At 32.0% G+C, this 144,179-nt stretch overlaps 8 protein-coding genes across 8 annotated transcripts; 4 read left to right on the top strand and 4 right to left on the bottom strand.

The window, feature by feature from the left end:
• Positions 1 to 2,157: 2,157 nt before the first annotated feature.
• On the bottom strand, positions 2,158 to 6,762 carry LOC118049381 (phenolic glucoside malonyltransferase 1). Its single transcript, XM_035059375.1, has 2 exons — positions 6,668 to 6,762; positions 2,158 to 3,505 (listed from the first exon to the last, which is right to left on the bottom strand). Exons 1-2 carry the CDS (start codon positions 6,760 to 6,762, stop codon positions 2,158 to 2,160), a joined length of 1,443 nt encoding a protein of 480 aa, XP_034915266.1.
• Positions 6,763 to 13,632: 6,870 nt separating this feature from the next.
• Positions 13,633 to 15,064, top strand: LOC118048955 (putative transcription factor bHLH086). The gene is made up of 5 exons (XM_035058808.1): positions 13,633 to 14,265; positions 14,378 to 14,485; positions 14,579 to 14,644; positions 14,761 to 14,826; positions 14,933 to 15,064. The coding sequence occupies exons 1-5, from the start codon at positions 13,633 to 13,635 to the stop codon at positions 15,062 to 15,064; spliced, it is 1,005 nt and encodes a 334-aa protein (XP_034914699.1).
• Positions 15,065 to 34,930: 19,866 nt separating this feature from the next.
• Positions 34,931 to 38,892, top strand: LOC118048963 (U-box domain-containing protein 9). Its single transcript, XM_035058819.2, has 2 exons — positions 34,931 to 35,520; positions 37,768 to 38,892. The coding sequence occupies exons 1-2, from the start codon at positions 35,210 to 35,212 to the stop codon at positions 38,624 to 38,626; spliced, it is 1,170 nt and encodes a 389-aa protein (XP_034914710.1). The 5' UTR covers positions 34,931 to 35,209; the 3' UTR covers positions 38,627 to 38,892.
• Positions 38,893 to 64,278: 25,386 nt separating this feature from the next.
• LOC118048983 (protease Do-like 7) lies at positions 64,279 to 76,609 on the top strand. Its single transcript, XM_035058836.2, has 24 exons — positions 64,279 to 64,581; positions 65,231 to 65,301; positions 66,104 to 66,238; positions 66,459 to 66,517; positions 67,083 to 67,119; positions 67,629 to 67,754; positions 68,148 to 68,237; positions 68,675 to 68,740; positions 68,809 to 68,865; positions 68,967 to 69,032; positions 69,625 to 69,732; positions 70,262 to 70,342; positions 70,488 to 70,537; positions 70,964 to 71,129; positions 71,515 to 72,021; positions 72,786 to 72,968; positions 73,042 to 73,147; positions 73,840 to 74,010; positions 74,087 to 74,166; positions 74,269 to 74,469; positions 74,823 to 75,038; positions 75,179 to 75,336; positions 75,901 to 76,012; positions 76,244 to 76,609. The coding sequence occupies exons 1-24, from the start codon at positions 64,362 to 64,364 to the stop codon at positions 76,418 to 76,420; spliced, it is 3,243 nt and encodes a 1,080-aa protein (XP_034914727.1). The 5' UTR covers positions 64,279 to 64,361; the 3' UTR covers positions 76,421 to 76,609.
• A 5,697-nt stretch (positions 76,610 to 82,306) lies between these two features.
• LOC118048972 (protease Do-like 7) lies at positions 82,307 to 99,179 on the top strand. The gene is made up of 24 exons (XM_035058826.2): positions 82,307 to 82,699; positions 83,180 to 83,250; positions 83,371 to 83,505; positions 83,668 to 83,726; positions 84,233 to 84,269; positions 84,900 to 85,025; positions 85,250 to 85,339; positions 85,764 to 85,829; positions 85,896 to 85,952; positions 86,033 to 86,098; positions 86,753 to 86,860; positions 87,660 to 87,740; positions 87,903 to 87,952; positions 88,213 to 88,378; positions 93,720 to 94,235; positions 94,659 to 94,841; positions 94,919 to 95,024; positions 95,670 to 95,840; positions 95,917 to 95,996; positions 96,073 to 96,300; positions 96,701 to 96,916; positions 97,103 to 97,260; positions 97,709 to 97,820; positions 98,678 to 99,179. The coding sequence occupies exons 1-24, from the start codon at positions 82,405 to 82,407 to the stop codon at positions 98,852 to 98,854; spliced, it is 3,354 nt and encodes a 1,117-aa protein (XP_034914717.1). The 5' UTR covers positions 82,307 to 82,404; the 3' UTR covers positions 98,855 to 99,179.
• Positions 99,180 to 110,478: 11,299 nt separating this feature from the next.
• Positions 110,479 to 112,379, bottom strand: LOC118048998 (uncharacterized protein At1g66480). The gene is made up of 2 exons (XM_035058854.1): positions 111,678 to 112,379; positions 110,479 to 110,838 (listed from the first exon to the last, which is right to left on the bottom strand). Exons 1-2 carry the CDS (start codon positions 112,266 to 112,268, stop codon positions 110,767 to 110,769), a joined length of 663 nt encoding a protein of 220 aa, XP_034914745.1. The 5' UTR covers positions 112,269 to 112,379; the 3' UTR covers positions 110,479 to 110,766.
• A 12,883-nt stretch (positions 112,380 to 125,262) lies between these two features.
• Positions 125,263 to 126,447, bottom strand: LOC118049004 (small ribosomal subunit protein uS14z/uS14y/uS14x-like). The gene has a single exon (XM_035058862.2). The coding sequence runs from the start codon at positions 126,040 to 126,042 to the stop codon at positions 125,872 to 125,874; it is 171 nt and encodes a 56-aa protein (XP_034914753.1). The 5' UTR covers positions 126,043 to 126,447; the 3' UTR covers positions 125,263 to 125,871.
• A 10,194-nt stretch (positions 126,448 to 136,641) lies between these two features.
• Positions 136,642 to 138,237, bottom strand: LOC118049014 (transcription factor MYB8). The gene is made up of 3 exons (XM_035058875.2): positions 137,741 to 138,237; positions 137,519 to 137,648; positions 136,642 to 137,282 (listed from the first exon to the last, which is right to left on the bottom strand). Exons 1-3 carry the CDS (start codon positions 137,868 to 137,870, stop codon positions 136,805 to 136,807), a joined length of 738 nt encoding a protein of 245 aa, XP_034914766.1. The 5' UTR covers positions 137,871 to 138,237; the 3' UTR covers positions 136,642 to 136,804.
• Between the last annotated feature and the right edge of the window lie 5,942 nt (positions 138,238 to 144,179).

Genomic DNA, 144,179 nt, shown 5'->3' with positions numbered 1-144,179 from the left:
AAGCCTAAATTTTTTTTCTTGGTTGCAATAACACATAAACCTTTAGATTTCAAAAACTATGAGATTTATTTTACCTTTTCTTTTCAGTTTATATGAAGAATGAATATGTTTGTTCTCCTATGCTTATTTTCTATGATTGATTATTTTAATTTCTAGAGCGGACTTTAAATTATTATTGTAAACAATCTATTGCTAAGTTTGCTATCAAAACCAGAGTTGTGGTATATAAACTTGTGAAGCAACCGAGATTAATAATTATGGTGAATCCAGATTAGTAATCTCAGGAAGAACATTCAAACAAATTAAACATGAACTGCGGACAGTTATATTGTCTAGATTAATCAATTTATCTAGTTCTTAAGGCTGCCATTGAATTAAATTACTAATGCGGACACCATAATTGTTTGATAATTAGGGTTAGTTATACGACGACTCTATTAACTAACCAATGTTAAGAAAAGATAAAGATTTAGAATATAAATTGATGTTTCATTTCAATAATCGATTTTCATTTTCATAAGTGGATGTTTACTTGAAATCAAGGTTTGTTCTCTTGATAATTTTTTGATTTATTTAATTTAACATAATTGTTTTATTCTGCTATAGCCTAAATAATCTTAATTCCCCTCCAATTGCATATCGTATAGCATAAAAATCTGAACTAAACCCTTCTCGTGGGATCGACGTACGCCTTGCTTGCTCTATACTATCTTGCTATTTAAGCTAGGGTAATTAATTTATGTGACTACAATATTGCAACATATATCGGTGGATTGCTTCCTTTTATTAACAACAAAGCACTTGGTAAGAGCTTTTTTTATTTTCTAAGTATTTTTCTTAAAATGTTAGTGATTATTTGTGACAATGTTTAAGTAATAATTTATTTTGCAGGCTACAAAACTTGTGTATGAGCAAAATCTAATAGAGTTATAAACATGTTGAAACACATATACGGAATAGGGATAGAAAGAAATGGGTGCAGTAGTTTATGGACAACCAAGTCAAGACATTTGTTATAAGTAAATTTTGAAACCTTTTAAATATTTTTTTGACTAATGTTTTTTTTTTTTTTTTTTTATGGAATGGAGATAAAAAGAAAGGAGTGCAGTAGTTTATGAACAACCAAGCCAAGACATTTGTTGTAAGTAAATTTTGAAACATTTTAAATATTTTTTTGACTAATGTTTTTTTATCGACAACATTGACTTCTTCTTTTTTGTAAGAATAATATAATGTCATCATATGTGCCGAACATAGAAAGGTCTCTTCAACTCATCCAGAATATAATCTAGAGTTATGGTTGAAAGATTGAACAATTGGTAGAGCAATAAGATATAGGATTATGGTATCACTATGACTATGTATGATTCGGGATATGAGGTTAGGATGTAGGGTCTCGACAACAAGCACCCTATAATTCAGCTCAAGATAGCAATCACAAGCCATTCAAGAGTTGGTGCAAAAATAAGTTATTGGGGTGATGGTCGATCTAAAGGCCGAACTAGAGGTGCAATATGAATAACGAAGTAGGTAGCAATTGTAAGAGTTGATGACATATATGTTTATTCTCCCCTTTATAGACCTCTAATAGCTCCAATTTCTTTTTAATGTATAAAGATTTTTGTAATTGATCTTTTATAGTTAAATTTATAATATAAAATATGTTCTTCGATTTAATTTTGTTGTTTAATATCCAATTATTTGATCCAAATAATCATGTATTTAAAAACATTACTAAAATACTAGTAGAATCACTGATAAATATAAAAATCATATCGGTGAATCCATAGCAATATATACATTGTTTATGTATAATGGTAGAATTTATGGAAAAATTAAATCTACTTGAGAGAATTTATAAAAAGTTATTATAAACGTAGCTTTAGCAAAAGATAATCAAAATATCACAAGCACAAGCAAATAGCATTACATAAATAACTCCAAAACTCCAAGAAATTAAAGCACAACATACATAAAAAAACAAAAAAAAAAAACAGGTAGAGGCGTGTCTTAGAGAGGCACAAGATTACAGTTTCCATTCGAAGGCCACTGGCAAATAGAGAACCGAATAGTTTCATCTCATGCTCCTTCAAGACTAAACCAACTTCAACTCCACCGCTTACGTCTTTGCTCTCCATAATAGAAAAGGCATCCACTCTATCTATGGTCGTAACCTCCACATTGCTTGGCTTCCCCATACATCCCAAATCGGTTTGTCCCAGAAGCTCGAACCTGTCGAATATCTGGTTCCCAGTCATTGTATGGTAACCTCTCCTTTGCTCCCTCAAAAACTGATCTATTCTCTAATCCTTTTATCATCTCAGCAAGCCTCTTCGCAACATACGCAACCCCATTCTCTTTCATTAGATCTTCTCCTTCCACAACCACATCAAAGGAGCTAACACAATTACCAATATAATTCTTAGGTAATGGAGGGTTTAAACGGGGTCTACAGTCTACCGTAATCAACATTTTAATCTTATCATTGCTATTTAAGCCTTTTGCTTGAAGCATGCAAACCAACGTATATGCATATACAAGCACATAAGTCGACAAAAATATTGGCTTTGTTTGATTTGTTTCCTCTTTGGATCCAAAATTATCCAGTTGAGACTTTACCATTTCCCTAAGCTGCTGTATATCTTCACGAGAAAGTTCGAACGTTGTTCTTACCAGGTTTGGTGGAGTTTCTGGAAATGGAAAAGGCTTCAAACTTCGAGTATTGTCATCGGAACCTGGAAGTTTTACTCCCAGCCAGAAATTCAAGTACCACATGTCTAGCCCTTCAGGATCCTGAACAACTGTTCGATTGAAAAACGGGGTTAGTTCTTCCGGTAACAAGCTAGGGGTTTCCATTTTTTCATCGACTAACTGTCTGCAAATGCGAGCCCATGCATTCATGAAAAATGATAAGCTCAAGCCATCAAGAACAGCATGGTTAATGGTGTGGCCGATGCAAAAACCTTTATTTGGAAATAAAGTGATCTGAATAGCAAGTGTAGATGCTATAGTATCAGATATTGATACATTTGACACATAAGGATGTGACTCAATAGCATCATGTACTTCACTACAGAGATGGTCAAAGTCTGCACTGGACTCGGCAACTGTAAGTTTAATACCATCATCTGGAGTATTGAACGTAATGATGGGTTTGATGGAATTTGGAGGCCATGTGAGGTTACCGGCAAGAGGACGGAAGTGGGAAAGAGTTAAAGAGAGTGAGTGCTTGACCTTGGGAAGAATTACCAGGTTAAAGAAAGTAGGGGTTAACTCGGTGAGTTTATAGAAAAAGATGCCTTGAACTGGAGGGAATTTGAGGTCGAAGATATCAGAGAAGATGAGAGGCAGAGATAGTTCGGTGCTTGACTCGGGTGAGGTAGAGGACGGACTGGCATGGCAGATCTCGAGTACATTTACTGGCTTGGTTGATGCCACGACACTTAACAAAGGAGAGATGGACGTAGAGAGAGAACAGAACAAGTTTGGAAATCGAATATCTTCTCTGAAGAGAATGGTTAATTTATAACATAAAGAAATCCTTATGAAATAAAGTACCTTTCATTTTTTAAAGAGGAAAATCAATAGATAAAGTTGAAGTTATGTATTTATGATTTTGTAAAGCATTTTATCCACAGGAATTGCATAATAAATAAATAAATAAAAACAAAAAGGTTGCTACATAAATAAGAAAATTAGTTCTGGAGGCGCCAGAAGATATCATTAGTGAATTTAGTTGGGTTTTTTTTTTTCTTTTTGGAAAGTTAACTATCATTCAGATATGGACAATTCATAATTGCTTGAATTAAGAAGAAGAAGAAGATATAACCCTAAAAGGTTGGCATGATGGTGAAGGTTGCCTTCTTTTCTTGATATTATGGTAAAGAATATTTTTTTTTTAAATGTTTTTTTTAAATATATTAAAATTAAGATTTTTATTTTAAAATTTTTTTTCTTAAAAATATTTTAATCTCTTTGAATATTTATATGCAATTTTTTTTGAACAATTATGTATATTGGTTTCATATAAATAAAAATTTATAAAAAATACCATAAAAGCTCCAATTTTATTTTTTAAAAATGCAATCAGATGATTTTTTTTTAATATCGTTATAATTATTTATTTAAATAGGATTCCACTGGTATTTGAAACTTGAAAGAAGTTTTCTAGTGTCAGAAATGACTGTAAATTTCTAGCTTATTTACCTTACTAAGAAAGCGTGATTAGTGATAAATTTGTTTCTTTACATAACAACCAAATAAGCTACCGCTAGGCTATGTTTGCTCGTAAAGGAGTCAACTTTAATATAAAATATAAGTACTCAAAATTAGAAAAGCCAGCATCATTAATTATAAAGATGTATTTTTCCTGTATTTGTGTGATTTTTGCTGTTATAATTTCACAAAATAAATTTTAAAAAATTAGTTTTAGCTTTGAATAATTGGATTAAAATATATATTCAGATAAAACTATGATTAAGATTGTTGTTAAATAAAAAATTGTTCCAACATGCTTCATTAATTTTTTTTTCAAAAGTAATGTTGCTAGTAAAATATCTAAAAATATATATATTAATTTATTATTTTTTACTTATATTACTGTGCATTACATTGTTAATACAATAATAAATACAACAATGCGAGATTAAAAAATTAGTTTTAATGTTACGTCAAACTGTCAACTCTTTATTTCACCTAATATATGTTTGTCTTCAATGAACACAAGTTCATAATAAACATTAGATTATTAATACAATAATAAATACAACAATGCATGCGAAATTAAAAAATTAGTTTTACTGTTACGTCAAACTGTCAACTCTTCACCTAATATATTTTTGACTTCAGAGAACACAAGTTCATAATAAACATTAGATTATTAATACAATAATAAATACAACAATGCGAGATTAAAAAATTAGTTTTACTGTTACGTCAAACTGTCAACTCTTTACTTCACCTAATGTATGTTTGTTTTTAGAGAACACAGAAATTATGGTTTGTTTTGCTTGACATGGAGTTACTGTTAACGTCTTCGACAAATTCTCTACACAAGCTTTATGGCCTGACTACCATTTGGGATCTGTGGGGAAGAAGAAAAGAAATGAGAGAAAGTTGAAGAGATTTGTTTTAATTTTATTATAGTAATTTGTTTTAAATCTGAGAGAAGGAAGGAAAGATAGAAAGTCCAGGAGAATTATTATTTTTTAGGTTGACGATGATGTTTAAACTAGTTTTTATATATCTTTTGATTAATTTAATAAATTTTAAAATTAATAATAATATAAATTTTTAATAATTCTAAAATTTATAATAAATTTTAAATAGCGCACTCCAGAGCTGTAACCTTTAGGATTAGAATTATTTTAATTTGATAGAGTTGCTAACGAAGATTAAATTCATGACACAACATAATTAATTTACAGGCGAGCCTATAATTTATAGGATACTACAACGATATAAAGTTTCTCCACTTTTAATTTGTACTTAGAGTCATAGTTCTGAAATTTGATTTGGTTTAATGGGTCGATTTAAGATTTAATTGATTCAAGATTGAAATTAGATTGAATTAAAAAAATAAGAAAAAAAAATCAATGATTCGATTGACCTGGTAAAACCCGATTGCAATCTATTAATTTTTATGGTTTTTTTTTATTAAAATAATATTATTTTAAATTTTTTTAAAAAAATTAACTCACAACCTGAAATTCAGGTTTTAAATCGGCCTGCTATTAAACCGGATCTAAAAAAATATATGTATTACCGGTCATTAATTATTTTGTGAGCAAGACAATCTTTTTCGCGAAAGTTGATCAATCCATGCTTTTTTAAACCAATCCGTCGCAATCATTATTAATGTTACTTTTGACTTTGCAGCCCCTCAAATCCACGGACTTTAAATGTGGCTGGCGTTAAGTTTAGGCGTTTCGGATCCGGTAAAATATGAGAATCAAAAAGTCTTGGGACTGACATTTTGAGTCTGTTACCGTGCAAATAACACATAAAGTTTATTAAATAATAATTATATCTAAAAACACAACGTATGGTTGCACATAAAATATAAAATTTATTGAATAATAATTAAAAAATAATAATACAAGGCTCTACTTATTAAAATTTCCATAAAAAAAAAAATTAATTTATATAAATTTTTTTAAAAAAAAAACATAGATTAATCATACCTACCTCTCTAAGAATTAAATACACTCAAAATCTCTTTTAAAAATAATCATAATTTAATTAAAATATAAACCAAAAATTTATTTTAAAAAATATAAACAAATAATAAATTATTTTAAAAAAACTTAAAAAATTAATACACACGCGCGCGCGCACACACACACACACACATATATATATATATATATATATATATAATAACTAGGTCAAGCGCTTGTTGACCTAGTAAGCCAGACACTTTGATCTAACAAACATGTTAGACCCACATTACTTCGGATTTGACAGGCTGTCAAGTCCAATCACTTTGGATGTGTTTGGTGCCAAGTCAAATCATCGTGGGTATGGTAAAATATTAGACCTATGTTATTTGGGTTTGGCAATTATGTCATACCCAAACGACTTGGGTCTAGCAACTATACTAGGTCTTCTTGTTTTTTTACAGTGTGCATCATACTTTTTATGATGAGAGAGGGAGAGAGGGAAAAACCCTGGTATGAGCTCCTCCGTAGGTTGCCTTAGCACACGCGCATTGCCACTATGTTTGGGGTGGCGAGGCGCATCGAACGTTGTCTCGTAAGGCATCGCTCATTTTGTTTTGGAGCAACACGCGCCACTCGAATGGTGCGGTCGGCGCCCACCCGCTGGCGCATACTCAGCACACGTTAGTCGTTTATGAATATAAATAATAATTTATATACACATAAATACGTAATTACCCTTGACCTCACATGATATTTACAATAAAATATACGAAAACAATGAAAACACCCCTACATGCAACCTTGTTTTTGTTGAAATCCAAGGGTAATTTCATATTTTACTTGTTTCAGTTAAAGGAAAAGATGAAGAAGCCCCTCAACAGATGCATATCCCCCCCCCCTCAAGGACATGGTTGTATCTTAACTATTTATTTTTTGAAAAAAAAGAGAAAAGAAGCCCTCAACCCAAAGGTTAAAAATTTATACCGTGAAAGACAAATCAGTATCTATACTTTTTTCCTCAATCATTCTTTTAATGTCAAATATATCTCGTGAAAAAGATATCATACCCCCAACTGCATGCTTAAAAGGTTTCTCTAGTAATGATAATTTTGTCATTACACTACTCCAATACACAATAATCTGTGTCTAGGCAAATAGTGAAATGAACACTTAGCTCTTTTAGTTTTTGTTATAATTAGTTATTTTTCCAGTGACTTCAGATACACATTTTGTTCTAGACAGAACTCATTTTAAAAATGATTTTTGTGGTAAACACAATTCTGAGAAGTGATATTGGTTTTTTAAACACTTTCTTCAACAAAGACATTCAGCTCGTTTTGTGTGTTTTCAGTTACTGTGAGAAAGTTGAAGATGTAGGAGGAGATTGTTGATCGATGTCAATGTATAAGGGTTTTGGTATAGTTTTAGTATAATCTGCATTTTGGAGACTAGTAGAGGGGATATTAGATATAGATTTTCTTGGAGGATTTGTATGATAAGGGATGTTAATGACAGAAAGGGTTTTGGAAATTCTTTCTAGATCTATGATGTGTGAATATGGAGCTTATAGAATGTCGATAGAAAGACAATTTCACTTTGCCATCTGTATATTGAGTGATGTGTTTGATTTGGACATTGGGTTGTGGTGGTTTAGGTAATTCCGATTGGGTTGCTCCTTTAAGGATTCAATGTTCTAGAAGAGTTATATCTTTCCATTGGATTGCTTTTAGGACAATAGTGTTTGAGAAGGATAAATCTGTTTGTAGAATGAGTGTTTCTCTTTTTTAGGATTGAAATTTGTGTTTATTGGCAAAGATTGAGAACATGGCTTTGTAATAGATTTTGAATATGAGAGCAACAAGGTTTGATCCTTTAAGCATATTGTAATTATGGGTCTTTATTTGTATTAGCATACTTTGTAAGATATTTTTGTCTTTAAGGGATATGGTTAAGTTTGAATAACAATCAAATGAAACTGACCACTGTTGAGGCTAGATTCAATAAAACTTAGGAGTGAGTCTTGAAAATTTTGAAATCTAGCATCTCAAAGGATAGCTAGAATGGAGGTGTTTAAACCTTTTTTTGTAAGGGGTTTTATCCCAACTTGAACAAGGCCAATGTGGATGTATTTGTAGTTTATGGCTATATGTTTTTATAGGGATTTTTAGGAGAGAAGCTGAATGTTTTCAAAAGGTTTTGTAAGCTAAATATCTCTTTCTTCAATTTTGATAATGAAATCTGTTTTGAAAATATCATATTTGGACTTTTGATAAATGTGTGTCTGAGAAAATTTTGGAACTTTCCAATCATGAATATTTTTTGTAAAATCCTCAATTGTTATTTATTCACTTTGTACAATCCTTCGTCTTTTAGAAGTCTCACAGGTAGAAGAACCAGAAATAGAATTAGTTCTATAAAAAATAGAATCCATAGGTTTAAAAGATAAACTAGAAAACAATATGCAAGTTATATGGATTTACTGTCCTAACCACTCAATGGGACTTACACCATTCAGTAGCATTCACCTATTTATTAATGGTCTCTATTCTCACTTAGGTTTCTGTTACCAATGTCACTTTTCCTGCCCAGATCCCAGTATATATTGTATAACATTTTATAATAAAGTAACGTAAAATAGTGTTGTATAGACTAAGGCGATCATTTTTCAATTTGGTCATTGAAGTTTTGATATTTTTGCAATAAAGCTCCTAATCTTTTAAATTTCAAACTTTAACCCTTTTAAAATTAAATTAAAAGCAAATTGATCAAAAATTAGGTAATGACATCCAGTAAATCATGATTTCTTTTTCTGCACTTACTGTTGTGTTCTTTTGTTTACTTTTGCTTGTGGTGGATTATAGTGATGTTGAATACTTCTTCTAAACCAATTCGTTTATATGCGCATGTGTTTTCTTGATGCTGTATGGATTTGACAATGTGGTGAATACTTCCATGATTCATAATACCTAAACATTATTAGGTATATGCTACAACTCATCTTTGTTGTAAAATGGGATGAGGCATGAGACACTGATGGTAGGAACTCTGCTTTTGTTAATGATGATTGGTCTTAATGTTTCTTTTATTACTGATATGATAGGTAACAACAATTCATGAGTACGTACCCTAACCATTTGCAATAACTTGGTTACAACCGGTTTGCCTTGAAACTATTTCCATGAACTTCATTTTGTTCCCAATATTTCATGACATTTATGGGGCAAGAGAGTTCATGCTTGTGCCAAAAGCCCCAAAGTGTGTAGGTCCATTTGGATGGTTTCGGCTAGTTGGGATTGGTTTGAGCTTCAATCCAGAGTAGATCCGTAGTTAGTGATATTAAGGACCCTCCAATTGGGGCAACATTCACTTATGTTTTTGTTGGTTTGACACCTCGAGCTAGACCTTGATGTGTTTCAAGTTCCCAAATGCACAGTGTGCTCTATACTGTCATATGGCTGCCCAAACATAGGCGCAATATGACAAACGGGCGATGGAGGCCCTTTTTTCTTTTCTTTTCATTCCCTTTTTCAATGGTTTTTGAATAACATGTGAAGGTATTTCATTGATAAATGATAATATAGGGCAAGTAAGCCGGGCAGTCAGTTTTCAGAATTGCTCACTCTGTAATACCTAAACTCCATGGGTAACTAGACGGATATCTTTATATAAATGATGGTACATAAAATTTAAGTAATGTGATGATTTAAAAAAAAATCAATATGAATGCTATCACTAATTTTCAATTTATATTTCTTTTTATTTTTTTCAGAATCGAAGAATTAATGGAGAGTTAGAAAAAAGAGACCGGCCATCAAGAACAAATGCATGAATGAAAAGACCAACACACACAAATCAGAGTTATGGCTTATCAAAGGTCGAGCCCATCCACTTAGCTGCAATGAAAGAGTTTGTTGCTATGATCGAATGAACATGTTGCGCGCAAAGGAGGAGATTTTCAAGGCTTGCTCCATAGGTAACTAGACGGATATCTTTATATAAATGATGGTACACAAAATTTAAGTAATGTGATGATTTTATATAAATGATGGTACATAAAATTTAAGTAATGTGATGATTTTTTTTAAAAAAAAAAAATCAATATGAATGCTATCACTAATTTTCATTTTTTATTTTTTTTATTTTTTTCAGAATCGAAGAATTAATGGAGAGTTAGAAAGAAAGAGACCGGCCATCAAGAACAAATGCATGAATGAAAAAACCAAAACACACAAATCAGAGTTATGGCTTATCAAAGGTCGAGCCCATCCACTTAGCTGCAATGAAAGAGTTTGTTGTTATGATCGAATGAACATGTTGCGCGCAAAGGAAGAGATTTTCAAGGCTTGCTCCATAGCCAGCACCTCAATTTCATTGGACTCCATATCTTTCACAAGGCCTGAGAAAAAAGAAAATTTCGAATCTTATCTTTTAAAACAAGTATAGATATTGATGCTTATTTTTTCCCTTTCATATTGGGGAAAATTATTCTTAGTTTTTAATACCTGTTATTATCTCTTTGTAAATAGATAGAATCAGGGACCCTTTTGCAAAGGTTGAAAAAAAATATTAAGTGAATATATATAGTTTAGTGATTAGGATGGTGTGCTCTATCCGAATTTCAGATGTGAGCTTTTTCTTGAGCTTTCAGTCTTGATATAGATGCATGCGGTTTAAGCTCATTTCTAGTAAGCAAAAAATAAAAAAATTCAACTTGAGAGCACGATGAAAGCTCCCTCCTTGTTATAAAAATAAGTTCACCCCATCTCCCATCTCCTCAAACTATGGATTAATGAAACGCCATACAGCCCAAGAGATTAATGAAAGGGCATGCAAGCATCTCGACCACTTTGATTTCTTTACTAAAAGAGTAAGAATGATGATAAAATTTATGCTATATATCATTTGGTTAGATATTATATCAAAAAATTAGTATATTTAAATAACTTTTGATTATTAAATAAAAAAATAAATAAAAACTATTTGGTTGAAAAGATAGAGAAAAAATAAAATAAATCTGTTTTTAAAATAGTTTTGAAGTAAATTTCTATATTTTAAAAACACGAGGTCCATGAGACATATGTCTTTTATATTCTTTTTATCATGGTCTCTTTTATTTCACCATCATCAGTTTTTTTATTCCAAGATAGTAATTACACTACTTTAAAAAATTAATTTCATATAATTTTATAATGCTAACTAAATACTAACTTCTTGTCATGATAAAGTAACGGTAACTTATATGCCTTTCGACGCTGGCAAAGAAAAAAAAGAGAGAAAATAAAGTTAATGTAATAGAGGGAGATCGATCTTGGAATCTTTGGAGGAACAAATTAATTACAATAATCAATGTTAAACATCAATTAAAAATCAATTAGGACTAAGAACATGACAGATGGATTGAGTAAGTAGCCTAATTAAGGCGCAGTTAGCAAGGATACATCCCAAGTTAATTATCAATGATTGATTTAATTAAAGAGATAGGATGAATCGACATTAAAGAAACACAAGTGTGTTTATGATGTGTGTTGATCTGTACATAGTGATGAGGTTTACTAAATTCAATACAAAGAAACAACACATCTCCTTGAAACAAGAAATTGCTTTTATTTCAATGCCAGCTCTAATATTTCTGTGATTTTATCCATTACAGTTTTCTTACCAGACAAAGAAAACATGGATCATCATGATCTTCATCGGGTTCGCAAAAGATATTGCTAAAATATCTTTGATGAGGAGCCAAGAGTTTTAATTAACATCAATGTTAAATTAACTTGTCTAGTTATAATATAGGTGTAGTGATTTCTGGTTTGTACGGATGATTATATTTTTTTTTTACCCTAAACTATATATTATATACTCCTCGAGGTCTTGCTTACTTTTCATTGATGATGAGCTTATTATATGCTTAATGATGCCCAGTTAAATAGTTGAAGTTGTTGTGGTCCTTTGCGTTGTTATAGATCTAGCTAGGCATGTATAATCAAAGAAACATGTCCTCAAAATTGTATAATTAATTAATGTATATAGTAAATCTTCTGATGATTGCTGTAAAAAGTGTATACTAATGTGTGATTGACTTGATTTACCAGAATTAAGTTCATGATTCCTCAATAAGGATGTATATTGTGTTTAGATGTGACAATGCTACATAATGTTGTGCCAATCGAACATGTGAGGCATTATACTCTCTTTTCTTCTTCTTCTTCTTCTTCTTCTTCCTAATCTGTAAGGGATTTCTCTTTAATCCATCTGCCATTGCATACAGAAAAAACTTCTAATTAAGCAAGCATACATTCAGGTTCTTGCTAAAGAGATTTACTAGCGCAAACTATTGGCTAATCCTGTATGAAACTATTTGCATCGGCTTGTACTCAATTGTTTCTACCATAATTATAAGAATAGAACCTGGCTTGGTTTACGATTCGGGTTCTAGGATTAATTTATACTAATTTATTATTTAATTTAAAATAATATCATTTTAATATATTCAAATCATGCATTTTTTACTTACCCAACCTAGATTAAATCATGGTTAACCTTACCAATAACTAGGGTTTCTACAAGAACCCAGGATGAGTGTTAACTAAATACCAAGCCAACTAGGGTGTGCTAGTATTACAAGAAAAAAAATTAAAATTCATGCATTTCAAGATGCACGGTCCTAACTCCGATAAGTCTTGAAATTCTTTTGTCTGTCGGGTCTCTATCTTGATCCTTCACAATTAATAACCTTACCACAAAAAAACATGGTGGGGTTCAAAATTAGAAACACACACACACAATCATGCTAACATGCGAGAAATTTTGGAAACAAAATTAGTGAAGTGTTGGAAATGGATTTTCAATGTCGTGGTGGTTGATGACTCATAACTATTATCTTGCCAATATATCAAGTGTTGATTGCAACAATTTTATAACCATAAAAGCTTCCTTGGCGAGTTTACACAGTAGCATATGGAATGTAAGAAATTATAAATTAGGGCATGAATCCACGTGCCAAAGCAACAAGGAAAGATTGAAGGAAGCTGCACCCTATCTAAATTAATCTAAGTTCTTGAAACTGACAATAACTAATGGGGAAACTGAAAGACGTGGGATTGCCGATACATCCGCCGAAGCTTTTGCTGCTTTGCCCTAGTTACCGTCTCCTTCCTTCTTGCTTTTCTTCACCTTCTTCCAATTTTATTCACCAATCTGCCAGCTAACAATCCCAATAAAAAGATAAAATAAATTATTTTTCTACTTCATTGTTGAAATAAAGTAATTGTACTTGGACTTTTTTACCACCAATTGTCACACTTGGCAATGAGAAAAAACTACATGCAAATTATATTGTTGTGGATATAATTATATATTATTTTTGAGACCCTACAAGTAGGGGGCTAGAGGTTGTTGTTTTTCTTCATATGCTTGCCTTTGCTTGAGCTACACCAAAGTAACTTCAAACCCCGCTTCATTTTTCCTCTCATCAATGGCACTTGCCAGGGACCGTGTGGGATCGGTTCAAACTTACCCCTATAATGGAAATGTGATGGGGGATTTTTCCTCCATGGGGTCTTACGGATTTGATGAATATCAGAAGGTAGCATTTCATGAAGAGGGAGATGGCACCTTTGAGAAAACCAGTGGGCTTATGATCAAGAATTTAGCTATGACGTCCTCTTCTCCTTCTTCTCTTGGCAGTCCGAGCAGTGCGATTTCTGGTGAATTAGTGTTTCAGGCTACTGACCATCAAGCTGAGGAAGCTCATTCTTTGATCAGCTTCAAAGGTATCGGATTCGATAATATCATGCATAATAATGGATCTTTGCTTAGCTTTGAGCAAAGTAATAGGGTTTCTCAAACCAGTAGCCAGAAAGATTACTCAGCATGGGAGGGTGATTTGAGTTACAATTACCAGTGGAACCAAATGAGTCCAAAATGTAACACAAGTCCTCGGTTGATGGAGGATTTTAATTGCTTTCAAAGAGCTGGCAACTTCAACTCCATGGCTGAAAAGGAAAATCATGGTGATTGGTTATACGCTGAATCCACAATTGTTGCTGATAGCATTCAGGATTCTGCAACACCAGATGCCAGCAGCTTCCATAAGCGTCCTAATATGGTATTGTAAACATCCTCATGTTGCTCTTCATAATTTGTGCTAACCCTTTTCTTGAATTATAAACCAGGGACAGAATTCATGGTCTTAACATTTGAAGTGATTTTGTTTGCAGGGAGAGAGCATGCAGGCTCTAAAGAAGCAATGCAACAATGCAACAAAAAAGCCAAAACCGAAGTCCGCAGCAGGTCCGGCTAAGGATCTACAGAGTATTGCTGCCAAGGTTTGCTTCAACATCTCAAGGCTAACCTGTTTTCGATATTAAAAATATTATTTTTTCTTTCAAAATTAAGAAAAATGATTTTTTTCTTCTCAGAATCGACGAGAGAGGATTAGCGAGAGGCTTAAGATATTGCAGGATTTAGTCCCTAATGGCTCAAAGGTAGACTTCACTGCTAGAGACATTTTCCCCCGGCTTTTATAGAGATCATGACCTTAATTTCCTCTAAAACTAAATCCAAGTTATTAATTCTCTATTCTTAATGATGTCTCACACAGGTTGATTTGGTTACCATGCTAGAGAAAGCCTTTAGTTATGTTAAGTTTCTTCAATTGCAAGTAAAGGTAATTACTTGGATAAATTTTATCTGCTTAACTTTTCCTATTATATGGAATTGAACCATGCATATATGTTGATCCATGGCATTTCTTCTTCTTTTTGCTCCTACAGGTGTTAGCCACTGATGAATTTTGGCCAGTTCAAGGTGGTAAAGCTCCTGATATTTCTCAAGTAAAGGAAGCCATCGATGCCCTACTCTCATCTCAGACTAAAGACCGAAACTCAGGCTCAAGCCCACAATAAGGTGTCCATGAAAATTCAAGAAGAAGAAAGAAAATCACAAGTACTTATTTCCATGTTGAAGACAACTTTTCAGAAGCAAAGGAAAATCTTTGTTTTGGAAGTTTGTGATGTTGGATTTTGTAGCAAATACATAATAATATTTAGCTTTATTTTCATCTGGAGATCTTGTAGACTTGTAATGAAATCTATTTTCATCATGTAATGAAAGCTGTGACTGCAACCTTTGTCCTAGTTTCTTTCAACAACAAAAAAATCTATCCATTTTGTTTTTATCATTATGTTAATTAATTAGTTGAATACTCCTACAATTAGATCTATGATACTTTACAATTAGAGGCATCTGTCATACTATTACTATTCTTCAAAATACATGTAATGGTGATAAGATATTATTAATATTGAGAGAAATTTACAAAGTTTGACATCAACAACTAATAATAAAATTTGAGTTGTTAAAATTCGAAAATTGTCCATGATTGCTACTAATTGGTTCCAAAAATAGATGTTGACGATTTTATTTTATTTTGCGCTCCATCGAACCCCACAAGCTTTTATATATATATATATATATATATATATATATATATATATGTTAGTAATGGATTATTTATTGGCCTATTTAGACCTTCACAATTAATCCTTTATGACTTGAAATTTAATAATCCATTATTTTTTTCCTGAAAATCTAGCATGGAGAGTCATTTTTTTATCTATTTTGCTTGCAAGTATTTTTCGGGCTCTCTATCTCTAAATTCTTTAAATTGTTCAATTCATTTTTTTTTCTGATTTCCAATCCCCCCCCCCCCCAAATGGTAAAATAAAGAATTCTGCTTAACAAACAATTAATTAACCTAAAGACATTTATTCTTCCTTGGGATTTACTCAAAGAAATAACAAAATAAGAATACTAACTATCCCTAGAGCTTTAGAATTCTAACCATAATTCTTAAAATTATTTGAAGGGATTGAGATTATATATATAATACTATGCTTATATACTCATTTCATTATTCGTTACAATAGGAAAATGGCATATTTGTCTAGTCTAAAAAACTCCAATTATCTTTGATGCAAGGTTATTTTAGTTTTTTTTGTTTTAATAGACACATTAGTCAAAAAAGATTTGTGTAGTGGTATAATTGTCATTTTGAATTTTTTTTTTAGTATAGTAGAATAACCTAATTATTCTCTAGCTTAGAAACTTTAAAACTAGTTAAAAGAGGTTTCTGGTCTTTTTTTTTAATACAGTAAAATGATAAATTTGCCTTTCAAATAAAAAAAAATATTAAGACATTCATAGAGGGGTGTTTCGATATTTTTCATATAAATTTTTTTTTCTGTGAATTCAATTATCATCAACGGCACTTTCATCTTTTAAGTTTATTGAATGAAGTTTTTAATCTAAAATGTTTTTGATGTGTGTGGTACATGAGCCAATGAGTGAGAGATGTTATTGCACTATAAACAATATGGAAGGCATCTCCTAGTGATCAAAATTGCTCTTTTATAGTGTCGTTGGATGCATTTCTAAATTCTTTTTCTAGTGATGCAGCATGTGTTAATGGAGGTAAGGTGTTTATAGTGCAATAAATTTTTTCTCTCTCTCTCTCTCCTCTCTTAAAAACTATAAATTTGTCCCTTTTTGTTCTATTATTTTAACTTTAATCTTTATTCTTTTCATTTTTGATTTTTTTTTAATAAAAAATTTATTTATTTTTAATTTCATTATTCAATCCTAATTTATCATATATTATTTTTTTTTTAATTTTATCCATGTTATTTTGATTTCTGATTTTTTTTCCTTAGCCCTTTTATAGAAGTTTTATTGGTTTCATCATTCAATCTAAATTTATGGTATATTTATTTTTTAAAATCTTATCTAATTCTTTTGATTTTGTTTTTATCCTTTTGTGAATGTTGTTATTCTTTTTAATTTAACCCTTAAATTAAAAATTTATTGTTGCTCTCTAACTTAATTTTTATTTTGATTTTAACCCTCATTCTTTTAATTGCTATGCTTATTTTGATTTTTTTTTTTTTTTTTGTGCAATGTTTTTTCTAATTTCTTCCCTTAACGTTTCATTTCTTGGGGATTAGGCTTTATGATTTTTTTTCATGGATGATGCTTCCGGTATGATAATCCAGGTCATGAATTTTAAAAGTTAACAGTGATTGGCATCCTTTTTGTTTAGTTATTTTGTTTTTCTGATATTGTCACTCGACATTTAAAAAACAAATGACTTTATGGTTTTCTTCAATTTCTTTTTCTATCGGGTTATTCTGACTTCATGACCTAGGATGTAGGTTTGGTAGGTTTATAATTTGGAATAGCTTGCCCCTTGATGTTCAAATTATATGTCTACATGCTATCTTGGATTGACTCACGCCGGTTTTTTTATCTATCTTTTACTATATTTTATCATTCTATATTTAATTTGCTAAAAAATAAACAATATTGATTTTTTGTTCATAATCGGTAAACATAAACTAATAATTGAAAGTACGTGTATATTGTACGTGTGTGTGTACACACACGTACAATATGAAAGGGAATTTAGAAGACAAATATGAAATGGGGTATGATATAATAAAAAATCAGAGTAGGAGCTGTCGAGCATGTAATTGCACATGACGATGCATAGTTGACATGCACATGTATAATAAATTCCAGATTTTCCTACTTGCATTGATGATATATCTATGTACATGTAGTTGGGCCAGCAACACATAAGGTTGTCTTCGTAATGAGCTCGTACACGTGCAAAAGATCTCCACACGACAAAATTTGGAATCTATTGACTCTCCAATGTTGCTGATGAGCTTAGAGATATTCTTTTCGTATAGCCATATGACCTAATACTCTTGTTAAATTCTGTGCTTGCTTAGCTTTGGAATGTGGGAGACAAAATGGCATGGGAAACTATGAAGTACTATTCGCAGCATATACCTTTCAATGATATTATATGAAATACACATCAAACCTATAGTATTTTATAAAGAGGGTGTATACATACGTACGTAAAATTATACATGAACACCTTACAAACTTGATGTGGATGTGATGTGTTCTATTATCTCATATGAATGATCTACAGAAATAACTGCATCGAGTATACTTGTGAGTTTTAAGAGGGGGGGCAATGCCTTCACTCTCGACGAGTTAATTACTTGGTGCGCGGTTTACCTGTTGGGAAGTAAGAGATTTATTTACAGTGAATACATTTTACTTTGAGCTCGTATTTGAGTTTTAAACGAGGGATCACATGGCTAATCACATGCATGAATCCCACATAAACCGGTATTCAAAGAATAAACTCCAAGTGAAATGAACCAACAGAGTGACAGCAACCAGATTTTACTGAATCGCTGGTGTTTGTCCGGTTGAGTTGGCCACTACTATCACCGTCCGTACGTCGGACATTGCTATGAACCACCAAATCGCTGTCTATACGGAGTTTAAATACATCTAGCTAGTGAGCAGAGAGAGAAGATAATCTTGGAGTTGAAAGTGAAAGTTTCCGGTGGCCGCCTGGATATGCAAAATAATAAATGATGTGGTTGCGCTATTAAGTCTCAATTAAATAGAAACTTAGATAAAGGGTGATTTCGAAAACTTGAAAGTTTCAAGAAATCAGCAGACATATAATTTTCAGTTCTCATGTTTTTATTAACAATTGATGCTTAATCGAGCGAGAATATTATTAAGATTTAGTTAATAATATTAAAAAAAATAGCTAAATAACTAAAAAAAACTATTTTATTATGTTTTTAATGATATTTTGATGTTTCGGTAAAGAAACAGATGAGCTCTCACATTATCATTTAAAGGTTTCAATAAATCAGAGTAAGAAGAATATTGGCGTAAAAACCTAAAAAGAAATTAGGTTTAGGGTGCAATTAAAAGCATTTATTGCCGTGGAGATTTGTGTATGAATTAATAATATTGCTGCTATTGTGTTTTTTTTTTTTTTTTTGGGGGGGGGGCGGATGTGGCTGTCTCTTCCGCAACCAAAAAGTTCCAAATGTAAATTCTATTGCTTCCTCAAATGGGGTAAGCATCATTTGTTTATTAATCAATGATTGCATGCTTGTCCTTTGACTCTTAGCTAGATAAGAGCCAATACTATATTGCCAGCCATGTATTAATTAATTTCGATGATCAAAACCCCTCACAATTATCAATATCTTTTTAATTCTATATTTATAATCATTATGTCTTGTTCATCAGTCAATTATAGCCTGAATATATTCCAGTATTGCACAATTACCAAAGTTTTCTTTTTATTGTAAATTAAGAAATATATAGGCTCATATCTCAACTAATATTTGTGTCTGATTCTCTCTTTTTTGTTAATGTATCGAGCTATAATATTAGATTGATATTAGAGTTATAAGACTCCTTTCCTCTTCGATAAAATAAAGGAAAAGGATAAAGAAACATCTAGTTCAGCGGTTTGTCTGCTTTTGATTCAAAATGAGATTTAATTCAATGTTAATTCACACTTGTAATTAATTAAAATATGTGACTTTTAATTATTTTTTTCTCTTTTTCTGTTTTTTTAGGCAAAACATCTCGCACGGTTTATCTGCTTTTGATTCAAGAAGAAACGGTGATGTATTTGATAGTTCTACCAAATTAATATATATGATGTAAATGCAGGAGTGTGCTCATGAAAAAAGAAAGAAAAAGGATGATAGCACGAAATGCAAATCTGTGACGACAGATCAAGCAACCATATCTTTTTTTATTAAAAATCATCTGAGGCTGCAACTGTTTTGGAATCTTACGTATGAATGCTTTGTGCTGCTTCTCATTAATTGTTTTGAATTGTTGTGATTAATGAAGATTGTGTCTATACATATAAAGATCAAGCACATAAATCAAGCACCAAAAGGAGTTTCAGGAATCAAGGAATCAATATAGAAGAAGATCAGTCTTAATGATAATGTTTCATTTTTTATATGATTTGATTTTATTACAAATCCATCTTGCATTAATGGATTATGTTTGTAATTATTTGTATTGTCTTCTTCTTTATTAATGTTTTGCGTTGCTTAATTAAGGATATGTTTAGGATTGTGATTAAAATTATTTTTTAAAATATTTTAACTTGAAAATACATAAAAATAGTTTTTTTTTTATTTTTTTTTATAAAATTTATTTTGATATTAACGTACCAAAACAATTTAAAAATATTTTAAAATTAATTTAAAATCAAAATTTAAGAAAATAAAAATCAGTTCATATACAGGGCCTAACTTGGAGACATGGGGACCAGACGTATTATTGCAAAATTTATATTAATCATGATTAATATATATATATATATATATATATATATATATATATATATGCTTTGTAAATCATGATAAAAAATAAAAATAAAAAAAAGGTCTTCCTTTGAATTATTTCTGGGAAAACACAATATGGTCACGAAGGATCACGTTTAACCATGCAAATCAAATCAAATATTCAAGTAAGAAGATCCATATATATATATATATATATATGTTCGATAGTGATTCCAAATTAATACTGTATATAATTTCAATACGATCATTGAAGGCAGCAATTACTGCTTTGGAATCTTGTATATTATTATTAATGCGACTGAGTTGTTCTGAATTCCTGTACCTAATGAATATTGTAATAATCCACACACACACACACACACACACACATTACAAGAATCAATCTGTCTGCTCTGAGTGGAGGAAGCAAGATTTAAATGATTGTATAGTTTAGTTCTGTAATCCTTATTTAAAACTCTAATCACATACTCCTTAGTGTTTTGGGCTTGGGTTTTTGAATAAATTGATTTGCATCTTTCTCGAAAATACATAATATAATATAATTATAAGATGGCGTTAACTTATTTAATTTTAAAAATATAGAAATTTATTTCAAAAATGCTTCATAAATATATTTATTTTATGTTATTGTTACTGTTTTTCTCTTTAACTAAATATTTTTTTATTTTTTTATTTTTATTTCAAGATGCTAATTAAACACACCATAGGATATTTTTGTTTAATATAAGATGTGTGGTTTTACAACTACAAACTTTAAGATCCTAAATTCAACGCTTTCCAAATATGGTTGGGATGTGAATTAGTTTGTTTTTTTTAATGCATGGTTGAATGTTTTATAAATGGTTTTGTCATCTGTCACAATTCGTACAAACTTTTAGCAAAATCAATTTGTTTATTAAATTATTTTTCTGTTAACTAATATTGTATTATTTTTCTATAAAGTCATAAGTTTTAATTTATTTTTTGCGGTTTGTTGTTCGTATATTATCATGAATTACCATTGGTCAAACTGAGGGAAGGAGAGGATAACCACTAACTTACAAGCCCTTTACGTGTGTAGTCAAAGAAATGGTGCTACAATAGACCGCCGACAATAAGAATTTGGCACTGATTTTTTTATTTTTTATTTTTTGTACAAAAGACACATATATGCCAATCATCCAAAGCATTTTTTATTTTTTTTTTGGAATTACATTTCATGTATAAATAATTAAGCTACTTATTTTTAATTATTCTCCATTTTCTATGTGAATTTTTTTTTAATTGATGGGTAATATTCTTGAATGAGTTTGTGGTGAATACTAAGAATCCCTTTGTTAGTGTAGGGCACCACACTTGCAACTTCAAAAAAATTAGTTAAGTTTGAGAAACAAGAGCTAGATGAGTATTTTGAGAAAGTTAAGTTAAATATTAAATTTTTCCTCTTTGAAATTGTAAATAGAAGAGTTGATCTTTGATTTACTTTTGTAATATTTTTAAAAATTAAAATTTCTTTTAAAGTTCAATTATTAACACTAATTAACACTACAAGATTTAACAATTTTACCGACGGAATTTTTCCGTCGGCGTAAAACACATTTTCCATCGGTAATTAATTTACCGACTAAATCACCGACGGAGAATTTTCGTCGGTGAATCTCTCGTCGGTAATTTTTTGTCCGTCGGTAATAATATTACCGACGGATTTACTGGCGGAACAGACACGTCGGTAAATTTTTCGGTAATTATTTAAAAACATTTAAAAAAAAATTATTTTATAAAATTATAAAATAATTAAATCAACATTGTATAATATATACTCAAAATGCTTGGAAAAAAGAATAAGAAAATCAACTCAAACAAATTTGTAACAAATAAATAAAACAAAAAAAAATTAATTCAACTAAAAAATTCATATGAAAAAAATGAAGTTGCAATTGCTAAAAATTTAAAAAATCCTATAAATAAATCAACTAAAAATTGATCTCATATGAAAAAAAAAATCACAACAACATTTATACAATTATTAAGAACAAAATCAATTAAAATTAAATAAAAAACAAATATAGTGAAAAATCATGAAAAAATAAGAAAAAAGAAAGATCTTACCTTAATATACTTGCAAGTGAAGCTAAGGAAAAAAAAATTCATGAAGCATATTAATTAAAGAAAACTAAGAGGATAAAAGAAGAAAGAAGAAGAAGGAAGAAGAAGACATACCCGAGCATGGAGGAAAAGAGAAGGAGATGAGGAGAGAAAAGAAGAGAAAGAAATAGATATTGATGTTTTTACATATAGTGAAGAAGAAGAAGAAGAAGAAGAAGAAGTAGAAGTAGTAGAAGAAGAAGAAGAAGAAGACATAGAAGTAGTAGTAGTAGTAGTAGAAGAAGAAGAAGAAGAAGTAGAAGTAGTAGAAGAAGAAGAAGAAGAAGACATAGAAGTAGTAGTAGTAGTAGTAGTAGAAGAAGAAGAAGAAGAAGAAGACGAAGAAGAAGAAATGAGTCTATCTCTTGTGAAATAAGCGGATTCAGGTTTTTTATTGGGACGCGTTACCAACGGATTTACCGACGAATAATTGAATATTAATATTTTTTAATTATTCCGTCGGTAATTCCGTCGGTAATATTTAATTTAAATTTTCAATTTCGTAAAAAGTTTTCAGAAACCGCCAAAAATTACCGATGATTTTTCAATCCGTCGGTGATTCCATCTGTAATATTTAAATGAAAATTTTAAATCAATTGAATTTTTTCAGAAAACCGCCAAAACACGTCGATGAATTTTCAATCCGTCGGTGATTTTGTCCGTAAAGTAAAACAATTAACAGTGCAATTCAAAGATAAACAATTCTAGAGCTCTCTGTAAAATACCGACGGAAAAATTCCGTCGGTCATTCCCTTTGTAATTGACATGATGAACAGTGTTCACAGTTTACCAACGGATTTCCCGACGGACTTATCGACGGAATTTTGCCGTCGATAATTTCGTTGGTAAAAAATGACACGTCATCTTTTTTTTTTTTGCTTTGCTTTATTTTTTTTTCCCACGGTAATTCCCTCGGTATATACCGAAGGAATCTGTCCGTCGGTAAAATCCCTCGGAAATATTTTCGTCGGTAAAATCCCTCGGAAATTTACCGACAGAAATATTCCCTCGGTATTTCCGTTTATATTTATTAATTTTCTGGTAGTGTAAATTCAATTTAAAAAGTTCCAAACATGCTGTTAAGGAATTCTTGGAGCAGCACATTCTTGCAAATTAAGATTTTAATCTATGATTCAATTTTGCCTAACACGATTGCAAACAATTTAGCATGTTTAAATGCCATTGTAGCCTAACACCTAACTTTGGTGTTCGTCTTCTTCACAATACTAAATTATTATTATTATTATTATGCAAGAAATGATGTCTAGATGCTGAAATGAGATAAAACAAATGACATAAAAAAAAACTATTTTTAACAAATATGTAACCATAATAATTATGATCGAGTATACTATCCCACCAAAATGGTGTCCCACATTAGATTGAAAAAAAAAGCTATGACCTGGGTTATTAAATTTGAAGCATCTAATCTGAAAAAACTATTAAGTTCAATTCTTAATTAATCAAATATTAAAGAAAAAATTTAAAAATATAATTTTAATTATACAAAAAGATTTAAAAAAAAAACAATTAAAAGAAACAAGATCAAAATTAAAATACAAATAAATCTTATTTTTAATTGAAGGGTGAAGTTGAAAAAAAAATCAATTTAGTAAAAGAAAAAAATAAAAAGAATGATGATCAAAATTAACAAAAAAATAAAAACAATATGTTGTAATTAAAGGGTGGAATTGAAAATAATAATATTTTTTTTCAAAAGGACAAAAAAAATCAAAAATTAAAACAATGAGAACCAAACTAAAACATAATATCATCAATTTGAACTAGGAGATAAAATTAAAAACCACTAAAACTTTTACAAAAGAAACAAGAATAAAAATTAAAAATCCAAAGAATGAGGACCACATTGAAGAATATAATATTTAATAAATTAAGATTGAATGATGAAATTAAAAATAAATAAGACTTTTACAAAAGATACAAGATCAAAAATGAAAAAAAAAATAAGATTTGAAATTGCAATGCCAACAACCAAAAGAGCTAAACTATAATTTTTAAGGGAGGAGATAAAGAAGAAGATGACAAAAAAAAAAAACCCCACCAATACTAAATTTGGACTACTAATGAAGACACTCATCACACTAACAGGAAAAAACCATTGCGATGCTTCTAATGACAAGGTGAAATGATATTTTTAAACATTAGGTGGCACTGCATACCTTATTCGAAGGGCATGGACGCCCCTCGTAAGCCCCTAAATATCACATACAAGTGCTTATTGCTTTTTAGTCAAATATAAAATTGTTTTTGAGTTGACTTTGTATTTTTTATATTTATGAAAATATCAAAATGTCTTTTATGTTTAAATTTTTTTTTTCTCCAAAGATATTTGGATTGTTTTACTATGTAATTCTGATGGGTAAATACTTATTTATTCCTACTTTATTTAGTAATAAAAAATGAATAATGTAAAAATACCTCAATACCTTGAAAATTTGTTTTAAATCTTTTAAGTGGAGATGAAAAATATTATTATATTGTTTCAGTAAACAGTAATAATAGATCTGTAACAACAGAACTCTTACAAGGGTTTCAGTTCTTTTTAATTGTGTGCATCCAAAGTTTTCTTGAAAAAAGTTCGAATTAAAATAATTATAGTTTAATGTTAGAGGGTTAGCCCTTATTTTAGGCCTGCTGGAGATCTGGTCAAGAATCTTACAGAGTGTAAGGCCCATTTTACATCCACTCCATGCTGGTAGATTTGATATTTTAGAGTAGCAATATGGGCCAAACGGGGCCTAAGATATTTTGGGTCTAGAATCTTAAAACTTCTGGTCCACTCATCTCAAATAATTTGCACCCATCCAATAATTACACATTAAATTTTTGAAAATTTTAATATTTTTAAAGATATTTACTATAAGAAATGATTTTGAAGATAATTTATAATCTACGAAAAAATTAAGAGCCACACAGCTTATTTATCCCTTAATGTATCAAGACAATCTTATTAGTAATTTAAATAAGTGATTCAGTTATAGAGACAACAATTGATCCCTGGACCAATTGATTCGGAATAGATATAAATTATGAATAAGATAGAAATCCACTTTCATTAATACTCTACTGTTCTGCCGTGTATTAGATTTTTTTTTATGTATAAAAAAATTATATATAATGACTTTTTTTCAAAGTGTTTTTATATATAAAAATTATGCAACTCGAAACGGTTCATGTAATTAAATAAATCAAGAACTACGTATATTAATAAATAAATAAATAAAATATTAACAATGATAAAAATATAAGTATAAATCAAAATATTTAATCTCATAAGATAAAATATTTATCATATTGTAGTTGGTGAATTTATTTATTAAAATTAATTTATTATTCAATCAATCGACAATAAAAAATAGACTCATATATTAAATTGATTGAATAAAAAAAAATATTGTATAAGGTTTTACATATTAAAAATATTATTTGAAAATAAATATTTTTTATTTTTAAAAATAAAATTCATCTATATAAATGATATAGATCAATTAAAATTAATCTTTTCAAAAACCACACACACACACACACACACACACATATATATATATATATATATATATATATATATATATATATATATATATATATTGAAACCCGACCAAGAAAGGACTTTAATTAAAGCTAGAAATTTGACAATGAAATATGAATTTCCATAAAAATAAAAATAAAACAACATACATACATACATTGTAGCTTGGATCATCATTAGAGATGATAATAGTTTGCGTTGGAGTTGAGAAATATCTAAATTCATTACTCGTTTCCGATTTTAATCTAATAAAATTATGTGGAGGTGAAGTATTTGCTTCGCCCAACGAGTATCCCCTAGATAGTCGATCTAATCTAGATTTTTATTATTTTAATCAATTTTAGAAAAACAAAACATGAATTTCAAAAAAAAATATATCCCTATCTATGAATTAAAAAAATTATAAAATAGAATCTAAAATTTAAATCTACATATAAAATAATAAAATAATTTGTGAATCAAGAAGTAAAAATCTGCATTATATTAAAAAATAAAATTACAATTCAATAAAATAAAATTAAAAAATTATACCAAGGATGGGTCAAACAATGATACGAGTGGACCCTTCGTCCACTTTAACTGATTCTACTCGAGTCAGATTAGATTTATCCTTCTTGGTACTGAAATCATAAAATGTTGTGAATTTTAACGGTAACATTTTCTTACATTTTGATGAGCAATGAATTGCATGAAGTTGATTCTTTCTCAAACGTCAATTGCATGAGATCATTACAAATCCCCTATTACAAGAGATTTGTATGCATAATTAAGTAGTGTATCTCATCATTTTGAAAACCATAGGGTATATTGTAGCGTGTGCCGGTGCCCCCCACTACTCGAGTGAAGACAAAAACATAGAATGAGTTTGCTCATATTTTAATAGAAATGCTAGAAATTTTGAGATATTTATGTGTTTATTTGGCAAGGAATCCTCACTTTCTCATGTTTAATGTTCTTACAGGAAACCGGTCAGTAACTTACTTCCGGTCAGAAAAACAAAATGGTGTTAGAACCGGGGGATTGCCTTCCCATTTAGAGGAGGAGAAAACACCTCACTATAAATAGTATTTATTTAAATGGGAATTGCTTTTCTAATGTTTGTCATTTGCTTCAACTATATTTAAAAAAAAAAATTAATTTTTAGTTTTAAATTATTTTTTTATATGTGTTTTTTGTATTGTTTTGACTTGTTAATATTAAAAAAATATTTTGATATATTTCTAAATAAAAATAATTTTTACCATATTCTCATACATATAATAATAAATGTGTTTTTTTGTGTAATAATTTTCTTTTCAAATTGTTTTTCGCTTGATAAATATCAAATTAATGTTTTTTAAGTGTTTTTGAATGGTTTTGATTTGCTAATGTCAAAAAAATAAAAAAAATAAAAGTTATTTTAATATATTTTTAATTTAAAATCACTTTTAAAAATTACTCTTAATCATACTATCAAACACACCTTAAAGTAAAAAAAAACATCAATATAATAATAATATAATTAATGCAGCACACCCACAATATCCATAATTATAAAGCCATTAAAATTATAGTCTTATAAAAAACAATATAAATCCAAAAATAAAATATTTTCCTATGTATAAAATACTAAAAAATGTTATTTTTCATATATAATAAAAATCAATTCATTTTTCAATAAATAAGAAAGGCCCAGATACATAGAAAACGTAGATGGAACGTTATCAGGGAAAGCAATTCTCCTAGCAGTACTGTCAGCAAGAATGGACATGAAATTTGATAGTAACATGAGAAACATGGTGACTCTGAGGAGTTGATTTGAGGGATTTTGACATGAAAAAAATTAAAAAAAAAATGCTTGTGTGGTAGTATAAAATCCACGTGGCAAAGAAAAGAGAATATTCTCCACCCAAAGTCATGTCTCTAGAAAACGAACCAAACTATTTTTGAAAGACATGTGCCTCTGGGCGGCTAACAGTAGAGATAAGACAAAGTAGATTTACAAGTTCTTCTTTTAAGCAAATATTGATGTGAAGTTTTTTTTTTTTTTTTTTAGCAGTATTCTACGGGAAAACCTTTCCTTATTTTCTTACCAAAAAAAAACCTTTCCTTATTTTTGTATTTATTATGTCTTCTCTAGATGTGATTCTTAATTTATGTGATGTTAATTTCCTTCTTTGATTTCTTGGGAAAACGATTATACTTGGTAATTGAACAATTTTTATTTTTTAATTCTAGTATTCTTTTTTTTTTTTTCAAAGGATAAGACTAGCCTTGTTCGGAGCTCGTGACTACCCCCTTCAATTAATAAATTTTTTTAAAAATTAAATTTGTATTTTTATTCTTATAAAAATATAATAGTATCTTAACCGCTAAACTAACATTTTAGTGATAAAAAACCTTCCTTTTAACAAGATTTTTGCTCAATCTGAGACGCGAGAGTTAGTCCTGATACAATAAGAGACTCAAGAATGGCTAACCAGGAGTAACAGGAATCGAACCATGGCCCTAGCCATCGACATGCTCCCCTTTGCTGCCAAGCAAATTATTAATTAAGTGGTATGAATGATTTCCATCTCATTAATTAATTATATTAATGGTGGCTTTGGCTTGGGTGAATGCTTACATTATTATGCAGATTGTGCATAACGACTTTTGGGGCTAGCTAGACAAGGATGGGCACAGCCGTGCCTTGAGAATTCCCTCCATCGAACGTAATAGTTTGCCCTCTTGAAAAGCAAGGCCATGGCGTTGGCAGGAGAAGAATCGTCGGCAAGAATTCTTGAACCGACACGATGAATTAATTCAAGATTTAACTAGTTTTAACTTTTACAGTTAGCTGTGTATCTGGCCTTTCCCTTCTTCGGTCTTTTTCCCGTCATTAATTATCCAAAATCAAGTATTCTTAGATATTTATAGATAAGAAACTAACATGATTCTATCGGACAATTAATCTTTCGTTGTTTGGAATCGATTCATTACTGTAATTGAATTTAACTATAGTATTTGATTTGAATTTAATAAATAAATTAAATTAAAGTCAAGTGTTTGAAAAAAATTCAATTCAATTCATTTTATTTTTTATATTACTCTCATTACCTTTATTTTATTTTCTCAAATGTTTTTTTTTTAAGATGGCTAGATTGATATTTTGGAAAAGTTAGTTTTAATATTAATTTTTTAAAAAATTGTAAATTAGAGGGGTTGACTCTAATTTACTTTTGTAGCATTTATAGAGATTAAATTCTATCTAGAATTCAATTATTAACACTTAAGAGGATCCAAAAGATGAGATTTGAATTGAATTCAATTTAAAATGTTCCAAACATACTGATAGTGGGTTGCTTCATGGACATAAAAGTCACAACATATAATATGTTATATTAGGTTAGAGAAATAAATCAAATATATTATTATATAATCAATTAATCAGTTCTTTGAATTAATGTTCCAAAACATATGCTGATTTATTTTCTAAATTGATCTTATAATTTTGAAAAATTAATATACTTCTTAGCAAATATCATTTAACAAAAAAAGACAAAATTCTCAATCACAAATAAAAATATTTATACACATATCTAATCAATTAAATTGATATTTGATCAAGAAATAACTAATATTATGATATTTGATCTCGTAAAACGAATCATGTACTTTGTTGTGTTTAATAACTATGTTTCTTAGAATATTATCTTCATCTAGTGAAACAACCATTTGCACCAATATAAGGTAAAAAAAACTCATAATTCAATATTGAACGATGAAACTAAAAAGAAAAGGTATATTAAAAAAAAGCTACTTGAAAAAAAAAAAAGCATGGTTCAACCTATATAGATGCAATAACCTGCGACAATGGGCATGTAATTCAGATAACCTCATAATGAGGAAAGTGAAAAAATATACAAAGACAAATTTCATAATAAAAATTAAATATTTAAAGATGAAATTGAAAAAACATTGGAATATTTAATCTCACAACATGAGCTATGTACTAAGTTGTATTTAATAACTATGTTTCTAAAAATCTATTTTTTATATAATCAAATGATTATATGTGCAAATTATAGGTAAAAAGAAATCACAAATGAAAGCGAACTGATATAAATTATGAAACTCAACTATAAAACAACTCAATGTTTAATGATGAGATTAAAATTTTTTTTGCTCAACCCACGTTACTCATTAACTTCATGACCATGAGCGCATGATTGAGAAAACCCTATAGAAAAAAAAATAAAAAAGAAAGCACGAAGACCAATTCCAAACAAATTAAATGTTTAAGTATAAAATTGAAAAATAAATAAATAAAAAGGGACCTAAAAGAATACCAAAGTTAACCCATGTTAACATTTGAAACTCATGATTGTGATTATGAGACTAGGACTTAACGCATAGAAGGTAACCCCAAAAAAATAACAAAGAAAAAATCTCAATAAAAATAATATCGAGGTATGAAACTTCTAAAAAAACCAAGGGAAAAAATATCTGAGTCAACCATGATTAACTTACTAACCCCTTGATCTTGGAAACAAGATTGGGATAATCCCATAAAAAAAAGTAAAAAAAAAAAAAAAGAGCACAAAGACAAACTCCTCAAAAAATTAAATGTTGGATGATAAAATTAAAAAAAAACTTTCCAAAAAATAACTTAAAAGAGATCAAAGTTAACTAGTGTTAATCTCTAAAACTCATGATCATAGTCATGAGACCGCATAAGGCAAACCCATAAAAACATTGAAGAGGAATTTTCAATAAAATAATGTTGATGCATGAAATCGAGAAAAAAATAATTAAAAAATAAAAAAAAATTTGAGTCAACCAATGTTAACCCTATAAAAAGAAAAGAAAAGAAAATAAAAAAAAGACCATTTATATAAAAATCAAATATTAAAAGGTGAAATTGAAAAGAAAATATTTTTATAAAAAATTATATAAAAAATGACTTAAATCAACTTGTGTTAACCTTCAAAACTTGTGGCTTAATAAAAAAAAATACCAAGGGATGAAATCTAAAAAAAAAAAAATACAATAAAAAATAATCCAAAATAAAATAAATATCAATATAAAAATGGAGGTTAAATTCAACATGAAAAAACTTAAAATAAAATAATAAGAGATGAAATTGATAAAAACTTTAATTGTTGAAATGATTTAAAAATATCAAAAGAATAAAGATGAAATTTAATGTAAAAATTAATTAAAACCTAATGATTATATATGAAATTAAAAATAATAATTATAAAAAGATAAAAAATAAAAAATAATAAATTACTATCAAAATAAAAAATACGTCCCGTTTAGAAATAAAGTTGCGGTACAACATTGGTTGCAGTGTTTTAGTACAATAACAGCAAAACATTCTTCTTGGGACCTGTCTCCCAGCACGTGGATTCTTGGAAGCTAATTTTAAAAGAACAATTCCTTATTAGAAGTATGAAATTTTATTAAATAATAATAATAGTTGTTTTTAAATTATTTTTTATTTAAAAATTTATTAAATAATATTTTTTATTTTTAATATCAATCCATCAAATTCACCTTAAAAACAATACCAAACGTTATTATAAAACTCGCTTGAAGTTCAAGAAAAGAACGTATTCTTTTTCTATATATTTTTTTTATTTTACGTGAAAGGTACACTCAAGAACTCAGAGGAGGGCAAAAGTGCAGTGAGAAGGACCTCGAACAGCTCATGACTTTCACCAATCAGGTGGCTTTCATGTTCAGAGCACAGAACGTTTGTCTGATTTGAGGCAATTATGGCCACTCCCCTATAGATGCATGCACGCCGTTGTGCAAGTATGATGATGAACACAATTATTCAAGCAAAAACTAAGTACTATTGTAGCTAGAAATTAACCTCCACTCAGAAGAAGAGGCGTTGTAGCTATTCAATGTTTTGTCTTAGTTGCCAATTATGATTCACGCGAAGAAACTATGGGACTCGTTGGATCATGCATGGTTCCCTTCAAATGAGAGAATTTAAGGACAGCATCGCCGTGGAGACTTTCTAGCTGCATTGATGGAGCTCCATGATTACATCTCATGGCTGATTTGGCACGTAGTCTTTGCCCTATTTGTTTTTTTAGTTTCAAAATATCTATGAAAAAAATAATTTTTTAATTCTTTTTGCTTTAAAGTTATATTTTTTTGAATTTTCAAATTATTTTAATGCATTGATACTAAAAATATTTTTGTAAAAAATAAAAAAATATTATTTAATATATTTCTAAATAAAAAACACTTTAAAAAAATAATTATAATCACATTTTTAAATATTTTTGTAGATTCGATAACTCAAGGACAATAAACGATTTTTCTCCCTTGAAGTGTAATATATAACTCTATATCCTGTTAATTTTACACTTAACTATGGAATTTAATGTCAATATTGATAGAATGAGAAATATAGAAGGTAAAAGGATATCAAGGAAGTGAAAGTGAGAAAATTAACCGAAAATAGTTGAAAAAACCGATAGAAATTAGTCGAATGAACTATTTTTCATTCGTTTTTGACAGTTTTAGTTATTTGAATATTAAAAAAAAAGTTTTAGTTTTAGATTTTAAAAATAAAAAACCTAAACAAATTGAAACAACTCGATATAAACTAAAGGTTGTATAAATTAAAGTAGAAAAAAATAAATAAAATAAAAACTTATTCATTTAAATTAAATTTATTTAATTTTAATAAATGTATAACCAAACAGATCAATTTGATTCTTTCATCTATTCTGATCAAATTTTTATAATTTATTTTTTGCTAAAACCACACTATTTAAATCAATGTTTTTTAGAAGGTAAATTAACATATCATAAAACCCATTTTCATATTGGAATTGTCCCCCTACATATCTAACAGCTTAATGCCCCCTATTTTCTTGCACTTAAGCAAGGGGTTCTTGAAAATTCAATGAATGTAGGCAGCTTTGTTATTCAAAGGAGAAGGAAATTTCAATTTGACCAAATATGCAACCTGCCAAATTTTTTGTTTTGAGCGGGGAAAAAAAAATATTTTACCGAATATAAACATGTTTAATATGATTCAATTTTTTTATTCTGATTGAGTGTTTAGAAATATGATTATAATTGTGTTTTTTTTTAAAATATTTTATTATTTGTTTTGTTAAAAATTAATTTTTTTATGTTTTGAATCGTTTTAATGTGTTGATTTTAAAAATAATTTTTTTAAAATAAAAAATATATTATTTTAATATATTTTAATATAAAAAATACTTTAAAAAACAACTACAATCTTATTCTCAAATAAACCATAATAAATATTGAAATTCATCCCGATTGAATAATACAATGATTTGATGAAGTTTTTATTTATTTATTTTTAATTATGGAGGAGAGAAGTGATTATACGTATAATTCTACTCAGCCATTTAGAATTAAGATAATCAACGTATCAATTAACAAAATCTAAGAATAGATCATCAATTCCTTATTATCATTTCTATAGTTTTTTAAATAATAATTAAACAAAATCTATGGTGTGGAACTTGATTGGAATCTTGTCACGCAGGGTCCTAGTAAATTAATACTACCATCTTCATTATTGCTTTGAAGACCCTACTTGACACGTACACAGGAAACTGAGGAAAGGGACTTTAAGGAAATTTCATGAACTGTCGACCTCTAATAAAATATAAGTTATTGATCTGACATCCACTGGACCTTGAAATATTTACATGCCAGAGATTGTTTTTAAAATTATTTTTATTTAACAATATATTAAAATAATATATATTTTTTATTTTTTAAAATATACTTTTAACATTAACATATTAAAATAATTTTAAAATAAAAAAATTTAATAATTTAGGCTAGTATTTTGGGAAGCGAGGATAATAGTATGATAAAATCATCTCCTTCTCTCCTAATTTTTTTTTTTAAATATGAAATAATTTTGATAATTACTTTTTATAATATTATAAATCTTGCTTGAGAATGAAAGAAATATCAATAATCTAAAAATAATCTCAATAATATTTATCATTTTATCATTCAGTATTTTATTCACTTAGGAAATGAATAAAATAATAAAATAATAATCTAAATTCTGTAACAAACCAAATTATTTGACTAATTATCCATCATATAATAATTTATTTTCCTAATCACTCCTTTCATTTATTAATAAGCCTAAACAATTCCAAAGCAACCCGTGGCAGCGCTACATTTGCTATCACATCTTTTTCGTAACCCCCACACGTGTTCATCATTTACTCGCTAAAGTTCACCAAGTCAGGTTTCCTCACCTGCCTTGAACCCTAGTCGCCACCCACCACCCGCCACCTACTGCTAATCCTCTGATAAATTTCACAACAATAAGATAAAGCCACGTGATAGTCGCGGCTTCATTACTGAACGTGAAATACAATTGCAAAACGTGAAGCAAGAATGTTTTAGATCAGGTATCCATGGTATAAATAAAATAAATAACAATACAATTATAGAAAAATACGACGACTTTTAACTCTCCCTTCTTTTCTCTATCTTTTTAACAAACTATAATTAGAAATATTGATGTCACAAATAGCGATTTATTTTTTATTTTAAACTTATCTTATTATAATAAAATTCCGGTTTCTTCTTAAAAAAAATATGAAAAACTTTATATTTTGTATCGTAATTTGTGGAATCAAAAGATGGTTAACTTGTATGTCATCTAATTAATTATTTTTATCAAAACAACAATTTTTTAACAAGTTATTGACCTAACCAAGATTATATTAAATTAAAAAAATAATTAAAAACTCAGTCAAATTAAACAGTTATATTAAATTAATATTTAATTTAATTTAATTAAAAATATTAATCAATCCAAGAAACGTTTAATAACAGTATAAAAAACTAGTTAACTATATGCATCGTGAAATATTTATCTTCGTTTGTCAATTGGCAAGCACGGGTAAAAAAAAGAAAAAGAAAAAGAAAAAAAGAGGTTGCTTAACGCCACCCCAAGCCAAGACCCCCAAACTCTCCCACGCAACCAACGACGAAACAAACCTCCCACCACCATAAGTACAGACACCTCCATACAACTATCTCTGTTTTTCTCTCTCTAACGAACCCCTCACTTTCCGATTTTTTCTCTTTCTCTCTCCTACCCAAACTCCCACGCAGCTAAACCTCCCAACAGACAAAAACTAACTCCTCTTTATCTCACAATGAACTACCCCCCCTCCTCCTGCTCCTCCGCACTCACTCACTCCACCTCTTCTTCCAACACCGACACGTCACCCTCCCCCTCCGCCGCAGTCTGCCGTGCGCTACTATTAATCCAATCTGATGATTTGAGTTTGAAAATAGAAGCGGCGAAGGAGATAAGAAGGTTAACCAAAACTTCTCAGAGGTGTAGGAGGCAGTTAGCCGATGCTGTTAAGCCACTGGTTTGTATGTTACGAGTTGGTGATGATGACTCCGTTGAGAACGAGTCGGCTCTCTTGGCTTTGCTTAATCTTGCTGTTAAAGATGAGACGTATGTGATCCTTATCTTTCTCTATCTTTGTGTGTGATTTTTGGGCAGTTTTGTAATTAAGTGGACTCTTAGTGATTTTTCTGTAAATTTCCTCTGTCATGTGGTTTCTGGATTATTTTTTTTGATTGAATTGTGTGTGTTTTTTTCAATTACTTTTAAGGTTTAGTTTTTTTTGAAATTTCTGATTTTTTTTTTGTGATTTTTAATTTTATTTTTATCAAAATAAGTTTCTCGTTGTTTTCTATTTTTTGTGGGTCTGTTTACTAATTAATTGGAATTACGGGGGTTTGCTGCAATTTGTAGAAATAGGGATTTTTTTTTATGCAGTGGTTGAATTTACTTTACAAGAGTCAAGGTGAAACTTGTTTAAAATTTTATGAATTTTTCTTTGAATTGTGAAAAATTGATGCTTTTTTCTAGAATTAATTCAATTATTAAGTCTGATGAGGGTTTAGCATTTAGATTCTGTTTTGTCTTTAATTTGGAATTATGAGGATTTTGTTGTGAAATTTGTAGCTTACAAATCTATGAGGGCTTAGGTGAAATAATTTTTTGTTTAGGGTATTCTTGTAGAATTATCAAAAAATTGATTGCTGTTTGTGGGGATTTTGATAAAGATTGGTTCTTTGCTTGAAGTTGAAGATGGGATGGTGACTCTGTTTCACTTTCTTTCACTTTTAAGATAAGATTTTCCTTGGATTCCTCAATTTTTGATGTCCAAAAATCTATGTAGGTACTGTAAGCATAAAGAATCTATTCTTTTTCTTTGGTTGCCTTTCTTCTCTCTTTTGCATTTGATTGGTTACTTTGGGTTACTGGGACTGCTTTGACATTTGGGATATTAGTTTATCCGATTCGAGGAAGTTAGTTTATTTTGCTTTACGGGATATTGTAGAAAAGGACTATAACATGTGGAAAGAAAAGGGCCACATTAAAAAATGATAATTTTTGTATAATAATATATTTTAAAAAATATATTATTTTCTGGTTGTTGAATGGTATAATATGTTTGTAATAGTGCTTAGATATTTATTTGTTGGCGGGTTTAGAACTTGTTGGTGGAATTATTAATGAATGAAGGCTTTAGAAAGAATTCGATGCTTTTATGGTTGGAAATTAAAAGCTCTTTGATTGGAGGGGGTGGTGGTTTTTGATTCACATGTTAATCTTTATCTTTTTTGCCTTTTCACTTTTCCTCATATCTTCTTTATGAAGTTATCATATGATAATTATGGGTTCTTGGTTTGGTGGTGGGTGAGGGGGAGGTTGCATAACTTCTTGGAGAGGGAAACTTATGTTCTCTTTCTTTCTTTCTTTCTTTTTTCGAAGTGTTTCCTTTTCTGCATGTGCCAATCTTTATTAGTAAAGACTGCTGGTGTTACTCTTTTATAATCCTAATTGAGATTTATCTTCTCACTTTGAGGATATGTTGAATATATTGGCTTTGGTGTAATATGAGGAGGGAAAGGTGAATAAACTATCTGAATGAATTTAATTGTGGACTTAATTACCTCTTGGGAGTTGATGTGAGAGAAAAAGGAGATAAGAGGATAAATTTCTCCTGGAGAGAGAGCTTGGTTCTTATGCATGCTCTGTCCTTGTACTTTTCTAGTGTAGTCAGCCTTCTTAATGAGCCTGTATTCTGCAATATTTTCTGCGATAGGATATTGATACCATTTGGTTCTTATGCATGCTTTGTCATTTCCCTGGTTGTTTTGCACTTGGATTGGTAGATATCATTAGCAATTGGACTTATGCTGCTGCCTTTTGAGTTTGAACAAGGAAACTCATACATTATGGCTACCATTTAACATGTTCCCCATCTTGTCTTGGGATCTAAAAGGTCTGTTTTGGTTGGCTCTGTGTTCATAGGGCTCTTATTCTGCTACACCTTGATTATGCTTGAAACAAACTCAAATTCATTTGGAGCCTTTGCAAATGAGATACATGCAAGTGATGGTATAGGAGTAAGGTTGTTTACACCTTGATTATGCTTGAAACAAACTCAAATTCATTTGGTTAAGGTACACTAGTTTGCAATTGCAATTTTAACCTTTTCCTGTTGCATTCTTTTTCTCCACATGAATGTTTTCATGGTTTTGCTTCGTGTTTTGTATGACGTACTTTGTGACAATGTTTTCAAGGTTGAAGCTATTTGTAATGTATGATTTTTATTTTGGTAACAGATTCGTTATTAATTCGGTGATTGATTGTTTACTTTCTATATTTCTCTGCCTTATCTTGCAGGAACAAAATCAGCATTGTGAAAGCTGGAGCTTTAGAATCCATAATTAGCTTCCTTCAGTCACAAAATTCAATCTTGCAGGAGTATGCAACTGCAGCTCTTCTCACTCTATCTGCCTCTACCAATAACAAGCCAGTTATAGGTGCTTGTGGTGCCATTCCTCTCCTTGTTGAAATCCTCAGAAATGGCATCACACAGGCCAAAGTGGACGCTGTAATGGCTCTTTCGAATCTTTCAACACACTCCGATAATCTTGACATAATTCTCAAAACAAATCCAATCCCTTCCATAGTTAGTTTACTAAAAACCTGTAAAAAATCTACAAAAACAGCAGAAAAATGCTGTGCTCTCATAGAATCTTTAGTTGGTTTTGACGAAGGTAGAATTGCATTAACATCTGAAGAAGGTGGAATCCTAGCTGTTATTGAAGTGCTTGAAAATGGGTCTCTCCAAAGTCGAGAGCATGCAGTTGGGGCATTGCTAACCTTGTGTCAGAGTGATCGTTGTAAATATAGAGAACCAATTCTCAGAGAAGGTGTGATCCCTGGACTACTTGAGCTTACTGTTCAAGGAACACCCAAGTCTCAGTTAAAAGCTCAAACACTGTTACGCTTGCTGAGAGACACTCCATACCCAAGATCTGAACTTCAACCAGACACATTAGAGAACATTGTGTGCAACATCATCTCCCAGATAGATGGAGATGAACAATCTGGTAAAGCAAAGAAGATGCTGGCTGAGATGGTGCAAGTTAGCATGGAACAGAGCTTGAGACATCTACAACAAAGGGCTTTGGTATGTACACCTACGCCAAATGACCTTCCTATCAGTAGTTGCACTTCTGAAGTATCTTCAAAATGATTGTTTTGGCCACCAGTTTTTTACTTCTTTACTTGTGGGGTTTGTGAGACAAGTTTTCCTCGTAGAAAAGAGGGGAAAAAAGTATAGTGAAGAATGCCAGTCCAGGCCGTCGTCTAGGTATCATGTGACTGGTGAGTGTCAATAATCTGGAAGCTGTATGAGGTTGAAAAATATAGTTTTGTAGTTTCAAAATCAAAGAAACTTGGCTTGTATAGTAACTATTGTACCGAATGTTATACAATCAGTACTGTTTCCTCGCCCTTCTATTTTTGAGCTTTGTCCTGATCCTCTGATGTAATCCTCTGTATTAATGATTTGGGTAGACCTGAAATCAAAATGCGTCTGACCAAGAATAGAATTCCTTGATGATGACATTGAAACTGGTAGCCGACTAGGGTGACTTATTATTCAAGATTCATGGACATGATGTCAGCATCAATCCAGTGCATGCTAAATTGATCTTTGCTTCTGTTTGTTCCAAAAATTTCTTGACTCGATTCCTCTGGCTTCTTGGTTTGTTCAAGGATTTTTGGAAATTGTGGTAAATGATTTCTTGACAAGTTAGGTAAGATAGGGAAAGTAACCTGCTAGGAATCATGGAGGGGGAGAATCCTACTGAAAGCGTTGAATGGTTATTACCAGTCTATACCTACTAAAGCAGTCTTATCCCTTATAACAGCTCTTTTGTTTTCTTCGAGTTAGGGTTGTTGGATGTAAGTTTGAATCAGAACCTGCCATTCATTCTGTTGTTAGCAAATTAACTAGCATCATAATTACGGCTTGCTTCCATGGTTACATTTCTTATCAAGAGGAATGCCAAAGGCAGTTTTACCTTCGCAGTTTTTACCTTGGACTTCCAGCTCTCTCCTAGCAACTCAAGTCTCAAGTCATTCTTTCAAACTTTACCCCAATTACTTGAAGATATATTGTGAAAGAGAGAGATATGACACGACCAAAAGCTTGATGTCTTTTCCCAAGTGCAGGAGTGTCGAAGTAATAAATAACCCGGCAAGACCGGGGTCGAACCACAGAGAGGTTAATTGTATAAATTATAAATAACAAGACAACAAAACAACAACAACAATAACAATAACAACAATAATACTCAGTACGTGGCGTTGTTACACCTGAGAATGATCCAAAAGATCGGGTCACAGGTTTCCAGCCTATATACTAAGTTTATGAAAAGATCAAGAGGATATATTACAGAATGTAAATAATAATAATAACAATAATAACAATAATAAAAGCAAAAGATGAAGAAATTAATGAGAACTTTGAGATGAAAGATTAACGTAAGGATTAAACAATGATAAAAACAAATGTCAAGGTTAGAGGATCCACTAATGGTACTTCAAACAAGTATAATATAAACTCTTATTACTCAATTGGAAACCACACATAAAGGAGGTTCCAATCAGATTATAAATTGTTAACATGATTACATTAGTTATCTTATTCGAATAAAGCTAATACTTGTAAATGTTGGCAGGCATTCATGATTATAACTTATGTTAACAACAAATCAAGTCCCTTTCATAGCTCAGGTGTCGGTTATACCATACAGTATGGGCTATGAAAGTACCAAGTATTTGTTGTACCAAGTGTTATACAACATAAATCTAGATTAACCATTTAACAAGCAAAGTATTAAAAGTGAACAAGATAACAAATATAAAACATGTTAGTATCCATCGTTAAGGTCCATGTTAAGTTTATATTATACTTATTCTTACACCATTAGTGTGCCCTTTTCACCTTGACATAATTAACTTAGCTAGACATAATAAAAGAAAGAAACATAAATGAGCAAGACAAGAACATAAATGAGAAAGAAGTTAACTAGACAAAGGAAAGGAAATGAAGTGCATAAACTTGATATTAATGAAAGCAAAAACATAAGCAATACAAAGAGAGAAAGCAAGAGCATGATCTTGATCTGGAAAAAACCAAGATGCCTTAATACATGGTAAGTGCCTCCTTTTATAGGCCAAAATTTGGAACTATTGATTTGTTGACTAATTGATGAGTGGGTGGCCACATCTTGACTTTGGTGACAATCCTTATCTTCTTGTCTGAACAAAACGTCATTGCTAACATCATAATTTGCCCAGAATCCTCAGGAATGTTCTAGGAAATTGTCTCAGCTTTCCAACAAAAAAAAGATGAGGTCATTTGGACTTCTAGAACTCAAGATATGGGCTGAACACTAAATAGTGTCTGGGCTGCAGGACAGCTTCGGACTTCTTCGTTGTTCCTTCAATTTGGACTTCAAAACGGCCTTCTTAGATCTTGGGATCCTCATGAAAGTTGTAGGCCTTTGTCTTACCTTTCCATCCATATAAAATGGACCTAAATCCGAGATCTAGAGCTCCAGATATGATCCAATTACCGAGCAATGTTCTGGTTTGGACTGCACCGGCATCTCTTTTCTAAGTTTGGCCATCTCTTTGCCCTTCCACTTTCAATACTTAAACTCATCAATCAATCCTTTTATTTATGTGATAGTCCTGCATTTAAAATGAGCATTTACCATAAATTAAGGTATCTTATAATATCAAACTTGTTATTATAAAACATGCTTTAGTTAAGGAGTCATTGATACTTCAAGTGCAAAATGATGATATAAAACCTTGATAAACATGCACTTTTAAGTACTAATCACACCCCCCAACCAGCTTATTACTAGTCCCTAGTAATCTAAAGCGTTAAAATAGAGAAACAATGTGCAAGTTCCACAAAGCAAGGCATTCATCATTCAACTTCCATTAATCTATCCAGATAAACAAACTCTCATTAAATTTATATTCCTGCTTCATACTTCGTAAACAAGATATTAATAAACCTTCTTTTTACGTGCTCAATATATGAAAACATAGATGATGGGGCTTTTGTTGGAAGAAAACAATATTATGTTCAAATGTTTAAGGTGAACTTCCTTGGGTTGGGATTATTATTATTATTACTCTCTTTTTTTTTTTTTATATATATATATACACATACAACTTAAAACATAATGTATCTTTAACCCATGTAACGAGTTTTAGGCTAATGACTCCCAGACCAGTTGGTCTTAGGGCATTAGGTGTTGAGACACCCCTACGAGCTTAACAACTCGGGTTGCAGATACTGATACGTAGATAGTGCAATGTTTGATTCCCTTAAGCTTTTCTCCTTAACCCATGTAACAAGCTTTGGGCCAATAACTCCCAAGTCAGTTGACTTTAGGGTATTAGGTGTTAAAACACCCCTTCGGGCTTAATTGCTTAGGTTAAGGAGGCTACGAAACCAAACTTATCTACGTTTTCATTATCATCAATATTATCATCTTTTTTTTTTTTTTTTTTGCAAATTATATACTAACCCTTACCCTTAGTTGTTACCTTCAACAAAAGAACATAAATGATGTAATAATCCAATGTGCAACCCACAATCATATGTTAAAGTGTGTGTGTGAAAATGAAGGTTTAATAATACTTGTTAAATGAGTATATGAGCAGAATCAAGTGATAACAATGCGAGAGTTTGTAAACCTGAATATTTCAAGAAGTATTCTAATAGGCCTTGTTATAAATATTGCAAATAACCATTAAAATTTTTTTTTACTACGATGCGTCTCAAGAATAATTCCTCTTTACTCTGCCATCCTAGTAATAACAGTTTTGCCAAATGGTTTTTTTAAAAACAACAACAGTTAGTTGGTTAGTTTTTTTTTTTTTTTTTTTTTTTTTTTTTTTTTTTAAACTACTACCCTCTCCCCCCAACCAAAACGAGACATTGTCCTCAATGTCCTAAGGTAGAAAGATAGAGTATAGAAGACATCACCTGAAACAGCAAACAATGACAAACCTGAAACACACTTAAACAAATATAAGAAGTAACAAAACAAAATAATATGCTATTAATAACACAAAAGACACAAGGTTTCACAGATGAAGGCTCAAATCTAATCTAAGCTTTTTACGGCTTTCCTTAGCTGAACAATCTAGACGACTCATGCAGGGATCAATGACAGGGATGAAAGATTGTAGTTGGTCAATCAATTGTTCAGCAGTAGCAGCAGAGATTATGATTCGTCGTGCCGAAGATGTTAGAAATTCCTGTTCCACAGCTTGATCAAGGAAAGACAGCAACTTATCATAAAAACCATTAACATTTAACAAACCTATGGGTTTATGGTGAATGTGCAGTTGGGCCCAAGATGAAATATGAAAGATCTCTTCCAATGTGCCCAGACCACCTGGTAAGGCAATGAAGGCATCAGCATGGTTAAACATGGTATTCAGTCGGTCAAACATTGTTGGGACCTGTAGTTCTTCTCCAATTGTTTTTCCAATGATGTCCCCATTTGCTAAAGCTTTGGGGACAACCCCCAAAACTTGACTGCCTCCTAAAAATGCAGCCATTGACACACCTCCCATTAACCCAAGGCTACCTCCCCCATACACTAAATGAATCTTTCTCTCAGCTAGTACCCGACCAAGATGATTTGCTGATTCTAAAAACTCTTTTTCTTTCCTAGAACTGGATCCACCGAAAACACAAATATTTCTTATATGATGACTTGAGGAACCTGCCATTTCTACACACTTCTATATTTGATGAATATATGGGATGAGTAGAAATGAAGGGAAGGAAGAGAAGAATTTATAGATGAAAAAGTGAAAATGCAATCATACCACCTATATGTAGGCCAACTGTAGTCTCACAAACTCTCTCTCTTTATTAATTATTTATTTTGAAAAAGCATGTATGTACAGGTAGTTGTGATTGTGGCTCACATCTTCCCTTGGTTTTACGTCCAAGAACGGCTTAAACGCCCTCTATGGGTCGGGGATAGGCTTCCCATCCAGTTTTCTTAAAAACTGGCAAACAGGGTCTTTTTTAGTCAGATTCCCAAGACTAAGTCGATCATGTTCTTTATGGAATTGTGGCCATAAATCATGAATTACACGATGCACATCTCCACTAGGATGCGTCTCAAGGGTCAACAAAATATTATCTAAAGACCCCTTACTCAGGCCATCCTTAATGAATTGTATCTTATCTTCACGGTTTACAGATACCATTCCTAAAGAACGACATGTCGCATTACAAGTCCATCTGGCACATCTGTGACAGACTTTCAGTCGTTTTGCACGACGTTTCTTTGCAAAAGTACTTTTACCTGTTCCAGGCATGTGTGAAATGAAAGAATTGGAGGACTCACCTGGTAATCGGACCTTTGCTTCAATCAGCCAACAAATATCTTCAGGAATTCCATGATTCATTAACAACCTCAATCTTGCACACCTAGCACGATAAATTTTTGTAATCGCATTCTGAGGCGGAGCGGGAAAATACCTTTTCAAGAGTGGTGTCCATTTTCAAAAGAGAATTGGAGACGAGATTCAAAGAAGGAAGAAAGAGCTAAGAATTATACAAACATATACAGATATCAGTTATTTGGGAAACTGAAAGAATCGACTTAAGTCACGGAGTACCGTTATCCGCCATTTGACCGGGGTGAAAGAGAGACTAGCAAAACAACAAAACATAAAACAATGTGAGAAAAAGAATCAATCTTTATATACAGGATCACTCAATTCAATAGAGTCATTTTCAACCGAAAAATTGTCAAAATAAACTTTCAAACGATGCCCATTTACCTTGAAAACATTGCCATTCTTTGGATTCTCAATATCACAGGCCCCATATGGATACACATGTTTCACAATAAAAGGACCGCTCCATCTTGTTCTTAGTTTTCCAGGAAATAAATGGAGTCGAGAATTATAAAGCAAGACTTTTTGACCAACATTGAATGTTTTTCTCAGTATTTTCTTGTCATGAAACTCTTTAATTCTTGCTTTATGAATTTTTGAATTGTCATATGCATCATTTCTTATTTCCTCAAGCTCATTTATTTGCAATTTTCGCAGCTGACTAGCATCATCAAGGCTTGAATTGAAAGCTTTAATAGCCCAATAAGCTTTATGTTCAATTTCCACAGGTAAGTGACAAGGTTTTCCATAGACTAGTCTATAAGGTGACATACCTAATGATGTTTTATAAGCAGTTCGATAAGCCCAAAGTGCATCATTAAGTCTTAAAGACCAGTCTTTCCTATTAGGGTTCACTGTTTTCTCCAAGATCTGTTTGATCTCCCTATTAGCAAGCTCTACTTGTCCACTTGTCTGAGGGTGATAAGGGGTGGCAACTTTATGTGTGATTCCATATTTCTTCATTAAAGACTCAAATGGCTTGTTGCAAAAGTGTGTTCCACCGTCACTTATCATGGCTCGAGGGATTCCAAATCGACTTAAAATGTTTTCTTTCAAAAACTTTATCGCTATTTTGTGATCATTGGTTCGACTTGGAATTGCCTCTATCCATTTTGAAACATAATCTACTGCGACCAATATGTACAAGAAACCAAATGATGGAGGAAATGGACCCATGAAATCTATACCCCAACAATCAAAGATCTCAATGACAAGAATAGGATTTAAAGGCATCATGTGACGTTTCGAAATAGATCCCAACTTTTGACAATTTTCACAAATCTTACAGAATGCATGTGAGTCTTTGAACATGGTGGGCCAATAGAATCCACTTTGTAAGATTTTTGCAGTTGTCTTTCTTGATGAGAAATGACCCCCACATGCCTCAGAATGACAAAATTTAATGACACTACTTACCTCATTGTCAGGAATGCATCTTCGAAATATTTGATCAGGACAATATTTGAATAAATAAGGGTCATCCCAATAAAAGTTCTTTACTTCGTTCAAGAACTTTCTTTTGTCTTGGGTACTCCAATGAGCTGGCAATTGTCCTGAAACAAGAAAATTAACAATATTAGCAAACCAAGGCATTGTAGAGACAGAAAATAAAGATTCATCAGGAAAGTAGTCATCGATTGGTGTAATGTCAGATCTCGAATCGGTTGTCAATCTTGACAAATGATCCGCGACAACATTTTCGGTGCCTTTCTTGTCTTTGATTGTGATATCAAATTCTTGAAGTAACAAAATCCACCGCACCAATCTAGCCTTAGAATCTTTCTTAGAGAGAAGATATTTCAATGCTGCATGATCACTAAAAACAATAACAGGTGAGCCAACAAGATAAGATCTGAACTTGTCACATGCAAATACTACTGCAAGTAATTCTTTTTCAGTGGTAGTGTAATTCATTTGAGCACTATTTAAAGTTTTACTTGCATAGTAAATCACATAAGGTTTCTTATCTTTCCTTTGTCCCAAGACAGCACCCACGGCATAATCACTAGCGTCACACATTATTTCAAAAGGTAATGACCAATCAGGAGGTTGAATGACAGGAGCAGAAGTAAGCAAGTTTTTAAGTTTAACAAAGGCTTCCTCACAATGTTCAGTCCATTCAAAAATATTATCCTTTGTTAGAAGGTTACTCAAGGGCTTAGATATTACACTAAAATCTTTGATGAACCTTCTGTAAAAACCAGCATGTCCTAAGAATGATCTAACATCTTTAACAGATTTTGGTGTTGGTAAGTTGGCAATTAACTCGATTTTAGATTTGTCAACCTCAATTCCTTTCGATGAAACAATGTGACCAAGTACAATGCCGTTTGTTACCATAAAGTGACATTTTTCCCAATTCAGTACAAGATTCTTCTCTTCACACCTGCTCAAAACCTTTTCTAAGTTAGTCAAACAATCATCAAATGAATCACCAAAAACAGAAAAATCATCCATAAAAATTTCAAGAAAACGTTCAACCATATCACTGAATATGCTAAGCATGCATCTTTGAAACGTGGCTGGTGCATTACATAATCCAAAAGGCATCCTTCGATATGCAAAAGTACCAAATGGACATGTGAAAGTAGTCTTCTCTTGATCTTCCAATGCAATTTCAATTTAATTGTAACCTGAATAACCATCTAGGAAACAATAAAATTCATGACCTGCAACTCTTTCTAGGATTTGGTCCATGAAAGGTAAAGGGAAATGATCTTTTCTAGTCATTGAATTAAGTTTCCTATAGTCAATGCACATGCGCCAACCCGTAACAGTCCTATTTGGAATTAACTCATTTTTCTCATTTGTTATCACAGTGACTCCAGACTTTTTGGGTACAACTTGGGTAGGACTTACCCATTTGCTATCAGAAATAGGATAAATGATTCCATTATCTAGAAGCTTAATGACTTCATTTTTCACTACTTCTTTCATATTAGGATTAAGCCTTCGTTGCATTTCTCTAGAGGGTTTTAGCATTTTCCTCCAAATAAATCCTGTGTGTGCAAATCAAAGGGCTAATTCCTTTTATATCAGCTATGGTCCATCCTAATGCATTTTTGTGCATTTTCAGAGTCTGTAATAACTTACCTTCTTGATGCGCATTAAGTTTGGAAGAGATTATTACCGGAAAAGTTTCATTTTCTCCCAAAAATGAGTATTTGAGATTAAATGGTAATGGCTTCAATTCAGGTTTTGGTGGTTGAACACTTGAAGGTATGGGCTCAATTGATCGTGGTGGCAATTCTTCAATTTGTGGTTTCCAATTGCATGCCTTTGATTCCTGAAAATAGACCATTTGCAAATCATCAGATTCATCAATCTCAGTTTCACTAGAAGTGGTTTGAAATTGATCATGAACTAATTTTTCAATAAAGTCCACTTCCTGTAAATCATTATCATCTCCAGGTTGCTTGTAAATGTTGAAGATATTCATCTCCAATGTCATGTTTCCAAATGATAGCTTCATCAGTCCATTCCTACAATTAATCAATGCATTAGAAGTGGCAAGAAATGGACGTCCTAAAATGACAGGAATTGAATTACATGCTTCAACAGGTTGCGTGTCCAAGACAACAAAATCCACCGGATAAATGAATTTATCAACTTGTACCAACACATCTTCAATTATTCCTCTAGGCACTTTTACAGATCTATCGGCGAGTAAAAGAGTTACAGAGGTTGGTTTTAACTCACCTAGATTGAGACTCTGAAAAACTGAATATGGAAGTAAATTCACACTAGCTCCAAGATCAAGTAAGGCTCTTTCAATTTTATGTTCTCCAATAAAGCAAGAAATTGTAGGACAACCAGGGTCTTTATATTTCAAAGCATTATTGTTCTGAAGAATGGCACTTACTTGTTCGGCTAAAAATGCTTTCTTTTTCACATTCAATTTTCTCTTCACAGTGCACAGATCTTTCAAAAATTTAGCATAGGAAGGAACCTGTTTAATAGCATCCAACAAAGGTATATTGATCCTTACCTGTTTGAAAATTTCAAAGATTTCAGAGTTGTGACTAACTTTCTTTTGTTTGATCATGGCATGAGGAAATGGAAGTGCTGGCGGGGAATCAGCCTTTTCTTTGCAATGTTCATGTTCAACCCCTTCCTTACCCTCAGAGATAGACTCATCATCTTTCTCACAAGGTTCAAGAATAGGTTTTTCAATAACCTTACCACTACGAAGAGTGATGACTGATTTGACTTGATCCATGTGTTGGCTTCCAGAACTACTCGTATTTGCATTGTATTGCCCCTTTGGATTTTGCTGTGGTTGAGAAGGAAACTTACCTTTCTCTTGGAAACTGAGAGCAGATGTTAATTTTGCAAGAGCATCTTTAAAATCGGTCATGCTTTGAGCAAGTTGAGTGTTGATTGTCTCCTGCTTTTCAATGAATGCATGCAATGTTTCCTCAAAATTTCTTCTAGGAGGTGGAGCATAAGGAGGTGCATATCCATGAGAATTTTGGAAATTATGGTGTGCTTGAAATGGTGGCTGTGAAGTTTGTGCATTGTTGCTATCACTCTTCCAACTAAAATTTGGGTGATTTCTCCAACCAGGGTTATATGTTTGTGAGTATGGGTTATGGTTGGGTCTTTGGAAACTGTTTAAAGCATGGGTTTGTTCATGGAGGCATTCCTTGAAAGAAGGCAAAGTTGGACAATCATTGGTTGCATGCTCATTTGTTTCACAGATTTGACACACAATGTCTTGAACAGATTTTAATTGACCACTCTTTTTTAATTCTAGTGCCTCGACTTTTCTAGCTAAAGATGCAAACTTGCCTTGGAGGTCATGATCTTCCCTAAGGTTGTGCATACCCCCACTAGATGTATGAGGTTGAGTTTTACCTGGTGCCTCATAAGTACCTGTGGTGTCCCAATTTTGAGCATTTTCGGCTAGCAAGTCTAGGTATTCCATTGCTTCATTAGGGTCTTTATCTTCGAAAGTTCCATTGCACATCAATTCAACCATTTGCCTATCTCTAGGTGTTAAACCGTCATAAAAATGTGAAACCAATCTCCATGTTTCAAAACCATGATGTGGGCAAGTATTAAGTAAATCTCGATACCTATCCCAACATTGGTAAAACGTTTCTCCTGGCTTTTGAGTGAAAGTGATGATTTTTCTTTTGAAAGAGTTTGTTCTGTGAGATGGAAAAAACTTCTTTAAAAATTGTTGTTGCATATCATCCCAAGCACGAATGGATCATGGTCTCAAATTTTGTAGCCATGTTTTAGCTTTATCTTTTAATGAAAAAGGAAAAAGCTTTAATCGAATGGTGTTCATGCTACAATTTGAGTCATTATAGGTATTACAGACCTCCTCAAATTCCCTTAAATGCAAGTATGGATTTTCTAAGTCTAAGCCATGAAAAGATGGTAAAAGTTGAATAATGCCTGGCTTAAAATTAAAATGAGATGCATTAGGAGGGAAAACTATGCATGAGGGTGCACTTGTTCTTGTGGGATTCATGTGGTCTCTAAGTGTTCTCATACGGTTATTCTCATTATTCTCATTATGAAGTGATTGATTATCTTCTTCGGCCATATTTTCTGAAAATGATGAGGATACCCTACAAAGTCGACCACTTAATGTACGTGACCAAACTCTCGTGCACGTGTAAAAAAAAGAGAATAAAAGGAAGAAAAGAAAAGAGAATAAAAAGAAAACAAAAGAAACAAAAGTTAAATAAAATTAAAAGTGAAAAAATAAAATAAATATTATAATTTATACAAGAATTTACCTCCCCGGCAACGGCGTCAAAAACTTGACACGACCAAAAGCTTGATGTCTTTTCCCAAGTGCAGGAGTGTCGAAGTAATAAATAACCCGGCAAGACCGGGGTCGAACCACAGAGAGGTTAATTGTATAAATTATAAATAACAAGACAACAAAACAACAACAACAATAACAATAACAACAATAATACTCAGTACGTGGCGTTGTTACACCTGAGAATGATCCAAAAGATCGGGTCACAGGTTTCCAGCCTATATACTAAGTTTATGAAAAGATCAAGAGGATATATTACAGAATGTAAATAATAATAATAACAATAATAACAATAATAAAAGCAAAAGATGAAGAAATTAATGAGAACTTTGAGATGAAAGATTAACGTAAGGATTAAACAATGATAAAAACAAATGTCAAGGTTAGAGGATCCACTAATGGTACTTCAAACAAGTATAATATAAACTCTTATTACTCAATTGGAAACCACACATAAAGGAGGTTCCAATCAGATTATAAATTGTTAACATGATTACATTAGTTATCTTATTCGAATAAAGCTAATACTTGTAAATGTTGGCAGGCATTCATGATTATAACTTATGTTAACAACAAATCAAGTCCCTTTCATAGCTCAGGTGTCGGTTATACCATACAGTATGGGCTATGAAAGTACCAAGTATTTGTTGTACCAAGTGTTATACAACATAAATCTAGATTAACCATTTAACAAGCAAAGTATTAAAAGTGAACAAGATAACAAATATAAAACATGTTAGTATCCATCGTTAAGGTCCATGTTAAGTTTATATTATACTTATTCTTACACCATTAGTGTGCCCTTTTCACCTTGACATAATTAACTTAGCTAGACATAATAAAAGAAAGAAACATAAATGAGCAAGACAAGAACATAAATGAGAAAGAAGTTAACTAGACAAAGGAAAGGAAATGAAGTGCATAAACTTGATATTAATGAAAGCAAAACATAAGCAATACAAAGAGAGAAAGCAAGAGCATGATCTTGATCTGGAAAAACCAAGATGCCTTAATACATGGTAAGTGCCTCCTTTTATAGGCCAAAATTTGGAACTATTGATTTGTTGACTAATTGATGAGTGGGTGGCCACATCTTGACTTTGGTGACAATCCTTATCTTCTTGTCTGAACAAAACGTCATTGCTAACATCATAATTTGCCCAGAATCCTCAGGAATGTTCTAGGAAATTGTCTCAGCTTTCCAACAAAAAAAAGATGAGGTCATTTGGACTTCTAGAACTCAAGATATGGGCTGAACACTAAATAGTGTCTGGGCTGCAGGACAGCTTCGGACTTCTTCGTTGTTCCTTCAATTTGGACTTCAAAACGGCCTTCTTAGATCTTGGGATCCTCATGAAAGTTGTAGGCCTTTGTCTTACCTTTCCATCCATATAAAATGGACCTAAATCCGAGATCTAGAGCTCCAGATATGATCCAATTACCGAGCAATGTTCTGGTTTGGACTGCACCGGCATCTCTTTTCTAAGTTTGGCCATCTCTTTGCCCTTCCACTTTCAATACTTAAACTCATCAATCAATCCTTTTATTTATGTGATAGTCCTGCATTTAAAATGAGCATTTACCATAAATTAAGGTATCTTATAATATCAAACTTGTTATTATAAAACATGCTTTAGTTAAGGAGTCATTGATACTTCAAGTGCAAAATGATGATATAAAACCTTGATAAACATGCACTTTTAAGTACTAATCAAGATACTCTTTAAAAGGAAGAAATTTGTAGAAACTTGTAACTGGTATATCACTATTGTGCCAAATACAAGGACCAGACTGCCTGAAGTGTATTTACCAGAAAATAAGTAAACGATATAAGAAAATTAGAGAGTAGTTTTATATCTGTTTCCACCTCTTGCTTATTAAAAAAAAGATAAAAAACTAAAAAATATCAGTACAACACTGGTTTTATTGTTTATTGAAGAAGTAAAATGATGTTTTTGCCATTATTAAAAAAAAATAAACAAGCTTGCAATTGAGGGTAAATCCATCTTTTTCTATGCCATCCATTGGACATTGCAAAATTAATTGGGAATAAATTATTTGGTGTAATTTTTTTTTGCACATATTTAAAAGCAAAAATATATATATACCATTCAGTAAGAGGCTTTTTTGTCTCTTTAAAGAATCTTGCACAATAAAATTACATTATTACCCTTAGAAACAGGAAAAAAACTTGAATAGGGGCTTTTCATCATTTTGTTCTGCTTTTTTTTAGGTTTACTTAGGAGCTCTTTGATAATTTTAAAAAATTAAATATTATTAAAAAAAGTTGTTAAAGCATATTTCAGCTTGTGACAGCCCTCATGTCCTTCGGCGTAGCATGTTAAGCCGTTTGATTACCAAATGTTGCCATCTGTTGTGGCGTTCAAAGCATCGTGTCGTTCTTTTTTTAATTATATGGCACGTTATTACAGTAGAGGTGTGGTTGGACTCAGTTCCTCTCTCTTTTCTCTCTTATAGCATAGAAATTCATGTCGGCAATTTCAAAAAACAATTGTGTCCTCTAGTTTATATTTCTATCAATTTTAATTCTCATTCTTTTTATTACTATTTGTTTTGCTTTAAATGCTTTTTAAGTTTAGATTTTTTTTCAATTTCATCTCTAAAATTTTTATTTCATTTGATTTTTGTATCTAATTAGGTTCTTATTCTTTTAATTGCTTTATATATATATATATATATATATATATATATATATATATATATATTTTATTATATTGAATTTTTTAAAAATTTTATCTCTCATCATTATATTGAATTTTTTTTTTTTTTAATTTTGGGACCACTCTTTGTTGGTCTCATTGTTGATCATTATATATATATATATATATATATATATATATAGAGAGAGAGAGAGAGAGAGAGAGAGAGTATCAAACAATAAGCTATTGATCAAGCCTAGGATCAATTGATCAATGCTTAACTATTTGTCTATAACGAGGCTCTAAGTTACAATACCATCAAAGATAGCAAAATTGTAAGTGGGTAAGGAAATTCGTTCATGACATAGCATATGAGTCCATAACCATGTAAAATGGAAACAATCTGGGCTTTCCATTCGAAATCAGTGGAATATTCTAAATAAAATAAATAAATTAAAATAATTTAAAGAATTTATCTCAAATAAAATAAATAATAATTAAAATAATAAAAGCTAAATTAAAAAAATAAAATAAAAAGGTATAAAATAGAAAAATAATTCTAACTAGGAAATGATCGTCAAAAATTTAAAATTTAAGGTATTAGCCAAGAAAACCCAACAATAACAAACATGATTCAATATTCATTTAAATGACAAAAAAATGAAGAATTAACTAATGTTAATGTCTCATTCCTCCAATATACTTAAAGTCTCCATTAATAATATTTCCATAATATTTAACTATAAAAGAAGATGCACTTCTAGTTATGATTTTTATTCGGAAGTTTTGAAAAGAAAGAAAGAAAACACTATACAACATGCACAACCATTAAATTATACATGTTTGTAAACGAGACTCGGGGTCTTAGGTCATTAAAAAAATTGATGAGTTTCATTGATAAATAATTAGGCTTGGGCCCTAGTGATTAGGAGCTTGGGCTAGTCTAGAGATATTATGATTATTCTTTGGATGATGTTTGTTATTTTTCAAAATAAATAGAAAGGTTGGGCAAACTAGAAATGGATATCGGTGAAACTAAATTCTCTTGAGAGACTTGCAAAATAACTCTCTTGCTAAAACAAGGGGGCCTTCAAAGCTAAAGCCATTAATAATTAAGGAATGAAGATGCTAGTAATTATAACAAAACTTGAAATGAGTTTTTTTATGGTAGAGTGATGAGTTTTAAGTGTGATTGGGCTTTTAGGTCCATAATCTCTAGCAAAATAAACTCTTTCTAAGGTCTAGGAGACCCTCGAATACTTAAATTATCAAGGTAAAGGGAAGTAAAGTGGATATAAATGTTATGTGTGATATGCAAAAGAGGAATTAACTTGGTAAAAATATAGGAAATAAAAGTAGCAAAGAAGAATGTTTGTCTTTTTCCTTTTTTCACCCTATTTCTTCTTCATTGTTATAGGGTTTATATACTAGTTTCTTTCTCTAATTCTTGCATGGAGAGGGGGTAAAATGAGGATAAAACCCTTATAATTCATTAGAGATAATCATGTAAGATGATTGACCTAGTCTTGTTATGTAATTTAACAATGTATGAAAGTGCATGGTTAGGGGATATATAGGTCTAGGCAAAACATGCTTTGACGGTATTGATATGTTCCTTACTTGGTGGGGTTCTTAGGTAAATATTGCTAACTGGTAGACATGTACTAGGTTAGAACTTCTAGACTGTTAAGTGCGGCACACCTGTTTGAAAATGTGGTTATAATTATTTTTTAAAGTGTTTTTTATGCTAAAATGTATTAAAATAATATATATATATATATATATATATATTAATTTTTAAAAATCAATTTTAAGATCAGCACATCAAAACGATCCAAAACATTAAAAAAAAAAAAAAAAAGTTTGATGAAATGCGGTGCATCACTCTAGACACGAGCGTGAAAGTTCCAGGCCCAGCTCTTAAAGAGCAGGTGTGGAAAGATTACTGGGATGAGGCATAGTTAGGCCAAATGAACTTCTTAAAAAGTGGTTTTGTGGATCATTTTTCATGGAATTGGTAAAAGAGTGATCCCTGAACACATTTGGTGAAAATAGTGATTTAGAGTCTCTATGTAAGGATAAAAGATTCATTACGAAGATTGGACCCATGAGCCTAGGGTTGTTTATTTTAGGTCCTGTAGTTGTCCCTTCCCCTGAGTCTTTATTATCTTTATTGTCGAAACAATGAAAAGACTTGAGCATAGAAGATTGACATTGTGCATTTTTCATGGTCATTGAGGCTTGGCTCATGGAAATTTAAAGAGGCATAACACGAGTCCATGAGAAGGGAGAAGCAAAATGTTGGTTTTTTTTAAAAAAATTAAATAGTTGAAAAGAGATATGCCATTTGTTTTTTTTTTTGTTTTGTTTAATTCATGGGTCGTAGCCAAAAAAAGTACATCACATCTTATTTATAAAGGGCATATCTATATAAAGACAAAGTTGCTCATTTTCTTCGTTTTTTCAAAAGATCAAGTTGCTTCCTTTTGTGTGAGTTTTTAAAGACATAAACCACTTTGTGATATTGCTTAGAGAACCCTTGCAAAGAATTATTAGGCTTTGATTGGACTCAAGATTTTAGAACGGGTTTTTGTTAGTGGGTACTATTAGCTTTCAACTATTCATATATAAAATGTTAGCTTTCTCACTTTTTTCTAAGATTTTTTTAGGTTATAGAATGGTCTAATAAGTAGATATGAGATTTCACAAGTAGAGGAGCTTTTATTGGCTTGGTTTTGGATCCCTTGGTTAAAGTGATGGAGTAATTAAAGGTCTTGGTCATAGAAATATGGCATAAATGGTGGAAAGTTTTAATATGGAGTTTAGGATCCAAATCTTGAGCACTTGTTGGTAGTTAAAGAACTAGCCAAATCTAGTATAAACTTGATCAGGGCAAAGCTAAGAAAGAAATGAAACATTATCATTTTAATAAAAATAAATAACTTGAATTTATCCTATGATCTGACAACATTCATGAGTAGGAGGGGACTTCGTGTATTGTGAGGCTTATGCTGGGCAAAGCTTCTTAGGTCCTAGGATTTAGTGTTGCTAGTTTATTGATTTTGGTAAGGCCCGATCCCCCATGAATGCAAGCTTTTTAATTTTTAATTTACCAGCAGGCATTCTTGACATGGTGAGTATTGGTTCAAACAATTTAGCTTGGACTAGAAAAATTCAAACTTGTTAACTTGTTTCGTCTTGATTTTATATTTTTTTAAAACCGAATAAGTCCAATTTAATTAGCTGGACTTTAATTGAGCCATTTTTAACTGCCTTATTGAAGATCAAACAACAAAAACCATCTCAAGTTGGCTCTAGCAGCTCAAGTAGCTATACCGATTGTTGACTCTTTACTGAATTATATCAAAAAGTTATGTTTTTTCTAGGGTTTTTCAGGTTGTCCAAGCAAGATCCTGCCTCCAAATACTGTTGTTTATAGACAAATTCCAAAAAGAGATGTTTAATTATAAGTATGATATTGTGATTTGCAGATGCTATAACTGTGATAATACACCAAAGAAGAAATTAAATTGGTCATCCTTCTTCAAAATTATGGTTTGCCTGAGAATTGACAGCCGACATGCGTAGGAGGGGGACTCGGCTAGTGTCGGATAAAGCTCGTTAGGTCCTAGGTTTTAATGTGTGTAAACTTTCTAATTTTTATTTTAGCAGCACGCCTTGGTATTAAGGTCCGCGTCGGTTTCAACAATTTGGTTAGAATAATAATAATAATAATAAAAAAACTCTTTTAAAAATTTTGAATATTTTTTTCTTGTCTGTAGGGAAACTATATATACATATATCCTTATCAAACTAGAGGGATAGATAAACATATTGATTTGAACAAAAAGCCAAACCAAAAGGATCACACGTATATTTCATCCTTTTTTCTCCACGTAGAGCATAAATAAATGCACAAAGTTAAGTCTAGAAATTCCAATTTAAATTATAAGGTTTGGAAGAGATGATTTCCCTATCTATATATCTAAGAAAGATTATAAAAAGAACAAGTTTTGTAAATAAATGTATATCTTCTTAGTTAGATTTTATACAAATCATTCATAATCTTTGTAATAGTTGGAGATTGCATTGATTTGTACAAGTTAGTTTTTCTTTGTGCATGCTGTTTTAATGTAAGTGGAGCCCTTATTTTATTATTATTTTTATTAATAATAAATAAACTGATCTGATAAAAAAAATACCATACATTTCATAAATACTTATAAATATTTTTAAAAATTATTTTTTTAATATCGTGATTAAAATTTAAAATATTTTTACAAGTAAAGTTTATTTAACAAAAATATATTAAGTTAAATTAAGATTTTAAAATAAACGTATTTTCTTTAATTTATCACTTCGATCATTCTTATTAGATTAATTTTAACGTAGTATCGATATACCAACTTTAACTCAATAAAAATATATGCGTCTGATCTACTTGCTGCTTATTACTATTACTTGCAACACTAAAAATATATGGGTTTGAATTACTAACAACTTTAAAATATTTGAAGGCAAATCACCTACTTTCAATGTTGATATAAACAGTGAAAGCAGGATTGTTTTTCTTTATTTTTTTATTGATTTTTTTTTAAAAAAATTATTTTCCATATTGTTTTTAAATTTATCTTTATAATTTATTTTGAATTGTTTTTTATAAGATTATTATAATCTCTAAGAAAAATCATGGCATTTAGTTAAACTTAATTTTGTGATTATCTATTTTTGTTATTAAGTAATTATGTGAAAAACATATATTTTTTTAAAAGTTATTAAACCTAGTGTATTCCATGACCCGGATTACGAGTTTGACGAGTTAAGCCGCGAATATCAACTCGATCCAATATGTTATTATCTCAATATTAAAAAAAATGATATTATCTTGAATTTTTTTTAAAATTCAATTCATGTTTCCACACGTCATCTGGGTAAATTTTGGTTCCTTCTAATCGACGGAGTCACATGCATAAGGGGAAAAATAGGTTTTGAAAAATAAAGTTATTAAACCTAATGGAATCTATGATCTAGATCACGAATTTGTCGAGTTAAACCATGAAACCTAAGTTGATATACTATGTGATCGTCTCAATATTAAAGCAAATATATCATCTTGAAATTTTTTCAAAGTTAATCTATGTTTTTATACGTCATCTAGGTAGACTTTGGACTTGTCAAGTCGACCGTGTTACATCATAGAAAAAATATTTTTAAAAAATAGAGTTATTAAACGTAGTGAAGTCCATGATTCAGATCATAAGTTTAAAAACTTAAGCTGCAAATTCTAGATCTTCCTATAATATTCATGACTCTGGTGCTAATGAATATTCGACTATAAATATTTCTAACTCTGACGTTGATAAATATTACATAAAAAAAGGTTATGTATCATTGACTTTGATGTCTATGAATATTGATGATTCAGAATAATTCTTAATTCTATTGTCAATATTCCTAACACTAATGTTAGTGAATATCAAGAATATTTCTAGTTTTGGCATTAGTGAATGCGAATATCTTAATGTATCATTGACTTTGATGTCTAGGAATATTGATGATTCAGAATAATTCTTAATTCTATTGTCAATATTCCTAACACTAATGTTAGTGAATATCAAGAATATTTCTAGTTTTGGCATTAGTGAATGCGAATATCTTAGACTCTGGCGTCAATGCATAAACAAGTAAAATTTGAATTGAAAGCAAAACATATATTTTTTGTATTTTTGCAATGAGGGAGTTTTTTTTTTTTTTTTTGCTTCAAAGAAAAAAGAAAAGAAAAGATAGGTATATTTATACCATATTTATATTTTTATTGCATAAATTTGCAACCCAATACTACGTAAAGTCATAAAAAATTATGAGGGACTCATAAATAAATTCAAGAGGGTCCTTGAATTTTTTCAAAATTTTCTGATATCTTTAATTTGGCTCGATATTAAAATAAAGAAGAGTAAAAAAAAAAAGAGAAAATGCATAAGGGTGTGTTTGTCCAGCACACCCTTAACCCAAAGAGTAGGCCGGATGAGTTTGTCAAAAAACCATCTCAACCTAATAGTTTAAGCTTTTAGGTGAAGTCTCAAGTTATGATTTATATTATTCTCTAATACACCCTCTCAAGTAAAAACTTTTTAAGCTTAAAACTTGTACAGACCTACACTACCTTGTGCTTAATTTTTATCAAATAGATAGGAATTGTGAGATTCGAACTCGTGACCGCTTGGTCATCAAGGCTCCGATACCATGAACCCAATAAAACTACTTGCTGATGGATCAATTAACATATTTAAAGTCAGATTAGTGGCAAAAGACTTTAATCAAAGACCTGGATTGGACTACACTCAGACTTTCAGTCTTGTAGTCAAACCGGTGACTATTCAAATAGTCTTATCTGTTGTTGTGATGCATGTTTGGCCTCTACGACAATTAGACATTAATAATGTTTTTTTTTTTCATGGTCATCTTACAGAAGAAGTATACATGACAAAACCTCTTGGTTTTTTAGATCAATCAAAACCTATTTAATGTTTACTGCCTTAGAAAAGCAATTTATGGTCTTAAACAAGCACCACGTGCTTGGTACTTTGCCCTCAAACAAGCCCTACTGGAATTTGGTTTTTTGAATACTAAGTCTGATTCTTCATTATTTGTATATGTTATTGGGTCAACTACTGCATATTTTCTGGTAATGTTGATGACTTAATTATCATTGGCAATGACTCTCATTTGGTTGTAAGCATCGTACAAAAACTTGGGAAGAAATTCTCTCTAAAAAACTTGAGACCCTTACATTTCTTTCTTGGAATTGGGGTGATTCTTGACAAAAATGAGTTGTTTCTCACTCAACATAAATACATTAAAGATCTTCTGGCCAAAACTTGCATAGATAGATCCAAGGATGTCACCACTCTATTGTCAACTTCGGTCTCTTTGCAGTTAAATGATTGGTCGACAATTGTCGATCCCACCGAATATAGCCGAGTAATTGGTGCATTGCAATATCTTTCACTCACTCGACTAGACATCAGCTTTGTAGTCAATAAGCTATCACAATTCATGCACTGCCTTTCTACAAATCATTGGATTGCCATAAATTGGTTGTTGCGTTACCTTAAGAACATAATTTTTCATGGCATCTCAATCTAGAAAAATATTAGCTCACCTCTTACATGTTATTCAGATGTGGATTGAGCTGGAAACCTCGATAACCGAAGCTCTTCCTCAGCTTAAGTTTTTGGGTTTGGATAATTCTTTGACATGGTATCATAGCCTTAATGATTAAATAGTCATGAGTTCGAATCTCACCCTCCTTATTTATTTGATAAAAAATTAAGCACAAGGTAATGCATGTCTGTGCAAGTTTCAAGCCCAAAGAGCTTTCACTTAAAGGGGTGTGTTAGAGAATAATATAAATTATATATTGGACCTCACCTGATAGTTCAAGTTATTAAGTTATGATAATTCTGACTAAATCATATTATAGGACCTTAACTAAGAGCTTAAATTATTAGATTAGGATGATTTTTTAACAAGGCTCGGGATCCAGACCCAACCCGGACTCAACAATATTTTTTTTTATCGGGCTGGATCTAGCCCAACCATTAAGACTGTGCTTGATCCAGCCTAGCTAGCTTGGTTACTGGTACAGCCCAGTGACCAAGCTGGCAACAACAACTAGGCAAGCATGCGTGCGTTATAATTCATGTATGCTTGCACAGTGACAAGTTAATTAAAATGCAAACAGAGGAGAAGAACTTACCTGGTATAGTTGTTGCTGGAGGCGAAGCTGATGGCAATGGTGCGTCTGGCTGATTGGGTGGCCCCTTTACGACGATCCTTCTCTGCTTCTCTCTCTTTCTTCTGTTGTTGCTTTTTTTTTTGTCTTTCTCCTCTCTGGTTCCTCCTTGTTCTCTGGTTTCTTCCTCTGTTTTTTTTTTTTTTTTTTGTCTCTGGTTTTTGTTGTTTTCTATTTTTCCACTCTTTGGTTTTTGCGTTTTCTCTTCCTCTGCTTTCTAGGTTCCCTCTTTTTTTATTTCTTCTCGGTTCTTTTTTTTTCTTTTTTTGTGTTGGCCCTTCGCTAGCTTTTATAGGGCCAAAATACAAAATCCCATCATTATCTTCTTGGGGATGGTGATCTTATATGAGGATAACTATTGCTTGGGTATGGTACAATTTTGATGAAATAACAACACCAATAGTCCTGCCATTGTTGGATTGATGGAGCCGAGTCCTTCGTGTTAGAGGAGAGTCGTGAAGGCGAAGGAGATGGAAACAAACTGAGAGATTTGAAGGTGGCGATTTAGGCTTATGATTTGGGTTGGGTTTGATGAGAAGATTGGGTGTAACAGAGGCCATGGATGGCTTCTTCGGACAATCTCCCCTGCTTCAGAGGAAGGAGACGATGAATAGGTTTTGGAATGACGCCGTTTTAGGCTGGAAAGGGTCATCCTACAATTTGCCCCCTAAAGTTCTAATGCCTTGCAATCAAGCCCTTATTTTTTAAAATCTCTCTCTCTCTTTTTTAAATTTCACCCCTGGATCAAATATAATTGGACCCCTATATTTCTGCTTCATTTACAAAATAGTTCTTAGTTTCAAATTTAATTAATTTAGTCCTAATTGACTCCTCAAACTTTTAATTATTTCAAAATTACCCCTAGTAAAATCAATTAACCCCCTATGGTATCAACGCTTATTCACTTTGGTCCCTAAAATTTAATTTCTTGTAATTTTTACCCAAATTGACCATGAGCTTTGATATTTTTCCAATTAAATCCCTATTTGCATTAATTAAACTAATTCAATGTTTAATTAAGTCCTTAAACTTATCAATTCTTTCAATTTTTTGCCAAATTGACTTCCAACTTTATAATTTCATCCTTATTAGTGCCTTAAACTTTTAATTTGTGTTGCCTTGACCCAATTCTCAAATTATTTTTTATATATTATTTTTGGAAAATTCAAAATTAGATTATAATAGCTTCCCCGTCTTTTATAATATTTACAATGCAAAGACATTTGAGAATTTCATTTTCTTTTGGCTTTGCGTTATAAATATGTAAAGAAAAGTAGACATGGAAAATAACTTTTATTTCTTTCAAAAAATCTTGAAAACTTCAAAAGTAGTAAATTGACAAATGACTTTCATTGAGAAATAGTGAAATCTAAAAATTAATCATTTGAAAGACGACCTACCTTGTTAATGAAAAATCTAAATATTTTTAAAAATAGTCTAATTATTCTAGATGACTTGCCTGTTGGTGAAAAATACAAGGATGTTTAAAAAATAGTCTAATTATTCCAGGCGACCTACTTGTTTAATGTGAAAAATTCAAAGGTTTTTTAAAAGTGGTTTAATTCTCATGGGCGATTTGTTCATTAGTAAAAAACTTGAGAAAGTTTTTCAACATTGGTCTTATTATAATGGATAATTTACCCAATTGAAAAATACAAAGATTTTTTAGCTAGCCTAATTTTCATAGGTGGCCTATCTAAGCAAAACAATATTAAGATTTTACAGTTGGCCTAATTCTCGTGGATGACTTGCCCGTTCGTGAAAAAAACTTGAAAGTTTTTCAACATTGGTTTTATTATAACGAGTGACCTACATAATTGTAAAAAATACAAAGATTTTTTAGTTAGTCTAATTTTTATGGGCGACTTGCCCATTGGTGAAAAACTTGAAAGTTTTTTAACATTGGTCTCATTGTAATTGATGACCTATTTAATTACAAAGATTTTTTAAAAGTAAAAAGCTTTCAGAAGTATTTTCAATGTTGGCCATTTTGAGGTGGCATTTCTTTTGATGGACCCCATTGAGATTTTTTTTATGAATAATATGCAAGAACATATTGTTCAATGATTTTATGTTAGATGACATGCATGCATCTTTATCTGATTTGAAATATAGGTCTTCTTTTCTTTTCAATCTCTTTGTTGCTTGATTGGTGAGGTTTGTTATTTTTAATATTTTGACTTCTAACCTACTTGAGTTGGCTTATATAAGTTTTTTCCAGAATGTTTGTAATTTTACTTAGCTCAACGTTCCTGATGCCTAGCAAAATCCATTTACTTGATGAAAATTCTTTGTCTTGTTAATCATTTTGAGAGGACTATTCATTATTTGTTTTACTAACAACCTTTAATGTTGCTAATTATCTTGAAATGATCAAATTGTTTTTTGTAAACAAAAATACCCCATTGTCTCATTGTAAGAAATGTTCCTTCCCTCTTTTTTATAGTTACCTTAAAGAGATCAAATCTTTTTCTAAGCACAATATTGCTCTTTTGTATTGACCATTATCTTCAAAGGTGCTTTGTCAATGATTCAAATAAATAATGATTTTGAGTAACCTTTCTCTCTCTCTCTCTTTTTTAAGTAAAGGAATCTTTATCCAAAAATAACTTTTTAAATCTTGAACTTGCATTTTAAAAGTAAAAAATTGTTTCAATGTTAGTATAAAACATTTGCTTTTAAAATATTGCAATTTCTTGGTAATATTTTTGGAAATAAGATGATTTGTTCTTTTGTAAGCAAGATAGCAATTAGTGAAAGTATATAATGAGGTGACCTTCTACTTTTTATAGGTTTCAAAACAAGAGATTTGATTTAAAGTTCAAGTTTTTATTTGAGAAATTTTTGTTTTTTTAACACTTATTTTATTAGTATAAAAAAATTATTATTTTATATGTTGCTGTTTTAATAAAAAAAAATTAATCTTAATTATTTTTTTAAATTATATATTTTATGGATTATATAAATTCTTTTTTGATTTATTAAATCAACTAGATTAGATTAAAATACCTCTTGTTAAAACAATAAGAAAATAAAAAATAAGGTAAATTTTTTTTGAGATCATCTTACATAACATTGCCGAGAATTTTTCCAAAAAAAAAAAAAAGATACATTGCCAAGAAATTCCGACAATTGTTTAACATTTTGGAAAATACTTTCCAGTGTTTGGTTATGTTATGGAAAATGAGCTGGAAAATATCTTATTAATATTTTATTTTTCTCAAGTTTATTAAAATAATGAGGAACAAATCTTACAAATTAAAAAGTTGAATGAAAATGAAATTGAAAAAAAAATATAATTTCATAAATTATCTCAAATAAAATAAATAATAATCAAAATAATAGAGATCAAATCTAAAAAATTAAAAAAAAATGAAAGATGAAGAAATTAAAATAATAATAATCAAACATTTCATAAATTATTTCAAATAAAATAAGTAACAATCAGAAGAATGAGTACTAAATTTGATAAATAAAAAATTTTAATAAAAAAATAATAAGGAAAAAGCAAATAGCAATTATAAAAATAAGGACCAAAGTTAATATAAAAATAAAATTTTAAGAGATGAAATTGAAAAATAAATATTCAAAATAAAATATATATAGCAATCAAAATTTTAAGGATCAAATTTGATATAATCAGCAAATAATGACATTTCTAAATTTTTCACAACTTCTGGAAAGTGTTTTCCCCCTAAATTTTTCAGGAAAATACTTTCCTGAAAACCAAGTCAAATTTTCCTTTTACTGGAAAGTGTTTTCTATTGACCAACTTTCCTACTGGCAAACAAACACAAAAAAATTTGGAAAGTGATTTTCCAGAAACCACTTTCTGGAAAATAAACACAGTTAAAGGGAAAACACTTTCCTGAAAACCAAGTCAAATTTTTCTTTCACTGAAATTGATCGGAAAATATTTTCTATTGACTGAAAAGTATTTTCCGTTGACCAACTTTTTTAATAACAAACAAACACAAAAAAAAATAAAAAATAATTTTTTAAAAACTACTTTCCACGGAACAAACATACCTCAAATTCTTTTGTCCCGTAAACTAGTCTTATAATTAAAGTAAAATAAAGAAAGAAATGTTCAAGTCAACTAAAAAAACCGGTGCTTGACCTACCTGCTCTGTAATGACTTAAAACGCTCGAGTCAAGTACAGCCACTTCAGAGTTCGAGCTTTCTTTCCTTCTTTCAAACCTTAAAAACGAAAGCCAACGATCGAGTGATCATATGGGGTTCCAAACAGACATGCCGTTGCTACCAGAGAAGGAAGCATTTGCCGATGATTGGGCTGAAACCGTCAACAAGGTTGTCCCTGCGGTGGTGGTTTTGCAAACAACGACATGTCGTGCGTTTGATACTGAGCTTCCTTCCTCTGGCTCTGCCACTGGGTTCGTTGTTGACAAGCAACGCGGTATTATCCTGACTAACCGACATGTTGTCAATCCTGGTATGTTCTTTAACTATTTCTATTTTTGCTGTTGTTGTAAATTGTGATTATGATTTTTTCTTCTAAATTATTATTATTATTTTTTAAATGATTTATTTATTTTTGAAATTATTATTAACTGTTTGGTTTGGTTGATAACTGAATAGGGAAAGCGGGAAAATGCTAACCAAATAGTTTTCCATACCCAAATCAGAATATCTTGTGTTCTTATTTTACGTTTCTACCCTTTTTTTTTTTTTTTTGAAAACAAAAAACAGTTGTTATAATAGATATTAAGTGATCAGGATCATTAACCATGTTAATTCTATCTCTCTTTAAAAAAAAAACAAAAAAAAAACATGTTTTGTATTGATTTACGTTTTATTCCTTTCAATGTTTTCGTTGTAGATTTTCATGTTTTTAGAAAAAGTTGTATAGATGCCGAGTTAATAATTTGAAATATATTACATGATCTATATTAATTTATGTAATTAATTACTAATGATAGAAGGGTAATGCTTAAAGACATGATCCCGTAATATATATGAAATTTTTTTTTATCCAAGTAGTAGTCATATTTTTTGCCATGTAAACATTAGTAAAATAAAATAAAAATTTACCTATAGAATTATCGATTTGAAAGATTTATTTAATGCATGTGGTTTTTAAGGCCCCGTCAATGCCCAAGCTATATTTGTAAGCAACGAAGAAACTCCACTGCGTCCAATATATAGAGATCCGGTGAGTTTTATTTTTATTTATTTTTGTTATTATTATTAATTTTAACTTAAGGTTTCATGAGTTGCATAATCTTAATCATAAAATTTGGTTCATTATGCTTCTATAATCACACCTTCTCCGTCACAAAATAATAGTTTGGTACGTAGGATGATAAAAATCATAGTCTATTAAAAGTGTTTTATACTTGTATTGTAGAGTTTTTTATTTTCCGCAAGTCGGCAATGAAATTGTAGTTCTTAAAACTTTGTAAAATAAATTAAAGTTTTTGATTTTGCATACCAATCAACCATCACCTAGAGTCACTCATTGTGCTGCTAAATGAATTATGATTAATTATTTTTATTAAAACAATATTTTTTTTATTTTTTTTATTTTTATGTTGATCAAACCAACTTTAAATTTGGTTTTTTTCAGGACAACTTATTAATATTTTACGATTCAATTTAAAATTCAATTAAAGTAGAGGTCTAAATCATGGTTTTCATGTCAACATGTAGCAACCAAGTGATTGTTTGGTAATGTGATTCTTGATATTTTTCAATTAAAATAATATTTTTTATTTTTTTTATTTTTAATATTAGCATATTAAAACTAAAAAAATATACCTAAATATATATCTATTTTTCATTTAAAAAATAATTTTAAAAGCAGAAGCTGGGAATTGGGCATTAACTATGCACATGCATGAGACAAGGAATACGAAGGAGGACTACTTTTATTATTTGGCCCAAGATCCACTGGGACTCAATGATGAAACATATAATGCAGTAATTTCTTTTGCACACATGTTTTCTCCTATCAGGTCCATGATTTTGGATTCTTTTCTTATGATCCTGGTGCGATACAATTTTTGAACTATGAGGAGATTCCTCTTGCCCCTGAGGCTGCTTCTGTTGGACTGGAAATCAGAGTTATTGGAAATGATAGTTCTGAGAAGGTATATATTTACCTCTTCACGTTTGAAGTTACTGGATGTGTTTATATTGCTTTGTTACTTTGAAGCAAAATTTGAAAGGGAATATGCATTTTCAACGGCTATTTTGGTTCGAACTTGGCACATATTTTGTCCTTGAGACAGCAGATTGTTGGTTTCTTCTTGGTGAGCAAATCACTTCCTGTTACTACTTTATTATGGTGATAAAGTCTTCTGTTTACAGGTTTCCATTTTGCCTGGTATCCTTGCTCGCCTTGATCGAAATGCTCCTACTTATGAAAAGTATGGTAAATGTATTCTCTTCAATACTCTTCTTGGATGATAGGCATTAGGATTATATATACATAAATGGCTTCATCCCAGTTATCGATTTTGCTCTTTTTATCAAGTTACGATTTTGAGCCAATATGTATCTCCCAAAAGTTGTCATTTTTCTGCAGTGTAGGGCTTGCTCCCGCTCCCTAACATTGTAACTCTTTTTCTCTGTAATCTTGGGGTTAACTTTTCTTGACTATGCTATAGGTTCAATACTCCCAATCTACAAATGCACTGTCCGCATATTTATGGAAGAGGGTCATATTCAAACACATTTATAGCTGCGAATTTGAACGAAACAGATGGTTTCGGCTATGGTTTCATGTAATGATTTTAAAATTTGATAAACATGGATATGGTGCATTAGGTTTACTGTGGCTGTTACTTGGCCCTCTAGAGTTTTGAACTATAGAGAGCAATGAATTAGTAATCACAGTAGCGTTGTTAGTCTATGATAATATGGAAGATTTTTCTTGGCTGTTCTTCAGCACTTCACACACTTTCTTTTAATGGTGACTGTTGTTTGGTGCAGAGATGGTTATAATGACTTCAATACCTTCTACCTGCAAGTAAGTAGTTTATTCAATGCTACCAATTAAAGGCCAAATTATTTGTGTTACTCAAATCATTATCGAATTCATAATGATAAATGCTAGAGAATAATATAAAATTATATATTGGGACTTCACCTAACAGTTTAAGTTATTGAGTTGAGATGGTTTTTGACATGGTATTAAAGCATTAATGATCAAGTAGTCACGAGTTCGAATCTCATTATCTCCATTTATTTTATAAAAATAAAGTACAAGGTAGTGTGGACTTGTGCAAGTTTAACGCCCACTTGATGTGGTATCTTAGAAAATAATATAAATCGTATCTTTTGACCTCACCTAATAGTTTAAGTTATTAGGTTAAGATGGTTCTTTGATAAAAGACCTAAGCCCGCAATCTTATGAATGTGAGATTCTATATTGTCAATTGCTTCTTAGTTTCTAGTAGGAATCTGTGACTATAAATAAATCCGGCTTCATGGTTATTTAATAGACTGCTTTTCATGTTCGGTACCATTTAATTTCAGGCAGCATCTGGAACTAAGCCTGGTTCCAGTGGTTCCCCTGTAATTGATAAGCAAGGTAGGGCAGTGGCCTTGAATGCTGGGAGCAGTTCATCAAGTTCGTCAGCCTTCTATTTACCTTTAGAGAGAGTGAGTATTCTATTACTTAGGGGCCTATTTATTATTTTGTGGTTAAGGAGCTATCTAAAATGCACTGCAACTCTTGCAGCAAGATATGAATTTAATGGAGATGACTCTCGAGATTTTAGTAAATAAAACAGCAAGCTCCGTGTTTTTTTTTTTGTTCTTTTTTTATGTCACCTATAAACACAAATTAAAGTGCATAATTTTTCCGAATAATATCCTCTTGGGAAATATAAAGTTGAATAATGTAGAGTCTCACTCAAGAACAAAACTCTTCTGTGAATTCAACTCTAAAATCTTAGGCTCTTAATTATTCATGTGTTTGGTTTTCAACATATAAGCTTTTGAACAAAATTCTACATTTCTTGGGAACTGACATATATGTTTGCTTAATTTCAGGTTGTTAGGGCATTGAGACTTCTTCAGAAGTGCAAAGATGCTCGTGCCAATAAATGGGAGACAATATCTATACCTCGTGGTACACTTCAGGTCCGTTGTTTATATTACTTCCAAAATTGTTGTGATTGGTGGTCTTTGTGAAATTGGAAGATGTAGGGTTTCTGCACATTTTTAACCAGGAGAATCACAAAACGAATAGTGAACTCTTAAGTTTAAATGTTCAAGTACTCAACTTAGTTTTGTTTTTCAATGTTATGTCTCAACTCTTTAAAGTCAACAAAGTGCTAATATGGTCAAGTTTTGCTAACAAATGTAGATACGTAAGCGTGCGTGCTAAATAATCTTAAAAGTAGTTTTCCATTATGGCCTTCCTCAAAATAATATTCCCCATTGAGATGGATCAATCCCATATTCTTGTTCTTAGCAATATTGATGTTTTGCTTGTCTTATTTTCATATATGGTTACACTATCTAAGGCTCTTTTTTTTCCCTTTCGATTCAACATAATATAGTGATTTATGATATAGGTAACATTTCGCCATAAAGGATTTGATGAGACACGCCGACTTGGTCTTCGAAGTGAAACAGAGCAGGTATTTCTTTCTCATGAGTAATTGCTTGGAATATTCATAGGTTTCTCATTCTGCTATTAACTTTTTAGATGGTACGACATGCGCCTTTACTAGGTGAAACCGGAATGCTTGTCGTCGACTCTGTGGTGAGCATACTTTGTGCTTTCAGATTCCAAATTGTCAATGAAGAATTTCTTTAGCAACACTTGCTTACTTTTATTGCTTCTATGATCATGGACTTCTATAGGTGCCAGGTGGTCCAGCTTATGGGCAACTAGAGCCAGGGGATATGCTTGTTTCCGTGGATGGGGAAGTAAGTTATTCCTTTATTCACACAACTTTCTTGAGTCTTGGTTAATTGCAATGAGCAATCTTAACCCATGAATGTGAATTCTAGCTAGCTGTTGCAAATAGAGGACTTTTCATGACGTCCTCTTGCCTTATATATGCATTATAGCTCTAGTTTTGGTGCTCCTTTTTCCTTGTCTGATTGTGCATGTGTATCAGAGCTCTCTCCCCTAAAGACCTCGTTAACAGTACGAGGCTGCATTTGTTATAGCGGGGGCTATAGTAAATAGTAGTCTCAAGACAATGGTAAAAAAATGTATTTGTTCTCATTAGCTCCACAGTGAATGTTCTCTCTAAAGAACTTGCTATGAAAATTAAAGTATATGAGATGTTAGGCACTTCAAATTGCCTTTCTGTTTTTGTTCTCATTAGTTCCAGAGTGAATTCATTTGTAAGATTTTAAAGGTACATCATCTGATTTTTCTATGTTACATGTGTCAAAATTTGGAATTCTATGGAAAATATAGAAGACGTTTCATTTTAAACCAACAATCTTTTGATTATTTTCATATTGCATAGAGTTTGAAATACATTGTTTGATGAATTTTTCTGTGTAGTTAACTACTCGGTTTTTGAAATTGGAGACATTATTGGATGACAATGTTGATCAAAAGATTGGGTTACAGATTGAAAGGGGTGGCATATCATTGACTATTAATTTAACGGTAAGTTGAACACTAACTTAATAATTATCTAAACTTATTTGGTGCTTCTAATTTCACGAGAGAAAATTCTTTAAATAGCTTGTTTTAGTATGACTTTCATATCATCTTGATTGGATAGGGTTTCAAGTGTCAAACAACATGCTCTCATGTTTATGTGTTTCTGTTGTTTGGTCATTGGTGCCATATCTCGTATTTGTATCCTGCTTCATGGTTTCATATTTTAGGGTGTTTATGAGTGTGGTAACAATTGTTTTTCGCTTAGAAATGAATCAAAATAAGGTTTTCTTTAAAAAAAATTATTTTTGACATCAACACATTAAAACGATTCAAAAATATAAAAAAAATAATTTTAAGCAAAACCAAAATCAAAATTTGGTGAAAAGCAAGTTGCACTGCAACCCCCAAACACCCCCTTAATCTATATTGGTGTTATTATTTGTTCACATTCCTCTCCCAGGATCATTTGTGTTCCATATTTCCTTAGCTTCTTACAAAGGAGGACTTGTCATATTTCTATCTTTCACTTCAGGTTCAGGATTTACACACAATAACTCCTAATCATTTCTTAGAAGTAAGCGGTGCAGTGATACACCCATTGTCTTATCAACAGGTAGGGTGGATTAAATTATTTATTCAGATAGCATTACTTTGAAGTACTTAAAACTGATGCTCATATTTTTATTCTGCTTGTAAATGCGTATGTTTTCTCATTACTGTGAACATCTTGACATGTGCAACTTTTTTGTGTGAAACAGGCCAGAAACTTCTCTATCCAATGTGGTCTTGTATATGTTGCAGAACCTGGGTCAGTTTATCCAGATCTTTTCACAATTTTAATTTGGCTTCTCTTTCATTTATTTGATTACCTGAATCAAAGTGATAGAAAACTATAGGCTAGTATGTAGAATCAGTTGTCTCTATCTCAGTAGCTTGAAATGCCTTATCTGAATGCATGTAGCATTTGCTTAATGTAATCTATATTTTTCTTAGCAAGCTTTTTCTTTATTGATAATGTAAGTACCTCATTTTGTTTTGATGATTAAAACAATTTAAATTGCCCTGGATTCAAGGATTAATATATCCTGAACATCTGCTTGTCGGATTTGAGACTGAAAGAGAAGAAAAATTGAGAGGAAAAAAAAACATGGATGCAGATTTCAGTTCAAGTTCCTTGCCATGCCATCATTAAGTTTTTTTGCTGATGTTGGGATATAACTGTCATGGTCTGCAGATATATGCTACAGAGATCTGAAGTTCCTTGCCATGCCATCATTAAGAAGTTTTCTGGTGTTGAGATATCACAACTAGAAGAACTAATCTCGGTTTTCTCTAAGCTATCCAGGGGTGCTCGAGTGCCATTGGAGTATATAAGGCACAATGATCGTCATCGAGCGAAGGTATGCAATGCATGAGCTGCTGAGGAAAATGTTACCTAGTGGATATGTTGTTATGCACTGCATTTTTTTTTATTGTTTAAGTTTTCAGATATATGGTCTTCTGTGTATTCTTTATTTCTGAACAATACAGATCAACTCTTCTTTTCTTTGCGTAAATCAATGGATAATTGAATATAAATATTGGGTGCCTGAGGAAGTGAGAATTCTAATTTTTAGAATAGAAATTTGGATGATCTCTCTGTGTCCGTGCACTTGTGCTTGAGTGAGTGTGTTCAAGCCTGTTCATGTGTGCTTGGGTGTGTCCTCATGCATCGTTTGCCCTTTTATTCTGGTGATTGTGTTTAGGATATTGGTGGATTTTTGTTAACTGCTGTGATGCCTGCAGTCGGTGATAGTCTGTATCGATTGCCATGAATGGTACGATGCTCCAAAGATATACACTCGGGATGATAGTTCGGGTTTATGGATAGCGAGGCCTGCTATTCAACCTAAGTTCCTGCAGCTGTCATCTTGTAGCAGTGATGCTGAACAACGTCCAAAAATTCAATCTTCTTCATTATCTGGTGAATCTACTCTGGCAAAACATATGCATCAATCTAAGAAACAGGAGTTGACAAATGGTGTTGTGAAGATAGAAGACAGTAATGGACATATTTCTAAGGAAGCCCATTCTGGAGAAGAATACGATGCTAAAACTAAGGAGTGCCAAGAACAGGGGCATATTTCTTCTAAGGAAATTGTCGCTGCCAACTGTTCTTCTCGTGAAATTGGAGAAATTAAATTGAAGGATCCAAGTACCACAGAAAAAACAGTGTTGAATGGCATTGAAACTGCAACTTCAACTGCTTCATTTGCAGAAAGTTTGATAGAGCCAGCTTTAGTCACGCTCGAGGTAATATCTAACAAGTTTTATCTCACAATCGCCTTGAATCAGCAGCCTGCTTTCACTAAAATGCTTTGACTTCTAGTAATCTATTCTGAAACCTCTGTATTCATTCCTGATATAGCTTTATGAATTTCTTTTCCTTGGAAGAAAAAACTTTTGCCACGCTCAACTTGATGATGAATATTGAAGGGGCATGCAACTTTACTCTTTAGATTGCACAAATAACAATCATGTTGGATGTCCCTTAAATATTCATCATCATGTTGAGCATGCTTAACTTGATACTGATTTTTGAAAATAGACCCTTAATTTGTTGTTCAAACATGTAGAATTCAGTTCACCACTTCTTTTTAATAAGCTTATTGTTCATGTTGGAGTGAGCTGGGAGCCATTTTATTCAGTACCTTACAATGGATAGCATGACCTTAATTTCTGTGGAATTTTCACCAAGCTTTCTCAGTAATGACCTCAACCCAAAAGGAGCACAATGCCATTAGCAATCTACCTTTTTATGAAGCTCATATGCCACCTTTTATCTAATATTAGGTGCTGCTGTGTTGACTTTTTGGGTTCTCCATCCTTGTTATAATGCTTCTTTTTATGCTTTTCTTGCAAATGATGTTGAATGATTAGAATTTCTCTCCATAAATGTTTCTTGTGAGAGCTTACATTACCATGGTGTCTTAGTGCTTTTTAAGAGTGTACTACCAATCTTTGTTCTCTTTTAAATCTATCTCATTAATGAAGTAAATACATCTTTATACTTTCAGGTTGATGTCCCACCATCTTGTTTGCTTGATGGTGTCAAGTCAGTGGCATCTTCTGGGACTGGTGTTATCGTGCATCATTCTCAATGTATGGGGTTGGTTGCAATTGACAAGAACACAGTTGAAATATCTGCATGTGATGTGATGCTATCATTTGCTGCATTTCCTATTCAAATCCCTGGGGAGGTAAGATTCTGAGAAGTAGAGATGCTGGAAACCATTGTTGGTTCTTTCATTTACTGCCTAAACTCCATTGCAGGTTGTGTTTGTTCATCCAGTTTACAATTTTGCTCTTGTTGGTTATGACCCCTCTGCTCTTGGAGCTGATGGTGCTTCAATGGTTCATGCTGCTGAACTACTTCCAGGTGCGTTTAATTATGCATTTATTCTCTAGTGATATTATATGACAAAGTGTGAGTTTCTTTAGCCTTTAAATTCCAAACTGCTATTTTGTTTAGTTGCAGAAAGCGAATCTTCACATTTCAGCTTTATAGTTAAAAATTTTGTCTGATAAATATGGTTCTTCTAAACCATGGAGTGAACGAGGAGGAAAGACGAGGGTTTTTCCCAGAGGATGAGGGTTTTTCTGGAGCTGGTAAAAAGAAAACCAGAGCCAAAATTCAAGCTTTTTGAGCTTTTCTAGGAAAAATTCAAGGTCATCTCCACTCAATAAAATTTTGACTTGAGCATAGCTCAGTGAGTTTGCTTCCAAGGAAAAACTCAAGCTTGACTCATTTAAGTCATTGAAAGAAGCAATCAACATTGAAAATCTTACAATCACCAAATAATTGCTAGTCTTACCACTGACTATTATGAGCAGTTACGAGGCAAATTTAAATCCACAAATAAAAACTTCAGACTAGCTGACTTATAGAATCACATCCAAAAATAATCTACCTTGGCCCTTTTACTTGTTTACGCTTGCTTGATAACTCCCTTTCATTTCAGCATTATTTGCCTATTTTTTGCTTGTACGTTTTTGCTTAGCAAGTAATTGTATTATTATATATCTCCAAGCTGCTCACTGTAAGGATCATGTTTGTACCTTTTGAGACAGAGCCTGCACTATGTCGGGGAGATAGAGTGTATCTTGTTGGATTAAGTAAAAACCTACGAGCACAGTCTAGGAAATCTACCATAACAAATCCATGTCTCGCATTATATGTTCACCAAGTTGATCGTCCACGGTATGGAGCAACAAATATGGAAGTGATTGAACTTGATTCTGGTAAGAGAACAGATCTTAATTTCCCAAGTCTTGGTTTATATTGGTTTCAAATGTCTTATTTTATGTGGCATTTCAGGTTTTGGCAGTGAATTCACTGGTGTGCTGTGTGATGAGCGTGGAAAGGCGCGGGCTCTATGGGGGAGCTTTTCAAATCAGGTTTCATGGTTAATTTGCTTCTCATAGTTTGCTTTGTTATCCTGGCATTTACAATTATTGAACCTCCATTTTCAACCAAAATCTGTTGGCATTACATCACAGGATTATCAATTTGTTCGAGGTATCCCAATATATATGATCAGCCAAATAGTTGACAGTATTGTATGTGGTGGAAATGGGCCATCTCTTCTCATAAATGGTGTCAAAAGGGGAATGCCACTTGTTAGGACTTTGGAGGTTTCACTTTGTCCCATGTTGCTTTCGGAGGCCCGGAATTTCGGTCTCAGCAATGATTGGATTCAAGTATGCTTTCTTCCTGGTCCAATATTTTTATTTCACCTATCTTTGCTTGTGTGCTGTATTCGCATAATATTCCTTAGGCCTTGGAAGCATGTAATTGTAAACAGAAATTTATACTAGTCTGTAATTTTTCGGTTATGTGCTTTTCAAATAAATAACATTTCCAAAGAAGATTGTTCCAATTAATACCATGACTGCAGACTGCTAAAACCTTGAGTTGTAAAGAGTGAGCATTTTCCAGTCTTTCACATGCTGGGTGACTGATCTTGAACTTAGCATACTTTTGCAGAAAAATTTTGTAGGTTAAGGGCCTTTTATTATTCTGAATATCAACTATTAACTGTTATTTACTGTAGGCACTTGATGAGAAAGATCCAGTTAGACGACAAGTTTTGTGTGTAGAAGGTAGTTATGCTGGATCTAAAGCTGAGAACGTATTAAAACAAAGTGACATGTTGTTGGCAGTCAACAATGAGTCAATTACTTGCTTCCGTGACATAGAAAATGCTTGTCAAGCATTAGAGGAGTGTGGTGACAGTGATGGGAAGCTTAAAATTACCGTCTTTCGCCAGGTAAGTATGTATAATGACTGTTTGAACTGATCAGAAAGAAGTATTGTAATTTTCTTGCTAGAAATGAATGCACGTATCTTCTAATATGTCATTAATGTGAAAATAATTTATTTGATTATGTCTTTTGTGTGGCTTGCCAGGGACGTGAAGTCGATCTTCTTGTTGGAACAGATGTTAGAGATGGGAATGGCACCACACGAGCGATAAGTTGGTGTGGGTGTCTTGTTCAGGATTCTCATCCAGCAGTGCGTACTCTTGGATTTCTTCCTGATGAAGGTTATGGAGTATTTGTGACAAAGTAAGGATTTCTTGGTCTCAGAATTTCCTGTCTCCTTGGGAATAACAACAGCCTGACAGTGATGAAAACTACTTGTGGGATTTCCTTTATTTTAATGCAAAAATGCATTATATGGTCGTGTGAAAAAGGCACAAAAGGATCCACATAGCTGACCCCAACTAGTTTGGGATTGCGGCTCAGTGGTAGTTGTTGCTGTAATGCAAGAACGCATTACATGGCCTCCAATAAGAAGTTGATTAGTTGACATCTTTTTAATCGACAAGTTGGGCCTAAAATGTTGGTGGATTGCTTATACACTGAGCTAATTAACTGGTAGACTCAGAGCTGTAATCCTGGGAACAAGCAAATGTTGATTGTTAGATTTGTTAAGTTTAGCTTTGTAAGAACATAGAATATTGCATCCTAGACACATGGCTTTCTTTCAACAAAAGCCATCCTACCAGAATTCCTCGAATGTCTGAGGAGTGGCATAGAAGGAAAGTTTGTGTTGACTCGTATTTCCGCTTCAATGATAACCAGTTACAGCATCTTATCTTCAATGACAACTATTTATAATTTTTTCAGGTGGTCTCTTGGAAGTCCTGCAGATAGATACTGTCTACGTGCTTGTAAATGGATTGTTCAAGTCAATGGAAAACCAACTTCTGATTTAGATGCCTTTGCTAATGTGGTAAAGGTATGGCTACAGTTCTTTCGGCCCGAAAGCATTTCGTCTCGGATCAATGTTACTTTCTTATCAGAATATCTCAGAAATATGAGAGTTTAACAGTAACATCATTGAGGTTTCTGGTTCTCAAGTCTTCAAAAAAGAAACTAGAACAAACTTGATTTTGCTGCATTTGTTTTTTTTTATATTGTTGCATGCGTTTTAATTTCTGGAAATATGTTTCATGATTTTTTGCATCAGGAACTAGGACCTGATGAGTGTGTGCGTGTAAAGACCGTTGACCTGGATGGGAAGCCACAAGTGCAAACACTAAAGCAGGATTTGCACTACTGGCCTACATGGGAGTTGAGATTTGATCCAGACACCGCAATGTGGCGTAAGAATACAATAAATGCATTAGATTGCAGTAGTGGATAAACAGATTGTTCTATCAAATTTTGGTATTCCCTTGATCTTTTGGGATTGAGGATTCAGCAGCACTAGTCTAAGTTTCGAGTTTCTAATTTGAATTCTCTCATTTATCTCGATTATTATCTGATTGGTCTCCACCCTATGCTGTTCTTAGTGGAGTTTTATGCTGGTTTTTTCTACAAGAAACCTTGACTACATGGTATTCTAGCGTATAGTTGTACGTGGTTTATCAGTCTCGGTTTGATAGCTCTAGTTTTGCTTGTTGTAATTGTGTTAACCTCTGTTTTTTAAATTGTTTTTCATTTAAAAAGGAATTAAATTGATACTTTTTATGTATTTTTCAATAATTTTAATATCTTGATGTAAAAAAAAATAATTTTTAAAATTACTTTCCTATCATATTATTAAACAATAAAAAAGTCCGACAAACATGATGGGGATGACTTTTGTCTTGTTGTATCTTGGCTTCTCTTGATATGGCATCTGCTGCCTAGCGGTGCCTAGGAAATTCATGTCCGGATGCTGCTCTTTCACGTGCATGCTTGGGTTGTTTTGATTTCTAGTGTATATTATTACCATGGGAGGAGATAAATCTTAATTCTGCATGATTAAGGTTTTGACATTATATATCTTTCACAACACTTTAATTATGATCATCGATCATAAAATGGCACGAATATGAAACAACCACTCTCTATGGTTGTTTTAATTTCTTGTAAATTTATTCCTCTTAGAATCTGTTAACTGTAGACACGTGTTATACAGCCGGCGTAATTTTTATTTTTATATAAAAAATAATGTTAATATGTTGCAAATGCTTTTTAAAAAAACAAAAAAAATTGTGACTCAAGTTAATTGAGTCAAATAAATTGGTTTTTTTAATTAGATTAAAAAAAATAACAATAGATAAATCAAATTAAAAAAAATAATCACAATAACATGAGAAAAAATATATATTTCTTTAAAGAAGAGAATGATGATGCTTAATTTCCAGTTTATTAAATGTGAAATGATAAAATTAGATACAAAAGAAACTAAAAAATCAACTTGAACAAATAAAATTTAACATAATAAACATGTAATTTTCGATAATCAAGGTCAAGCAAGCCTAAGTTATCCCATCAAATTTGTGACTCGGATCATAAGATCAAGATAACCAAATAGAAAAGAAAACAATGAAAACCACAAAGCTTTTTTTTTTTAAAAAAAAAAAAAAACAATTTCAATTTATGTGAACTTTTTAAACATGTGACTCAGGTTATTAGACTGAAAACACCGTATCTAAAAAAATCATGAAACCTAATTTTCAATCAATCAAATGTTGAAGGATAAAATTGAAAAAAAAATTTTAATTATACAAAATGATTAAAAAATAGTTATTAAAAAAAATAAGGATTAAAATAGAAATACAAGATAAATTTTTATTTTTGATTGAAGGGTAAAATTAAAAGGAATAAATCAATTTAATAAAAGGACACAAAAAAATAATTAAAAGAATGAGGATCAAAATTGAAATAAGAAATACAATCAATTTTTTTTTATTGAAGGGTAAAATATGAAAAGAAAAATCAATTAAAAGAATAAGGACCAAATTAGAAAAAATAATATATGACAAATTGGGACTGAATGATGAAATTAAAAAAAAAAAACTTCTACAAAAAAAAAAAACAATAACAAAAACTAGAAATAAAAAAAAATAAGGACTAAAGTTGAAATACCAACAATAAAAGGAATCAAACTGTATTTTTAAAGGATGAGAGGAAAAAAAAAGCAAAAAAAAAAAAAAAACCATAGCCCACCAGTAACAAACCATCCTACCATTGCTGACACACACCATACAAATAAGAAAATGATGTAATGGTGCTTCCAACAATATTACGAAAGAGTATTTTTGAATTTGATAGGTGCCACATATGCTATCAGAATTGCATAGGTGTTAATCATATGTTAGTAAGTTCGTCACACGCGCATATATCATTTTTTTTAGATACAATTTAATATCAAATTGCCCCTAAAATTATTTGATAATAATAAATAAAAAATTGTGAAAAGACAAAAAAGCCTCTTTGATACCAATTTTAATTTTTTTTTTCTTTTAACGACGTTTTGATTGTTTTATTGTTATTTTATTTTTTATTATTTTTTATATGTGATCAAAAATTAAATTGTTTCTCATCTATCTTGATAATAATGAAAAAAACTATTGTGAAAAAACAAAAAATCACCTTTATACTAATTTTATTTTTTTTTGTTTTTAAAAGTATTTTGGTTGTTTCTATGCTTTAAAAAAAAACATACTTTTTCGTAATTAATTTAATAATAACTAATAGATGTATAAAGAGATTTCAATATCTCTAATAATTAGTGTTAATATTTTTTTGGTAGAAATTGCAAAACCACAAACATTGTTTTAGTGAATATTGTTTTCACTTACGTGCTACAATGTATGTGTTTTCATTGGTGTTTTAGCTTTTATAAATAATCTTATAATTATCATCTATCTCATATGTTATCGCATATTTACAAAAAGAAGAAAGAATAAGTGTTTCATGAAATGGACTTACACTTGATAAATAAAGACATGCAATCATAACTTTAACGTTAAAATATGATTAAAGCAATGTTGGGTAAAATAGTTACATTATATTTAAAAGTGTTTTTAATTGATATCTTTTAGATAATCTTGATATATTAATGCTTAAAACATATATAGAAAAATATTAATTTTAGTTTAAACATATTTTTGCAAAAGCATCAAATGCGAATTGAGAAAATATTTTCGTGTTTTGATACCTAACCTAAGCTTGATAGATTGACCTATTGACCCAAGCCTTTGACTAACCTAGTTTTTATGTTAGACCATTCATGTAGTTGTCTTAGACAAACCTTAATGACTCGATAAGTCAGCTTAAAAACTGAGTGACCCGGTGAAAATTTAGATTAGATTTGATCAATTTTTTATTAAAAATTCAAGTTTTGTATTTTTAATATCCAATACAACACCATCTTGTACAATTTATTTTTAAAGAAATAACCAATAAACTTGTGTCAACCCATTGATTTGCAAGTTGAGGAAACCAACTTATGACCTTTATTTTGTTCTACCTAACTCATGAGCCAACCTTAGATTCGGTCATGAGCTGGGATGAGTCTCTTTAACTACCATATATTTCCATCTTGATTAATCCACCAAACATAATCATTAATTAACAATAACTATTTGATTTCTTTCCTCTTAATAATCAATCATTTCCCACTTTAAAATTCATTTATTAGACTATTATTGACTCTATAATTTAACAAAACTCTAAAACATGTGGTGAATTCACTATAATAATAAACACAATTTATTATGGATTTCTACATTGAATTTACCTTTGTGCCCCTTAGTGAAAAGTTGAAAGGCTAGGATATAAGGGTACTTTGGTCTTTCGCACAAAACCATTGTTCATTAAAAGATTGAACAAGGGTATTATTCTCCTTTTAGATAATTTTGTACAATAAAAATACTCTTTTACCTCCAAAGTCAACAAAATTTAAACCTATTGACCACGGTTTTTTTTTTTTTTTTTTTACTTTGTACAAACTTTAAAATAAGTAAAATACTTATTTGCCTTTAATACGACAAAATAGCTTCTATGCATTTTAGGGGTATTTAAATACTTTCACATTGGTTTATTTGTTATTTCTAGGGTTATGGAAGGCTTTTTAGTAATTTAATATTAAATTCAAAAAAACTGTTAGTGGTGTCCATGCTCTTTCGACGACGCGTGTGACACCACTATTTGTCTAAAAATGGCCTTTCGTTGTTTCACTAGGAGCGTCGCTATGTGCTCTTCCTCCTGGTATGAAGTGTATCAGTGGTTGACCAGTGGTTTGTTGGCAGTGGTTGTTTCTTCTTTCTTCTTCCTACATTTCTCTTTCTTTTAGTTAAAGTACATGTTTGACCTCTTTTCCTTTTGTTTTTCAATTTTAGTCCTTGTGTTTTTGAGTGCTTATTTCCATCCTTGGCCGTTTTAGAAAAGTTTTTTATGCTTTTAAATTAGTCCTTAAATTATAATTTGTCATTTATTATTCTCTTCTATTCAGTCTTTATTCTTTTGTTAAAGTTTTATTAGTATTCAATTTCATCATTCAATTAAAGTTTAAGTTTTTTTTAAAAAAAATTTAGCCTCTATGTTTTTTTTTTTTCCTTTTGTTAATTGATTTTTTATTTTCAATTTAATCCTATAATTTATTTTTTTAATGCCCACAAATTTATTTTTTATTTTGGTTTCCACCCTTATTTTTTAATTAAATTTTTTAATGTGGCTGGTATTTTTCCCGGTTACATCATTCAGTGTTTGATTTATTTGGGATTAAGTTTCACGATTTTCCCATTTGTCATGCTTCCAATTTAATAACACGGGTCACAAGTTTTAACTATTAATATGGTGGGAAATTATTTTTTTCCTCATTTTATTTTACAATTTTATCATTCCACATTGTTTTAAAAAAATTGTTCTATTGTTACCTTCATATTTTTTTTTTATCAGTTTGTCTCAACCTTATTACCCAAACCAAAAGTTTTTCAAGCTGTTTTTGAATAAAGGTATTTTTAAAAAACTTGTTTTGTTTTGTGTTTAATTTTTGCTGATTTTTTATTTTACTTTATACAAGTAGGTTTTGTTTTGTACAAAAAATAATTATTTTGAAATAATATTTTTTTATATGTTTGGCCATGCATACTTTTTTTTTCTTTTTTTATTCATTATGTATCATATGTGTTTTTATTTATGTTATTTTTTATTGATTTTAATGAACAAATTTAGTGGACATAAACGGATAAATATCTTATTTTGCAAGATCAAATATCTTGATCTACGTCTATCTCTCAATTTTTTTCAGTTTTTCTTTTAGTTATTGTTAATAATTTTTATTTATTTATTTATTTACATAGATGATTATTAGATGTTTGAATAAACTTTTCAATTTATATTTATAATTTTTATTATGTAAAAAAAAATACATATCAAAATAGCCTGTATACTCAAGTTTGTTTTTAGAAAGAAAAATTATAACCCACTATGAAGCGCATATCAAATCAAATTTTTATTTGTTCTCTAATAAATGTTTTTTTTTCCATCCTTATTTTTTAGATTCTTTTATGTATATTTTTTTTATTTTATCTTTCAACATTTGATTTGTTGAAGATTCAGCTTCATAAGATCTTATCGCTTTGCATTTGTTTTCTATAAGTTCATATCGGTCTTATAATCCAAATCATGGGTTTATCATGCTATTTTTTAATACAAGTTTTTTTAGAGTTTTTTTTTTCAAGATGTTATGCTAATTCATTTAGATTTTTTTTATATAAATAAAATTTATTTTTAAAAATAATTGTTTTTTATTTTTAAATAATATTGTTGATGTTTTTGACATTGGATAATATTTTCTTAGGTTACGAGTTTATTTAGTCAGTTTTACTTATTTTTATCTTTTAAATCATGAGTTTTTTAAGTTGTGGGTTTATCTATTATTAATTTTAATAAATAAGTTTAATAAATACAATTAGGTGAATGTCTCATTCTATATGGTTAAATATCTTGATTTATATTTATTTTTTAATTTTATCAATTTGTTTTTGGTTATTATTAATATTTTTTCCTGCTTAATTACATAAATAATTATTAATTTATTTAACTAGATATTTCTATATATTTTTTAATTTATAATTTTAATTTTTTATATTAAAATAATTTATATAATCATTGTTTTTTTTTTTCTTTAAAAAATTATTACCCGCAGCAGAGCGGGTTAAATAACTACTTCTTTTATAAGTAGTGACGACTTACGACATTGACATCGTGTTTATCATCAAAACGACCAACAGCAAACCATAAAAAATAAAATAAAAATTGCAAATTCCAAAACTGTACCTGCTCCCGTAACGACTTAAAAGGGTGGCCAAGTCAACATCTCCTCTTCCAATCCCATTTCCAATTTCAAGAATGGAAGACTCAAATTCGCGAGAGATAGTAGAGTCAGAGATGGAATCCATGGACTTACGAAGCCAGGAATCGACTGATCAGGTTGAGTTAGAGAGCGAGTTGCCACCAGAGAAGGAAGTCATAACCGACGACTGGAGAGACGCCATCAACAAGGTTGTCCCCGCTGTGGTGGTTTTGCAAACCACAGCGTGTCGCTCCTTCGACACCGAACTTCCTTCCTCGGGGTCCGCCACTGGGTTTGTTGTTGATAAGAATCGCGGTATCATTCTCACTAACCGACATGTCGTCAAGCCTGGTAATTTCTACTATCACTACTCGATCATTCTTCTTGTTGTGATGGTGCTTATTGATCGTTGAATTCCCTTTGCTTTTCTTTATTTTTGGTTAATAAGAAAAACGCGGGAAAAAGGGTAAGATTGGTATTATGCGAATGATTGAAGTGGATTTACTTTATTGCCCTTGATATTTGTGTTATTTTTCTTTTTGGTTAAAAATCTGTGGCTTTGTGATTACAATTTTCTCTCGTCGATTATTCATTGATGAGGTTGGTTGTTTTGGGAACGTGACAGAATGCTTAACGAGGAAAACATTTTGCATTATGAATTTACATTTTTGCCTTTTCAATTTTTGTTTTGAGTTTATTTTCTTAAATATACTGTTGATAATCTATATGAATTACTTGTTTAATTATTTGCTTTTGGAATGTAAATCCTAATTATTATTAATATTATTATTTTTTAAATTTGTTTTAATTATGATGGTTGTGGTGTTGTAGGCCCTGTAGTTGCCCGGGCTATATTTGTTAACAATGAAGAAATTCCAGTGTATCCAATTTACAGAGACCCTGTGAGTTTTTACTTTTTGTATTTTATTTGCATACTGTAAAGACTACAAAAATGGGGTTTCTTTAGTTTTGCATAACATGTGAGCTACACTAATATACTATGTTTCTACAATTTCTATCAGGTTCATGATTTTGGATTCTTTCGTTATGATCCTAGTGCAATACAATTTCACAAGTATGAGGAGATTCCTCTTGCCCCAGAGGCTGCTTCTGTTGGGCTTGAAATCAGAGTTATCGGCAATGATAGCTGCGAGAAGGTAGTCATTACTTCTCATTCTGTTATTTATTTGTTTACCAAAACTTGTATATGAGAATTTGCACCTTTAAATTTGCTAGTTGGTTGGAGTTTTAGTACTTATTTAGGTTTTGAGAGTTAAGTTATTAGTTTCTAATTATTGCTAGTAACATCAATTTCATAGGTTTCCATTTTGGCCGGTACCCTTGCTCGTTTGGATCGAAATGCACCTACTTATAGAAGGTATAGCAACTTCACTAATCTTGTGCTTGAATCCCTTACTAAAAGTTGCAAGTTGTTATTATACATTGATGACTTCATTGTCCATCATGCTATCTATGAGTGATGATTATAGGGATTTTGTGTGATTTATCATGATGCGTGATTTTTTTAGCCAATATGTATCTCTAGAAAGTTATAACTATACATGGGTAATAAATCATGTATGTGTTTGCAAGGAAAAAGGTCACGCATCCCCACATAATAGTAACAGCTAACTAGATGAATTGGTTATAAGCTTGCCCTTGGAATGTTCTATAAAGTATTTATTTCTGAATTGCAAGTGGAGTGATGTTAAATTTTCTAGCTTTACTTCTATGGTTTTATTTGGCCCATCTTATCTTGTCAAACCATATTTGAACAATAAGTTAGTATCATAGTGTTGACGAGTCCATGATATATGGAAACTCACTCAACCGACCTGGAGATGCTTAATCATAAAGATTAACAATGACTATTGTTTGGTGCAGAGATGGTTATAATGACTTCAATACCTTCTACATGCAAGTAAGTAGTTTAATTCATCATGCTGGCAATCTGAGGCAAACAGTTATCTATGGCTTGAATCATTTTGAATTCAGAATCGATAATTCATTTTCCTTTTATAATTAGTTTGACACTTTGACATTGGTGCCTTTTAAAGATGAAGTCTCAACTGATTTAGGTTTCATTTAATGGTTTTTTACTGCCCTGGTTTGGCATATCCCTTTCTCCATTCCTTATAGTTGCATGGAAGATTTATTCAGTGGTTACAACCGCTGAAAGTTCCATATGTTGCTGTTTGTTGTTGACAGCCATTTTTTTTCTTTGTTATTTCAAATTGCCATTATAAATAAAAAATAAAAAATTATAACATATGCAGTGATACTTCTAATGTCCAGCTCAGTGTCAACTTGTTATCTACCAAGACAAATATTCCCTGGTTCAAGCAGTTTGGTACCATCACAGGCAGTAACTGAACCACCTACTAGTCCTTACTCTAAGATCCTTATACAAGGTTATGACTATGAGGGATAAGCCTAAATCTTATGAGTAGCAGATTCCAAACAGTCAAATGGTTCTTTATGTGGAATAAAACTTCTCCAAATAGACCATTTAATAAACTGTTCTTTAATATTTGTTTCACTTTAATTTCAGGCAGCCTCCGGAACTAAGCGTGGTTCTAGTGGTTCCCCGGTGATTGATAAGCAAGGGAGGGCGGTGGCCTTGAATGCTGGGGGCAGTGTATCATCTTCATCAGCCTTCTATTTACATTTAGAGAGAGTATGTTATTATTTAATATAGCTTAATGCATTATGGTCTGTTTAAGTTCTCATCTGAAATGGATGGTAACTCATGCAACAGGGTGTCTAATGAAAATTCAAGTCCTCCATTCTTTGTTACTTTGGTTTGTAATATATGAAGCCTTTAATTTTACATAAGCACCTGATTTTGAATAAAATTATGTGTTTCCTGGGCACTGAATCACATAATTACTTGATCTGCAGGTTGTTAGGGCATTGGCATTTCTCCAGAAGTCCAAAGATGCCTGTAAAAACAAATGGGAAGCAGTTTCTATACCTCGTGGCACCCTTCAGGTCTGTAGTTGATGTTACTTTCATGCTTCTTGAAGGCTTCATGTATTATACTGCATTATGATAGAACATAGATGGAAATTTTGCATTTGACATTAGGCCAGATTTCTTTTAATGCTAACCACGTGGAAAGATCATATTTGGCAGTAAAACTATACTTTGTTGGAAGATGAAAACGTTACCCCCCTTGCTCTATAGTCCTTCATTCTGTTTTACCAAATAAAACTAAGCTAATGTCTTAAAAAGTCTTGAAAATAGTTTTCAATAAAAAATTTTGGTCCACGGCAATGGTAATAAAATTATCATCCCACCTTTTGGTTTTAGCAATATGGATGCTTTGTTTTTTTATCCTATTTGTATGTTGATTTACAATATGGATTTTTCTGTTCCTTATAATTTCACATGAGTTTAGCTATTCATGATATAGGTAACGTTTCTCCATAAAGGATTTGATGAGACACGCCGGCTTGGTCTTCCGAATGAAACAGAGCAGGTATTTCTTCCTCGCATAGAATTGTTAAGAATAATGGTGGGTGGCTCATTCTGCTGTCTTGTTTAGATGGTGCGGCAAGCCTCTGCACCAGGTGAAACTGGAATGTTGGTTGTTGACTCTGTGGTGAGCACTTTTTTGTGTTTTTTAATTGAAGATTGTCAAAGAACTATCTTTATTATTCCTAATATCATGAACTTCTTCAGGTGCCATGTGGGCCAGCTGATAGGCAATTGGAGTCAGGGGATGTGCTTGTGCGTGTGAATGGGGAAGTAAGTTATGCATTCAATCTCATATCACTGAATCTTGATCCACTGTAATGAATAATCTTGATGCATTGCATGTAAATCAGTCCATTGATTTTATAGCTGACTTGCCTCTATATATACAAGAACATGATAGTATTTTCTCTGTTTTTTCTTCTCTTTTATTTTGTTTTCCCTGTATGTCCTCTTCTTTCCTTCTTTAGATATGGGATTTATACATGCTTCCCCCCCTATTTTTCTTTAACGCACTTGTCTATGCATGAGAATCAGACTTCTCTACCATACATTTTTACCTAGTCAACATTCAGAGGCTGCACTTGTTTATCATTTTTAGGTCAGGACAACTTTCTATTGTTTGGGAATTGTCCAAAGACTAGGTTAAACCAAAGGTACCATCTTGGCTAGTTGATTTACATGCAATCCAAAACACCACGGTTAACCTTTAATAGTCAAATAAGCAGGTCCAGCTTAGGCTTTAAAATCACTGGTGGGAGCTCTTAACGTGCTTTACTTGATTTTTCCATTTCTCGTGTATCCAAAGGATTTTGATTGGGATCATGTAGAAGATGATACTACTGAAATAGAGAATCTCTGTTTATCTACGTCTCCTGTAGTGATTGATATGTTGATTTTTGTATTTGACAAATGTCTTTATTGCAGGTGACTACTCAGTTTTTAAAATTGGAGGCATTGCTTGATGACAGTGTTGGCAAAAAGATCGAATTACAGATTGAAAGGGGTGGCACATCATTAACTGTTAATATAGTGGTAAAACTTACTCTGGATATAATTTGATTTTGTTAATAATCAACTAAAATTTCCCGTTGCTTTAAATTTCATTGGAAAATATGTTGTAAGCAGTTGCTTTCTAGTATAACTACTCATTATCTGGACTGGCCTTAGTCTAATGGTAAAACACATTGTTTTGCTTAGAAACCATACCTGTATTAAAAGTTGTGCATTGACTTAAAATAAAAGTTCAAAGACTCAATTGGAAATAAATGGAAAAATTCATGCACGCTTGGTGAACATGTCAGCATGTCAGATGTCAATTTCCATGTTATATATATTTGACAGATCTAATAGAAGCACTTGATTAGAAAACAAATTGAAGGTACACATGCTTAAATATCAAAAATAAAAGCAGGAACACTCAAATAGATAAAATCAAAAAGTTGGCACACCAAACAGTAACAATCTCCAAAATAAAGTATCACCAATTAAATCAGTTTTTTAAGTGCTTCTCTGAGGCCTATGGAGATAACTGTTAGAAATGAGAGAGTGAAATAGATGGCATCAAAGGTATAGCAATAGGTAATTCTGTAATTCATTTAGTGTTTTGGACTTCTCTACTAATGTGTGAATTTACTTTATCTAGTACATTTTCTAATATTCTAAGTTTGTGTTTGTATTGTATTGTGTCCACATGTTCCATCAATGTCTGTCCTTGCTAGATTCATGTCTAAGTCTATCCTGGTGTAGTTACATGGTCATATTGCTCTCCTGGGATTGCTTGGAGCTTAGGTGTATGGAGAAAAACTAGTATGCTTATGCGCCTATGCTGCAGGTTCAGGATTTGCACTCAATAACTCCTGACTGCTTCTTAGAAGTAAGTGGTGCAGTGATACACTGTTTGTCTTATCAACAGGTTGGTTGGGTTTATTCATCTATTAATCATTTATTTATTTCAGATAGCATTGTTTGTGAAGCAACTAAAAGTGTTTGCAGTTCTTTTTATTCTGTTTGAACTACGTGCTCTTGCTCATCATTTTTCATCATTTTAACACATGCAACTTTGTAATTGAATCAGGCCAGAAACTTCTGCTTCCAATGTGGTCTTGTATATGTTTCGGACCCCGGGTCAGTTTAACAAGATATCTGCGTTTTTCTAATTTGATTGAGTTAACGAATTCCATGAATCATCTCCTGTATTTTTTGGTTTCCCTGAATGAAATTGACAAATTCAAGACAAAATATAAGTGTTTTTGTTGAGTAATTTGATGGACTTTTAGGTAGAAGGAAAACTATGTGATGACTCTTTGATGCTTGTTTTGAAGGAAACCATGTAATAGCAAAGGGGCCATTTCTTTTTACATGATAAGAATTTGTACATTTTGCAGATACATGCTATCTAGGGCTGGCATTCCTCGTCATGCCATCATTAAGAAGTTTGCCAATGATGAGATATCACAACTTGAAGATGTAATCTCTGTTCTATCTAAGCTATGCAGGGGTGATAGAGTGCCGTTGGAGTATATAAGCTACAAGGATCGCCATCGAAGAAAGGTATGCATTACATGTGCTGATGTGCAGCGTGACATTGCCTGCACTGTTTTTTTTTTGGTTGCGTAGGTTTAAGATATCTGAAGAACTTTGAGAGTTTCTCCTTTTTCTTAGTATTACCTCAAGTATTTTGTATAATAAATAGAGAATAGTAGCTAACCTACTGACTCTCAAAACAAGAAATAAATACTAGATAGGAAAGAATCCTACACTAAACTAGAAAGCAATAATCTGAAGAATCTGGTTAGCTAATGCCAAATTCTCTTTACTAAAACATATATTCTAAGATTCCTCTAAGATCCTAACTGATTTTCAGTCTAATTTCCACACTCCCCCTCAAGCTAGGTTGTATATGTTATACATGCCCAACTTGTGACTCAATTCTTCAAAATTAGTCCTTGGTAGAGCTTTGGTGAGGATGTTTGCAATCCAAGATTTTGTTGGAGTGTAGATTAGAAGAACAATGTTCTTCTCAATCTTTTCTGTGATGAAGTGTCAATCTATTTCAATGTGCTCTGTCCTGTCATGATGAACTGGATTCTTTGCTATGCTTATGGCTGCTTGATTATCACAATGCATTTGGATAAGTGTTACTAATTCCATGCCAAGTTCCTTAAGTAATCTTTGTATCCACATCCCTTCACAAATACCAAGAGCTAGAGCTCTAAATTCAGATTCTGCACTACTTCTAGATATGACATGTTGTTTCTTGCTTCTCCAAGTTATTAGATTTCCCAAAACATAGGATCAATATTCAGATGTAGATCTCCTATCTATAATGTCTCCTACCCAGTATGTATTTGTGTAGATTTCAATATTTATGTTGTCACATTTTTTGTATAGAAGACCTCTACCAGGAGTCATTTTTAGGTACCTCAAGATTCTATTAACTGCTGCCATATGCTTTTCTGTTGGGTTGTTCATGAATTGGCTTACAAAACTGACAGAAAAGCCAATATCAGATCTGGTATGTGAGAGATAGATGAGTCGGCCCACAAGTCTTTGATATCTCCCCCTATCCACTGGTATACTAGTATTTTCTGCTCCTATCTTCTTGGTTGAATCCATTGGAATGTTTGCAGGTTTGCATCCTTGCATTCCTGTTTCTTTTAGTAGATCCAAGACATATTTTCGTTGAGAAACATATATACCTTTCCTTGATCGTACCACGTCCATGCCAAGGAAGTATTTGAGGTACCTAAGGTCTTTGATCTCAAATTCCTTGGCTAAAAATTTCTTCAATCTCACCAGTTCTTCCACATAATTCCAAGTTAGGATGATGTCATCAACATATACAATTAGGATTGCTATTTTCTTTTCTGGAGAGGTTTTTACAAACGTGTGACCTACTTGGCATTGGGAATATCCATGCTGTGCTACTGTCTTTGTAAATCTATCAAACCATGCCCGCGGGGATTGCTGGAGTCCATATGGTGATTTTTTCCGTTTGCATACTCTGTTGTGGTTGGAGGATGTTTCTAGCCATGGAGGTATCTCCATGTACACTTCTTCCAAGTCTCTATTAAGAAAATCATTTTTGATGTGTAGTTGATGTAATGGCCAATCTTGGTAAGCTGCTAGAGATAGAAGGACTCTGATTGTGTTGAGTTTGGCTATTGGAGCAAATGATTCTTGATAATCTATTCTATAGGACTGAGTAAACCCTTTTGCAACCAGATGGACTTTTAACCTTTCAATACTTCCATCAACCTTATGTTTGATAGTAAATAACCATTTACACACAACTGGTTTCTTTCCAGGTGGAAGTTCAAAAATTTCCCAAGTTCTATTCTTGTTTAAAGCACTGATTTCATCACTCACTGCCCTTCTCCACCCTGAATCTTTGAGAGCTTCTTTAATAGACTAAAGAACCTGTACACTGTCAATGGCTGAAACAAATGCATGATATGCTGGTGATAACCCTTCATATGAAACAAATCTGCCGATGAGATGACTTGTGCATGATCTAACACCCTTTCTCAAAGTAATTGGAATATGTAAATCATTGGTAATAGAGGCAGTATTCTCACAATCAGAAGTTTCCATACCTGAGTATATTGGGGCAAAATCTGGACTTGGTTCTAAATCTTGGTCATGAGTAACAGGTATTGTGTGTTCTATCTCCTTTCCAAGTCTTTTCCTTCTCGAATAGGTAAAAAGCTCATGATTTGTGATTTGTTTTGGTGTAGGATGAATCTGGTCAGGAGATTGGACTAAGGCTGGTGGTGCTGGGACTAATTGGATTGAGGCTGGAGGTGTAGGGTAAGGACTCAAGACAGGAGAGCTTATAATCATATTGTATAATCCAATTCCGATATTCTCTCATGGTTGCCCCGTGAATATCAGACTTGGGATCGTATGCTTGATGTTCAAAAAATGTGACATCCATTGAGGTATAGACCTTTTTGTTGATTGGAGAATAGCACTTGTAACCTTTTTGGTGTGGAGAGTATCCAAGAAAAATGCACTTGAGGGAGGTAGGGTCTAATTTGCCTCAATGTTGTATATGAACAAATACTGAGCAGCCAAATACTTTAGGGTTTAAGGAAGAGACTATTTTGGTGTGTGGAAAGACTTGTAAAAGGACTTGACTGGGAGTTCTGAAGTTTAGAACTCTGAAAGGCATTCGGTTGATGAGGTTGGTTGCTGTGAGTACATCTTCTCCCCGGAATTGTTTTGGAACATGAGTAGAGAGCATGAAGGATCCAGCAACTTCCAACAAATGTTTATTCTTCCTTTTAGCCACTCCATTTTGTTGTGGAGTGTTAACACAAGAGCTTAAATGGATAATGCCTTGATTTTGACAATAAGTTTTAAGACTAGAATTGAAATATTCCTTGGAATTATCAGTTTTTAGGAATTTAGTCTGGAATCGAGTTTGTATCATGGAATTAAAGTTTTGGAAAATTTGGCTAACTTCAGATTTTTCTTTTACAAGGAATAACCAAGTCAATCTAGTGTGATCATTAACAAAGGAGACAAACCACTGAGTTCCGGTTATATTGTGCACTTGTGAGGGGCCCATACATCACTGTGAATCATTACAAATGGATATGATGGTTTATATGAAATGGTGGGATAGCTACTACGAACATGTTTGGAAAGTTGACATATTTCACATTTGAAGGATTGTGAGCTTTTATTGGAAAAGAAGGATGGAAACAACTTTTCAAGGTACATGAAGTTTGGATGACCAAGACGATAGTGCCATAACATAACCTCACTATCTTTATTGACATGAAAATTTAAAGCTGACTGACCTTTGGATGATACATAGATCCCATTTTGAGTTCGTCTTTTTGGAGGAATATCACTTTTGAGGAGATAGAGTTCAGAACACATCTTAGCACTGCCAATCTTCTTCCCCGTATCCAGATCCTGAAATATACACAAATTAGAAAAGAATTTAGCAACACAATTCAGGTCACGAGTCAATTTGCTAATTGAGAGTAGGTTGTAGTCCAAATTAGGAACATGGAGATAGAGTTTAGAATCATGTCCCTTGAGAGTCTGCTCATGCCTATTCCCTTAACTTGGGAGGAAGACCCATCAACTATACGGACTGTAGAATTATTAGTGCACTGATTGTATTCATTAAGGATAGTGGCATCTCCTGTCATATGGTCTGATGCTTCGGAGTTGATGATCCAAGGGCTTGAGTATCTCTTATTAACAGAAAGGGCTGTTAAGAATTTACCTTTTTGTGCTATCAGTCTAGATCTAGAACCAGAGGCTGACATACTTGATTGAGACAGTGAATTCTGACTAAAGAGTTTCTGTAAGATCTCAAGTTGTTCCTTGCTGAAAGGACTTGTCTTTGTTGGAAGAATGGTGATCTTGTCCCGGTTGTTATCATAGGTAACATTGTTGGCACGTTTGTCTGTCATTTGTTGATCTTGATGGCTTTCAATTAGCAGGTTTGCAATGAATCTTCCAGCAGTTTTCCCTGGGATGTCCTGGTTTGTTGCAGTGATCACACTAGGGTCTTCCCTTTCTCTATCGATTATCGTAGTTGCTGTTTGAGTATCCTTGGGTAGCAAGGGCAGATCCTTCCATTGTTAGAGTTGAGGTTTAAGGTCCCATCATTACTTTCTTTCTACTTTCTTCACGTCTAACCTCATAGAATGCTTCTCTGAGATTTGGAAGGGGTTTGGTCCCCATTATTCTTCCCCTGACTTCATCCAGGTTTTTGCTGAGTCCAAGAAGAAATATGAAAGTTCTTTTTTGCTCTAAAATTCTTCTATATAGGACTGTGTCTTCAGGGCAGTTACAGCTATTGATTTCAAACATATCTAGGTTTTGCCAATGACGACAGAGAGTGTTGAAGTATTGGGTAATAGAAAGATCTCCTTGGCGTAGATCATGTAACACTGCCTCAATCTCAAATAGTTCTGATGTATTTTCAGAACTTGAGTAGGTTTCTCTTGTCGCTTCCCCGATTTCCTTTGTTGTTCCATATAGGAGAAAATTTTCTCCAATTTTGTTGGTCATTGAATTGATCATCCATGACATTACCTTGTGATTTTGTCTTCCATGTTCGAAAATTGGAATCATTCTTTTCTGGTATGATGATAACTCTTGTGAGGTAGTTATCTCCGCCCTTTCCACAAATAAACATCATGACTGATGATGACCATTGAAGATAGTTATGTCCGTTGAGTTTGTGTCCTGTGATTTGGTGTGATATGCCTTTAGTGCCTCTTGGAATGCTAACAGGTGATGCTATTCTTGGCTATGAGGTTACCTCAGAGAGAGAGCTTTGTCCTGCTGCCGCCATTCCGTAGTAGGAGAAGCAGATTAGGGTTTAGAAGTAAGCTCTGATACCATGAAGAACTTTGGGAGACGTCTTTCTCCTTTTTCTTAGTATTACCTCTAGTATTTTGTACAATAAATAGAGAATAGAAGCTAACCTACTGACTCTCAAAACAGAAAATAAATACTAGATAGGAAAGAATTTTATACTAAACTAGAAAGCAATAATCTGGAGAGTTTGGTTAGCTAATGCCAGATTCTCTTTACTAAAATATATATTCTAAGATTTCTATAAGATCTTAACTGATTTTGAGTCTGATTTCCACAATATCTAATCTTTGATGAATCGATTCTTGTAAATTGTAACATATTACATGAAAATGAAAGACTTACTTTTCATTTCCATAAATCAATAAATTAGAAAATTGCGTTTAAAGCACCATAAGAAGTGAAAATTTCTGATATTTAGAATATAATTGTGAATGATAATCTCTTTGCAAGTGCATGCATGTGTATGTTCATGCTCTTTTTATTTTGATTAACAAATATAGGATGTTGGAATTGTTTTTCTTAACTCTTGTGATGGCGGCAGTCTACCCTGGTCACAATTGATCGCCATGAATGGTATGATGCTCCGAAGATATACACACGGGATGATAGTTCTGGTTTATGGATGGCAAGGCCTGCTAGTCAACCGACCACCTTGCAGTTGTCACCTTGTTGTAGCAATGTCACTCAAGGTCTAAACAGCCAAGCATCTTCATTGAATAGTGAATCAACTCCAGCTGAAGGTACGGATCAAGCTAACAACCAGGAGTTGACACATGATATTATGAGAATGGAAGCCGGTTATGAACATATTTCTGAGGAGGCCCATTCCAGGGAAGAGTGTGATGTTAAAACTAATAAGCAACAGGTACAGGGGAATTTGTCCTCTGATGAACTTGCAGTTGCTGACCATTCCTTGCTTGAAATTGGAGAAATGAAATTGGAGACTCCAGGTACCACAGAAATTACAGTTTCAAATGGCTACGAAGGTGCAATAGCAGCAGCAACTAATGCTTCATTTGCGGAATGTGTGGTGGAGCCCACTCTTGTAACATTGGAGGTAATCTGGGACAAGTTTTATCTTCCTATTGTCATCAATCAGCTGTCTAACTTTGCTAAATGCCTCAGCTTCTAGTCAACCATCTTGTGAAACCTCCATATTTGTTTCTGGTATTGCTTTATGAACTTTCTCCTATAACGCTGCTACATTACATGACAATAATGGAATTAGACATAGCCTTCAAAACTACTGTGCTTTGTCTCTTTACTGAGAATTTATCTGCTTGTTAGTGATTTTTCTTATATAGAAATCAGATTCTAGATATGCTTTATTCTGTGCAAGTCTGAACAAATTTATGTTCTCAATTATCAAGTCAGAGATACGTCATCATCTGATCAGTGTCTGTTATGAACATCTCGCTGATAAAAAAAAGAGACAAGTAATGCTGAAATGGTATATCTAATTAGATATTTATACTTGCAGGTCAACGTGCCGCCATCATGTTTGCTTGATGGCATCCATTCAGTGCATTCTTCTGGGACTGGTGTTGTTGTACATCATTCTCAAGACATGGGATTGGTTGCTATTGACAAGAACACCGTTGAAACATCTGCATGTGATGTGATGCTGTCATTTGCTGCTTTTCCTATCGAGATTCCAGGGGAGGTAAACATTTTCGAAGTAATGCTCTGAAGTTATAAACCATTGTGGGTATATCAATTACTGCCTATACTTCATTGCAGGTTGTCTTTCTTCATCCTGTTTACAATTATGCTCTTGTTGGTTATGATCCCTCTGCTCTGGGAGCTGTTGGTGCTTCTATGGTTCGTGCTGCTGAGTTACTTCCTGGTAGGTTTGACTCTATGTCTTTATTCCCAGGTGATATTATATGATCCCGTAGAACATATTTTCTTTTTAAATTCTGAACTTCTACCTTATTTAGGTGCATGCTTTCACCTTTGATTTTCAGTAGTGGCATATTCTTCTCATCCTTGAGGGAGGAGGGTCAAGGGTGAGGGCTTCTATTAGACTGCAAAAAAAGTCAAGTAGGGCCGAATACTATTTGTTCAAATTTTGCAGAGTAAAGAAAGTCAAATTTATCTCTTTAGAGATTCAGCTTGAGCTTACCTCGGTCAATTTAGATCCCAGTCCAAGTTCAAGCTTGACTTGTTTATGCAAGCAACAACATTGAAAACTGACTGCTACCTTGTATTTGTTAGTCAATACCACTACTATTCTGAGTAGCAGTGCTGGGAAAAGCTTGAGCCCATAGAAACATGCTAGTTAGTGAAAACAATGAGTCACATCCATGAATGTTCAATCTTGGTCCATATATTTAATTAGTCTTGGATTGATGAATCCTTAATCTCAGCCTTTTTTTGCCTATTTTATTTGTGTTAGTGTGAGTGATCTTTCAATTTGCTCTCTCCAAGTAAACTGAAAGTAGATCCAAGCTATTCACTGTAATGATCATCCTTGTACTTTTTGAGACAGAGCCTGCATTATGTCGTGGAGATCCAATATATCTGATTGGGTTAAGTAAAAATCAACGAGCAAAGTCTAGGAAATCAATTGTGACAAACCCTTACGTTGCATTAAATTTTGGCTATGCTGATCGTCCACGGTATAGAGCAATAAATATGGAAGTGATTGAGCTTGACACTGGTAAGAGAATAAATTTGAATTTCCCAAGATTGTGTTTATATTTAGATTTGGTGTCTTATTTTGTTTTGTATTTCAGATTTTGGTAATGCATTTACTGGTGTGCTATGTAATGAGCATGGAAAGGTTCAGGCTATATGGGGGAGCTTTTCAAATAAGGTTTTCATCGCTAATCTACTTGTCATGATTTGCCTTATTATGATAGTATGTAGTAACCTTGAATCTTCATTTTCAGCCAAAATCTAGTCACAGTACATCAAAGGATCATCAATTTGTTCGAGGTGTCCCAATCTACATGATTAGCCAAGTACTTGACAAAATCATATCTGGTGCAAATGGGACTTCTATTCTCATAAACGGTGTCAAAAGGTCAATGCCACTTGTTAGGACTTTAGAGGTGGAACTTTGCTCTAGATTGCTTTCAAAGGCCCGGAGTTTTGGTCTTGGTGATGAATGGATCCAAGTATGTCTTCTTCCTAGTAAAATATTTCTGTTCTTTCATCTCTGCTTGTGCCCAGAGAATGCATATCAATCTTAGCCTGTCACTCTCTCATGTTTCTTTTATTTTGTTTGCATTTGAATGTGTGTTAACATTTTCATGGAAAATTCTTTCAATAAAAATCATGAAAGTGATGGTCTTAAACTTGAGCTTTAGAGAGTGAGCCTTTTCCAATCTTAATCTTGTTTTAATTGAATATTGTTTTTGGTAATAGAATATTGTTTCTGATAATATAATGTCTTTCAATTGGTTTTTTTCCTGGATAACTGCTCTCTTGAACTTAACATGCTTTGCAGAAAAATGCTGTAGTACAACGTTGTATCATTATTCTGAATATCAAAACTTGACTGATATTTTACTGTAGAGACTTGTAAAGAAAGACCCAATGAGACGACAAGTTTTGCGTGTTAAAGGTTGTTTGGCTGGATCTAACACTGAGAATCTATTAAAACAAGGCGATATGTTGTTGGCAATCAACAAAGAGCCAGTTACTTGCTTCCAAGACGTAGAAAATGCATGTCAAGCATTAGAGAACTGTGTTGACAGTGATGGGAAGCTTAAAATTACCATTTGTCGGCAGGTAAGTTTATGCCAGATGTATATGCTCCTAAAACCTTACAGAGGTATCATTATCTTGTGTTTGACATGTTATTATAACTATTATTTCTCTTGTCTGGTCTTGCGAAGTATTTTAGCTTGTTTGGTATAATCTCTGATGTTGATGTAAGTAAATTGATCTGATGCCCTTTTCTGTATGGCTTGCTAGGGAGGTGAAGTTGATCTACTTCTTGGAACAGACATTAGGGATGGTAATGGTACAACACGAGCAATAAATTGGTGCGGCTGTCTTGTTCAGGATCCTCATCCAGCAGTTCGTGCTCTTGGATTTCTTCCTGGTGAAGGTCATGGTGTCTATGCAGCAATGTAAGAATTTTTCTTTGAGTCCTAAAAGTTCTGTTTCTTTCTTTTTTAAAAAAAAAAAACTTTTTTTTCTTCTGTTTCTGGATGTTGAGATAAGAATTACCTTTACAATGTTGGAAAAATAAGAATATTGCCTTACAGTTACAGTCTATATGATGCGAATGGAAATGGACTTAAAATTTTGGCTAATTACTTGCAAGATGAACTTAGTAATGATGTGTTTATGGCTGTTTTGCTGGATACAGTCAATTTAAATTTGTCATGAAAGAGTAATGGTCTTCAACAAAGGAATTCCTACCCAATTTCAATCAGAAGTCAACCAATGTCAGAGGAATGGCATCATTCTTACTATTAAGTTGTCCTGCATATTTTCCCCAATGATAATCAACCACATAAGACTGCAAATGTTGATCTTATTGAATACAGGTTTGACATTTTCTCAATTTCATAGGTGCTGCCGAGGAAGTCCTGCAGATAGATATGCTCTAGGTGCTCTTAGATGGATTGTTCAAGTCAATGGAAAACCCACTCCTGACTTGGATGCTTTTGTAAATGTGACGAAGGTATGGCCACTCATTTATGTAATTTTTTTGTGTGGAGTTGTTTTTGGTAGAATGCATCTGCAATCAATGCATTTGCTTCCATCCAAGTGGAAACCGCAAATTCTTAAAAACAATAGAATATATGGAAAGCTATGAAGTAAATTAGGAAAAAGGATAAAGAATACAAGGAAAAGAAACGGATGATTAAAACAAATTGACTTTTAGCTTCGAGTTCTTTCATAGTGTCTTTTGTTGCGGGAACATGATGACTGTTTTTTGAATATGGGTTGTAGGAAGCAAGGAAATGCGTGTGCATTATATCTTCATTAATTTTTTTTCCCTTTCAAAAACGGAAAAAAGAGAAGAAAAGAAAGAACAAGAATAAAGGGATCATTACATTTTGGTATCTATTTACTAAGCTATGATACAAATCACACTTTTGAAGTCTGAATTTGGGGGATGCGACTCTCTGAGCGCAATATTATGTAACCCATAAGATACCAGTACAAGAAAAAACTAGCGTGTGCGTGTATTTTTACCATGACAAGCATTGTGAATAGGAGTACCTTTTGTGAGCTAGTTGCATATTTCTTCAAAAATTGGAATGTCCTTTGTGGAGCTGTTCACAACTTCTTACATGAGAAGTTCACTTAAGAATCTTCTAAATAGGACTCTAAAGAGACACAAACAGTGGGAGTAGACTAGTACTAGCATGCTAATTAGTTTCGCTCCTCAAACATTTTTTTATGATACTCTCTAATTTCTCTGCACAAACATCTCGGAATATGCTTTAGGAGTACAAGAATATCCTGCATGCTTTGTTAGTATTTATTTCCTTATGGTCAATCAAGCACTTTGTACTGTATTACATTTATCAGGGATTACGATATGATGAGTTCGTTCGTGTAAAGACCATCAATCTGGATGGGAAGCCACGAGTGCTAACGTTGAAGCAGGACTTGCACTACTGGCCTACATGGGAGTTGAGGTTTGATCCAAACACCGCTAGGTGGCGGAGAGAGACAATAAAGGCTTTAGATTGCAATAATGAATAAACAGATTGTTCTGATCTCACTTCATGTTCTTTCCTGGAATGGTTGGTGCACGTTCAACACTGCTTCAAGAGCGTAAGTGGTCCACGAAACAGTTGGTGATTTGCACTCCAACTAGGTTATGCTCTTTAATTGGTTGGATTTCTTTTTACATGCAAACTTGCCTGTTTTAGTGTGCTCTATAATAACAGTCTTGAAAAATAAGTGTTCTTTTAAGACAACTATGCATATGGTATTTCATCAATTAAGTGAAGTTTCTGTATTTGAATGGAAAGCTGATGAGAGGCCAGCTATAATAAGAACAAAAGCGAATGCTTTATTTTGTGAATGTATTTTTTTTGTATTTTTTTTTTATCAAGAAGTTAAATAAAAAATAGTTTTAGAAAAAAAATTATAATCTCACATGAGTCCATAACTGGTTCACATGTTTGACGTGCTAGTTTGAGTTACCTGGTTTCGGATGTTTTTTTAAGTTTTTAGTCTGTTAATTGTTTGGAATAGTTTTTTTTTCTTGATTATATCTTTTAATATTGAATTGGTTAGGAAATAAATTGCATGTTTTATTAATTTTGTTTTTTTTGTTTTTTTAGTGGTATCACTATCTTAAATAAGTTATTATTTTTAGGTTGGTAATTAATTTTGTGATCATATATTTAAAAATAATTATAAAAAATAAATTATTAAACTCAATGGAGTTGATAACATAGTTAGTTAGGGGACTAAGATCGATTTAATTTGTCATTGTTTTAATAATTTTTGTGAAAAAAGTTATTAACTTAGAATTTTATTAAAAGCTAAGGTATGTTTTTAATAATTATCAAGATTAATGTAGATCCATGAAATCAATTAATTTAATTTGAGCTAATTTTTATATGATTTAGTTTGAAAATCGAGTTACATTAGAAGATTTTAAAATTAACTTGTTAAGTCTAGTTTAATAAAATAGTAAAAAAAACCTCTTTGTGCTTTAATATTATTTTTATATTTTAAAATATTTATTCTACCTGTGACAGAATGTGAGTAAATAAACTAGTAGGATGATTTATACTTCTGTGTGTTTTTTAATGCGACGTGATCTATATGACATGAGAGTATAGTTGTTGGATGTGATTTGGATACTAATTGAAAAGTTGGGGTTAATGAGTTGATGAGTTATTAAAAAATTCAATTGGGTTAATTTATTTTTACCATGTTTTCTGCAATTCAAGTTACGTGAATTTCTCATGTTAAATGTGGTTAAATAGTGTTACAAGGAATGTAAAAACAAATGTTGAAAATGAAAGGTTATATAAGTTGTGGATGCAAATATCAAAGGTGTTTAAGTGTAGATTACTATCCCATAATTGATTGAGACTTGGAAGTGTTTCTAATCGAGGTTTAAGTTACTTTTAAAAATAATTTTTTATATTAAAATATATTAAAATAATTTTTATTTTTATTTTTTTATTACTAAGTTAAAACAATCCAAAAAACACTAATTTTTTTTCAAGTTAAAAGTACTTTTGAAACTTTTTATTTGTTTAGATTTTTAACTATTTAGGTCGAAGGTCACCCCATTTCCTTGTCAGCACTTCTTTCTTAAGTGGAATGCCTTTTATTGACGGATTTAAGATTCAAAAAAACAAATCATACAGTGATTTTATTTAAAAACAAAACAAAACAAAGATGTTTTTGGTTGATCCAGCATACACATGAATAAAATACACAAAATTAACCATTATTTTGCTGCTCCGATATGGTGATCTCATTTATTATGCTTCAAATCATTTAACCTGAAAGAACTCAGGAATGGAACTTCTGACATGTGAAGTTATATTTATAGGAGAATGGCTATCTCATCTTAATTTTATCTGACAAAGTGGGTTTTGTTCTGATATCCTGAGCTGCAAGTATTATGGTAAGGAGCTTCATTTATGAGCCTTCCAGTGGTAGAAAGAACCGACTCACTGACAGCTAGTAAGTGCAATAATGTATTTGAAATATAATGCACCAAGTTTTATTGCTCTCCATCAAAGTGTGCCAAAGAAAACGACTGACTACAACAATACGTTTGATTAGTTGATTGGTTTTATTTGGAGAAAATCAATCATCTGTACTTGACTGATAAATTAAGTTCGATAATTATGTCATGATCATGGCTTTTGGAAAGTTATTTGAGATTGTGATTTATTGTTTTTTAATTATGTCTTTTATATATATATGTTCCAATTTCATTAAAGTTTAGACAAAGGCTGAGACCTCACTGTCTTGCCTGTGCAAGAGTATCATTGAGCTACAAGCTCATTGATTATGAATGTTTTGTTGTTAATTGTGCAAAATACCAAATAACTAAATTATTTTTTTCCAGTTTAACTTGAAATCTAGCTCAAGTTGAGCTCTGAGTTGTGGGTTTTTTGAGTTGTTCCCCCAAAACAAACCAGGTTTAACAACTATACTTTGTAAAATAAAATAAAATTTGGTAACTTGATGAAAGGGATAATCCCCCTAAATAATAATAATATACCTCAATATTGTTGGAGTAATTAAATGCTAAGGTAGCAATAGGGTGGTTCGTATTGGATGTTGTACCTACCTCATACCATTACTGATGCAGCTCTAGCCAGTACCGGTGGTGGCACCAATAAGTGATGGTAGATAAAGGGGATAGCTAATTAATGGAGAGGAAAATTTCCATGGAGGAAACCCATAAATGCTTCCTTTTCTTGGTAAAGAAACTATTCTTTGCTAGCTAGCGCATCTCTTGTACTGATAATATGCTTTTACACTAATTTCTGGTTATGCAAATACCTTGGCTAATCAAAGAGTGTCGTAAGGAACATAATTTTTGTAATCCCATTTGTCAGGACTCAGGTTTGTAGTTATTTTTCAAAAAACTTTCAGTGGGCACAACCAATTCATTTCCTGGGTGGCCATAACAATTCATCAATTGGTACTTGTTTATGTTTATATATAGATTACCAGAGCAATGTCTGGCCAAATCTGAATTCGGGATTCTGCAGGAAAGTGTCAATTTATGCTCCCCTCTCGTGCTATCTGCTCTAGGTGAATCAAGCCCCGTGGTCATGCCCTAGCCAGTTATACTCTACATCGTGACTTGTCAAGATTTCAGTATATATAAAGGAAATGAGCATTTGATTTTGAAGACAATAAAAGAAAAAAATACAGAAATATACGGTAGTGTAACTTTTAATTTGTACATGTCATGTAATTTTCTTGGAGTCTCCTGCCGATCAACAATGCGTGCAGCATTTAAATATGTATATTATTGTTTTTCCTATATTATAATCCTGCTAGAGAAATATGTTCCAACATTGAAGAAGCTCATGAATCATGTTTGTTTATTCAGTCAGCCTCGTCAGTTTTGTTTATCCAGCTATGTGGAATTGAATTGTATTTTGCATGTGGTTAGTATTCCAAGATAAAAATGATAAATACAGGAAAGACAGCATCGTGTTTAGATGAATAGATATAAATAAATATATAAAATAAATATATTTTGGGATAATTTTAGAATATATTTGTGTCCTTCTTTCCATCTCTCAAACAATTAATTGCATGTAATAATGGAAAAATGTTCGATATTGCAGAAAGAAAAAAGAAAAACAAGGGGAAAAAAAGGTTTCAGTACACTAAAAAATTAGAATCAAAGTAAATAAAACAAGATCACCTGAAGCCAGAGTCACTGATGACAGATTAATGTCTTAATTTGAACCCCATATAGTTTAAAAGAGATCATCAGCATATAAATATAATCCTATTTATTGGAAGGTTAATTATGACTGTATTATAATTATAATCTAGCAATTAATTATAATAGATCAACGACAACATGTTGATAGGACAACATTAAGAGCTTTGAACTATGTAGTAAATAACTTGAAGACGAACTAATTATCTAATTAGAAGAAAACTAAAATGGAACTAGATAGCCTTGACACCAGATTCTAAGTTACCAAATCACCAGCAGCTCTACAACTCCAAGGCCAACCAAAAGCAGCAACCATCTAACAGCATTCTGTCTAGCACCACTGTAGAATTTCCAATGATCATAAGGATCAGTTTCAGACAAACTCCCAGGAACACTGGTCACATAAATAAACCTCGGGGGTGGTGGTGCAAGAGGAGTACAACACGGAGTCTGAGGTGCCGGTGGTGGTGGTGGTGGTGGGGGAGGAGGAGGCAGCTGGGCACATGGGTTGACGCAAGGACATGATCCACACTTTATTCCAGCATCTAGTTCTCGGGGAACTAATGCTTGGTCTAGCTTTTTTGTCACGATAGCACTACATACGGGAATAATAGTGCATCCCATGAAGGAAAGAAGAGAGAAGAGAAGAAGTTGGTGAGGACTGATCATTTGATGCATGGACGATGACATTTTCATGTTGAGAGAGAGAGAGAGAGAGAGAGAGAGAGAGAGAGAGAGAGAGAGAGAGAGAGAGAGAGAGAGAGAGAGAGAGAGAGAGAGAGAGAGAGAGAGAGAGATGATGATGATGATGATGATGATTTGAAGTTTTGAAGAGGAGTGTAGGGTTATAAAATTAAGGGAGCTTTTTGCATAAAGATAGGCACATATGGGTTAGGTAAATTTAGTTATTTTGAAAATTGCTGAGGGGGATATGATAAGACCATTTCAATGTGTTGCAATGTTTTGAAAGCGAAATGCATGTGGAGGAAGTAAATGTTAGGGGTCATGCGCGTCCAAATTTTCTTATTTGAGGTAAATAATCAATCATGTCTTAATTTTATTATGTGTTGGTTCAGTGCAAGATAAGTGAGTTCATTTTATTTATTATTATCTTTGATTTAAATTTAATAAAAGATATTATGAAAAAATTAAATAAAATTTCTCTTGTATGCACCAACTAGTTCGATTATATGTGACTCATGCGAAAAGTAAAAAAATCAAATATAAATTTAATGTGTTGATTATTTGTTAAATTTACATAAATTATTATAATAATTTTAATGTTTTATATAGATATGCTAAGCAATGTATTAGTCACTAACTTAATAGGAAGACACATACCCTTAATTTATCCGATTATTCTAATTGATTTTAATGTCATGCACATATATAGTTGGAGATTTGCTATCTTGGCATGCTTCTACAAACATCTATGTCTCACATGTATGAAGAGGGTCTAACAAGTTAGAGGATATTTGCTAATTCTACAAGTTTAAAGTGAGAAATACTATTGTTACTTTAAATTTTTGCATTATCACAAAATAAATGAAATGTTTTTTTATTAAATAACAATTATGATTGTGGTAGCATCTTTATGTGTGTAGACCCTAGATACCCCAATTGTGGTCTAGAACTGTTAATTTGATTAATTTTCATGATTCAAAACCACGATAAAATTATATTTGATGTCATGGTTCACGATCACGATATTTAGCCAAATTTAATTGAAGTCTATGGGTTTTTTTGAATTTTCATCTTGGTTTTTTAGTTATAATCAAGTTGATTAAGGAACAATTTGATATATTAATAAATAATATAATTTTAAAAAAACTATGTAGCGAATGAATTGCACGTGCTAGGGCATATGTCACTCCTCCGTTCTTAGATGACTTGTATGGTGTATTACAGTGGCCAAAGACAACCACCATTGATGTGGTTGAAATTATCTGGATGGACCCTCCCTCCCTAGACATCGTGTATAACTTAGTAACCTCTTGTTTGACATTGTCAACCTTTTTTTTTTTTTTTTTTTTTCTCTCTCTCTCCTTACTCATTAATTTTCTAGCACGACTAGCTAAATTTCTAAACTAGCCCTTCAATTTATTTTTTCTTTGTATTTAGTCTTTAGTTTTTATTTTTTTATTATTTATTTTATTTGAAATAATTTATTAAATTGGATTTCTTTTCAATTTTATCCTTTTTTAATATTTTATTTGTCATATTTCATATTTTATTTCGTCTTCAATTTTTTTCCAAGAGAGCTGAATTACCAAGACCCAAAGCTTCTCCCAAATGGATCATTTTTTTGACTTTATTGTGAGACGACTCTTCTGCAGATTCCTTCAGGTTACGGGTATTATTCACCCTGATGTAATAGTCTATATAAGATATGCTTGCTGAGGAATGCAAGGAGAGGAGACTCCCAGTGGAGGATACTTTCTTTAGTCTTGGTTGTTCGGCTGTTGTGGTCCGGTGGTGGTTGGGTGTAAGAGGCAGGCTTTGGGCTTTGCAGTGGGATTCTAAAGAATTATCACTGCTGACAGGGGTATAAAGTTGTGGCCAGAAAGAGTCTCTTTTGAAGGCCATGCTTTGATGCTCCAGTGGGCATTCACATCGTATAAGACAAGGCCCCGTTCTGCTTGGAGCTGATTTTGGGAAAGCTTGTTGGAAGAGAAACAGTGGTGGGGAGTACTAGGAGCCGCTGTCTCTTGAAAGAGATCTTCAACCACGATATGTAGCCGTTCTGTGTTATCAGTGGCATTTATTGTGGCCGGAAAGCTATGATCGGAGACCTCATATGTCCCATGTGGGCTGTGCTTCCTTTCCTCCACCGTGTGTGCCTTGTCATCAGCTCCAAAATTCTTATCAGCAATAGCCAACCTGCAAATGTTGTGATCTCCTGCCAAGACAAAAGACAGGTCAGTCGACACTTCATCATCTGAGTCACTGTCAGCATCTTCTCCCTGAAGTAACGTGGTTTGATATTCTGCCACAAAGCATGAAATTCCTTTTGCCTCTGGATATCTTCAAGGTTCAATCTCATCCAGCTGTATGTGTTCTAACTCGGAGTTTAGCATGAGATCTATAGAGTCGTGGATCTCCGGCAAGCAGCAAATTAATGAAACAAAAACATGTGTCCTTTTCCTTTACAACAAAATAAAACGTTTCCATATACAAGCAACACGTAGTAACCATTGCCAGGAAACGATAACACGTTGCACTCACCCTCCATAACCCAATCAAATCAGCCTCCAACCTCTCATGCCCTCAAAGCTTCTATAAGAACTAGTCACAGACTCCTCAAAACGAATGTGATACTGAAAACCCACTTCCTAATTTCAGAAGTTGTCCTCTTCATTAATTTATTCCTTTTCAATCCATTGCCAGCACTTGCTACCTCTCTTCTTTTCTTGCATTTCTTGGTAATTGACCTTTGTGTTATTTTTATCTTGTTGGTAAATATTTCTTGCAATACATAATATGGCCGGTTGAACCGATGTGTGTCCAATGTGGCACCACTAGCAACCCTTGCCGGTGTAAGGTGGTTGGTCCAACTGTTGGGTTCGTGGCATTTGCTGACGCGGCGGTCGTGGAATGGCCGCTAGGAGCCGTTGTTTATCTCTTTAAACGCATGAAGGGCTGCAGGGATCATGGCCACTGTTGTTTACACTCATGCAATACCCATCTAATGGTTGCTTTTGACGAGGGTTTTTCTGGTTGGTTTAAGAGAATAAGAGGAGCAGAGAAACAGAGCAGAGGAAATATGCCACACTGCTTCTCATTAGATTAGCTGATATAAATAAAAAGAATTGTAACAAGCTAGAAGCTTATCCCTGAGGATCAGTGTATAGCTTAAAACACAAATTCAAAATTTAAACAAACTGAAGCCGTTACAACAATACATGATAAGGAATTATGAGACTTCTCTAATATGACCCCTCAAGATTGGGGTAGTGTTACGAGACCAATCTAGGATTTAAGTTAAAGAAATCGAGACTTGCGAAGAGGTTTTGTAAGGGCGTCAGCAAGTTGATTATCACTTGAAACATGAGAGACACGTAAAATGTCATTTTGAATCTTCTCACAAAATGAAAATCAATGGCTACATGCTTCATCCTTGAGTGAAAATTTGGGTTTGAGCACAAATTGGTTGCCCAGATATTGTCACAATAAATCAAAGGTGTCCAAGGCAGAGCAATACCAAGTTCTATCTTGAGGGAACTTATCTAGTTAAGCTTGCAGCTGTGGCAGCTACTGACCTATATTCTCGATTTATTTATGAGATTAGCAAGGAGATTAATGTAATCAGACAGTGGGTGGTGGATATCTTTCATATAATTAACGGAATGATTGGTAATAACGACATTAATATTGTATATTATAGGACACAAATTTTACTACGACTCCTACCAATAATCTAATAAAATAATTCAAATAGTTTCTGGTTCTTTATGGTTTCCTAGAAGCCTCTCCAGTTTTTTCCAAGTAGAGGCACCGTTCAAAACTTTTGACTGGTAAAAGATAAAAAAAGACTTCAATTCTTCAAGCACGACCCAAGTCAATAGTCAAGTCTAGATGCATGTCAGCTCCAACGTGAAACGGAACTGCCAATGAATTGTTGACTAACTGTGTCCTCTTCGAGAATTTTAAGTATTTAGGTAATTTTTCCATACTGGGTAGCCTTAATTCTCAACATCTGCTCTCCTTCACGTTCTTTGTTTTCTGCTTCTGATTTCCATGGCAAGACCTCTACTAGCCCTCTCCACGCAAAACAATTCATTTTTATCAGAAACCCCAATCTCTTGTTTCCTTGCTTTTGTAGCCATACTTAGTGTCTTTTCTCTTATAACATTCCTTTGCGCTTCTCACCACAAAGCAAAGAAATCACGTAGACAAAAAGATGAGGAAAGTGTAACTTCACAATATTCAAGTGAGAAAAAGCTTCTTTCAAAGATAAATAGTGATATTAAAGAAAAGGCTCATTCAATGGTGAAGATGATTTCTTGGAGGAAGCTGGCGCAAGATGAGGAGGGTGATGAAGAAATTTGGAGGAGGTCAATCATCATGGGGGAAAGGTGTAGGCCAATTGATTTTTCCGGGAAAATTATGTATGATTGTGAAGGAAATCTCATTCCTGATTCAACTCAAAGAGACTAGAGTGAAACAACTGCTCCCTTTTGGAATTCTTTTGAGGTATCAAACATTGGATGAAAAATAATTTATTCGCAAGAAAGAGTTTTTCTTCAAAGAGCCAGATATTTGAGTGGTGATATGATCTTTACCACAAAAAAAAAAAAAAAAAAAAAAATTGGGGGGGATTAAGTTTCAGAATTGTAAAAAAGTTGTACAAAAACAAGGAATCAATGTAAATGGAGGTTTAGCCCTTTTGATGATGTGTTATTGAAGGCTTTAATTAACTAATATTTTTCTTGACCCTGGCTAGCTTGTGAGTTGACTTCACATGAACAAAAAAATTTTGTTTCAATTATCATAAAGAAATTAACTAGTTTCTAAATAGTGGATGTTTTAGGAGGTGCAAGGGAGTAATTTTTTAAGTATTTTTATTTTAGTTCTCTGGTCTTTCAATTCTTAACATGCATGAGTGGGAATTAATGGTATTCCCATATATTTTCGTTTTTTTCTCTATCTATACTTCAAAACTCCTCTGAACATTCAAGTTAATTTGCATGTGTTTTATGAAATCTCTATGATCAATTGTCTTTTTTTGTTACAGAAAAACATTAAGAATATTAATTGCTAAGTCTACGATTGAAAACAACATGTGCTCTAGATGTCTGGAGACTTAGAGCCTTGTATCCAAATTGTTCAATGCAAGATGGTTTTTTTTTTTTTTTTTCTTTTTTCCTGGTTTCTCCTCGAAAGATAATGATGGACAGGCAAATTTTGCAAAAAGTTGGTGTTCGAAGATCAGGATCATTAATTCTCAGTCTGATAATTGGTTGGTGGATCGCTTCGTTTTTTTTTCTTTTTCTTCAAGAATTCTAGAGCCTAAGGAATGGCTAACAGGATCCAGCATTCTGGTGTCCAATGGGGCATTTTGTATGTACTATTGAAGTTTTATTTGTTGATAAAAGTATTTGCGAGGGATTTTTTTTTGTTAATCAAATTCATTTTCACGTCCCTCAAATTGTTGAAATTGGCTATATCAATCTTTGTACTTGAGTTTTGGGCTTGGAAATCCACACGCTAAATTTCAATTCATAATCTCATGTGCTCTTTCTGTACACCTCATATTCATTTTATGTTGGCAATGTGTACACATCTAATTGAATGAAGAGATCGGATGCTATAATAAATTGAAAGTTTAAGGGCTTATATATTCAAATTAATTTCATTGGCAATGTCTAATTTGACAAGGAGTTATATATAGTCATGGATATGAGATCATATATGAGTGGTATATATTCACTTTTTTATTGGCCCTCTAGTCTTAAAAACGACCATGCTCCTCTTTCTCCTCCAACATTGTCTTTGTTCTAGTTTTATTGTATTTAAACGTGTAAATTTATAATAAATATATGTTTTTTATATTAAGATAATTTATTTTTACATACTTGAATTTTATATAAATTTAATTTTTTAAATTATTACGGATGAGGTTATCAATGGACTCATTCCATCAGTATATTCTAAAAAGTTAGAAAAAAATAATGTAAATGCCACTTTAACTGTTATATCACCAATGGAATTATTCCATCAATATTTTACAGAAAGCTGGAATAAAATTACTCCAAATATCATTATCAATCACCGATGGAATAATTTCATTAGCATATTCTAGCGGGTAATTTTATTTTGATGCACATTGTTTGTCTGTAAAACCATTGGATATTTTTTTATCGATAGACTTTTTGACAAACAAGAAATTATTGACAAGGTTTTTTCTGATGACCGTATTCTGTCTGTAATTTTATTGGTAAAATACTGACAAAATATTCTATGGTAAAACTGTTTAACAATAATTACCACACTTGGTATTTTGTTTGCTGTTTGATTCACAACATAGATAGCTAATTTTGAAATTCTCTTCATACCGAAAGCAAAATGTTTCTAACTCTTGCCAATATTCCACGCAGTAGATCATTCTCTTTTTTACTTCAAAGTTTTGTGGAAAAGTGTTTGTTACTGGATTTGTTTTAAGGGATATTGTTATTATCATAATGTTCCCATAATTGGTCCAAAAATACCATGTGGCTGAAAATAAAAAATATAAAAAAAATTAGATTAATCTCCCCGTTTTTCAAATCGAGCTTCATTTTTTTTTTTTTTTTCTATAATAACCTGTTTTGAAATTAACTAACTTCCAGTGTCGTGCCCATTACACCATTGCATTAACAAACGAACAGAGTCCTAGAAATGATTTGGTTTGAAAGAAAATCCTGTAAATGTGACTTTATGTTCATCATGTTATTAGCATTTTCAATGTGCGTGAATGGGAATGGTTCTATCCATTAGGACACAGCATCTGCTTGAGGTTTTTTGTTGTCATGTTTGTTTACTTTCGCTGATACTTGTAATTTTTCTATAATATTAGGCTCCTGGTTTGGACTTTGGACAAAATTAATTTTTCATGATCATAGCTATGTAATTGACCAAATATTGAATAATATGTACCGAATTGCATTATTGTTGGTTAATTTCTCGTGTCAATAAACTATCAATTTATGATTACGTCTCCGTTACCATAATTTAATTAGTACTTAATTATTTATTTTTCTTATACAAATTTAGACCGCCGGGTTGACAATATTTCAACAAATTAGAATCTTTAAATGTGAAATTGCTAACGGGATATCTCGCAAACTAAAGAGGTAAATAAATGTATCCAGAAAATCTTATCGAGTTCATTGAGGAATTGTAGTTATTATTGTTTAAAAAGAATTTTTTTTTAAAAAGGACACAGTAAATGTTGCTAGAATTAAAATTAACAATAAGTCTTGATTAGCCATAGAATCAGCTGGAGATTGGAATTAATATTCTCGAATGAAGATGTTGAATCGAACTAATGGGATACACAAATATGATCACAGCTGATCCATGCCTAAATTGTAGCCATGTATCTTGCAATTAAATTGCAAAAAGACATGATGACAAAATATGTACAACAAAATAGTTGCCAATGAGAGGCTACTGTTAAAATTAATGAAGAGGGGCTTCTGGGACTTCTGGTCTCCAAACTCCATGCTTTAAACTAGTTGATTATTTGCTAAGCAGAGGCAACAGCTAAACGGGTTTCCCCCTCTTCTTGAGCAAAACTCACTCGTTTCTGCACATTTGTCTGATGAAAAATGTCAATACATAATTTTGTCCGAATTTCACAGAAATTTAAATATCTGAAGGGTTTTTTTTTTTTTTTTTTGGCCCCCCAAGGCAACTAGGGCGTAATAATTGAAGTATATATAGCTTTCAAGTACCAATTTAAACTAGAAGAGGAGACTAATTACTAATGTCAACCCAATGGACAGAAGACCTAGACAAGGATCAACAACCCAACTTTATTTTGGTGATTGTAACAGCCAAGAAATTAGGAGGTCAATTATAAGGTATGTGACCTACAAGAGTAAGATTCTTATACATCTATACCACTTGTTGTTTAACTCTTTTGAGCAAAAAGTGAGCAATAAATTATAAGAATTGTTCACGAACGATGAAGACAAATATTCTTATTTCTAGCATTATCTAGTATATGAAACGTATAGTATTCTTTTTTCTACTATCATTATCTAGCATTTAGTTAGAGTATGGAGACAAAAAAAAAAATAAAGATAATAGAAATACATAAAACTTGTATCCACAAACTTTCTTTAAAAAGATAAAAATTCATTCTATTTTCCATCTCAATCTTTATCGTTTCTATTTTATTTATTTTTTTATCTCTTGTTGTCTAAAAGACTAACTAGTCTCAACGTGGATGTTATTTTTTATTTACTTTCCTCTTCCATGATTTGCAGTATGACTCATTCCTCTTACAACACCTTAGAAGCATTAAAGAAATCAGTTTTATTTTAGATGAATCGTAAAGTCAGGACTCTGTTGCAAATCTTCCTAGCATGTACGGAACTCAGGATTAAATTAAGAAATGCACATGAAAATCAATTAAGTTGAAAGATAACACACCTCATTAGCTGCCTTGAAACTCTCCGTGATGATACCAAGCTCCGGCTTCCAATGCACGTGCCGGTGCCCATCTGTACCATTAATACCACCGGAATTTCGCATGTATAGATCAATAAGCTTTTCAGCCACCTCTACTTCATCTTGGCTCTCCTCCACCAATTTTTGCACTTGGGCCTTAGGCAGCCTAACTTTCACCTGAACCGGCTCCCGCCCATCTGATGTTTGACTCGACGATGGTCTAACCATCGACAGGTCAGAAACTGACCTCCGAGATAGCATCAAGTTCTCAAGCCGTTCTTTGGCGCTCATCTGTATAGCTGACCGAACCCTCCTAGTACTCCTAGGATCTTTTTCCTCGGGAATTTGAGGCAACTCTATTAGGAAATATATTTTCTTGGCCTTTAATTCTTGTTGAGGCTCTAATGGCTTAGCACGAATCCCAAAATGCTTAACAGCTTCCGAATCCAATAATACATACCCTGGATAATCCTTAACGACCTCGCCGGCCGTTGCCGGAGTCTTTAACTTGAAAGTTTCACCATTGATCAACATCACCTTTGCTTTATTCCCTCCTCCTAGATTGTTTCCCATCTCTGCTTGTGAAATGTGTTACTATCATAAAATGTTACGTCCGTGACAGTATTTATAAGCCTTGTAGGAAAGACGTTAAACTATTTAATAGGAAGAAGTAGCACGTTTTAAAGTTTGGTATGGTGTGAATTTGTTGAAACTCTCTCGATATATATATATAAAAGTCAAAATCAGAATGTGAAACTAGATAGCGGGAAAACTCAAAAATTCATCACGACCGGGTATGTTTATTGATGACGTCGAAAATAATGATTTTATTATGTGTTTTATATTGTGGTACATGGTACTTTTTAAAAGTATTTTTTGTTTAAAAATATATTAAAACAATAATTAATTTTATTTATTTTTTTATTATTATTAACATATCAAAAATATCAAAAAAAAAAACACTTGAGAAAACATTAATTTGATGTTTTTTTCAAGTAAAAAACACATATAAAAGGCACTTAAAAGCAGAATTTATCACAGCCAAACACTAAGAAATGTTATTATGAACTTCCTTTTGTGTGAATTTTCAAGTTATTCTAAGATAAACTTCCCTCTATCCAAGCATTTGTTTGACCATATTGTATTTATAAGCTAAACATTTTTTGTTAATTGATTACAAGAGAAACATGTAAAGATATACATAATAAGTTTTTATTTTTCTTTTCTGAGATGGTATATTATAATCATAGTATGATTAAAATTAATAATCTTTTCTTCAAATAAATCTTAAAAAGAATATTCACATTTAATGTATTCATTGAAAGAAAAAAGTTCTCGGCAACGAGCGCAATTCAATTGCTAACTAATAGAGTATCCAAAGGTGTTAATTATGATCCACTTTTGATGTTCCCATTATGCAAAGGTAGTTAATGGGAAAGGGCTTCCGGAGATTCCTTTCTTACCTTGCCATGCACAAAGCGAGACATTGTGGGGATAAGCTTGAGTGTGTATGCTTGGCTCAGCTCAAAAAAGCTAGATAAGTGCAAGAAAAATAGAGTGCTTTACGTCACATTAGATGTCTGTAATGTTGTCCTGCCTCCATTCTTATCAATTTCACGTCAACAACAGTACATTAAACAGCAGCAAGGTCGATCTCAGCGAGCCAGCAAAATCGAACACAATCCCGCTTGAATACTTCTTTTCTTTCTTTCTGATTATTATTTTTTTTAAAGTTAAGAATTTTATTTTAAAAATTGAGGAATATGTTAGCAATATCAATTTTATTAAATAAAAAGGGGAAGTATAAGAACACATACCTTCAATCATATCAATTACATTCCAAGAAAACACAAATATCAAATTGTGGAAAGACATCAATAAATCTCTTGTCTAATATGTCCAAGAGAGAACCTTTTATTTTTATGAAAAATCCCCCATATCATACACTACAGAAATTGGCATTTTACCAACAGAATATTCGTTTATATTTAGATACAAATTTTGCCAGCACGACTTTTATAGATAGGATCACGGACAATTATTGTTCGTTAAAAAAATTATCGCTAGTGATTTATATTATGCTGGTTATTCCAATGGATTTATAGACAAAAAAAAATGTCATACAAAAAACAATTATCAGCATCATTTTGTCGGTATTTCCATCGTTAAAGATAGAATATCACCAATGAAAAGATCATTTGTAATTTTATCAATGATGTATTTCCATATTACACATAAAATTAACATGTTGGTGATTAAATAGTGTTAGTGGTATTTCCAATAATTCTTTTTCAACTCTTTGGAATATACCGACAGACTTATTTCGTCGATAAACCCATTAGTAATTTGTTTAAATATTTTTTAAGGAAAATATAATAAACAGAGTAGAAAAAATTAAAATAAATTAAAAAATCAAATATTTATTACAAATTTAAAAATTTATCAGTTTAAATACAATTCATCTAGAATAAAAGGGCTGGAGGAGGAGGTGGGTCTTTACCGAGACCGAGGGGCAATAAGGAGGAGCACATGTATCACCAATGTATGGTTTAAGCTCCATATACAATCGTCGGAGTTCGGTCATCTCAGCACTAAATCATTTTATCTCAACAATAAGATGGGCCGTCCAAGCTTCAATTTGTTGGTTTAAAATCACCTAGAACTCTGAATATTGAGTGCTTATAACCGATTATGAACATTCAATGGTTGAAATACTTCGAGTCGTCCGCAGCTCCTTAATTGTAGTGTTTAAGAAATCATAAACTCAATTTATATCGAGTCCACCAGATGATCCTGCCTCCAATCATAAATCTAGATCGAGTTCCAGATGGATTGAAGGTTCATCCTCGTATCTCTACTACAACTGGGTGTTATATATTTTCTGGAAAAAAAATCAACTAATTCAAAATAAAAATAACTTAAGAAAAGAAATTGTTGAAATCCAACATACCTCTTTCTGATGGTCATCATTTTGCATGAGTTTTTACAAAAAAAAAAAAAATTCAATGTTCTTGGTTCGTGTCCAAGAATCGTAGCCTATAAAAGAAAATGATTGTTAGTTAAATATTTTCATATAAACAACAATTTAAAAAAAAAAGGATGTAATAAAAAAGAATCTTATGATTCGTTTCATATACGAAATGAACGGAATGGGTCCACATGTTAAATATATTTTGCCCATATATGCTCAAACATCACATGTTGAATATATTCTGTCCATATAGTCTCTGAGGCATACAGAGATTTGAAATCCCTCCAAACTGCATGTCTCTACAACTTGCAATATCTATTTCTTTAACATCATTTTTTGCTTTTTTCTACATTTCATACCAAAAATCAAACAACCTATATGATAAATATGAATTATCGGTTAATAATTGAAAGATGAAATTTTAACATTTAAATAAAAATTAATCCATCCTATCTAACCATTCGGCTAAAACTTGATACATTCAATAACGATCATCCATTACTTATATCAAATCTATATTGAATATTGATGGCAACATGTATTAATTAATTATGTGAACTAAATAAATTAGCTAACATTGTTTTAACTCGAACTTATTTAATTTATTTTAACAGTACTTTTAAATCATTAGCAATCTCTTATGAAATTCAAGTTCCTCCACATTTAGTGAAATTTTCAACTTAAAAATAAAATTGACAAATATAAATTGCATCTATTAAATAATCCATTATTTATTTTATTATAAAAAACCTAAGTCACAAAATCAATTTCATCAAATTAGAAACAAATATATTTTTTCAAAATCTCAAACAAACTGAAATATCTACAAATCATACATTTATACAACAAATTTCCATAGAAAAAAGCTATAAAACAAGTAAACACATAAACAAACTACATATATTATAACAAAAAGAATTAAAAAAAAAAACAACAACATTTTTAAAATGAGTTAAAAAAATATGTAATTTTGCCTACTTAGTTTTCAGCTAAATGACTAGGCTAGCTAGCAAGATAAACTTTTTAGTTTCCTTGTTTTTCAGGATCACACAAATTGAGTGACTAACTTGTGATCTTTTGCTGTTTTTTACAAGAAAAAAAATGAAAGAAGAAAAAGAAGAAATAGGTGAGGGGAAGAAAGGGGCTTGATTGCCAAGTTATAACCTAAAAAATACTGATAGATTCACTGAAGGATATTAATGATAGGTTTATTGTGTCGGTAATACCATCTATAAGAATGACCCATCATTTTTTTCTTTGTTTATTTTTTTCTCCTACCTTCTTTTATCATTGTAATTCCCTTAGTATACCAAAAAAAAAAACATTTTCATTAATATTTTTGTTTATATTTATTAATTTTCTGGTAGTGCTATTTTCTAAAGATTTTCCAGCAAAAGAAGAGTTGTTATATAATTAATAGGCAATTAACATGTCCCAATAGACCACCTTTCATATATAACTTTTGAGAATATGCAACCTTTCAGGAAAAAAATATTTAATATGGGGAATTTATATTTAAATATTAAATGAATTAATGAGCCACAAAAATAACATTTCAATTAGATAAATAAAAAAAATATCAGATCTCATAAAAAATAATGTTGGATCTGGGATAATAATAATAATAAGTTGGCGAAGACACCACAGCAACTTATGGAAAAATCTTTATTTCATATCCAACTCTCTACTTGAATAAACTTATTTTTCTTTCCAATTCAAGATGACCTTATTTATTAATTTCCCTTTTCTCATGATTAGAAACTTAAAGTTCGTGGAAATTAAAGAAAATACCGTTCCTTCAAAAAACAAAAAACAATAATAATATAAAAACAAACACGTTTTAAGAGATAGTAATTTATCATAATCCAACTGCCTCTAGAATGCTGAATACTTCTCTCACAACAATTGGAGATATTTTTAAATTAGTCTATTTATCAGTCAAAATTAAGTTTCAAATTTAAATGATTTTAAGGAAATTAACTATCAGAATATTCAATATTTGCTTCATGTTTGAAAACGTTGAAATCTCAGGGAAACCTGCTGGGCTAGCCATCCAACTGTTCTTATAAGGCGCCTGTTAAGCATGAGAATGAGTAGGCGAAGAATGATGAGAATCCAAAGTTTATTGTGTTTAGTTTTTTTTTTTTTTTTTTTTTTTTTGCCATGGTTGGCTTTCTTTAGGGTCAATGGCATGGCTTTACAAGAAATTTTGTGGTATTTAAATTGTAACTACTAGATATTTACAGTTAGAAGATAATTTAATACATGAAAAGGAGAACAAGATGGATAATTAAAAAAAAAAAATTGAAGTTGGTAAAAAAATTCTTACTATTTTTTGGTGAATTTGGATAGTATTTTTTTTTTTTAATATCTATCTCTTTAATAGTATAAATATCTAGTAATTATAGCTTAAATATCATAAGATTTTACTGATTTGACTGACCATACAGATTTCATTAATCTGACGTGGATTGTTGTTAAAATTAAAGATTGATGGAGAGAGTTGAAATATTCAATAACCAATATGTTACGTATAATAAAAGGTAAGACAACATGATAAATGCTTGAACGTTGGAGATTTTTTGTTGCTTTCATTTCGTGCAATTTATTAAAAAATCAGATTAATTTGGTCAAAATGGAGAATAGTCTTTGATCAAAGTAAAACCTTCTCGATCTCTATAATGCAACATCCTCATCAGCCTGCCGTGAAATTTGATGTACGGGAGGTCGCAATTTCATGATCCGGCTGCCATTTTGGCAAATAATAGCATTACATCGTCAACAAAGTTAATGATTGCTAAAAAAAAAACTTAATTATTCTTGCCAGATGATCGTCCACTCCATCTGTTTTTCTACTTTTGAATATTTATAAATTCCTTCGATTGTGTCATTCATTTTATGAAATTGGTACTAATGTAAGCTCAAACAATAATTTTATACTGAAACCACTATTATTGAAACGGCTATGCCCATAGGGATAGACTTAGGGACCAAAAGTCCAAGCTGAATTTTTAAGAAATAAATGAGAGTTAGCATGATCAAATCTAGAAAACATAATAAAAAAAATAGAATTAAAACCTAAGAAATAATAATATTTTAATTGATTGGGGTTAATTTATTTAGAGACTATTAATTGAGAGTGTAATTGATGTTACTTTTCAAAATACTTTTCACTTAGAAATGTATCAAAATAATATATTTTTTTTTTTTTAAAAAATTATTTTTGAAATCAGCACATTAAAATGATTGAAAAATACCAAAAAAATATTAATTTGAAGTAAAGAAAAAAATAAAAAAAAATTACAAAAATATTTTTGAAACACAAAAATATGACTATAATTTGTAATTTAAGGCTTGAATAATTAGATTATTGATCCGGTAAATTTCAATAATTTTAGTCCAAACTTGAACTTTTGATATTGAGAGAGAGAGAGATGAGATGAGGCATTTGCTTTGACTTTTGTGTGGTCGACCTTAAATTATCATAAAAACGGTGGTTTGAAAAAATCATAAAAACCATGCTTGAATGTTTGCAAATATTATATGCAATTACTAATACCTTTTAGTATCTTAACTTTCCTGTGATAGCTAGGATGCGTTATGTCTTTTTCTCCTCTTTCTTTCTTTCTTTCTTTCTTTTTAAATAAGCCTTTCCTCTGTTTTCCAAAACTAGCACATCATTAATTTTACTGCTCACATATGCATATAATTTAAAAATTACGTTCTAACAGATTTTGCAGTTAAAATCTTTTAATTTGTTATTTGATGATTATAAAAATAAAGACATTCATTAATGATGATATAGTAGTTTCTTTTTTAAAAAAATATTCTGGCCATTTAGGCATAGGCCAATCAGTAGAAATTGCTGGAACTCCCAATTGTTCGGCCAAGCCCAAATAGGAAGGAAAGTCCAGCCATACAAGTTTTTATCCTTCCATGCAAAGTTTCTCTCCCATGCATTTCATGATAATTCAGCTCCGAGTATGCTTTAAATATATATTTGCTATTGTAATGTATAATATTTTTTAGAAGTATGTTTTATTTAAAAATATAATAAAATAATTTTTTTAGTTTTGATATCATCATATCAAAACTATTGAAAAACATTAAAAGACACATCAATTTGATACTTTTTCAAGTGAGATGCACTTTCAAAACACACATAAAAAAACAAAACATATAACACTCCAAAACACCAATGCACAAGTTGACATAGCAAGAGGTGAGAGAAAAAGAAAAGAAAATGAAAGAAATAAAGAATGAGTCACTAAGAGCTTATTTAAGATTGTGGTAAAAATTGATTTTTAAAGTGATATTTGCTTGAAAATATAACAAAATAATGTATTTTTTCATTTTTAAAATTCATTTTTGACATTATCAAATCAAAACAATCCAAAAATATTTTAAAAAATAATTTAAAACTAAAACAAATCTTAAAAGCACAATTGGACTACAATAGCAAATAGAGCCTAAGGCCAAATATAAGCTCTAATTATAACATCATTAGTATCTTTGAAAACATCTTGGATGACATCTTTGGAGGCTATAATGGGTCACATGTGTTGTCGCACATGTGTAGAGTCGCGACAATCTTCCTCCCTGATAGGGATTGTCAGGAATGTGGGTGGAAAGTTCAAACAATTCTTGTCCTTAATCATTAAAAAAAAAAAGAATGGAAGTCACCACTAGTATTTTGGTCACTAGAAACCCTAACTGATCTTAGAGTCTGGGTAAAGGGACTAATGCGTAAAGAAAAAGTATTAGCACACCTAATACGTCTTCCTGAATATAAGTTGCATTGTTTATTTGTCTAATATAAACCAAGAAAATGTTGTATTTTCTAACCATTGATTTATCTAGGGTTTAAGACAAGTCTTTTTCAGTAAGGAAATCCTTATATTATCAAGTTAAAAACCTAATTATTCTAATGCCAACATAAAAAATAAAATAAATTATATTTTTATTTAATATTAAGAATATATCTTACATATAATTTCATATATTAAAATAAACAAAAAAAAAATTGTTTTGATATTTTTGAAATGTAAGTCAAAATCCTTTGGAATTTTACGAACTTGTTGTAAAATCTATGCAATATTAAAAAAAAAATGCAAAAAGATTTAAATTTTCTTTGAAAAGGATGCTAAATTAATTTTAGAATTTTTGGCCTTATGTAAGAAAAAAATATTTTTTATTATTTTTTTAATTGTATTATTTTTTAGGTTTTATTTGGCAAAAAACCATTGTTTCTTGTAATAAAACTACCCAAAATAAGTTAAATGGGTGTTTGTCAAACACACTCTTAAACCCAAAAAACCCTTAACAAAAATAGCAAAGCAAACAGGGTACAAGACCATTTGACCCAATTGTTTTTTAACTCGACCTGATCGGGTTGACCCAAAGTTTTTGGTTCCACCATAAACCAAACCAAAAATCTTAGTTTGACTTGAAAACAACCTAAAAACAAAACCGCCAAAAAATATTAAACATAAAAAAAAAAAAAAAACATAAAAACTCAAATACTTGAACAAAACGGATCAAACACAAAAAAAAAAAAAAAAAAAAGAATTCAAAGAACACTTGAAACCAAACCTAGCAATGTTGGTTCCAAATCAAACCCAATTTGGTCACAACAAAGATACATACATGTTGTAAATCATGTAAGGATTAATAATATAGCATCCAATCACTTCGATTATCACTAAAACATAATGATTTTATCAAAATAGGTTTCGGTTCTAAATCAAAACCCTAGGATTAAAAGCCATTGAAATCATGTTATTGATGCAAATAAACACTAGATTATTGGTTAATCATGCATAAGGAAAGGTTTTAGGCAAATAAATGAAACAAAACAAGTCAAAATCATCTAGCTAAGGCAATGTTTTTGGGAAGAACAAATGAAGAACATTCAACGTGAACCAAGATTTTGTTTAGTCATTAAAAAAACAAACTTAAACAACAACTTTAATGTATTAAAATCATCAAAAACCTACAAAATAAACATTATTAAATAAAAACACATTAACAAAGAGGTGAATACAACATTACTTGTTGAGCACTAAAACCTTTTTTCTATACATATAAACATAAATATAAAACAAAAATAAATAAAAAAACATCAAAAGTGTCGCACCCGACATCGCGGCGGCCCTATAAGTCGATGAGGACTTGCCATCTCTGATTTGGGTCATCTTTGTCGCTTGGCTTCTAGCCCACTCAAGTTAGCCCATATAAGTCTTTTTCTAGATTTGTTTGCACAATCAGCCTTTGTGGTGCCCATCACAACCCACTTATTTGCTGAAGATTTCTAACTAGTCAAATAATTTGAGAGGACTTATTCATTGCCCCTCGTTTCACTGATAAAAACATTCGGTGTCACTTGCTAAAAGGATCAGATTGTCTTTCGTAAACCAAAATGCCCCCTTGTCTTTGTTGTAGGAGATATTCCTCTCTTTTTCTAGAAGAGAAAATACAATATTGCCCCTTGTACTGGTCATTGCCCCCAAACGTGCTTTGTCAGCGACTTAGACAAATAATGGTTTTAAAAGACCATTCTCTCATTTCTCTTTTTGTTCATTTTGGTGAAGGAATGTAGGTCTAGAATGATGAATCTTGAAATCTTGATCTTGTATTTTGAAAACAAAAATTATTTCGATGTGAATCTAAAACAATTTACTTTTGAAATCTTGCAACTCCTTGGCTATTTTCTTTCTTGGAAAAGAGGGTATTTGCTCTTGTGTTTGGCAATGAGATCTTCAGTGAAAAATACGTCATGAGATGACCTTTTGTTTCAAAGTGAAGGGCTCGAGAAAAAGCTCGAGGTTTTATATGAGAAAAATTTGTCTCTTTTTTGAATCATTCATTTTTATCAGCATGAATAATAATGCGTAGTTTATTCTTGATGTCATGAATCTTGTGAAAAAGTATTCTTTGCATTTCGAGAGCATTGTTTATTGTTCCAGGTTGCTTGCTTGCTTGATTAGAAAGGACTTTTACAGGCACGTAACGTAGGCTGTGGTTTCTGGCTATGAAAGAAAAGGATTCATAAGGCTCAAAGAGTGTTTCAGGGTTTCAAAGACCAATGATCACTATCAATTTGACTCTTGACGTCATTCCTATTTTCTTTTGCCGCACTTCTTTGATTTGCTGCTTCTTTTCTTTTTATGGCTTTGCTAGGACATACTCATTTTATCTTGGATGTCACCTTTTTTAGTGATTTGGGCATGCCCCCTAGCTTTTGAGTTTCTTGGGCTCTTTATGCCTTTTTGGCTTTCTTGCAGCGTTTTCTATTTTCTCATTGAATTTTCTCTTGCCCCCTAGTGTGGGGTGTGATCCTAGTCGGGATTTTTTTCATGAAAGAAAAATTATTCAGGCTCAAAAAAAGAGATAGCAAGGGATGTACTTATTTCAGAACGTGAAAGGAATAACAAAGATGGCCTTTCCTCATTTCAAGCGCAAGCAGTTAAGATCAATAAACTTTGACCTCATCCAATATGATTGTTTGGTCTTTGCAAATATGCATTTCATGAGTCATGAGTAAAGAGTTCACTACATACCATTATTCATACATTTAAAAACACACAATTCAAGAGTATAGGGTAAGGGTGTTTATTCATTTTTTTCTTTTTTTTTCATTCTTTTTTTTTTTGGTTTATCATTTGTCACCTAAATGATGGAGTTGCTTGATTCAATTGTCATTCTACAAGTAGAATGTTAAAAATATCATTTTTGAAAGAACATCAAATTATTTTTGAAATCAAAATACTAGATCAATTTTTCAAAAATCCAATAGGGAAATGGATTTAGGTACAAGAGATGAATTGCATCTATGAGATCACGCGAGGCTTCAAAGGGGTATTCATGAGTTCTTATAAGAAAACTCTCTTAAGAAGATAAATAATGATTGGTCGCAAACACAATTGAATGAGAAACTCGTTATTTCATTGAAACTTTGGAAAAGAAGTTTAACAATAAAGATCTTATGCCAACATGAATACTGGCAGATAACACATAAAAGGGCTAAACATTTAGTGATCATTCATTGGAATTTTCAGGAATCTTTCAATCATTCATTCTCATTGACAAAGGGCATCTCTTCAACAATCAATTGAAGTCATATGTAGATCATTCTCGACCTAATATCAACATAGCTTTCTCTTCAAGATAGTTGATTTTTTTGGGAGTCATGAAGAAATTAACTATAGGAATGATAAGTGTCTTGGCAAGCACCTTCAGTGAAACTGTTCTTCTTAGTCGGGTTAGCAATCTTACCTAACCCAATGGCTTGTTCAATCCTCTCAGCTATAATAACCAGGTTAGTGAAATGTTGTGCAGAGCTTCTAACCAAGTATTCAAAGTACGGAGCTTTAAATGTATTGGAAAATAAACTGATCATCTCTTTTTCCAACATGGGAGGATTAACTTGTGCAGCTACCTCGCTCCATCTCCGGGCATATTCTCTTATGGATTCCTTGTTGTTCTTCTCCATAGCTTGCAATCTTAACCGATCAGGACCCACGTCTATATTGAACTTATATTGCCTCATGAAGGCATCAACTAAGTCCTTCCATTTTTTAACCTTGGTGTTGTCCAACCGCATATACCAAGTGAGGGCAGCGTCACTCAAGCTGTCTTGAAAAAAATGAATCAGCAGTTTCTCATCATCAACCACCTCAGCCATTTTGTTGCAGTATGCTTTGAGATGAGTTATAGGGCATTGAGTTCCCGTATATTTGATAAATTCTGGCACTCTAAACTTTTTAGGAATGACAACGTTGGGCACCAAACACATATTGACAGCTTTCACCAGGTCACACAAATGGTTTCCCTCAATTGCCCTTATCCTCTTTTCTAGGGTAATCCATTTTTCCAAATCCTCTTCTTTCACCATTTTGCCCTTTTGAGATTCTTTCTCGGTGGAATCAGTGGTAGACGAAATTCTTGAGGGGTATGCTGGCTGGAAATGCATAGCTTGTTGAAATTCAGATGACACCCTATTTGCCCCCAGATTATGTGGATCGAAATGAGTTACATGCATATCTTCAGGCTGAGCTATAAGTGTTGCTTTTCCGGATTTATCTCTCAAGGCCTGCTCGAGTAGACTAGTAAGCTTTGCAACTTCTTCCTTAAGATTGTCCACCTCTTTTTGATGTTGGGCTTCTAACTGGGCTCTTTCTTCGTTTTCCATTTGTCTTTTTCTCGAATGAGTGTTATAAATGAGTTTCAATGGGGGACCTATATTTCAACCTACTAAATGTAAATCATGCAATTATGCAAAAATGCTAAAGTAATAATAAAAAAATGCGTATAAAATGTGAACTTGCCCTTCACGGGGTGACAACCTAATTGGAAGATCCTAATTACTGAGTGCATCAAGGGGTTGGTCATTATCTAGTTTCAAAAGGGTCTCTCGCATGCTCAGTGATCGTCCATGAAAGGTCGATATGAGGCTTACAAGTAGTGTGAAGATAGAGGCCCTGAGTAATATCAGTTTGGCATATCAACCACTTCCAAGTAAACAATCAAGCGAGAGTTGGATGGTTTCACGAGTCTTACCCAGGCTAAAGCTATTGGGGTACCGTTACTTTCCCACTTATCCTAGGTTGTAAAGTGTGTGCTCTCAAAGTGATGCATGGCAACATAAACAAGGATGCATGCTAAAGCAGTAAATGCAGGAAAAATAAACAAATAAACACAACAAAAAACAAACAAATAAATAAATAATAGCAATAATAAGACAAAAGACAAAGCTTAATCCTAAGTCCCCAGTGGAGTCGCCATTCTGTCGCAGCCGACATCGCGGCGGCCCTAAAAAATATTAATTCTTTCTTGAATTAATTATGGAAAAAGAACAGATTTCTGGCATCCGGTTCTTTTAGGGGAAAATGTCTCATTTGAGGAGTCGCCACCTAGTATTATGGTCACTAGGAACCCTAACTGGTCAACAGAGATTCTATGACTCGGGATTGGTTACGTAAAAGGGAAGATATTATCACCCCTTAAACGTTCTGCCTAAGGCAAACTGCATTGTTGGTTTTGTCTTAAATTGCTAAATATTTATTAATTTATGCTATGATGATTTGTTTATAATATTCCTGACTCTGGCGCCGGTGAATATTCGAGCTCGAATAATTCCAACTCTGGCGTTGGTAAAAATTCGTAGCTACGACAAAAATTAGATCAATATATTTTTTTTATTCCCTACTCTAGCGCCAGTGAATAAATAAATAAAAATAAATTTATTTTTACGCATGCACATATTTTTTATTTTTCTAGCTAAACAAAATAAAAATACAACGAATAAAAATAATATAAATTTAAACTGGTATTTTTATTCCTGACTCTGGCGTCAGTGAATAAACCAACAAATTTACATTATTTTTATTTATGCATACACATTATTTATTTATTTATTTTTCAGCTTTTTATTTTTCTATTTTTTTTTATTTTTTTATTTTTTTGGGGCTGGGCCAAGCTCAGCCCACATGGGCTGGGCTAGACCCAGCCCAGCCTGGTCACTGGCCGCAGGCCAGTGACCCAATTACACCATGCACGCGTAAATCTTTACGCGTGCATCAGCAGCTTTCTTTTGCAGATAGCCAAAGAACAGCCCCCCCTAGCTAGTAATAAACCGCAGAACAACGAATCCTATCTTTAATTTTCTTACGCTTTCTTACTGTTTTTCTAGACTATCATGTATCACCTTTTTTTTTTTTGCAAAAAAAAACGGAGAAAGGAATGAACATACCTGGTTCTGGAGAAAATAAAAAGTTGCTGCTGACCTCCTCTGCTACCTGTATTTTTTAACTTCGTCGTTCGGTTGCTCCTCTTCCCTTCCTTTGCTCTCTTCTGCCGGTTCACTTCCTACTATTTTTGTGTTTTCCTTGTTCTTTCGCTTCTGTTTCTGGAGGCTGTAACTGAGACAGAAGAAGGCGATGGCGCTGAAACTTTTACGCAGAGTCGTTGGTAACTGAGACAGACGAAGATGTGAGGTTGTTGGTCAATAACGCTCCTTTCTTCAATTCTGCCTCTGCCTTTTTTTATTTGGTTTCTCTCTAGTCGTTCTCCTCTCTGGTTCTTCTCGGTGATTGTTCCTCCTGGTATCCTCGGTGCAGCCCTCTGTGTTGTACGTCCTGTTCTCGCTCCCAGTTTTTTTATATTTCAGACAGAGCCTTCAAAAACAGATATCAACGAGTTCTCCATTCAGCGGTACTTGATGAAGCCTATTTCCTTCGCATTGCTGCGGAAGCACTGCCTACAACACATCAGTCCATACTTCCTGATTATCCCATGAGGGTTTCCACACACTCGGCAGGTTTGGGATCCAGGACCGTAGCTCTTGGGATGAGAGTTCCAAATATTTGAGTGGCCCATCTAGTTGTTGTGATCGACGGAGTAATGCCTGACTCGCTGCGCCGCTTTCAAGTGCCAAAAACTCTGAGGAAGAGCTGACGGTTTGGTCAGCTATGCATTGTAAGGAGGCATTCCCTTTCGGCTGCCCTGGCTGGGAATGTCGTTGTTGATGGACGATTGTCAGTTGTGTGGTCTATGGGGGGAAGACAAGACGAGGGTTTCTTCTGGCGACACCGGAGAAAACATGATGTTGGAAGGAGAAGGTGAAGCACTATGCTTTCTTTTTTTTCTTTGAGGATGAGGTGGCTGTGCACAATGATGTTTCCCGTGTGATGTACTCTTTCTTGACGAGGAGTTGCAGCTCCCAGGGGTTGAGATTGAGGAGTGAAAAGTGTCTGATGGGGGAAGAGACAGAGGCCGAAGAAGAAAAGCCAAAGAAGGCTGAAGGGGGCGGCGGCTCGTATAGGTTTCGCCGCCCCCTTTGCTTTATTTTTTTTTTGTCCCCTTGATATGTTTTCTCCTCCCCCTTTTCTGCTTTTTTTTTTTTTCTGTCTGTAATGTATCTTCTTTTTTCCGGTCCCTTTCCAATTCCCTCTTTTCCCCTTTCTGTCTTCCCCCCAATTTTGTCCCCTGGGTTTCCCTTGTTAATGCCTGTACGCTCAAATATAAAAATTGTCTGTAACTGTCAAAACGGAAGCTGAAATGGGCAGTGAACAGTTTATCCAAGAAACGGCTTCGTTTTCAATGCAAATTTTTATTTTTGATGTGGTCCTTGAAGTTTTGAACTTTTGTAAACAAACCCATGGGTAAACATTAATTGGACTCCTGCATTTCGGCGCCTTTTACAAGTTAATCCTTGGATTTTAATTTTTGCAACTTGGACCCCAATTAATATTTCTTCAATTAAGTCCTTGATTTCATTAATTTAATTAAATCCAAGTCCAATTAAGTCTCAAAACTTATCAATTATCCAATTAAACCCTTAATTAGATTAATTAAATTAATTTCAAGCTTAATTAAGTCTCAAAACTTATCAATTCTCCAATTAAACCCTTAATTGGATTAATTAAATTAATTCCAAGCTTAATTAAGTCTAAAAATTTATCAATTCTCTAATTAAACCCTTAATTGGATTAAATAAATTAATTCCAAGCTTAATTAGATTAATTTCAAAGTTTAATTAAACCCCAAAACTTCCATTCATATTGCCCTTAATCCAAAATTTAATTCATTCTTCATTTATTTCATCATCATCATTATTTTTTTTTCATCATCATTTTTTTTCATCCTTTTCCATAAATAAAATAATAATAATAAAAATAAAATGGTCAAAAATTGGGTTATAACAAAAAGCAAGCTATAGATGACCTACTTTTGGATAAAAAAAGTACACCTAGAACAACTATTCTCTCTTTGTTTTCCCTTGCAAACTTTTACCTCTTATAAACTTGCAAAGCGAAGAAATATTTTGTTTAGTCTCTTGGACCTTTATACTTGTGTTTCTTATTGATATTTCTCTCTCTTTTTTTTTCTTTTCTTCTGTCTTTCTCCTCTACTCACTTTTTGTCTATTTTCTTTCTCTAAACTTGGGGGTATTTATAAGGTTTTGCTTAGATTTTAAAAGGTTTTCTTGATCTTGAAAGAAAGGTTGTAAGCCCTTGATAAGAACTCATAAAGAAGGCTTTGTGTGTGAACACGTAAAAAGAAAGTCGGTTTGTCACACTCGGACATCGTGGCAGCCTTAAAAACTTCAAAACTCACGGGAAAGAACAGATTTCTGACATCTTGTTCTTTGATGGAGGAAAGGTATTGTTTAAGGAGTCGTCACCTAGTATTATAATCACTAGAAACTCTAACTGGTCAACAGAGACTAGTTACGTGAAAGGAAAGATACTATCACCCCTTAAGTGTCCTACCTAACGCAGGCTGCATTGCTAGTTTTGTCTAAAATTGTTAAGAGTTTCTTCTCTAATTATTTATTTTTTTTGTTCTTCTTATCATGTTCCTGACTTTAGCATCAGTAAACAGTACCTACGACTATTTCCAACTATATCATTAGTAAATATTGCACAAACCCAAAACAATACGATATTCCTGACTTTAGCGTTAGTGAATAAGTTTCCAAAATTTTGAATCTTTAATGTCTATGCCTTTTTTATTTTTGTTTATCATTTTTCAGTAAGGAAAGCTTTATCTTATCAAGTTAAAAACTTAACTATTCCAATGCCAACATAAAAAATAAAATAAATTATATTTTTATTTAATATTAAGAATATATCTTACATATAATTTCATATATTAAAATAAACAAAAAAAAATTGTTTTGATATTTTTGAAATGTAAGTCAAAATCCTTTGGAATTTTACGAACTTGTTGTAAAATCTATGCAATATTAAAAAAAAAAAAAAAACATGCAAAAAGATTTAAATTTTCTTTGGAAAGGATGCTAAATTAATTTTAGAATTTTTGGCCTTATGTAAGAAAAAAATATTTTTTATTAATTTTTTAATTGTATTATTTTTTAGGTTTTATTTGGCAAAAAACCATTGTTTCTTGTAATAAAACTGCCCAAAATAAGTTAAATGGGTGTTTGCCAAACACACTCTTAAACCTAAAAAACCCTTAACAAAAATAGCAAAGCAAACAGGGTACAAGACCATTTGACCCAATTGTTTTTTAACTCGGCCTGATTGGGTTTACCCAAAGTTTTTGGTTCCACCATAAACCAAACCAAAAATCTTAGTTTGACTCGAAAACAACCCAAAAACAAAACCGCCAAAAAATATTAAACATATAAAAAAAAAAACATAAAAACTCAAATACTTGAACAAAACGGATCAAAAAAAAAAAAACAAAGAACACTTGAAACCAAACCTAGCAATGTTGGTTCCAAATCAAACCCAATTTGGTCACAACAAAGATACATACATGTTGTAAATCATGTAAGGATTAATAATATAGCATCCAATCACTTCGATTATCACTAAAACATAATGATTTTATCAAAATAGGTTTCGGTTCTAAATCAAAACCCTAGGATTAAAAGCCATTGAAATCGTGTTATTGATGCAAATAAACACTAGATTATTGGTTAATCATGCATAAGGAAAGGTTTTAGGCAAATAAATGAAACAAAACAAGTTAAAATCATGTAGCTAAGGCAATGTTTTTGGGAAGAACAAATGAAGAACATTCAACGTGAACCAAGATTTTGTTTAGTCATTAAAAAAACAAACTTAAACAACAACTTTAATGTATTAAAATCATCAAAAACCTACAAAATAAACATTATTAAATAAAAACACATTAACAAAGAGGTGAATACAACATTACTTGTTGAGCACTAAAACCTTTTTTCTATACATATAAACATAAATATAAAACAAAAATAAATAAAAAAACATCAAAAGCAAGCTATAGATGACCTACTTTTGGATAAAAAAAGTACACCTAGAACAACTATTCTCTCTTTGTTTTCCTTCGCAAACTTTTACCTCTTATAAACTTGCAAAGCTAAGAAATATTTTGTTTAGTCTCTTGGACCTTTATACTTGTGTTTCTTATTGATATTTCTCTCTTTTTTTTTTCTTATCTTTTCTTCTGTCTTTCTCCTCTCCTCACTTTTTGGCTATTTTCTTTCTCTAAACTTGGGGGTATTTATAGGGTTTTGCTTAGATTTTAAGAGGTTTTCTTGATCTTGAAAGAAAGGTTGTAAACCCTTGATAAAACCTCATAAAGAAGGCTTTGTGTGTGAACACATAAAAAGAAAGTCGGTTTGTCACACTCGGACATCGTGGCAGCCTTAAAAACTTCAAAACTCACGAGAAAGAACAGATTTCTGACATCTTGTTCTTTGATGGAGGAAAGGTATTGTTTAAGGAGTCATCATCTTGTATTATAATCACTAGAAACCCTAACTGGTCAACAGAGACTAGTTACGTGAAAGGAAAGATACTATCACTCCTTAAGTGTCCTACCTAACGCAGACTGTATTGCTAGTTTTGTCTAAAATTGTTAAGAGTTTGTTCTCTATTTATTTATTTTTTTGTTCTTCTTATCATGTTCCTGACTTTAGCATCAGTAAACAATACCTACGACTATTTCCAACTATATCATTAGTAAATATTGCACAAACCCAAAACAATACGATATTCCTGACTTTAGCGTTAGTGAATAAGTTCCCAAAATTTTGAATCTTTAATGTCTATGCCTTTTTTATTTTTGTTTATCATTTTTATTATTTTCCCTTTTAACAAGAAAAAAAAAAAAAAACATTGTACAACATAGTTGTCTATACAAGAGGAGAGAGTATTCCTATCTAGGCCAGACAATCCCACCCTTCGCCATACAAAGCCAAACTAACCATGCCACATACAATCCCATCTTTGTCTATACAAAGGCAAGGCTACACACTACCATACAAGCTCCATACATAACATATATGCATCCCTGTAACTCTTTTTATTTTTTTCTATCTATTATTTTCTCCTCACATGTTTACTTACTTACTACATGGTTATTAAAAAAATATATTTAAACAGCTCCTAAACATTAAAAACTCATAAGCTATTTATATATAAGAATTAAATGTAGGACGATTTCATACCCTAGGCTTAATCTTAACTATCTTTGATAACTATACGATGGTTTGTCCTCCATTCTAACTCTGTAAGCATAGAATGAAACCATCCACGAAGACTATGGCCTAAAAGTTTCAAAGAGCAATGTTGGGTTGCTCTTCAGGAAGGCTACATAATCAATCAAAGTCCAAATTACTTGAGCCTCAATTAGGCTATTCTCCAGTCAACAGATGCTGATTCGAAGCTTAATTAGAACCAACATGATTGCCCACGTTTCAATAAAAAAAAATTAAAAAATAAGGCTTTAAGTAAGAATTTTGATTAATTGGTACGTACAGCCATGGCTTGATGTTTCACGCATTCTTATTAAACTCTGTCAGTCGATATGGAAAGTCCATGGTTTAGAATCTGATTCATGTTAAGTTTTAAGTTGAAATTCAGTTTAATCAACCAAATTTTCAGTGATTTTAATTGATCCAGTTCGAATCTAATCAGGTAAATTTTAAGAATTTAAAAAAACAAAACCATTTTATTTTAATAAAAATAATTTATATTTGAGCAGATCTAACAATCTAATGATATAAACTTTCTATCGAGTCAGTTCTACGCCAAGTCTTGAAACTATGATTTTTTGTGTCATGCCCAATATCCAAAACAATAATAGACATCTTAAAAATGATGTTTTGGTTTTCTGTTTGTACGAGGTAATAAAACATCTCATGATATATGCTTCTCTCTATAGTCTGGCCATTCTTTAACAGCAACCAAGGACCAGACACAATAAGCTATATTACTTATGAGGAGGGAAAAGCAACAAGACACCTTTTTAGAGTTTCTCTATCTTGTTAAGACTTACAACAAATTTTTTATGTGGTTTTTCTGGAAAGTAAATTACTAGAAAATAAGTTATTTTTTATGTTTAGTAATATCATAGAAAAAAAAATTGAAAAATAATTTATTATTATTTTAAATTTTTTTCAAGTTTATAAAAAAAAATAGCGATTAGATATGACAGATAAAAAAATTGAAGGATAAAATTGAAAAAAAAAAATTTCATAAAATATTTTAAATAAAACAAATAATAATCAAAAGAATAAAAATCAAATCTGATAAGTAAAAAATTTGAAAGATGATTAAATTAAGGGAAAAAATTAATTTTATAAATTATTTTAAATTAAATAAATAGCAATCAAAAGAATAAGGATAAAAAAATAGATAAAAAAAATTTATTAAGAAAATAATAAGAAATAAATATATAACAATTAAAAGAATGAGAACCAAAATTGATATAAAAATCAAATTAAGTTAAAACATGGAGATTAATGGTTCAATTACCATGCACACTGACAAATTCATTTTGCATGTGAAATGGATGGTAAGATTTTTTTTATTAATTCAATTTAAAAAAAAAATTCTATGAAGTTTGATTAGCAACAATTTTTTTTTATGGCTACAGTTCTTGGACGTGAACCAAGATCGATAGAGCTTTTTTTAGAAACTCACATGTGAAAATGACGACCATGAAAAAATGGTGCAACAACTCATGGATAGTCGAGCTCAAAAGTTCACGGTAAGTTGGTTTTCAACAACTTTTTTCTTAAGTTATTATTATTTAAAATTAACTAACTGTTGTTTTTCTTTTTAGGAAACATGTACCACATGATTGCATGAGAGATACGGATGTCGCACATGTGCGGCGTCGCGGCTATCTCCCACCACCCTCATCAGGTGTGGAGTGTCTATCTTGGCAAATGTGGGGAGACAAGAAATTCTTGTCTTTTATCAGTGGAAAAAATGGAATGGGAGTCGTCACCTAGTATTTTGGTTACTAGGAACCTTAACTGGTCTCAGAGATCGGATACCGAGACTGGTTGCATAAAGAAAAGGTATTAGCACCCCAAAGACGCCCTGCCTAAGGTAAGCTACATTGTTTTATTGTCTGATAAAAACTAAGGTCTTGTCATGTTTTTTCATTTTTGATCTGTTTAAGGTTTAAGAAAAGTCCTCATCAGTAAGGAGGTCAATATCTTATCGGATGAAAACCTAATCGTGCTAACGTCAAATAAAAAAACTATATTTTTAATATTGGGAGTACGTTTTACGTATAAATTTGTAATCTATATTAAAAGAAAAAAAATATTTTTTGGGTGTTTTTTGAAATATTGGTCTAGTTCTCATGACTTTAATAAATTGGTTATTAAAGCTAAGATGCATGCTAATACATATTTTTTGAATTTTTGTTCCATGAAAACATGATGTGATTTTTTTTTTAGAGATTTGGCCATATGCATGAAAACAAAAAAAACATTTTTTTTTCAAAGTTTTAACGAAAATCGGGTATTTTAATACCGTATTTGTATCTTTACGATATAAAAATACAAACCAATATTAAGAAAAATTCCGAAACAAAATACATGAAAAAATCACAAATGTTTCTAAAAATATTTTAAAAAAAAATTTTGTGACTGGGCCGAACCCGGCCCAAAAAAAAAACATCTAGGCCAAATCCCACTGCTACATGAATAATGGCCATGAATTAATTCACACCTAGGCCCTGTTTGTTTGTTGAAAAGTAGTTTTTTTTTTTAAAGTGAATTCTGGAAAAGTGAATTCCGGGAAAGTGAATTATTTTTTGAAGTTAGGTAGTGTAATGAAAAATAAGTTGGAAAACACTTTCTAGTGTTTGGTTATGTCATGGAAAATGAGCTGGAAAATAACTTATTAATGTTTTATTTTTTTCAAGTTTATTAAAATAATGAGGAACAAATCTTACAAATTAAAAAGTTGAATGAGAATGAAATTGAAAAAAAAAATATAATTTCATAAAATATCTCAAATAAAATAAATAATAATCAAAATAATAGAAACCAAATCTAAAAAAAAATGAAAAATGAAGAAATTTAAATAATAATAATTAACATTTTATAAATTATTTGGAATAAAATAAGTTACAATTAAAGGAATGAGGACCAAATTTGATAGATAAAAAATTTCAATAAAAAAATAATAACGGAAAAGCAAATAACAATTATAAAAATGAGGACCTAAGTTAATATAAAAATTAAATTTTAAGAGATGAAATTGAAAAATAAATATTCAAAAAAAAATATATATAGCGATCAAAAGTTTGAGGACCAAATTTGATATAATCAGCAAATAATATGACATTTCAAAATTTTTCACTACTTCCGGAAAGTGTTTTTTGACTAGAAAGTGTTTTTTGTTGACCAACTTTTCTAATGGCAAACAAACACAGGAAAGTTTGGAAAGTGATTTCTCAGAAACCACTTTCCGGGAAACAAACATGGCCCTACTGCTTACTTAGTGAATAATGGGGAAGAAGAAGAAGAAGAAGGGGGGAGGAAGGCTGACCTGTGATGGCGGTGGTCTGGCAAGTATGAAGGGCAGCGTGGTGCAAGTGATGGCAACGTGGTTGTTGCAGGAAGAGGAAGAAAGGAGAAGAAATCTGTAGAGGCTAATGATGGCAACAGTCAAGGTGGCTAATCTGCCTCTTATGAGGGTCTGGGTTGGTGGATATGGATGTGGACAGACCGGTGGTGGTGGTGGATGTGGCAGGAGGTCGTGGTGGAGAGAGAAAGGGAAGAGAAAATGAGCGGGCTGCAAAAAGGAGAGGGAGGCCGATGGTGGCTATAAGTGATCAACTAGCGGTTGTGTTAGCTTCATGTTATGGATATGGAGGCGTACGGACTAATGACAACGTGGTTTGGCTTTGAAATGGAAGTGAAAGAAAGAGAAGGGTGAAGGTGGCAGATCGGGTCAGGGAGGTTCGTTTTTTTGTTGTCTTTCGACCCAAATTTCTCCACCCCTAGAGCATGAAGATCAAATCTATTTATAAGTGGCGGAATAGGGACATTTTGTCTCTTCTAGTGCAAAATCTCAGCCCTTGGTTCGACACGAAAGTATCCCAACCATTGGCTCAAATTAGCAATAATTAACTATCAGTTTTGTGTACGAAAACGGTTGGTCGAGTTGGCCACTTTAGGGCGGTGCCACCGTCTCTAAAGCCTCAATCAGCCCAAACAGCTTACACTTGCATGTATTCAGGTATCACAATATCATTTGCATGTATGTTTTGTCCAATTTGGTGAAGAAACGAGGCACCAAATGCCTTGGGAAGGTGGTCACCCAACTAGCCTCACTAGAGAAGAAGATGAAGAGTACCTTATGATTTAGTCCTTCAATATGTGATTTATTTCTATCTACACCATTGATTGGCTTAACACTTTTAATTTTGTTCAATTTTACCCATAAAGAACTTCAGTTTAAACCCCAGATTTTGACGTCTTTTTCCCTTTGGTCCTTGGTTTCGGACTTATGTAATTTGACCTTTAATTGATATTTTTAATTTCTTCAATTTGACCCCTGATTTTGTCAATTTCAATCCCTTTATTTATGCACCTTTTCCAATTTGATCCTTGATTTTGGATTTCTTCAATCAAGACCATAATTGGCCATCAAACTTCAATATCTATGCAATTAAGCCCCTGATTTGACCAAATCAACTCTTAAAAATTCTATTTTGATCCCAGAACTTTAATTTCTTAGAATTAAAGCCTAAATTGACTTAAAAATCAGTTTTTCTTGTATTCAAACCTCCAATAAAATTTAATTGAGTCCATAAACATTTGATTTTGGACTTTTTTCCTCAAATTGAATTTTTCTTTGTCAACAGGGCTCTTCATCTGTAAGAAATATACTGTCAAATTTTAATCTTTGAATTTTTAAGCCTCCTCAACAAACTTCTAGCCATTTTTCTAGGTGCTCTGACATCCTCTTCTCACTGTTATTATTTTTTGGATTTTTTTGGAAGAGAAAAGGTGAATTTGGTGAATAACCCAAAAATGGGTTATGACAACGAGGACAATCCTTCAATCTATATGGAACTGAATCATATATGGATGGTACATGTGGTCCACCTCATTGGCCCCCCGATCCCAACCAAGACCCTCCTCTTCATCCTCCTTCAGCCCCTCTCTTTTAAATGAATTGTATTCAAAATGATTGATTTTAAAATCTATAATAAATATTTAGATTTTTATTTAATGTTTTTCTACTATGTTTATTTGATATTTTTTTTTTAAATAAACAATTTACTAACAAAATTATTGATAGATTACCTTTGTCAAAAAGTTCTAAAGAGTTGATAAAAAATTACATGAAATACCACTTATTATTTCAGATGGAATCACCGATGAAATAAATATATCAGAGACTTCCAAAAAGTTAAAAATATTATAGGAAATGCAAATGACAATGTGTAATCACTGACGAGAATATTTCATCAATAATATTCCATAGACAGATGAAAATACCAACGGAATGATGCCGATAATTGTTTTTTTTTTTTGCATTTTTTTCATTTGTAAATCCAATGATAATTATATTACTGATAGAATTATCGATATGCTAAAAATCACTGATGATATATTTTTTGATAAACAACAATCATTTGTGATTTCATCGATAAAATTATTACTGACAAAATCAATATCTAAGTACTGATGAGTAATATATAAAATTCTGGTGGTGTATACTTGTTAACAATTTCTTAGGAGCTAATTAGCCAATCTTTCTCTACTTACTAATTAAATGCAATGAAACTAAGTTTAAATTAATTAATTTCTAACTATTCATTGTTATAAAGATATTTTAATAATTATCAACAAAATAATTATCCTTCAAGTAAGCTAGTAGCATTTAGGAAAATCTCTACGAGCATGTCAATCAACTAAATTCCTTGCATGACAAGTGCTCAGAAGTAGGGGTGAGTAAAGTAATTGAATTATCAAAAATATCCCATAAACATTGACCTAAAACTAACAAAATTGAACGATTTTTCAAATATGAGTGGGATAATTTTAGTTAGAAATCTTTATAAAAAATAAATCAAATAGATTTTGGTTTTAATTTTTAAAAATTAAAAAAAAAATTAACTTGAACCAAACGGAACCCATTGATTTATTAAAACATGTAAGAAAATAATCAAACTAAAGGCTCATTAATCAAAACATGTTAAAAATAACCCAACTAAAAACTCATTAATTCAAATTTGACTTCACAAATGTAAAACCTAACTAATCAATTTACTTCTTTCATTCAATTCGATTCGGATCAAAAATTAAATTAATTTGTCCAAACCAAACGGTTTAAACCGATGATCTTCATACTATCGAGGAATTGCTTCATCTAAAAAGAAGCAGAGTTGGCAATGATGATGGGCCTCTCTCAACTTGGCTAGTTTTGCCCCACTTGCAATTTTGTTGCTTGTTTTCAAAAGTGGTCCTGTGACCCGGAGAAGCTGGAGCTGCAATGTTGAGATCAATATCAATGCTTGAAGAACCAGAAGTTGCAGCTTGCTGTGTCACCAAAGATTCATAATCATCTTCGAGACAAGTTGCTGTGTCAGAAACCCTATCACTGTCACCATCTGATAAATTATTGGGTTTGCTTGCAGCAACATTATTCTTAGACCCTGTAGTAGTTGATGTAGCAATAACAGGAGCAGCAGGCTCAGCTTGAAGACGAGGAAGAATTTGGTTCAACCGATGATTATTTGGGTCAATTCCCATGTTTATTAGCTTTTTCTTTAAATGAGAGTTCCAATAGTTCTTCACCTCATTATCAGTTCTTCCTGGCAATCTTCCTGCTATCAATGACCACCTACAGCACCACACAAATTAACATTATTCTTTAATTAGGATCATATCATGCTTATTATATGCACATGCATAAAATTGTTTGCTACGAGCCACAAGATTAAGGAATCGCCTCCTCGACCATCGATCAGGCCAACTCCGAAAGATTAATATGCTATGCATGTGTTTGTGAGACCACAAGTGAATGATGCCCTCTATGCCTATATATGTTTTTCCTTTATTTGTAAAGGGAGACCATACCTATTGCCAAGGAGAGCATGCAGCTTAATAATGAGGTCCTCTTCATCTTGTCCAAAGTTACCTCGTTTTATGTCTGGCCTAAGATAGTTTATCCATCGTAGCCTACAACTCTTACCACAGCGGTGCAAACCTGATGAATTACACAAATTTCTTCAGCATATATAAATTGGTTGCATATTGCAAGGCGGAATTGATATATACTTGTCCGGAATATATATATACCTGCGGCCTCCGGGATAGAACGCCAACAACCTTCACCGTGAGTTTGAATATAATCAATGAGCTTCTGATCTTCTTCCGTGGACCATGCTCCTTTGTTATTGCCTCGTTTATCGCAGCAAGGTTTTCTCATAGCTTTGGCACTTACTCTCTCCCTACAAAGACTCCAAGAGTTGCTCAAAGAGATATTGAGGAAGAAAAAGGAAATCGGAAAGGCTGAAACAGGGAGCCGATTCCATTGCAAGAGAGATAAGCATTTATAGATGTAGCTGAAAGGGCAGGGTGCCGAGTGCTTGGACAGTTGGCTTGGACGGTTGACTTGGACGGTTGGACTGGTGGTTTTGGGTACTTGGGTAGGTTTGAGATTTGAGAATGTCTTAACAGTTAGAGTGGATAAGTTATTTCCTAGTCTTGTTGCTTGCTGTTAAGTATCTATCATTTCCTTTACCTGTGCAATTTTTTGTTACTTGTTATTTCTCCTCTTCTTCTTCTTCTTCTTCTTCTTTAGGGTTTATTAGCTGTTATGGTAGGCGCTGAAATGAGAGATCATTTAATTAAATGATTGAGATAATTTTGGATCAATTTTCACTCGAAAGCTAGGCCCTTCTTGTTCCAGTTCTTGTTAGATGCTTTCACTTGAATTCAAACTCGAGATATCAGCATAAATAACAAGATCACTTGTTCAACTAACATTCATCACAATGATATTTTAATTATATACAAGTTGTATACCATATTAAATGTAATTATAATGTTGAATTTAAATTAAATTTATAAATAAATTAAATCTATATATTTAAAAGAGATAGAATTCAATTCATATTAACCTTGCCAGCTTCATTTTATTCTTTTCAAATAAAAAGATAAGTAGCAGATAGGTATTTAGAATATTAAATTTTAACATTAATTTCTTGTCTTCAATGTAATAAAGAGGAGTGATTCATCTCTGATTTATTTTTATATAACTTTAGAGATTAGATTTTATTAAAAATTTAATTCTTAATACTTCAAATAATTTTAAATATGAACTTTCATTAAAATTCCTTAATGAAATCACCCGAAGTGACGCTCGCTTGCGTTGCAGTGATGATTCTTCGGATATATTACTCCTTTTGTTAATTGAATCAATAGGTGTTTAATTATCTTGATCCGACCCCCTTATAATCCAATTGGAAATTAATACTAATATTATTTTTATTAAATATGATATTTTAAAAGCATGAAAATTTTGAATTTGAGAAATGAAAAGGTATAAATATGGTAAAAGGAGTAAATATATTCGAATTAGAGATTATTTACTTTGTATGGTAAATATAATTCTGTATTTATATGCTGTGAAATAATTGAGAACCCTAGAGTTGCAAAGAAAGGTAAAGTTATTATATACCATAAAGTTTCACCATTTAATAAGTGAGTGCTTTTATATAACACTATAAGTTATTGTTTTTTAAATATTTATTTTTAAAAAATATATATCAAAATAATATTATTTTTTATTTATAAAAAATTATTTTTAATAACAGCATATGATCTGAAAATACATAAAAAGAAATTAATTTAAAACATTATTAAATGTTTTCAAAAACATTCTTAAAGCAAAACGTTAAAACAACCACCACCTTTATAACTTCAAGTGCAAGCTGTTGGCACAAAGGTTTGACAAAAGCCTGGACTGGTGGGGCTATGGAAACTCTACCATCTAACAGTCATGCATGCAAGGCTTCTACTACATATGGGCGATTCTCATCTCATCCTTTCCTGCTGACAGCCAACAGTCCTACCTTGCTAGCTACACAGATTCACCATTGATATTTCAGTAAGCTCAACTCAAGCAAAGAGAGATTAGGGCATGGATTAGCATTCTAAGACACTTAAAAAATACTTAAACTATATATCATTAGCAGATTAACGACCTTCAAATTTGACCTGCAGATGGCTGTCCAACAGTCTAATATTTTGTTTTCTCCTTGAGAAAGTTCATGTTAGCTCTCGCCTTGTCAATGTCCAACGACAGTACTGCGAATATATAAGACCAAGTCATATATATATATATATATATATATATATATATATATATATATATATATATGAGACTTGGTCTTTACTTTGGATAAATTGCGCAATTAACGCACTTTAAACATAAAAAAAAAATGCTTAATAACATTGTTTTAATTATTTTTTTGATGAAGTAGAATATTTTAAAGACGTCGCAGTTTAACAGCTAAAAACCATGACAACAATTATAAATTTGTCGTTGTTCTCAGTCCCATTTTTTCGATGACATTAATGAACAATTTCTTTTCAATAGAAGGAATCAAGTCTCTATAATCATCAGAGACCGTACGTCCTTTTCATTTTGTCTTTTGCTAAATCTCTTAGAAACCCATAGCCTCTCATTTCAACACCAACCTCTTCCCTTCAACTTACAGCCAGCAACTCCTCATTTACCCTTTTACCCAAGTAATTCTAGGAATCAAATAAATTGAGAAAATAGTAAGGATGAAAGTCATGAAACAAGTGAATCGATCAGCCAGCTGCAACCCCGGTTCACAGTTCTGTTTGTTTGCTTCAATCCCGTGTGGCTGGGTTGGAAGTTAATATTTCATTATAGCAGCCCATTTCAAGTTTTTTTTTTATTATTTTCACAGAGCCGATCAATTCTTGCCATGGTCAATATCTGGTTAAGATTTAGGTCGAAAAATTGTGCCTTTCAGGGTCATATGGCTGCCTTCTGAATTGCAGGCCTGGAAGTAAGTTTGAGGTGCAACGCTGTAATATTTGTCTGGGCAACATTTGCTAATGTCCAGTGCTGGAGCTGGGACCATACTTCCTTTTCATTTTGTCTTACAAACCCATAGCCTCCCATTTCAACACCAAGCTTTTAAGCTTTCGTGTTTTAAAAGCACAATATTTACAAGATATCGTCTTTTTGAAACAGAATATGATCATTCATTTTTTTCAGTGTTATTTTGCTATAATTTTAAATTTACTGTGCTTATTTTTGTTTTTTTTTAAAAAAAAAAAAAAAAAAAACCCTTTACCTTGCTATTCTCTTCAGCTTTTTTAGCTATAAATATCAGCAATGATTGGTTGGTTCTGCTATCAAACCTTAAGGTGAATAAGGTGAATAAGAATAACTTCAAGAACAAATGCAGAAAAAGAAAAAACCTTAAGGTGAATAAGGTGTACTGTTCTTTTCTATCTTTTATATTTTTTGTTTTGTAGAGATTTTCCCTGAAATCATATATACAAGAGTTGAAGGTGAATCTCCATGTTGTTATCCATGTGTGAATATTTTATTTTTATCAGTTCATTCAAGAAAGTAAATCTTTTACGAGGTCTTTTGAGATATCAAATGTGAATCTTACGTAAGACTACACTTGTAATATCAAAGCCAATGGCAACAAATAGTACATGGGTAGTGGAATCCATGGTTGCCTCACTCGGGTAATTTTGTAAGAGTGGAATGTGTATGTACAGTGTGTGTTTGTTCAAACACAGGCTAACATAGGGGGCAAAAATTGTAATTCACTTGTACAAATTCTTTTGCCCACATTGTATTGTCCCTATCATAATCTCAGAGGGAGCATTCTTATCACATGAGACAACATCAAATTACTACAGAAACATTTTCTCATAACTAGGATTCTTGCTATATAAAAATGGTGGTTTTAGGCTTTTAGGTGTATGACAGAAATTTCCTACTGTTAGACTGGATAAGGAGTAGAGTCTTTCAATCGAGTCAGTTGTTTACCGGCAGGTATACATCCCTATCCTTGCCCTTGAAGTTCTTGGTTTGCCAGCAGAGCAATAATACTAAATAAAAGAATGGTGGGATGGCAGGGCTTCCATTGCAATTGTAGGTGGGTTAGCCCACCAATCAGCAGAAATAAACCCTATTCTTGACCTGCAAAATACTCTCACTTTCAACTCTCAACCCAGCAGGTTTTGACTTGGGGATTTTAAATTGCTTCCATCCCACTTCAAACGTTGGGATCTAGATCCATTACTTGGAATTTGATGCGATTTATACAAAAATAAATAAAATCATACCTCTGACCAAGTCTCTGCTAAAGCAGATTCAATATATTAACAGGGAAAATCAACCTTAAAGCAAGACTTGCGCAGCAGTTGCATTTACAGGTACTGAAGAAATAAAAGAGTCAAACCCACCTTTCAAAACCTATGACTGAAGGCAGCAGAACTGCTAGCCAATCAAAATCTCAATAACTTTAACAATGATTAGAAGACGGTGGTTGAAACAGGTACCTGTAGATTTTGGTCACCTGTATCTCAAAAACTGCCTCAGTGAACACTCACCCCTACAAAGCACAGAATGGGGGAAGGAAAAGACTCCGATTCAAGTCCTGCCATTGTTAACATAAAACAAGTTTCTTTGGGAAAAAACAGGTATAAATTATGAATATGAGCTCATTCTTGGTTTGTCAAATTGTAGCTTGTTCATGTGCTGAACTGTCATGCCCCTGTTAAGACTTTGGAGTAACAAGTTGTCATGTGCTACCGGTTCATCTATGATTCTACACCTTAAACAAAATGTGATATGCGTACACTCACACAGTTTGCCTAAGGACATCCTTTGAGCAAAGTCTTTAGGCTTGCTTGATAGTTAAGAACCTCAAAAGTGGCAGGGAAGTTCCAGGGAAAGCTAAACCAATCATAGTCGTCTCACAACTTAGATTCTTCGTTTGTTTTCATCTTCTGTTTTTGAGTCTCGTGTATGGTCTGACCTGCAGACACCATCAATAGTCATGCATGCGCAGTTGGGGCAGGTTTACCAAACTCTGCCATATATGTGTGACAACCTTCCACGAGTATTTGACTGACAGGTTTATCGAACCTCGACAACGTGTCTAACACTATTGATCCTTATCCCTTCTCGATAGAACAGTCCTAGCTAGCGAGATTCAGTGTTGATATTTGGTCACTTGTAATCAAGAATTTCCCTCATATCCTTTTAGTTGAAAGCCAATAATTATGTCACGACAAACTAGGTATTCTAGGCAAGTAATAGGTTGTCCACGTGTAAGCTACATAGCCTCTGAAACTCCTGTTAGCAAATTATCTACCTTCAGTTTGACCAACAGTTGGGCCAACCCTTGTTTTCCCCCGGGCGATCTGATTTTTTCCGTGCTCGAGAGAATGTGTTAAGATCTAGGGCATCATTTTATATTGTGGTTCGCGTATTAGTGCATTTGGGTTGAAAAGCATCGACTTGATGCTTTTCAGGTGCTGCTTGATGGTTTTGAATCCCTAGTATAAAAAAAAACTGAAAAACAGCTTCAACTTGATGCTTTTTAGACAAAAAATCACTTTCTACCGCATTACCAATACACTTAATTAATCTGACTCCCATGTGGATTTCTAGTTTCACATTTCCAAAGAAAAAAATGCTTCTCTTGTAGGGATTGGATGATCACTGTCGCAGGTGTACGTGTACCGTGTCGTGATAATCTTTCCTTCAAGAAGGGATAGCTCTTATTCTTTATCAGTATATAAAAAAAAAAATTATCGCCTAGAATTTTAGTTATTAAAAATTCTAATTAGTCTCAGAGTTCAGGTTAAGGGATTAATTGCATAAAAAAAAAGATATTTACATCTCTAATACGTCTTACCTAAGATAAATTGTATTGTTTTTTTATTGTTTGTTATGATCTAATGATGTCAATAGCTAACGATTTATTATGATGGGTTTGCTACGATGAATAAACCCTAGTTTTCTAGGTCAAGAAGTTGATCCGAAAAGGTGAAATATCCTCAATTATTGTTAAGGCTTCTTTCAGGGTAAAACTGTAATTTTTGCTACCGCGTCGTTTCAAATAATATTTCAAATAAAATTCCTTGTGGATTTTATCCTTATATTAGAAGTAAATGAGTTGCATTATTCACAATAATATTTTAGATATTAACCTCATATAGGTTTTTTATCTTTATATTAAAGTGAATAATAAAATTATTATCCCAATAATATTTTGAATATTAACCCCTTTTAGGTTTTTTATCCTTATATTAAAAGTAAATAATATAATTATTATCCCTAATAATATTTTGGATATTAACCCCAGGTTTTTTATTCTTAGATTAAAAGTGAATAACATTTGCTTGCCAAAAATACCTTTTAAATATAGGCCAAAATCATGTAGAATTTCACTTGTAAAATCCATGCAATATTTTTACTAAAAAAAATATGCCAAAGTGTTTTAAATTTTCTTGAAAAAAAGATGCTCAAATAAATTTAAGATTTTTGACCATATGCAAGAAAAAACAAATATTTTTTATTATTTTCTTAGGTTTTGTTTGCTAAAAACTCATTTTTTGTAATAAAACTAACCAAAATAGCCCTAAAAGGTGTTTGTCAAACACAGTCTTAAACCAAAAGATCCTTAACAAAAAATGGCAAAAACAAACAGGGTGTAAACCCTTT

The sequence above is a fragment of the Populus alba genome, chromosome 4 (assembly GCF_005239225.2).
Source record: "Populus alba chromosome 4, ASM523922v2, whole genome shotgun sequence".
Classification (NCBI taxonomy): domain Eukaryota; kingdom Viridiplantae; phylum Streptophyta; class Magnoliopsida; order Malpighiales; family Salicaceae; genus Populus; species Populus alba.
The sequence above is the reverse complement of the archived record's forward strand: the minus strand, read 5'-3'. Positions and strand labels throughout refer to the sequence as shown.

Bases quoted from the DNA above. Each gene is read 5' to 3' on its own strand.
- LOC118049381 (XM_035059375.1), bottom strand. From the start codon at position 6,762: ATGCCTTACGAGACAACGTTCGATGCGCCTCGCCACCCCAAACATAGT. The intron at 3,506-6,667 runs GTTTTTCCCTCT...CATTCTCTTCAG, and splicing joins ACGGAGGAGCTCATACCAGG to AGAAGATATTCGATTTCCAA.
- LOC118048955 (XM_035058808.1), top strand. From the start codon at position 13,633: ATGGCACTTGCCAGGGACCGTGTGGGATCGGTTCAAACTTACCCCTAT. The intron at 14,486-14,578 runs GTTTGCTTCAAC...TTTTCTTCTCAG, and splicing joins TACAGAGTATTGCTGCCAAG to AATCGACGAGAGAGGATTAG. The intron at 14,827-14,932 runs GTAATTACTTGG...TTGCTCCTACAG, and splicing joins TTCTTCAATTGCAAGTAAAG to GTGTTAGCCACTGATGAATT.
- LOC118048963 (XM_035058819.2), top strand. From the start codon at position 35,210: ATGAACTACCCCCCCTCCTCCTGCTCCTCCGCACTCACTCACTCCACC. The intron at 35,521-37,767 runs GTATGTGATCCT...CTTATCTTGCAG, and splicing joins CTTGCTGTTAAAGATGAGAC to GAACAAAATCAGCATTGTGA.
- LOC118048983 (XM_035058836.2), top strand. From the start codon at position 64,362: ATGGGGTTCCAAACAGACATGCCGTTGCTACCAGAGAAGGAAGCATTT. The intron at 71,130-71,514 runs GTATGCAATGCA...TGATGCCTGCAG, and splicing joins ATGATCGTCATCGAGCGAAG to TCGGTGATAGTCTGTATCGA. The intron at 74,011-74,086 runs GTAAGAGAACAG...GTGGCATTTCAG, and splicing joins AGTGATTGAACTTGATTCTG to GTTTTGGCAGTGAATTCACT.
- LOC118048972 (XM_035058826.2), top strand. From the start codon at position 82,405: ATGGAAGACTCAAATTCGCGAGAGATAGTAGAGTCAGAGATGGAATCC. The intron at 87,741-87,902 runs GTTGGTTGGGTT...TAATTGAATCAG, and splicing joins ACTGTTTGTCTTATCAACAG to GCCAGAAACTTCTGCTTCCA. The intron at 95,841-95,916 runs GTAAGAGAATAA...TTTGTATTTCAG, and splicing joins AGTGATTGAGCTTGACACTG to ATTTTGGTAATGCATTTACT.
- LOC118048998 (XM_035058854.1), bottom strand. From the start codon at position 112,268: ATGGGAAACAATCTAGGAGGAGGGAATAAAGCAAAGGTGATGTTGATC. The intron at 110,839-111,677 runs GTGTGTTATCTT...ATTTTTCATCAG, and splicing joins GTTTCAAGGCAGCTAATGAG to ACAAATGTGCAGAAACGAGT.
- LOC118049004 (XM_035058862.2), bottom strand. From the start codon at position 126,042: ATGGGCCACTCAAATATTTGGAACTCTCATCCCAAGAGCTACGGTCCT.
- LOC118049014 (XM_035058875.2), bottom strand. From the start codon at position 137,870: ATGAGAAAACCTTGCTGCGATAAACGAGGCAATAACAAAGGAGCATGG. The intron at 137,649-137,740 runs GTATATATATAT...GTAATTCATCAG, and splicing joins TTCTATCCCGGAGGCCGCAG to GTTTGCACCGCTGTGGTAAG. The intron at 137,283-137,518 runs GTATGGTCTCCC...GTGGTGCTGTAG, and splicing joins CATGCTCTCCTTGGCAATAG to GTGGTCATTGATAGCAGGAA.